At 37.9% G+C, this 144,179-nt stretch overlaps 10 protein-coding genes and 1 pseudogene across 13 annotated transcripts in view; 10 read left to right on the top strand and 1 right to left on the bottom strand.

Annotated features, from left to right (window-relative positions):
• Window positions 1–7,634: 7,634 nt before the first annotated feature.
• Window positions 7,635–15,961, top strand: zmpste24 (zinc metallopeptidase, STE24 homolog). Its single transcript, XM_083543516.1, has 10 exons — window positions 7,635–8,081; window positions 9,035–9,181; window positions 9,472–9,558; window positions 9,681–9,797; window positions 10,906–11,058; window positions 11,943–12,084; window positions 12,258–12,439; window positions 12,951–13,055; window positions 13,439–13,582; window positions 14,635–15,961. The coding sequence occupies exons 1-10, from the start codon at window positions 7,974–7,976 to the stop codon at window positions 14,860–14,862; spliced, it is 1,413 nt and encodes a 470-aa protein (XP_083399642.1). The 5' UTR covers window positions 7,635–7,973; the 3' UTR covers window positions 14,863–15,961.
• Window positions 15,962–23,833: 7,872 nt separating this feature from the next.
• Window positions 23,834–35,833, top strand: kif11 (kinesin family member 11). 2 transcript variants are annotated; one of them, XM_083544575.1, is made up of 23 exons: window positions 23,834–24,021; window positions 24,346–24,475; window positions 26,799–26,931; window positions 27,361–27,458; window positions 27,544–27,622; window positions 27,735–27,920; window positions 28,049–28,173; window positions 28,280–28,370; window positions 28,510–28,752; window positions 28,990–29,085; window positions 29,170–29,258; window positions 29,562–29,649; window positions 30,074–30,262; window positions 30,348–30,555; window positions 30,792–30,964; window positions 31,124–31,249; window positions 31,548–31,706; window positions 32,210–32,349; window positions 32,526–32,805; window positions 33,313–33,535; window positions 33,889–34,058; window positions 34,153–34,281; window positions 35,387–35,833. In XM_083544575.1, exons 2-23 carry the CDS (start codon window positions 24,405–24,407, stop codon window positions 35,504–35,506), a joined length of 3,216 nt encoding a protein of 1,071 aa, XP_083400701.1. In that variant the 5' UTR covers window positions 23,834–24,021; window positions 24,346–24,404; the 3' UTR covers window positions 35,507–35,833. The 2 variants fall into 2 exon arrangements, with proteins under 2 accessions (XP_083400701.1, XP_083400702.1); XM_083544576.1 differs by having other exon boundaries at window positions 23,835–24,021; window positions 34,171–34,281.
• A 339-nt stretch (window positions 35,834–36,172) lies between these two features.
• slc22a15 (solute carrier family 22 member 15) lies at window positions 36,173–50,784 on the top strand. The gene is made up of 13 exons (XM_083544726.1): window positions 36,173–36,429; window positions 39,353–39,493; window positions 41,248–41,380; window positions 41,763–41,927; window positions 42,836–42,965; window positions 44,682–44,903; window positions 45,987–46,127; window positions 46,586–46,671; window positions 48,065–48,173; window positions 48,421–48,493; window positions 49,922–50,080; window positions 50,172–50,220; window positions 50,395–50,784. The coding sequence occupies exons 1-13, from the start codon at window positions 36,346–36,348 to the stop codon at window positions 50,457–50,459; spliced, it is 1,557 nt and encodes a 518-aa protein (XP_083400852.1). The 5' UTR covers window positions 36,173–36,345; the 3' UTR covers window positions 50,460–50,784.
• A 9,846-nt stretch (window positions 50,785–60,630) lies between these two features.
• LOC310727776 (up-regulator of cell proliferation-like) lies at window positions 60,631–69,578 on the top strand. The gene is made up of 4 exons (XM_083544548.1): window positions 60,631–60,700; window positions 62,390–62,473; window positions 62,649–62,699; window positions 64,448–69,578. The coding sequence occupies exons 2-4, from the start codon at window positions 62,446–62,448 to the stop codon at window positions 68,326–68,328; spliced, it is 3,960 nt and encodes a 1,319-aa protein (XP_083400674.1). The 5' UTR covers window positions 60,631–60,700; window positions 62,390–62,445; the 3' UTR covers window positions 68,329–69,578.
• A 6,791-nt stretch (window positions 69,579–76,369) lies between these two features.
• LOC310727854 (up-regulator of cell proliferation-like) lies at window positions 76,370–81,325 on the top strand (the record flags this gene model as incomplete). The annotated part of the gene is made up of 3 exons (XM_083544759.1): window positions 76,370–76,432; window positions 76,547–76,597; window positions 79,896–81,325. Exons 1-3 carry the CDS (start codon window positions 76,405–76,407, stop codon window positions 81,323–81,325), a joined length of 1,509 nt encoding a protein of 502 aa, XP_083400885.1. The 5' UTR covers window positions 76,370–76,404.
• On the top strand, window positions 81,326–84,933 carry LOC310727832 (interferon-induced very large GTPase 1-like; the record flags this gene model as incomplete). Its single annotated transcript, XM_083544702.1, has 1 exon — window positions 81,326–84,933. One exon carries the CDS (start codon window positions 81,326–81,328, stop codon window positions 83,126–83,128), a length of 1,803 nt encoding a protein of 600 aa, XP_083400828.1. The 3' UTR covers window positions 83,129–84,933.
• An 11,185-nt stretch (window positions 84,934–96,118) lies between these two features.
• LOC310727930 (up-regulator of cell proliferation-like) lies at window positions 96,119–96,711 on the top strand (the record flags this gene model as incomplete). The annotated part of the gene is given in 3 exon segments (XM_083544944.1): window positions 96,119–96,214; window positions 96,218–96,482; window positions 96,485–96,711. Coding segments are annotated over 3 exon segments (588 nt in total).
• Window positions 96,712–96,844: 133 nt separating this feature from the next.
• On the top strand, window positions 96,845–101,290 carry LOC310727837 (interferon-induced very large GTPase 1-like). Its single transcript, XM_083544709.1, has one exon. It carries the CDS (start codon window positions 97,368–97,370, stop codon window positions 98,997–98,999), a length of 1,632 nt encoding a protein of 543 aa, XP_083400835.1. The 5' UTR covers window positions 96,845–97,367; the 3' UTR covers window positions 99,000–101,290.
• LOC310727859 (interferon-induced very large GTPase 1-like) lies at window positions 99,007–119,528 on the top strand. The gene is made up of 2 exons (XM_083544771.1): window positions 99,007–99,084; window positions 117,535–119,528. Exons 1-2 carry the CDS (start codon window positions 99,019–99,021, stop codon window positions 118,903–118,905), a joined length of 1,437 nt encoding a protein of 478 aa, XP_083400897.1. The 5' UTR covers window positions 99,007–99,018; the 3' UTR covers window positions 118,906–119,528.
• LOC310727725 lies at window positions 99,108–101,290 on the top strand (annotated as a pseudogene). Its single transcript has one exon. The product of its transcript is annotated as an uncharacterized misc_RNA (transcript).
• Window positions 119,529–129,943: 10,415 nt separating the features above from the next.
• Window positions 129,944–144,179, bottom strand: part of LOC310727771 (up-regulator of cell proliferation-like) — a 189,616-nt gene continuing 175,380 nt past the window's right edge. The window contains exons 1-4 of one of the 2 annotated variants that reach the window (XM_083544525.1): window positions 141,620–142,005; window positions 141,094–141,167; window positions 140,962–141,011; window positions 129,944–134,739 (exon numbers count right to left, since the gene is read on the bottom strand). In XM_083544525.1, the coding sequence (XP_083400651.1) occupies window positions 130,088–134,739; window positions 140,962–140,983 (4,674 nt within the window). In that variant the 5' untranslated portion in view covers window positions 140,984–141,011; window positions 141,094–141,167; window positions 141,620–142,005 and the 3' untranslated portion in view covers window positions 129,944–130,087. Of the gene's footprint in view, window positions 134,740–140,961; window positions 141,012–141,093; window positions 141,168–141,619; window positions 142,006–144,179 lie in introns of those variants that run through there. The other variant, XM_083544524.1, reaches the window with a different exon arrangement.

Genomic DNA, 144,179 nt, shown 5'->3' with positions numbered 1-144,179 from the left:
ATAAACATTATTGAAAACCACGTCTCTGTTGAATACTCAATTCTGATACCGAATGTGTGCGTCACAGTGGAATTTAGTGCTTATTTAGATATATATAAAAAAAGGTTTTAAGAAACATAAAGTGCGTAAACAAGATACATTAGATTTTGATGAAAAGGAAAATACAAAAAAGCTACATTATTGGAGGACATCCTGATGTGCTTAGTGAAGACGTTCAACAGCCTCGAACTAAAGAACCTCGACGATATCATGTGTACAGTCTTTGACGTTCACGCTTGTGGGTAGGTGCGCGTGTCAACTGAATATATACAAACCGGGAGAAACCATATCACAGAGCGCAGAGGAGTAGGGGGTGCGAATGGGAGTCGGGCTCCGGTTTTGTCCGAAGCTGAATGAGAAATTGCAGAGATTTAATGATCTCATTTAGATTTCCTGGCTGTTAGTAATCATTTCCACGAACGAATCTAATAAGTTTCAAATGTATTTCAATAAAAATGGTTTGGACACTATAGTAGCAATGATCAAATAAGAAAATCTTAGAATGTTGCAGATGACGTAATTATTAATTGAGAGGGAAATTATAATGTTTTATTGATAATCTTACAGTAATACCGTTATAATCATTAAATCGCTCCAGCTTCTGATTCAGCTCCTGACATATCACTGGAGTCTGACTCCCTCTCGCACCCCCTACTACTCTGTGGAATGGTTTCTCCCGGTTTGTATACATTCAGGTACGCGCACGCGCACACGAGCGAGAAGTAGACAGTATAATAATAATAATAATAATAATAATAATAATAATAATAATAATAATAATAATAATAATGATAATGATAATGATAATGATAATAATAATAATAATAATAATAATAATAATGTCGAGGGTTGTTTTAGCCGTCTGAGGAATATTTCCATTACACACATCATTATGTCGATTCCTTTTCATCAAATATCATTTTATGATGTATATGCTGTATTTTATGAGCATTGCGCAGTTGGCATGTATCTGAAAAAGTTTTATTATTTTCATAACGCGGTTTCTCTCCGGCAAATTCTTTCTCTCTCTCTCTCTCTCTCTCTCTCTCTCTCTCTCTCTATATATATATATATATATATATATATATCTCTATATATATATATATATATATATATATATATATATATATATATATATATATATATATATATATATAAAAATAATTAAATGGTTTTTTTTAATAATTATATAACCACCTAACGGTGATAGGCTAAATGTCAGAGACACGCCCCCTCCTGTCCTGCCAGAATCAATCCACCTATTAATACCATCATTATGACGTCACGGCTAAAGAAAGATTCATTATAAAGAAACGGAGTACAGAAAAACCCCGTTGTACGAGCATAATTCGTTCGTGAAAATTGCTCGAAGGTCCATTTGCTCGTACGTTCGAACTGATTTTCCCCATAAGAATGAATGTAAAAGCGATTTAATCCGTTCCGAGACGTCATTCGATCGCTTATTTCTGTGCTTAAAAAGTATTCGTAGCCTATTTTAACAAACAAATACACAACAAATTACCGTAATGTAAACATAATTGAACATTTACCCATGTGGTAGTGGTTGATTGGGAGTGTGAGACGCACACCACCCTCGTAACCTTCTTGGTTTCAATTGTAATTCTATTTACTTTCGTTTTCACAGCACCATCACTGATTTCCTTGGGAGACATTTTTCAAGATTTCTAGTGCAATAAAAATATAACTCTAAATAAAGTTAATTTTTTCTGCACTGAACAATGAGATCAACTAAGGGACTGATGCTACCCTCGGTCGAAAGCAGGGAAACGGCAGCGTGGGTGCCTTCGAAATTTGCTCGCAAAATAGGGTTACATTTTTCGAGCAAGGTCGCTCGTATCTTCGTTTGCTTGTACTATTAGTTGGTCGTACAACAGGGTTTTACTGTATAACAGAACGCTGCATCACAGACAGGAATCTCATGCATTAAGAATGAATGGCATTATTTAAACAAGAAACCAAACGAACACAATTCAACAATCTCCCTTCACAGCATCAATATTAGCTTCATAAAATAACAAAAAAATACAGTCCATTTCAGGATTTCTTTGCATTTCTGTTGATTTTTTTTTTAACGCATTACAATTTTTCAACATGGCTATTGACAAATATGGATGCTAAATGCAAATGTTTGTTTATTATTAATGAAACAATCATCAAGCATGAAGACAAAATATTCTTGTAAATGTTTTAAAGTAATTATGGTGTTTTAAATTACGTAATTCATCAGGACACCAAACGGAACGTTTGCTATGTTTCCACACGGACGGTTAATGAGGTGATACCGTAGAAACTGTACCTCCTCTAACTTTCATATGGATTACATAATCAAAGATTTTTTAATGTTAATTCATTTACTTAAAAAAAAGAGAAAAAAGAGGACAGAGACAGGTACAGAAGAGAGCGCACCCTTTCGGGTTAACACTCTGGGTTCGACAAACTCACCGGCATGTTTTGTGGCATTTTTTCCTCATAACGCAGAAACAAACTTAAATTGCTAGGTTTTTTTCTTGATCTACAGATAAGAGCAATACATTATCCGAATCCGTAAAGATTCTACTTTCATATATTTCATAATAACAACAAAAAGCTGTTGTAAAATAAAGAAAACAGACAGGGGGCGCGCTACGCCTTCTCTGTCATTTCTCTCCACAGACACATAAATATAACAACCTGAATCTCAGTAAATATTTTGCCTCACAGACAATAAAGATATGCATATATGCAAAATTAAAATGTCTACTTTCAAGTAAATGAATTAGCATGAAAAACTAATATTTTCTGATTCATAAATCGAATTAATAATAGAGTTCGCAAAACGTTCTTTACTTCCAAAACATTTTGTAAATGTAGTTAAAATGTAAAACATTTTGAAATGAAGTGAAGTTAAAGTAAAAGTCTCCTCAAATAAAAATACTTCAGTAAAGTACAGATACGTGGAAAAAGCTACTTAAGTACAGTAATGAATAACATTGACTTTGTTACTGTCCACCACTAAAGGTAAGTCGTTAGAGGTTGGCTGGAAGTTAAAACCAGTTTTTCCAAAAAGCTACCATTTTCCATGCAATCGAGCAATAGTAATGTCTGAAACGATGTTCTGGACAGTTTTCAAAAGGAATTGCAATTTGCGTTTTTCCATATGTGGAGACATAAATTGTGTTAAATCCAAACGCAACTGCAAATCTTGCATTACGGTTTTCGCTTTCGTGAGCGCACAGTGACTGTCAGATTTCAAATGGAAAATCAAAGTTCATTTGAAACTGTATTTCCCGTGTCTTACGAGTTATGGCCATGTAACAACATTAAATACCATGTTTGCTTTTTCACGTTCTCTGCGTCATTTATGTAACCTGCCAAAACTCAAATGGAATCGCAATTCCTTTCGCATTTGCATTTTGTATATTTGAATTTCCTTGCACTGAAAGCTGTCAATCAATTGTCAGGGGTGGGACTATATTATTATTATTATTATTATTAAGTGAAGATATATTTTTTAAATACTTTATTAATTCAATGCCACAAAAACAAGACACATTACATTACTTTTCTTTCGGCTTCTCACGTTAGGGGGTGCCACAGCGGATCATCCGCATGTTTGATTTGGCACATGTTTTTACGCTGGATGCCCTTCCTAAAGCAACCCTCCCCATTTATCCGGGCTTGGGACCGGCACTGAGAGTGGCTGGGGTTGGTTCCCTGACCGGGGATCGAACCCGGGTCAGCGTCGCATCCTAACCACTAGACCACCAGGGACCCTACAAGATGTATTAAATTATCGTGTCAAATTAACACAAGCTTCCAGAGAAAAAAGAGGCAAAAAGAAAAAAGAAAATGACATTAATTTCAATGTTTTCAGTGCTTTCTTGGTTTTTGTTGGATCCAAGAATTTGAAGTCATTTATAAACTGGGAAAATGTTGTTTACATTGAGCACACTTTTTTCTTATCTATATCAAATTTTGCAAATAAAATAAACAAATGTATAATATGTTGTGGTTTACAATTAAAATTAAAATTTTCTGCATAAACAAACACATCAATTATACATATTTGTATAACACATTCTATTTTTCTATTAATATAGAATTGCATATTTTTTCAAAATAATATTGATTAAATACAATAAAATAAAAGATGCAAAATAGTTTATTTTGCTTGACCATGCTGTCATGCTCTCATGCTGTCTTTGCACCTCCTTGCTGCTGTTTTTTTTGCATTACATTGTTCTGTTCTGTTCTGTTCTGTTTGTATTCTCTCCTGGGTAGAGTTTTTACATTTCTCCTAACACAGTACTGTATAATCAAGTATACAGCAGGTTTACTAGTCGGTGCTATACTTGTTTTTTTGTCTTTTGTCTTGTCTTGCGTTGTCTGTCTGCACTGTCTGTCTGTACTGTTTTTTGTTTGCACTGTTTGCACCAGGTTGCACTCGATGCACTTTATGTTTGTGTTGTAGCTCAACTTTATGCTGTTGTTGTTTTGTTGTTTAGTGTAGCACCAGGGTTCCGGAGGAACGTTGTTTCGTTTTTTACTGTGTACTGTGTACCGCTGTGTATAGTATAAATGACAATAAAAGCCTCTTGACTTGACTTGACTCTTGACTTGACCAGAACATTTACAGATATATGAAATATTCATCTTAAATCTTACCAAAACATGCTCAGCAGGATAAATTCTATGGAGTATTTTGTAAGAATCTTCCTTAATTTTTAAATTGATACAAAACTTATTTAGCAGTTTCCATGCTTTAACCCAAGAGATGTCACCAAATAAAGAAGACCAAAAGATTTTGGCAGCAGGTAAAGATACAGAACGAAGAACATTTCTTATTATCTTATTACTACACTGTTATTATAAAAACAATATTTTCAATGAAAATGTTTTTTTACATGGATTACCCATGCTGATTTCTTCTAAAATGTAGTTTTTTTTAAAGTATCGTCACACTCTTTAGAATTGTGTCAAGAACAACAGCAAATTCTCTTGGTTTAAATGGTATTCGGAGTTTTTAAAAAGATTCAGTGTATGACAACAATATTTATGAGAATTAAAGAGCTGTCTTCTAAAAGAATATCTTTATTGAACCAGGATGGGACTATCGTATTGGAAGTGTTTTTATTGGGAAGTGACGTCACACAATCGATAGCCAAGAGGGGAAATACCAGTAATATGAAATAGTAACTACGTACAATGAACCAGTCATAGGTGGTACCTAAACAAGAATGGTCCAAAAAGTAATTGCTAACAGATTGGAAAACCAAGCATGGCTCATTTTTAGATATTCTATTCCTAACCAAGTTAAAGAAGTCCATTTTATAATATTACACTGTTTTTATCCTGTTAATTCCATAATTGCAAAATATGTGGACAATATGTGTTTATATACATTTTGCAGCCAACTTGTTACTTGCGGTGTGGTACAAGCTTTTTATAACTAAAATTATGTTTTTAATTTAATTCATGACTCTTTTATTTTCACGTTAAAGGATATAATTATCTTTTTTTCAGCCATAGTAACAAGTCAGTTGAATATATTGTCTACTTTTATGTTTTTATGCCCAAGTTCTACATTCATAAATGTACATTTTCAAAATCAGTTCCTAAAATATTGCCTTTTGCTCTGTGAAATAAAAAACATTTTAAACTCATTGAATCGAAGAGAAAAGCACAAATCTTCTCTGTTTTTGTCTCAACACTCAGATTTAATTAATGATACACTGTGATTTTTTTTGTTATATTAAAATGTTTTTTTTTTTTTGGTCATTCCTTTATTTACTTACTTACATATTTATTTATTTGTTTGTTTGTTGGTTTACTCTGTTTGTTGTTATTTAATAACATATTCTTCTATTTTTAATTTCATTAACTGTGGATAGCTGATTGTGTAACTAATTGTCTTTACACCTAAAACTTGTTATAAAAGTTAAACTTTTATTCTTACAATTAAAAAAAACTATTGTCAATTTATATAAAATAGTAATAATGTGCATTATATAAAAAAAAGGGGGGGGGGGGAATGCCAGTAAGAGACAATTTTGCGGAATGTTTTGAACAATGGAGGCTGTCAGTGAAATTGTGGAAGACATTACATTGTTAATGCAGCTGTTGTTGACAGTTCATACACTCTAGATTTAAACTTATTTAGAAGCCATTTCGTTTTGGACAGGTTAAATGAGTTGGGGCCTTGACGAACAGCAACGTTAGCAATGTTGTCAGTAATGTTGTCACCTAAGTGAATTGGCTAACAGGCTTTGTGTGAAAGAGAGAACAGCTAAAGGATTAGGACATCATTTGATGGACATACCACTAGAACTCACTAGTTTCAATTGCTTTACTGTGTACAGTATGCATAATTACAGTTAATTTAATAAACTGTTAAAATGTACTTCTTTATTGTGTCCTGGTGGTCTAGTGGTTAGGATGCGGCACTCTCACCGCTTCGGCCCAGGTTCGATCCCCGGTCAGGGAACCAACCCCAGCCACTCTTAGTGCCGGTCCCAAGCCCAGATAAATGGGGAGGGTTGCGTTAGGAAAAGCATCCAGCGTAAAAACATGTGCCAAATCAAACATGCGGATGATCCGCTGTGGCGACCCCTAAAGGGAGAAGCTGAAAGATATAATTGGGTGATAGAATACAAATTAGCCAGGGGGCCCAGAACAAACCCTAGTGGTGCCCCTGGATCCCAGTTCAAAGCGAAACGCAATTGACTTCTTATGAACCAAAACCCTGGCCATATTTAAGCGACCGCTTTGACTTCAAGTGCAAGAAAGACAACAGCTTGATTCGATGTGTGCACTCACTGTCTGAATTCTGAATCTGCATTTCTATCATTATCATAAATCACATCACATCAGGAGATTTATTTTCCAGCGAAAGTGCATAACACATTAGGCACAAGAGATATAGCCAGAGAGCTATGGTGCTAAACACAGTGACAGCAACACAGCAGACAGACTTCTTTTAGGAAGATACAATGTTTTTGTTTCTTTCTACTTGTAGTGTATATGAAATGTTCTTTCTAACAGGGAGAGTGCTGAGCACTGTCTTCTGCAGGAAATACACCAGCTAGACATAAAGCAGACTGGCATTAGCTTTAGCAAGGTTCTCCAGTCTGGGCTTCAACCTGTAACAAGGCCAGTTGTGACATCTTGTCTAATCCCAGTCTAGTATTTTTGCTTAAATATCTGCCCAATACAAAACTTGCAAAAAAAAAAAAAGCACTTTCATTTGTAAAGGTGTTTCTTCAATTAAAGACAACCAGGTTAGGATGTGTATATCCTTGTACTTTTTGAGCCACACTCTGAATGAATTTTACTCTGAGTACATTTTAAATGAGTTACTTTTAGATTTTTAGACTGGTAACTTGACTTGTACTCAAGTAAAATTCATTGAAGTAACACTTGAGTAGAATATTTGATTACTATTCCCACCTTTGGAGATCACTGCTGTTATTATTATTATCATTATTATCATTATTATTATTATTATTATTATTATTATTATTATTATTATTATTATTATTATTAATAACCTAGTATAGTATTTAGGAATTGTTACAGAGCATTATAAGCGTTCAAATAAAAAAAGGGAGGGAAAAGAAACGCGTGTTCTTGTTTCCGCCCGGATACACTTTTTGGTTGCTCACTCCATTTCACATGAATGGAGAAGGAACTAGTAACAAGCCCATGACGTGACATTTTTTGAGAAATTAGTCAAGTCCTCTTTTTTTTACTACCTGTTTCTACGTGTTAGTGGTTTGAGAGTCTGTGCTGTTGAGTTGAGCTGTGCGGTGTGTGTTGATAGAGGTTGAAGCTTCACAAAGCGAGGCAGCTAGCTCCTGATCGACTGACTAGCCGCGGTATCGCCGCACCACTGTCTTGTCGTGTCACGTGCAAAAACAAAACATATAGTAATAAAAATGTTGAAAGAAATCCTCGATCTGCGTCCTGAGGAGCAAATATTTTACGCCGTCTTGCTGTTTTCGTGGACGGTGTACCTATGGGAGGCCTATCTCTCTTACAGACAGGTAATGTGATCGGGTTTATTAATGTCTTCATACATGCACAAAGAGCTGTAATAATATCTCATATTGTACAATTTATATCATAGGATTTTGTATTTATTTTTCAAGTCATCAAATGGTGTAAGATGTTTAATAATATTGCAATAATAACTCATTGTTTCCAGATTATAGTCAGTGAAAATGCATCGCTTTTTTTTAGAAATATTCAGACCCCTGTCCTGAATTATTTCATATTACTGACGTACAAACAGTGCATTATAATTTTATCCTGTTCAATATTTTATTTCCAAACACTAGAACCCTAAAGAAATGATTGTCAGGTGATTTTTTTGGGGGGTGAAAATAGGTTTATGGAAAAAGAAAATGCATAAGCATTCAACCTGAATTCCTTCCTGCTCTTTTTTAAATAAAAAAAATATTTTTTTTTTTAATTATATTTATTTATAAATAGAGCTATAATTTTATATCCTTTAATTGTGTCACTTTTCGTGAACTGTGATAAAGTATTGTAAAAGAACATTGTCGGTGCAAACTCTCATTAGAAAAATGAAGTCCATGGTGGGACGCCAGAAAAAAAATTCTTGAAAATATAAAAAAAAATTAAGTAATTGCAGGGAATAAAACAAAAATCACAATTTGTGCTTCTCATGCCACTGCAATTGTGTGCATATAGCATAACATCTAGATTTAATTTGAAGTATGCAATATACATCATGAATGCATGATTGTAAATTCAATCTCAACTTCCTAGAATATGAGAGAAAATCAACATTAGTTCTTATTTTTAAGAAAATGAATTTGATGCGATCAAGGCACATTGAGGACGTGAACTCTCGATCCAGTTCGCTTGCATCCTACCACAAACGTTTCTCAGATGCGGGATCTTGTCTGTGCCACTTGTTTCTAGTCAAACGAAATGCCACAGGTTTCAGTGATTCTTGTGTTTTGCACCTCAGAGGAAGATCTACAGCACCGCCACGCACGTGCCTGCTGAGCTGGGGAAGATTATGGACTCTGAGACTTTTGAAAAGTCACGCCTCTACCAGCTGGACAAGAGCAACTTCGGCTTCTGGTCTGGTCTTTACTCCGAGACGGAGGGAACGGTGAGTGGGTGAACAAAGACATGGCACAGAGTGTGTAAAAAGATTTTGTTAGCATGAGTAAATGATCAGTCGAACATTCGAAATAACTAAAACCTCTGTAAACATTAGTGGAAGGAATAAAACACTTGGGGGCTTGTTGTTACTGGAAAATAATCAACTGTTGTTACTGATTTGTTCATGGCTTTGAGAAAAGTGTGTTTTCTGCTACAGCACGCTCCCCCTAGAACTTTATAATGAGGCATGTCAAAGCATTTTATTTAAATTGCTGATCATCAGAATTTTTTTCTCAGCTGATTCTGCTGCTTGGAGGGATCCCGTTCCTCTGGAAGATCTCCGGAAACCTGACCGGCCGATTCGGCTTCGGCCCGGAGTACGAGGTGGGTGTCTGAGGTGACGAGGTGAACTCGTCACATTTCGCTTTAGAATGAACCAGTGGTGTGGCTCAAACTGTCACTTTGTTGTTTAATCCTGTGCACTTGTAATGTAATGGCTGCTGCAGATCTCACAGTCGTTGGTGTTTTTGATGCTGGCAACGTTATTCAGCGCCGTTACGGGTCTGCCGTGGAGTCTGTACAGCACGTTCGTCATCGAGGAGAAGCATGGCTTCAACCAGCAGGTGAGGAACATTTCATTCTGAGAGATGGAGGGATAGAGGATTGGAGGAAAATGGTGGGTGGGTGAGGGTGATGCTGTGAGGTGGAGGGGTGGACTTTTTTTTGGTGGTCATTCCGAATGAAAGATACGGTGGGCTGTTTACATGAGACGTTATCTAATCCGATGTGGCATTTACATGTGCCCGCGCTTTCGCTAGCGTCTGTCTTGTTTGTCGCAACATAGAGTTACAGTTTTTCTGATGCACGCTATTTTTATGCTCTTAATAAAGCAACCACACGATTTTGTGGGAACACCTTTCCTGGAAGCATATACGGAGCATCTCATCACCCCTCCCTCCTCCGAACAGCAAAAGCATGTGGATGAAGGTCCGTAGTGAGGACTGGTGAGGGTGGGTTGTATTGCTAGAGTTTAGTGACCTGAAATGAAAACGAAACTGTCGGTCATTCACATGTTTGTGTGGGCTGGTGGAAGGATTTATGGCCCCAGAAGAAAAGACAGTGAGAAATCCAAATCCTCTAATTATTGTGTCATGGTCTAGTGGTTAGGATGCGGTGCTCTCACCGCTGCGGCCCGGGTTCGATTCCCGGTCAGGGAACCAACCCCAGCCATTAGGGTTGCACAAGCCTTAGTGCCGGTCCCAAGCCCGTATAAATGGGGAGGGTTGCGTTGAGAAGGGCATCCAGCGAAAAAAACGTGGCAAATCAAACATGCGGATGGTCCGCTGTGGCGACCCCTAATGGGAGAAGCCGGAAGAAAGTTTGTGTCGCGGTCGTATTATACAAACTCTGAAGCCGTGTTGTGGCGAATCGTTTTGCTTAATAGTGTGGATGAAAACACAATGGGGTGTGCTGGAGTTGGAGTTGAAGCTGGAGTTACTGTGTCTCTTATTTTTCTTTTCTTAAAGTGTTTAATTCCTTTGATTTCACAGAAGTTGGCCAAAAGTTTTTTGAGTTTCAATCAATTCATACATTAAAGCAACTATAAGTATATTATAGTTTATAGACAAGAAGTTTCCTACAGGGCTCCGTACGCATCAGTGGAAAAAAGGACTATTTGAGAATATAACAATGCAATCAAAGTTTGTACCCTTGTACTTTCTTTCTCCTCAGACGATCGGCTTCTTCCTGAAAGATGCTCTTAAGAAGTTTGCGGTGACCCAGTGCATCCTGCTGCCCGTCACCTCTTTGCTGCTCTACATCATAAAGATTGGCGGAGATTATTTCTTCATTTACGCCTGGCTCTTCACACTCGTCGTTTCTCTGGTTAGAGATTATATAATTAAGCTATACAGCATAAATACAGTTATTTGAGTTGATTGGGATTGATAACGTTTCATTTCCATTTTATATTTATTTATATAGCTGGGTTTTTTCGATTCAGCATAATTCTGCGTTCACACTAGACTTTCAGCAGGCGGAATTTTTCCGGGAAATGCCCATCCGCTGCTTATGACAAGGTTGAAATATACGTGTGCTGGCTTTGCCAGTTTTTTAGCACACGGGTGAGTTTTGAAAGCAGGAAGGAAAGCGGGTTGATTTTCTACCACACAGTTATATATTTTATTGCGGGTTTTTTTGTTGTTGTTTTTTTAAAAGAGAGAGGACTGCTATCCCTTCAATATCACTGGTAATTTTTAGTCCATTTTGCCTGACCATGCAAGGAATTTGTTTCCAGTTTCAAGCAAACTGACACTGCATGCAACTCGGCATGTCGTATAGTGGTACCCCGCTTATTGACCGGCTCGGACATCGACCTTTTCGCTTAGCGAACAGTTTTTCGACCGAAATTTGCGCCCGCTCAACGAACAAATGCCCGCTTATCGACCTTTTTTTACCCCGACCCACGTGGAGTGAGGGAAAGGATCTTCCCAGTCTCGCCTCAGCCTTCGTGGAGAGAGCATCTATCGTAAATTAAACTTCGGTTTGTGAACAATAAAGTGTTATTTAGCGGTCAATATAACAATTTAGTGCATGTTTATTGTATATTGCGTGTACATTTTCTCTTTGACCTTTTCGCATTTTTACCGGTTTTAGGGAATTGATTAAGGTCGATAAGTGGGGTACCACTGTATATCTTATAAAAAAAAAAAAAAATTATTTAAACATTATTTTTTTCTCCTCTTTTTCTCTCTATTTATAATTTCCAGGTCTTGGTGACCATCTATGCTGACTACATCGCCCCCCTGTTTGATAAGTTCACCCCGCTCCCAGAAGGAGAGCTGAAATCGGACATCGAAAGCATGGCCAAGTCTATCAGCTTCCCACTCACAAAGATCTATGTGGTAGAAGGTACTAGAAACCCATTGTGAAATCATTACACAGCCGTGTTTTAGAACGTGCAAGTGCTCAGCTTTTACTGGTCCATTCTTTCCACTGCAGTTTTGAAACTATAGGGTGTTTTGAGGTTTTTATTTATTTTAAACTTTGACACAGTTGTGTTTTTTTCCACTGTCACTTCCCAGGCTCTAAAAGATCCTCGCACAGCAACGCCTACTTCTACGGTTTCTTCAAGAACAAGCGCATCGTGCTGTTCGACACGCTGCTGGAGGATTACTCTCCTCTGAACAAAAAAACTGACGGAGAGTCCGGCACCGAAGAGGACAGCACAGAGGAGACAGCAGACGAGACCAAGCCCCAGCCTAAAGTCAGTACAAAAGAATGCATTAACTATAGTTTGATTAACTGAATACTAATCAATAAAAAAAATATATGAAATTTTCTCAAACTGGACTAATGTGCTGCAACCGCTTTTTTTAATTATTTATTTAGATTTTTTTTACACACAGGACCCTGCTGGTTATGGATACTTTTTCTTTTATTTATTAAATGGTCACTTTGTGTTCAGGCTGGCTTTGTTTCAACTCACTTAACCTTTTCTTTCAATTTCTTAAACAGTGATCATATATATAATATGCAAAATTATAAATATAATTTTTTTATTCATATATATATATATATATATATATATATATAAAATAAGCAAATTTTGAAAAAAAATATATATATTTTTTTTATTATTATTATTTTTTATTTTATTTTAAAAATACATAATTAATAAATAAAAAAAAAGGTGGTTACGATAGTAACTCCAACCCCCCCCCCCCCCCCCTAAAAAAAAACAAAAAAAAACATCTGTCTATATTTCTATCTTCTAGCACAAGAAGCAAGGCTGCAGTAACTCAGAGGTTCTGGCGGTTCTTGGCCATGAATTGGGACATTGGAAACTGGGCCACACAGTGAAGCACATCATCATTAGCCAGGTGAGCTAGCCATTACATACAGAAGACATCTGTAATTTTAAACTAGTGTTAAACTGTCATGGTGTCATGCCTTTAGTCCAAAACATGGAGGGAATGATCAAAATAATTTCTTCTACAATAAAGATACCAACTTGTACAGTACTGCTGACCGAACACCATGTTCCTGGCAAACAGCTGGCTAATTTAGTCTAATATTTCATGCCTGCGATATCAGTTTCCGTTTACACTTTGATCTTCGAAACATTAGCTTTCTGGACACAGACTTTGAGACTTGGTTCTGTCTGGACCTGTCTGATTAAAGACTGACTGTCAGATGAACTAGTTATACAGTAAAATGAATTAAATGTTACTTTTTGGATTTATTTCTCAATTACCCTCCACAGGTAAACTCGTTCCTCTGCTTTTTCCTGTTTGCTGTTCTGATTGGTCGGAAAGAGCTCTTCACGGCTTTTGGCTTCCACGACAACCAGCCGACTCTCATCGGGCTGCTGATCATCTTCCAGTTTATTTTCTCCCCCTACAATGAGGTAGAGTCGTCCATTATTCTGTTTACAGCGTGTGCATGCGTGTGACTGATTTTCTAATTGGGCCACAACTAGTGAAGTGATCAGGCAATAAATTTGTCATTTATAATGAATGTTATAATGAATGTTATCATGCTACACTATATGGACAAAAGTTTGTGGACACCATGTGCTTTCTGAACATCTTATTCCACATTTAGTCCTCATTTGCTGTTATCATAACCTCCACTCTTCTGGGAAGATGTTCCTCTAGATTTTAGAGTGTGTTGTGGAGGTTTGTATTCGTTGAGCCAGAAGGGTGTTAGTAAAGTCACATGTAGGTGAGGTGAGGAGACCTGGGGTGTGGTCAGTATTACAATTAATCCCAAAGGTGTTCAGTAGGGTTGAGGTCAGGGCTCTATAGAAGGCTCAAGATCTTACACACAGCCATGTAAACTATATCTGGATTTGCGCACAGGGGAATTGTTATGCTGAGACTGAGTGTTTGGGTCTCTTAGTTTAAGTGTGAAGGGAAAATGTTATGCTTTTGCATCAAGACATTTTATACAATCGTGTGCCTTCAACTTTGCGGTAACAGATTCGGGAGGAAGAGATATTGCTGGAAATGTCAGGTGTCCCAATACTTTAGTCCATAAAGTTTATTTTGAATACCCAGAAAAACATGACTAGTGGTTTAGTAATAATTATTTGGCCTTAATCTTTCAGTATAAGAATAAAAATTATTTTGATGTCTAGCTATTTTCCTAAAGCAGCACAAATATTTTTGTTCCCTATTACTTGTTTATTAATAGCTAATTGTATATTGTGTAGATGTTTATTATAAACTAGTTGTCCATATCCAATTATTAATTGTTATTTTAGTTTATTTGGATCGATGTCTGTGACATTTTATTTGTTGTGTGTGTGTTTTGTTTTGGAATTTTAATATAATGTTTAAAATTAACATATTTCAGCCTTCATCCATTCAACTGATATTGAGAGTTTTGCAGAGATTTGGACAGCTGTTCACCTTCAGACTAAATGATTATATATATAATTCTGTTTCACTCCTCCAGCTCTTGACGTTTTGCCTGACAGTGCTGAGTCGCAGATTCGAGTTTCAAGCAGACGCCTTTGCGCGAGCCATGGGTCGATCGACTGAGCTTTGCTCAGCCCTCATCAAGCTAAACAAAGACAACCTTGGCTTTCCTGTGGCTGATTGGCTCTTCTCAATGTGGCACTATTCCCACCCTCCCCTGCTGGAGAGACTCAGGGCTATCAAGGACGCAAAGAAACAAGACTGACGGTTCCACCAGGGGGCGCCACATTCACCATCCGCCCCTCACAGGAAGGGCCTCCGGTGGCCGCTGCTTGCTGTCTGAAGAAGCTGAAAAGTCTCTCTCTCTCTCTCTCTCTCTCTCTCTCTCTCTCTCTCTCTCTCTCTCTCTCTCTCTCTCTCAATAGTTGTTTCTTATACCCTTATCTTTCTAGGGTTTATTTCACAAATTTTTTGTACCAGTTTTAATTGGTTCGATTTAATTGGACTTGTTTACAGTCTAATGCTTCGTGCAACGGGGACTCGAGAAAGATCTTTTTTTTTTTTTTTTTTTTAAATTAAGAAACATCCTCTCATTTTACAGCCAATCTCTAATAATTATATTTTCAGTATACATGGCATTGGAGCAAAATTTGTTTCTGTGAGAGAGATGAGCATGAGGTAAAACACCTCGTTTAAACCTCGTCGGTTATAAACACGCTGAATGGCCTTTGAGCCATTTGAAGGAAAAGATTCGGACCAATTCTGTAAATATGTAGTTGATTGGTTCTTTTTCCTTTTTTTCTTTTTTTTAAGAAAGAAAATTTAGAGCCACTTAAAAAAAAAAAAGTTATTGACAAATGTTGATAGGTCGAAATCTGTTAATTTTTACTCAGATTATTTATTTTTTTTCTTTTGAGTTCTTCTAGCATATGGCAGAGTGTGAAAAAGTGTGTGCGAGCAGAAAAGTGACAATTATCCAATCCCCTGCCGTTTTCATCTTTTAATTAATGACATTAACAAGGAAGCCTCATTGCTTGACATCACTCTTGGTTTCTAAGTGTATTTCAGTGCCGCACTCAGACGCATCCTTGAGGAAAAGGCTTTCATTGCGGTGGATTAATGTTTGCATGCTGGAATTCAGAATCCACTCACTCCCACCTCATTGATACCAAATGTGTCAGGTTAAAGAACACAAGAAAGGATTAGAAAAGCAGGATGAAGCCATAACTGAGAATTTGTTGAGAAATTGTTACTAGGTTGAGGCATCTCAGGAGTTCCATATATATCCCCCTTTTTGACATTTGCAGTGTTTGATCCAACGATTGTGAATGTACCATCTCGTGAATAAAAGTCAACAGCAAATCGGCCAATGTGTCTTTTTGATATCATTAATTCTACTATTAATTATGTTTTGATCTTTTACAGAATTTTCCTACGTGGTCCCTGGAGTTAATGTCCAAATATTAGCTTGTCACTTTTTTTTTTTTTAGAAACACTACTAATACTAGATACAGTGCATGCAGAAAGTATTCACAGCAATTCGCTTTTTCCACATTTTATGTTAAAGCCTTATTCCAAAATAGATTAAATTCATTATTTTCCTTAAAATTCTACAAACAATACACCATAGCATCAACATAAGTCTTTTTTTTTTTTTTATCTTTGGAAATTTATATATATATATATATATATATATATATATATATATATTTAAAAAAATCATGTATGTAAGTATTCAAGTATGTAAGTATTTGCCATGACACTTAAAATTGAGCTCAGGTGCATCCTGTTTTCACTGATCATCCTTGAGATGTTTCTACCTCTTCATTGGAGTCCACCTGTGGAAAATTCAGTTGATTGGACATGATTTGGAAAGGCACATACCTGTCTTTTTTACTACATATATATATATATATATATATATATATATATATATATATATATATATAAAATCATAATCATCTTTGGCTTCTATTATGGGTCGCCAGGGCGGGTTATCCGTCTCCATACCCCCTTTCCTCTACATCTGCCTCTTTCAAAGCAACTACCTGCATGTCCTCCCTCACCACATCCATAAAGCTCCTCCTTCCAGGTGGCTCCATCCTTAGCATTCTCCCACCGATATACCCCATGTCCCTCCTCTGCACATGTCCAAACCATCTCAATCTAGCCTTGTCCCCAAAATGCCGTACATGCACTGTCCCTCTAATTAACTAATTTCTAATCCTGTTCATCGTCGTCACTCCCAACGTAAACCTCAACGTCTTCAGCTCTGCTACCTCCAGCTCCACCTCCTGTCTTTTACTCAATGCCACTGTCTCTAATCCATACATAATTACAGGTCTCACCACAGTCCTATAAACTTTCCCTTTTACTCTTGCAGATACTCTTCTATCACAAATCACTCCTGCTATCACTCTTCTCCACCCACTCCACCCTGCCTGCACTCTTTTCTTTACTTCTCTAACACACTCTCCATTACTTTTCACTGTTGACCTCAGGTACCTGAACTCCTCCACCTTCTCCACCTCTTCTCCCTGCAATCGCACCACTTCACTGTCCTCCCTCTCATTCACACACATGTACTCTGTCTTACTCCTCCAGACTTTCATTTCCCTTCTTTCCAGCACATACCTCCACCTCTCCAGGCTCTTCTCAACCTGCTCCCTATGCTGACCACAAATTATAATATTATCCGCAAACATCATAGTCCACGGAGGCTCCTGTCTGACCTCGTCCATCAACCTGTCCATCACCACTGCAAACAGGAAAAGGCTCAGAGCCGATCCTTGATGCAGTTCAACCTCCACCTTGAACCAGTTTGCTGTTCCTACTGCACACTTCACTGCTGTCACTCTGTCCTCATACATGTCCTGCACCACCCTAACATACATCTCTGACACACCAGACTTTCTCATACAATAACACCACTCCTCTTTCGGCACCCTGTCGTAAGCTTTCTCTAAATCCACAAACACACAATGTGACTCCTTCTGACCGTCTCTATACTTCTTCATCTACATTCTCAAAGCAAATAAGGCGTCTGTGTTGCTCTTCCTCTGCATTAAACCATACTGTTGCTCACAGATGGTCACCTCGTCTCTCAGCCTGGCTTTCACTACTTATTCCCTTAACTTCATGGTGTGACTGATCAACTTAATTCCCCTGTAGTTATTACCGATGTAGTTAATTCCCTCGGTCCCTCTGCCTGGCCATTTGGTACAAATCATTTTCTCCTTCCTTAGTGTCCAACTTCTCATAGAGCTCCTCATATGCCTTTTCCTTTGCTTTTGCCACATCCCTCTTTACTCTCCTTGTACTCCTGCCTACTTTTCTCTTCTCTCTGTCAATCCCAATTATGTTTCGCCAACCTCTTTATCCTTATGCTCTCCTGCACTTCCTCATTTCACCACCACGTCCATTGGTCTTCCTTTCTATTTCCAGATGTCCCACCAAGTACCTTTCTATCTGTCTCCCTTATTACTTCTGCAGTAGTTGCCTAATCATCCAGCACCTCTTCACCACCACCGAGCCCCTGTCTGACCTCTTCCCTGAACCTCACACTACAGTCTTCCTCTTTCAGTTTCCACCATCTTATTCTTCTTCTTCTTCACCTCCAAAACCATCCTACAGACCACCATCGATGCTGTCTAGCTACACTGTCCGCTGCCAATACCTTACAATCTCCAATCTCCTTCAGGTTGCATCTCCTACATAGAACATAGCACCTTCCTCCACTCTTATGTCACCCTATGCTCCCATCCTTTTAGAAAAATCTACCACCTTCTACATTCCTCTCCTAAAAGCCATACCTACCTATCACCTCCTCATCACCTCTGTTCACTTCACCTACATGCCCAATAAAGTCTGCCCCAATCACCAATCTTTCATTCCAAGGTACACCTTCTACCACTTCATCTAACTCACTCCAGAATTTTTAATTCTCCTCCATCTCACAACCCACTTGTGGAGCATAAGCACTTATAACATTTATCATCACCCCTTTAACTTCCAGCTTCATGTTCATCACCCAATCAGAAACTCTCTTCACCTCCACTACACTCTTACTGTGCTCTTCCTTCAGAATCACGCCTACAACATTTCTCTTTCCACCCACACCATAATAGGACAGTTTAAACCCACCTCCAATGTTCCTGGTCTTACTCCCTTTCTACTTGGTCTCCTGAACACACAACATATCTACCTTTCTTCTCTTCAGCATATCCGCTCCCTCTCTCCCTTTACCAGTCATAGTACCAACATTTAAAGTACCCACTCAAACCTCCACTCTCCTCCACTTCTTTCCCTGCTTCCTCTGTAGACGTTTTCCTCCTCTCCTTCTCCTCCTTCAGCCAACAGTAGCCAAATTTTCACCGGTACCCAGTTGGCTAACAATACCTTTTGAGGTCGTTGGTAACTCGGGCCTCGACCAATCCGGTATGAAATTCTGATTTGTGATCCGCATATTTGATTTGGCACGTTTTACATGGCTATGTCCTTCCTCTTACAGTGCACTGGCTTGTGCAACCCTAATTGCTGTTTTTTTCTCCATTTCTTGAAATGTATTAAACTTAAAATAAAAAAATTGCTTTGGACACTTTAATAGCATGGGGCGTGCGCAACACGTGTCATGTGACGTGTCACGATAGCCTCACAGATATGCAGTACACATTACTGCACATCAAAATGTGAACAGGAATGTGTTTGCAAGAGTCTACAAGATATGGATTTGTGCCTGCTTGTATGGTGCTTTTTACCTTTGAACTTTTGCGTTATTATGTGTGATCACGATGCATCTACTCCTACATTCTTGCACCTGTTCATAACTTATAAGTAGGTGATTTGTCACGAATAATCAATGAGTCAGAACAATGGTCCATGCTTGAGGTGATTTACATGCTAAAGTGCTATGAATAGACCACAACTTAGACCATGAATAAATCACATGAAACTTATTAGCAAATAGTGATGGATGGGTTTTGCGCCTTTATTTGATTAAATTGGAAAAAAACCTAGGCAATCTGAGATATACAGTGAGGAAAATAAGTATTTGAACACCCTGCTATTTTGCAACTTCTCCCACTTAGAAATCATGGAGGGGTCAGAAATTGTCATCGTAGGTGCATGTCCACTGTGAGAGACATAATCTAAAAAAAAATCCAGAAATCACAATGTATGATTTTTTTTAACTATTTATTTGTATGATACAGCTGCAAATAAGTATTTGAACACCTGAGAAAGTCAATGTTAATATTTGGTACAGTAGCCTTTGTTTGCAATCACAGAGGTCAAACGTTTCCTGTAGTTTTTCACCAGGTTTGCACACAGTGCAGGAGGGATTTTTGCCCACTCCTCCACACAGATCTTCTCTAAATCAGTCAGGTTTCTGCACGGAGTTTGAGCTCCCTTCAAAGATTCTCTATTGGGTTTAGGTCTGGAGACTGGCTAGGCCATGCCAGAACCTTAATATGCTTCTAACAGAGCCACTCCTTGGTTATCCTGGCTGTGTGCTTCGGGTCATTGTTATGTTGGAAGACCCAGCCTCGACCCATTTTCAATGCTCTAACTGAGGGAAGGAGGTTGTTCTCCAAAATCTCGCAATACATGGCCCCGGTCATCCTCTCCTTAATACAGTGCAGTCGCCCTGTCCCATGTGCAGAAAAACACCCCCAAAGCATGATGCTACCACCCCCATGCTTCACAGTAGGGATGGTGTTCTTGGAATGGTACTCATTCTTCTTCCTCCAAACAAGTTTAGTGGAATTATGACCCAAAAGTTCTATTTTGGTCTCATCTGACCACATGACTTTCTCCCATGACTCCTCTGGATCATCCAAATGGTCATTGGCAAACTTAAGACGTGCCTGGACATGTGCTGGTTTAAGCAGGGGAACCTTCCGTGCCATGCATGGTTTCAAACCATGACGTCTTAGTGTATTACCAACAGTAACCTTGGAAACGGTGGTCCCAGCTCATTTCATGTCATTGACCAGCTCCTCCCGTGTAGTTCTGGGCGCATTTCTCACCTTCCTTAGGATCATTGAGACCCCACGAGGTGAGATCTTGCATGGAGCCCCAGTCCGAGGGAGATTGACAGTCATGTTTAGCTTCTTCCATTTTCTAATGATTGCTCCAACAGTGGACCTTTTTTCACCAAGCTGCTTGGCAATTTCCCTGTAGCCCTTTCCAGCCTTGTGGAGGTGTACAATTTTGTCTAGTGTCTTTGGACAGCTCTTTGGTCTTGGCCATGTTAGTAGTTGGATCCTTACTGATTGTATGGGGTGGACAGGTGTCTTTATGCAGCTAACGACCTCAAACAGGTGCATCTAATTTAGGATAATAAATGTAGTGGGGGTGGACATTTTAAAGGCAGACTAACAGGTCTTTGAGGGTCAGAATTCCAGCTGATAGACAGGTGTTCAAATACTTATTTGCAGCTGTATCATACAAATAAATAGTTTAAAAATCATATATTGGGATTTCTTTTTCTTTTTTTTTTTTTTAGATTATGTCTCTCATAGTGGACATGCACCTACGATGACAATATCAGACCCCTCCATGATTTCTAAGTGGGAGAACTTGCAAAATAGCAGGGTGTTCAATTACTTATTTTCCTCACTGTAAAGTAACGGGTGATGTAATAGTTTGACAACAAAAAAAGAATGTTGCACAGTAATTGTTCTTTGACACCACACCCTCGAATTCCTTTGTTTCTCTTGCTTGGTATTTTTATTTTGTTCATTAATTGGTTACTTTTGGGATTATTTAACTATGGCACATGTACACCAATAAATTACTTCACAATCCAACAAGTATTAGGGTCAAAATCTCAATGATTATATTCATTCTAGTGATGGATCGGGAGCCCCCAAGAACACGACGGATGTGAGGTGGGATAAGATTGGACAGCTGTCCATCACACGGCACCATGCATATACATTCATACAATTATTTAAATCCAAGAGTCAATACAGCATAGACAATCCACCTTATCTAGTAACTAAAATTAGGTGATTTTAGAGTTCCATAGTTAAGCCAAATTTTGCAACAATATGAGAAGGAATAATTGATATATGCAAAACTTCTAAAAGAAAATGAAATAGTAGTTGCCAGAAATTAACAAGCTTAGGGCATGACCAAAACATTTGTGAATGATCACCTATCTCAATTTAAAAGGGATCAATGTTTAATTAAAATGTTTAATCATTTTGCCTTTGTCCTGTGTATTCAGTGAACTACATTAAATTAGATAATTGTATGTGATAGAGAGAAGGCAGAGCTGGAGGTTGCACAGTTGAAGATGCTGAGATTTTCATTGGGAGGATGGACAGGATTAGAAACGAGTTTATTAGAGGAACAGTGCATGTAGTACATTTTGGAGACTAAGTGAAGGAGGCAAGACTAAGATGGTTTGGACATGTGCAGAGGATGGAGGTGAGGCAGAAAGGCAAAGGGTGAGGTTTATAGATATGGTGAGGGAAGACATGCAGGTACAATAGTTGGTTTGAAAGAGGCAGATGTAGAAGACCACCTCAGTCTCACGGCATTTCGTCACAAAATGTAATTTATTGATTCATGTTCATAGACACGAATTCTATGTAATCTATTGAGGACAGGGTAGTACGGAGACGGATGATCCGATGTGGCGACCCCTAGCGGGAGCAGCCGGAAGAAGCAGTATCTGTATGTCATAAACAGATTGAAGTTGAATTAATATTGTTGAAAATATAAAATCTATCAAATTTATTTTTCACATTGTCGTTTCGAAGTAAAATTTAGTAAAAAAAAGAAGTAATTTTTTGGAATATTATATTTTGCCCGTATTTGATAAAACGACATAAAGCTATGATCACTATATACATCTTTTAGTGTGACAAGTCCTTTTTCCACCCAGCAATTAAAAGCATCATCTATAGAAATTATACACTTTTTAATTATGACTTCATCCCTGTTGATCATTCATTGTCCAATGGTACTTGCAATTTTCTTCATTCTAATGTTTATTTTTTATAGATGTGGCACAATAATCATCAAACCAAACACGGGTTTCATGCATGCTAATAGTTTAATTACAAATCATAGAATTTTATTTAACAGGGGTTAAAAGAAAATCAGAAGGTGCTTCCTTGCCCTCAACAAAAAGTTGCAACCCCATGCAAACCCCCCCCCCCCCACAAAAAAACCCCTTTTGAATGCATCAACTATTTTTACAGCAACTACTCTAAGTCCATTTGCACACACTTTTTGAAGATACTCGGAAGGTAGGTTCTTCCAGATATCTTGGAGTACTAGATGAAGGCTGGATCAAATCCTTCTGTGTCTTCATGTAATTCCAGACAGACTAGATGATGTTGGGCTCCCTGGAAGTCAAACCCCCAACAAATTTCGAATTAAAATTTTATATGTCAGATACACATTTATACAGAGAATGACATGACTGTCCAACTTGTAAACATGAAAAGATATACAATATAAGATATAAATATAATACAATATAAGAAATAAAGATTAAAGTAAAATTAAAAAATAAGTATAAAAGTATATTAAAATATAATCTGACTATAAGTATGAATATATATATATATATATATATATATATATATATATATATATATATATATATATATATATATATATATATATATATACACTTATAGTCAGATTATATTTTAATATACTTTTATTATTAGTACATAAATATATATGACAGAAGTACACTCTTCTCTTCTCTTCTCTTCTCTTCTCTTCTCTTCTCTTCTCTTCTCTTCTCTTCTCTTCTCTTCTCTTCTCTTCTCTTCTCTTCTCTTCTCTTCTCTTCTCTTCTCTTCTCTTCTCTTCTCTTCTCTTCTCTTCTCTTCTCTTCTCTTCTCTTCTCTTCTCTTCTCTTCTCTTCTCTTCTCTTCTCTTCTCTTCGCAGAATAAATTTGGGGCCAATCAGAGAAATAGTCCCACCAAATCATTCTTAAATCTACAGCATCTACTTCTTCACACCCACTTAAAACCTTTGCACAGGATTCTCTCTCTCTCTGTGTGTCTCTGTCTGTATGTGTGAGAGAGAGTTTATTTGTGTGTTTGTTTTCTTCAAATCTTTCACGCTTCGATGCACTTTCACTAACAAATCCAACGCTAGTCTACATATAACTCCCGTGATGCCACACGGACCCGCCCCCTTTCCGCAATTTTAACCAATGGAATTTCAGTCCACTTTAACGCTGTAAGCTGATTGGCTGACGCCTATTGGGGCGCAATATTCAAAGTCAGCCAACTGTCGTCTCGAGCTTGTGTCTGTTCAGTGCTGTGAGGTTCGGAGAGGTTGAGAAGGTTTAATCCGTGAGTGAGGTCTTAAAAAAGAGATACATAAATACCTAATTCCAAAATTAACATCTTTAAACCCCGTCTGAAACACCAGCGGGGACATTGTTGGGTAAGTTTAAATTTTCAATGCTAATTTCTATAGTTAACGCGTAGCTAGGCCATTTAAATGAGCTTTAGCGGCTTTATACCCGCTTACTTTTTATACATGGTTTATTATGACTATAATTGTGACCTTAGTTAGAAATTGTTTTATTTTGTATTTGATGTAAGTGTTTAGTGTTGGTGTAATTTTCATGTTTTACCCGCTATGAACCATTTAAATAGCAGCTTGCCAGCTCACGCGCGAACAGCGGGTGCAGTCGGTAGCAGCTGATGTAAATGGCGTCGGTTGCGTTTCTAATAAACTCTTCATCTGTAAAACAATACGTGACAGCAAAACATAAGGGAAGTGAAAAGACCGCGCTGGAGCAGTCCAGAAGACGCTCTCTGACCATGTCGAATCTAATCCCGGCGAGCAAAAAAGAGGAAAAGGGCCGAAACATCCAAGTGGTGGTGAGATGCAGGTGAACATCTTTATTTCTGTTTGTGCTTCAAATTTTTTTTTTTCCTGCTTGCTTAATTGATTCACCTGCAATTGATTCATCTGTAATTGATTCACCTATGGAATATTTATTTATTATGCGTGTGGACACTTAAAAATGTCTGCATGTCTTTTCTTTGTTTTTCTCTGCATGTCATCCTTTCCATGTATTTGTACATTATGTACATATTTCTCTACAGGTCAGTTTGCACTTCTGCTAGATATATATTACACTAGATGTATACTTGTGCATTGTTGCTTGTGCACCTGGACTATGCAATGAAAGATCTTTGTCCAACTAACTATTTCAGTGAGCAGACTTTATTTTAGATCTTTACTGAGCCGATTGATTTGTATTACAGCAGCACAGAGAATAAAAACCTAGGCATTTACAATGTAAATGGAAGATAAGAGATCCATGTCGAGATGAATGATGTAGTGTATAAGGAAGGATTAGATACTGTGTGGTGTGGTGATGCAATCTAATCTATTTGTGTAGACGTTGCTGGTATTCTGGTGTAGACGTTACACCAGAATACATTAGGCGATGTAAAGTTGTAGTGTAAAACTGTGTCTGTGAACATTAACATCTAATTTGTTCTCACTGGTATAAAGTTGCTGTGTGGACGTTGTGCTCAAAGCAGTGGAGGTTCCCAACACAGTACTGCACTGTGTACAGTGTCATATATGACCTGCTGTAGTGTACAGTGAAAGAAAGAATTGCACTGTGCTGTAGTGGGTGTGTATATGTGAGAAGTTGGAAAAAGCTGCCTTCACTAAACAGGTAGTTAAAAAAATTCTTGTTCCCCTATTTCTTTGCCTGTACAGAGGTGTGAAAGTGTTTTCCTGATTTCTTTTTTTTTTTGCATGATTGTCACACTTTACTGTTTCCGATCCTTTTATTAGTAAAAGATAACACAAGTGAACACAACATTGATGGAAAACAAAATCCAAAACTACATGGCCCTGTGTCAGTGTTTGCCCCTCTGTTAATACTGTGGTTTATCATGCCGAAGTTAAATTTCTCTCGTCAAACCCAGGCCTGATTACTGCCACACCTGTTCACAATCAAGAAATCTGCCGGACACAGTGAAGTAGACCAAAAGATCCCCAAAAGCTAGACATCATGCTGAGAGCCAAAGAAAATCATAAACAAATGAGAAAGTAATTGAGCTACATTTAGTATGGAAAAGTTATAAAGCTGTTTCTAGAGCTTTGGGACTCCAGAGAACCACAGTGAGCTCCACTATTCACAAATGGCTAAAACATGGCACAGTGGAGAACCTTCCCAGGAGTGGCTGGGCAACCAAAATTAGCCCAAGAGCACAGCGACGACTCATCCAAGAGGTCACAAAAGACCCCACAACCACATCCAAAGAACTGCAGGCCTCTTGCCTCAGTTAAGGTCAGTGTTCATGACTCCACCATAAGAAAGAGACTGGGCAAAAAAGGCTTGTCTCAGTTTTGCCAGAAAACACCTTGATGATCCCCAAGACTTTTGTGAAAATACTCTGTGGACCAACGAGACAAAAGTTTAAATTTTTGGGAGGTGTGTCCTCCATTATGTCTGTTCTTTTTCTGAAATGCAGGGTTACTTTTACATCATACCAGCAGTGAAACATGGTGGTGGTAGTGTGATGGTCTGGGGCTGTTTTGTTGCGTCAGGTCCTGGAAGACTTGCTGTGATAAATGGAACAATGAATTCTGCTGTTTACCAAAAAATCCTGCAAGAGAATGTCTGGCCATCTGTTTGTGACCCCGAACTTGGGTTCTGCAGCAGGACAATGATCCAAAACAAAGTCTAAACCTCTGAATGGTTGAAGAAAAACAAGTCTTTGGAGTGGCCTAGTCAAGACCTGAATCCTATTGAGATGCTGTGGCATGACCTTTAAAAGGCAGTTCATGCTGCATGTTGTGTTCACTCGTTATCTTTTACCTATTTTTTTTTTTTTAATTGGTTTGATGATCTAAAACATTAGTGTGACAAACATGCAAAAAAAAAAAATAATTTAAATCAGGAAGTGGGCAAACACTTTTTCACACAACTGTGTCTAAGCGAGAGAGAGAGATATAGATAGATAGATAGATAGATAGATAGATAGATATTTGGATGGAAAAAAAAATAAAAGGTTAATGTTTTGTGTTTGGCTTGGCTATTGAGGGTGTTTATTGTAGCTTTGTGCTGAATTTGTTGTCCACTTTTTTTTTGTAGTGGAATGAAACATTTTTATTATGGATATTATAAGATTTCCTGTTGCTGTTAATTGTGAACATAAGTGTAAATTCTAATGGCAAATGTGTTCCAGGCCGTTCAATGCAGTGGAGCGGAAGTCCAACTCTCATGCAGTGGTGGAGTGCGACTTGAACAGGAAAGAGTTGACAGTCCGTACTGGAAGTGCCACTGACAAAACTTCCCGGAAAATGTACACCTTTGACATGGTGTGTGGATTTCTACCATAATTTATTTTATATTAATGGCACTGATGTAAGACTGCGGAATGCTTGACACTTTCACATGTATCCTGATATTTCATCAATAATCGAAGTGACTGCTTAGAGTTCATATGTACAGCTGTTGTCATTACATGTAGTGAAAAATGATGTGACTGTTTACATGTAGGTTTCTGTTCTATTTGAATGATTATTAAAAGGATTCTCCACATGTAATTGGACAATATTTGGATAAAAATGTATTTGTGAAATTTATCTGGGTGAATTGCATTAAATGGCCAGGGTGATTTTTTTATTTATTTATTTATTTATTTATTTATTTTTCTCCTCTTTTAAAAAAAAAAAAAAATTTTGGCTAGATAATAAATGTGGTGGGTTAAATGTGTTTATTTTAATTACCCTGTCTCGCCCATGCAGGTCTTTGGCCCGTCTGCAAAACAGATTGATGTATACAAGAGTGTGGTGTGCCCCATATTGGATGAAGTCATTATGGGATACAACTGTACCATTTTTGCGTGAGTGACCTTAAAACCAGACATCAGTCTTAGCAAATTCATCTTTTAATCATGGTTCTGAAGCTTATTTATGTTTAATTTTAAGCTATGGGCAAACAGGCACAGGGAAGACCTTCACTATGGAGGGTGAAAGGTCACCTAATGAGGAATTCACCTGGGAGGAGGTAAAATGAGTTGTTGTTTTTTATTATTATTATTATTATTATTATTTTTTTTAAGAAATAGTGACAATGGGTTAACTTCAATATGCTGATGCTTTATTTCTTCCATTTTCAGGATCCTCTGGCTGGTATCATTCCTCGTACTCTTCACCAAATCTTCGAAAAGCTGACCAGTAACGGCACAGAGTTCTCAGTAAAGGTTTCCTTGCTAGAGATCTATAATGAGGAGCTGTTTGACCTTCTCAGCCCTTCACCAGATGTCACAGAGAGGCTACAGCTGTTTGATGACCCCAGGAACAAGGTCTGTATTAAATTCCATGATTGATCGCAGTTGTTAGAGAAATATGCATGTATACATTTTTGCTATCCGATTGAATTTCAGCTCTACATGATCTTTTTTTTATATATATATATTTTTGGCCTTTTCAGAGAGGTGTTATTGTTAAGGGACTGGAGGAAATAACTGTACATAACAAAAACGAAGTCTACCAGATTCTCGAGAGAGGATCAGCGAAGAGGAAGACTGCTTCCACTCTAATGAATGCATACTCCAGGTAGGAAAGCAGGCTGAATCAGCATAAATTAGTCTAGTGGTGTTTTTAAGAAATTGGCAAGTTCTGGCATTCTTTTAATGTTGCCTATTCCTACCTTTCCCTACAGTCGTTCCCACTCCGTGTTTTCAGTCACCATTCACATGAAGGAGATCACTCTTGATGGAGAGGAGCTGGTGAAGATTGGAAAACTGAACCTGGTAAGACTTTGTAAATCAATATATATTCCAAAGGTAAAACACTTGTATTTATGTATGCTAGAGGACAATTGTCTTGTCAATGTTTGTATTTATTGAAGTTGTTTAAAAAAATAAAATAAAAAAATGTCTCTCTGTGTAGGTGGATCTTGCAGGTAGCGAGAACATCGGCCGCTCCGGAGCGGTGGACAAACGTGCACGTGAGGCCGGAAACATTAACCAGTCACTGCTGACGCTGGGCCGTGTGATCACAGCTCTGGTAGAACGCGGCCCTCATGTGCCCTACCGGGAGTCCAAACTCACACGTATCCTCCAGGACTCACTGGGTGGACGCACCAAGACCTCAATCATCGCCACGGTCTCTCCAGCTTCCATCAACTTGGAGGTGAGGAAACTTTCTGGTACTCAGACGTTATGTTTGTGTGGTGTTTCCTGTCCAGAAGGAGATGTTTGTTGAATAATAGTTTTGAGGACAAAAAAAGCATGGTAGTTTGGATGTTTTAAAATGCAAATGTTATTTTTCTGAGGTATGTGCTGTGTAGTGTAAGTTTAGAATATTTCTTAATGCTGCTAGTTACTGATCCCAAATTCTTATTCTTTTTTTTTCTTCCACTGAATGCAGGAGACACTCAGTACACTTGATTATGCTAACAGGGCAAAGAACATAATGAATAAGCCTGAAGTGAACCAGAAACTAACCAAGAGAACCCTAATCAAGGCAAGTCACATCATACATCTGCAATTAATTCCCCCCCCCCAGTATTTGTGGTTACACATCTTGTGTTTAATTTTTTACATCCAGGAGTACACAGAGGAGATTGAGCGTCTGAAGCGGGATTTGGCTGCCACCCGTGAGAAGCATGGTGTCTATCTCTCAGCTGAGAACTACGAGTGAGTTTAATTGTCTGTCTCTCTGAATGTATGGGATTGAAACCTTGATGCTTTTGTTCTAAATAATGATTACTCTTCTTACAGATTTTTTTGTGAAAATCTCTAATTCCCAAAAGATTAAATACACTGGCAGTGTAGGTGGTTAAATGGCAAAAAAGCAACTTGTGGCATGATTGCCTCTACTTTTAGTAGCATGTTTTATTTTTTTTTTTTCCTCCTCTTTCTCTTTTTGTTAAAATGAATTCGCTATTCACTCGCGACTTTAAACTGGCACTGAATATTATCTGATTGCGTGTTTTGCAGGAGTATGAACAGTAAACTGGTGAGTCAGGAAGAACAGATCACTGAGTACACAGAGAGGATTTCAGCAGTGGAGGAGGAACTTAAAAGGGTGAGATTTAACAGGAGTCTCATTATTTCCTGCTAATGGGTCAAAATAAATTTCCTTTAATGTTTTAAAAGGCTGGTTTTAAAAATAATTTGAGGCTGTGGTGGATTATTTGCTGTTGGACAAATGCTTTCATTCATTGATTAGCCAAAAACGATTTTCCCTGCCGGTTCTAATCAGGGGTGAAGTTGTTTATACTGAATAACTGCCAGGTTAATATTGGACCATCTCCTGAACCACTGTTAAAAATCTACCTTCAAACTTATTTGTATTTAGTGTTAACATAAAGCCTGGAGTAATTTAAGTTCTATGGGAACTTAAGAGATGGCAATAATTGCAGTAATGAACAGGCTAAAATCAGAATTGCTTTTGAAGCAGTTTGAAAGGTCATTTTCATCAGAATAACGTGTTGATGCCTCTAATTTAGGTGATGGAGCTGTTCACAGACAGTAAACAGAAGCTGGAACAGTACAACGAGGACCTCCAGGACAAAAGCCAGCAATTGGAGGAGGTTCACAAGGACCTGACGGAGACCAGGCAGAGGCTCACTCAGGAGGAGTTCATCACCACGCAGCTGCAGACCACCGAGAGCCAGCTGCACGGCACTGCAGGACAGGTGCGACGGCGTGCAAACGTCAAAATGTTGCAGTTCTAACGGATAAACTGTTTCGAATGTAATGAATTTTGTGAATGTCCTGTAGCTCTTGAGTACGGCAGAGGTGAGCACAGCGGACGTAGGAGGCCTTCATGCTAAGCTGCAGCGGGTGAAGGCTGTGGAGCAGCACAACGTCAGTGCTCAGGGTAACTTTGCTCAGTGCATGGAGCAGAGCTGCAGCAGCATGCAACGCGCACTGCAGGAGCACAGCCTCAAACATGCCGAAATGCTGGATCACTATCGGCATGCCATGGGTGAGTATATCGCAGTCCTGGGGTTGACTAGAGACTAGACAGATGCTTTTATTTGTAATTTCACAGTGCATAAAGTACAAGGTTCTCTTTCTGGTGCCAGCATTTGATGCATATTTTGACCTTTAAATGATTTTCATTAAATTTTTTTGAATAAATTCGTTACAATAAATCCAGCTGGTTTAGGATGGACTGGTTGAGAAATCCTGTAACATAACTGTGTCCGTGTATGTGTTTAGCGGAGCTGCTGGGGGGGACGGGTCGTGTGTTTGAGGAGGCTGCGAGCTCAGTGTTGAGTTCCTACACTGCTGTCCGAGAGGCTGTGGTGGAAGGAGTGGACTGCTGTAAGGTCAAGCTGCTGCAGCAGGGCGAGCTCACAAAAGGAAACCGAGACGCCATGCTTCAAATGCTGGTGAGATCATTTCGCGGGATTATCCCGCATAATCTTTAAGAAAATTACGTCAGGAATAACCGGGAGAGAGACGTTCTGTGTGTACCCGCTTCAACTAGGTTTTCGCTGGATTTAGGGTTTGTTTTTCTATTAATCCAGACTCTTCTTTGCCTTCAACAGGACGAGCATAAACTTAATCTAGAAGATGTTCTGATCGCAAAAGCGATGCCTGCTATCGGATCGATTATGGCTGTAAACAAAGGATTGAAGCAGACACTGCATAGATATAATGCTCTGGCTGGAAAGGTGTGTGTGGGATGATATTTATTTATTTATTTTTGGAGAAATGGAGTCAATGAATTTCATATACCATAGTTACCAAAGGTTGTCAAATTACCCAATAGTAAGTATCTGTACATATAAAAATTATTTTCAGTTTACAAATTGTGTTGCCGAACAATGTTTTATTACCTGCAAATAATAGTATAATATTGTGAATAAGTCAAAGTGGAGCTTTTTATATATAATATATATATATATATATATATATATATATATAAATATATATAAATATAAAGAAGAAGAATAATAATTCTTCCCCCAGGTGGAAGGGATGAAGGCGGAGATGACTTCATTTTTTAGCAGCCACGTGGAGGCGCTGGCAGTCATGCGGGAAACAGCAGTTCAGGGCTTCACTTCCCTCCAGGCTGAACACAGTAAACTAAATGAGCAGATCAACCAGTCCAGCCAGCAACACAAAACGGTACGACTGTTCAGTTAACCCTCAGTGAACCTGTTCAATTCACCAAACATTTAATAAAAAATAATGGGGTAAAATACTGAATTGAAACCCTTTTTATTTTATAAACGATTCTCTGATTGTGGTTGAGAAGTTTTGTGCGTTTTTAAATAGTAATTCATTTGATCAGACCGCACAACCTTTGCTTGATTAGTTGGTCTCATCATTAATTACTTGATCATAGATTGCAACACTAGGTCCATGCACTTATATTAAAAGGAGACAAAAGTTTGGCTTTTTTTTTCCCCCATCTTGGGGAAAAATAAGGAGCTTTCTTCATCTTAGCATGTCTGATGTATATCCTAAATCTGTATGTCATGCGTTATTACAAAACTAGTGTATTTTAGTGTGTGTGTGTGTGTGTGTGTGTGTGTGTATATTTTTTTTTTTTTAAGAAAAACTGTGTGCTATTAATTGTACAGTGTCTTGTCCATTACTGATTGAGAGGTTCTCTTTGTGTATTGCAGCGTGTAGAGCATCTACTTCGCTGTGTTCAGGATCAGATGAATCTCCTGGCCCTTGACACACAGTCTGACTTTACTGGTCTTCAGGAGGCATCAGATGCACAGAGAGCTCCAATGGAGACTCTAAAAAATGCAATAAAGAGGTGAGCAGAGAGAACTGGGTTTAATCACTGTAAAATCTTAATGCTTGTTAATCTCGTTTGCATGTTGACTGCGATAATGAAGCTGCCTTGCAGTTATCTACTGGCTTCATGATTGTGGGGTTTTTTTTGCGCACTAATTTTTGTATTGTTTGTTTTTTTTTTCTTCTTCTACTCAGCAAATGCACCGAGGCCGAACAGGAAAGCTCGTCAGTCTGTGCTCGCCTAAGTTCATGTACAGACGGAGTGATTAAGGAGATGAATGGAGTGGCAGAGGAGGGGCGCACATCGCTGGAGGAAGGTGCTGGTTATTGTGGTCTCTTGCAGAGCTCTCTGGAGTCACTGACCGATTCATGCCTCCAGTGGTGTCATGCAGCCAGAGACCTGACTGAGCGACGTGCCGAGGAACAGCTAACCCTCACAGAGGAGAGCAAGACTTTAGTGCATGAGCTTCTGAAGGTAAGACATGTAAAGTCTTTGATAGTATTGAAAATAAACCACAGCTCATTTCCTAAGGTACTTAATTCAATTATATTATTGTACAGTGATGATTTTAAGGTAAAAGCTGAGGCTGGTGCGTTTGTTTTATTGTGGAGTATCTATGAAAGGAACCAACACATTTCAGTGACTTTGTAATATTTAATGTAACTTGAAATAGAGAAATATTTAATTTGTAAGTAGATAAATTGTCATTGTTAATTGTGCTGGTATCAGGAGTGTGTTGGAGACTGTATCTAATGTTTACACTGTGTAGGAATTTATAATAAAATTTGTCCTATATCTGAGTAATGGGTAAATGTGCAGGCATAAAATTATTTTGTGTAATCATTAAAGTAGAAAATAATAATTTATTTTCAGTTTCCTGATTAAAAATCTGGACAGTAGCAGAGTTTTTTTTTTTTTTTTTTTTTTTTTTTTTTTAAATCGAATCTTTTCTAATATATTTTATTATTTTCATGTAAACAGCGTGCAGAGGAGCGCGGTCAAGCCACGGTAGATGAGTGCCGAACTCGTCTTGCTCCAATGCAGCAGGAAATGGAGGGGGTACTGAAGAGAGTGGGAGTGCAGGTGGACGAAGACCAGGCCATCCTGCAGCAGCACAAAGAAGAACTTTCAACTCTCACCATGCAGACCCTGAATACAGTCAACCACTTCCTGAGTAATGAACTTCAACAGGATCTGCCAACCGGTGAGACTAGATGTTCAGATATTTTAGTAGGAATAGGGGTAGAAATTGTCTATCTATTTCTACCTATGCAGTTTTTTTAAGCATACCTGTAGTTCTTCATTTACCTTTTTCTATAACTATTAGTGAAATTATTTTTAATTTTGTATAAATTCTAAATTTATACAATACATTCTGAATCTTTTCAAATCTATAAAATATATATTTTACATTTCTGATTAAAGTGATCTGTCAATTATTTATCTCAGAGGGATTAGAAATTCAAAGTACCACCAGCTGAATGCTCTGTGAATTGTGCAAATATTATACAGCCATTGTAAAAGCGAAAAATTTTTTTTTAAATTCTTTATATAAAGGTACAACGCCAAAGCGTAAGGAGTACGAGTACCCACGTGTCCTGGTGCCACTGAGGAGCAGAACAGAGCTGGAGGATGAGTTTAGGGCTCAGCAGGAGCAGCTAATGAACGCTCTCAGTCAGTGTGAAGTCCTCACCGAGGGAGAGGAGGAGGAGAAACCTGTGGATCAGGTACAAACCTCATACCTGATATTTATACATAATGCATGGAAATAAAAGTGCCACATATTTCAGCTGATCGTTGCCCATGGAATGCATTTAACAGGATTATTTACATATCCAGGACTCTCTGGAGGATGAGGTTTGCAGCTCCAGTGATAGTAACTCGACCCAGCAGTCTATATCGGAGGAGAACTTGATGTGCTATGAAGAAGGAAGGGTTCCCTTCTTTAAGGTAAAGCGATCATTCAGGTGTATGCAAAAAAAAAAAAAAAAATCCCTTACCCTCAGTAAGACAATAAATGAGCCCATCAGCACATTTTGATTTTTAACTACACAACTACTCCAAGAATGGCAGGTCAGATTACTTTATATAAAGATGTAAACTGAAAAAGTTTTTTTTGTGAGAGGGGTGCCTTGTAGTTTAAAATTCCAAACAAAACACAGATGGTCCTCGTGTTATGACTGTTCTTAGGATTTCCCAATCTTGGAACAATTATAGTAATATGACAATTACATACACTAACCAGGCTTAACATTATGACCATATGCCTAATATTGTTTTGGTCTCTTATTTTGCTGCCAAAACAGTTCTGACCTGTCAGGCATTAACAGCATTAAGTTCTTCGGCAATTTGACAGTAGCTCGTCTGTTGGATCGGACCACACGGGCTAGTCTTTTCTTCCACGTGCATCAATGAGCTTTTGGACACCCATGACCCTGTCACCGGTTCACCACTGTTCCTTCCCTAGACCACTTTTGACAGATATTGAATAATGCTGACACAACAAAAGAGCAGTTTTTCTGTCCATCACAATTTGGCATTTTGGCTCTTGAGATGATCAGTGTTATTCAATCACTAGTCATGTTAAGGTCCTAATTTTATGCCTGGTCTGTGTACATACGGTGTACTACATGTTTATACAGTATGGTACTGCAAATTGCTTTTCACCATATGTAATTACAAATTACGGTATACAACTCCATACCCGATAACTACTGGGTAGTACTTGGGGGGGCTATCTACAGCAGCGGCCCCCAACCTTATTTGCGCCACGGACCGGATTAATGTCAGACAACATTTAACATCTTGACATGCATCAAGCGTTCATCATAGACAGATGTGACTGAGAGAATATGGTAACTTTCCCAAATAAAACATCCAATTGACCCAGGGGTTGGGGACCACTGATCTACAGCACATTATTTTTATTTATAAATCTCTCCGTGTATTTGAGCCCTTATTCCTTTTGCATTTTAGAGCTTCACTCGCTCAGTACCTTTTTATAAAACCGATTTAGCTGCAGATTATTATAATCATCTTCTTTCCTCCTCTACAGAAAAAGTCCAAAAAAGAAAACCTCAACAACAAGTCTCTTAATCGTTCTAAGGTAGCTGAGAACGAGACCTCCGTGACTCCACCTCGGTCCAGATTACCTCTCAGGGCCCAAAATCAATGATGGCTCCATTTTTCTTTTCTTTACACAGTTACCCGGAAAGAATTTTATGTACTTATCTACTTACACAACATATGTATTTTTAATCTGTTAATTTTTTATGGTCATGAATTTAAAATATACTTTTGTTTGTCTTTTTTTCTTTGTTCACTGTTTCAATGTTCAGCAAAATGTTGGTGTTTACTATTCATTTTTTTTCACTTGTATTAAATGGGTATTTTGTGTTTTCTTCTGTTTTTGAAAGTGAAGAACGACTTCTGTTTCAAGGACTGTTTAAAAAAAAAAAATAAAAAATCACTTCAAAACTAATAAAGATTTTAAGATTTTCAAGAGTTGTGTGATTTATGATTATTTACGTCCTCATGTATAAAGAACATATGTCTTTGAAGCATCCAACTGGATGGTGGGGGTTGTGGATGGATGGATTGGTGGATACGGGGAGGAGGACTTTAGTAAACAAAGTGTTAAACAACAACAACAAAAAAAACACTACCTCCCCAACCTAAACTAAAGCGGGACTTCAGAGAAGGAGGTTTGACCAATAAAATTCAAGTACTGAATCACGTGACTAGGTTCCACGTCTGAACGCTGCTCAGATGGCCTGTTATAAAAACTAAGCTGACTTCTTTCCCTGGCGCCCTATTTAGTGAGCGAAATAGTAACGCTTTTGCGTCATATCCAGTGCACTTGGTTAATAAATGAGTGCGTTTGGGACTCGGGTGCAGGAATTTCGTTTTCCGTGTCTCCAGCGCCAGGATAAGCTGCTTGGTTTCATTCGTTTTAAGCAGATGTTTAGCTTTTAAAGCCATGTGAGATGTTCTGTAGGGAACTATTTCTCCAAAATGGATCTGGAAGAAGCATTTCAGCTGGTCGGAGAGTTTGGAGGACACCAGAAAAGGATGGTTGCTGTTTTGGTACTGCTGCAGGTAATGTTCAGGCTAGTAGGCTTCAAGGTTAGCAATCTTTATAAATATACATGCACGTGCAGAAATTGGAGACAAATGGTTTTGGATGCTTTAGGCTTATTAAGACACACTTGGCAGAGTGAATTATAGTTTATAATTTGTGCGACCAGATGAACACACACACACACACACACATACAGTCTAATCACTGTTTTAGGTTAAAGTGCAATCAGTAACTTTTCATGTCCAGATTTGTTGCTTGAATTTTTTTTTTAACCTTCATCAACTGAATATATCAACTCTCCTTCAGTGTTTTTTTTTTTCTTCTTCTTTATTTGTATTATTTTCAGCATAGTACATTTAATATGAAGAGATTCAGTCTATGCAATAACGTATGGAATTATGTACTAAACAAAAACGTTATACATCACAGAAAATGTTATATTTTTTGATCCACAGCGGATCATCCGTCTCCATACCCCCCTGTCCTCTACATCTGCCTCAAATCTGCTACCTACATGTCTTCCCTCACCACATCCATAAACCTCCTCCTTGGTCTTCCTCTTTTCCTCCTTCCTGGTGGCTCCATCCTCAGCATTCTTCTACCGATATACCCCATAGCCCTCCTCTGCACATGTCCAAACCATCTCAATCTCGCCTCCCTCACCTTGTCTCCGAAACGTCCTACATGCGCTGTCCCTCTAATAATTTCTAATCCTGTCCATCCTCATCACTCCCAACAAAAATCTCAACATCTTCAGCTCTGCTACCTCCAGCTACACCTCCTGTCTTTTATTTAATGCCACTGTCTCTAATCCATACAACATCTAAGTTCTCACCACAGTCCTATAAACTTTCCCTTTCACTCTCGCAGATACCCTTCTATTACAAATCACTCCTGCTATCACTCTTCTCCACCCACTTCACCCTGCCTGCATTCTTTTCTTCACTTCTCTAACACACTCTCCATTACTTTGCACTGTTGTACCTGAACTCCTCCACCTTCTCCACCTCTTCTTCCTGCAACTGCACCACTCCACTGTCCTCCCTCTCATTCACACACACATACTCTGTCTTACTCCTACTGACTTTCATTTCCCTTGTCTCCAGCATGTACCCCCACCTCTCCAGGCTTTTCTCAACTTGCTCCCTACTCTGACCACAAATCACAATATCATCCGCAAACATCATAGTCCATGGAGACTCCTGTCTGACCTCGTCCGTCAACAAATCACCACCGCAAACAGGAAAGGGCTCAGAGCCGATCCTTGATGCAGTTCAACCTCCACCTTAAACCAGTCTGTCGTTCCTACTGAACACTTCACTGCTGTCACACCGTCCTCATACATGTCTTGCACCACCCTCACATACTTCTCTGACACACCCGACTTACTCATTTAATACCACAACTCCTCTCTTGGCACTCTGTTGTACGCTTTCTCTAAATCCACAAACACACACAATGCCACTCCTTCTGACTTTCTCTTTACTTTTCCAAATATTTTCAAAGCAAATAAGGCATCTGTGGTGCTCTTCCTCGGCATTGAACCATACTGTTGCTCACAGATGGTCACCTCTTCTCTCAGCCTGGCTCTCACTACTCTTTCCCATAACTTCATGGTGTGACTGATCAACTTTATTCCCCTGTAGTTACTGCAGGTCTGCACATCTCCATTATTCTTAAAGATCGGTACCAGCACACTCCTTCTCCATTCCTCAGGCATCATTTCACCTTCCAAAACCCTGTTAAACAATCTGGTTAAAAACTCCACTGCTATCTTTTCTAAACATCTCCATGCTTCTACCTGTATGTCATCTGGTCCAACCGACTTTCCATTCTTCATCCTCTTAATCGCTGCTCTCACTTCCTCCTTACTAATCCTATCCACTTCCTGCTTCACCAACTCCACATCATCCACCCTTTTCTCTCTCTCATTTTCCTCATTCATCAGCTGCACAAGATGTCCAAGGTGTCCAACTTCTCATACAGCTCCTCATATGCCTTTTCCTTTGCTTTTGCCACATCCCTCTTCACCTGCTGCTGCATCTCCTTGTACTCCTGCCTACTTTTCTCATCACTCTGTCGATCCCAATTCTGCGTCACCAACCTCTTACTCCCTATGCTCTCCTGCACTTCCTGATTATGATGAGCACAAATGACTAAATGATGTGGAGGTTGAACAAGTAGTTTTAAGAATTTTATTTCTGATCTGAGAACCAATGATTAACTATTCCTCTAAAATGGGTCGAAGGTGAATCTTGATTCTTTAATTAACGAACAGAGCAAAACACAGTTACAATTTCTGAAAATGGATGAACAGCCAGAAAACGAACGAACACTAGTAAAGAACAGTAAAATTGTGAATCCTGTCTTTTGCAATCAATATCCCACATATCCTCCTGTGTATATTTGGATGTTGAAATTCAGCCTTGTGTCTTTTCAATCATTGTCATCCAAACCATATTTCACATCAGGAAATACTAAAACCATGCGCTGTCATACTGACAACTTGACTGAACATTTTGACTTTCCTGTTTATAAATAATGACAAAGGACTTATTCTGATGGCAATATATTCGTTGACACAAATACTTACTTTTGAGAAATGAACTAAGGATTTTAAGAAAATGATAGAGAATGATTTGAGAAAATCTTCAAAGCAACTGAGAAAACTGTTAATGCAGGGGTAGACATAGGGGAAAGTGCAACTTGTGACGTGTTTTATTTTAATACGTTTAGTTAGGCCAGATTTCTCAGAGTTTCAATGCAAGAATGAAGCAAATAAAACAAAAGGATGGTTTTTGTCCTATTTTTTATTAATTGTTTTAATATTTTTTTTCCAAGGGTGCCAATAATTTTGGTAGGTAGGAAAGGGGGACGATAACAAGGCTGCCTATTACATACATCGAACGAAGGAAGAACATGCTCTTGTATTTCTTACAGATCTACATGGCCTGTCAGTGCATGTTTATCGTTTTGATCGGTGCCGTTCCTGAGTACCAGATGGAGGCCGTGACACAGCAAGGAGGAGATTTCACACAAACTGTGACCTTCAAGCAAGACGTCAGCTCCATCGTGACGGAGGTGGGAGAGCTCTCTGATTTACGCAGGAATTATTATCGAGTTAATACGGTGTCCTGCATGATACATAACACAGTAATACAATAAAAGGGGATATAATTATATGCTGAATTAGTGTGGTGCTGAGAGATCTACTCAATTCAATCCTGTAATTTTGCCTACTGATTTCTGTAAAAAAAAAAAAAAAAAAAAAAAGGAAACAGGTTTTTCTTTTTTTCATTGGAGAAGGGAGCATTATAATGTTTATCCCTTTATAGATATAAAAAAATAAAAAATACGAGGACAGGCGGATGCAAGGGCAGGTCAGAGTTTTAATCAAAACAGCGAACAAATCCAACATGTAAGGCAAAAGCATAGATAAAAACAGAAAAGTTTGTGCAACATGAGATTAAATATATGAGATAGAAACAGGTCGTGACCACGGTATCAAAAGGAACAAGAATTAAGGGAACTGAGACACAAAGAGCGTTTACTTCAAAGGCTTTTTAAAAATAATTCTATGGAAACACTTTAAATACAGTGTGTGAGTACATGTGTGTACACATGCATACAATTGTAGCACGGAGAGTCAAAACAGGAAAGTGTTTGTGTGTTCAGGGAGTTGGAATTACCACTGCAGGTACACATGTTGGTTGTTGAGTCTTCTTCTGGCTGAGATCCAACACTAAGACTTTCCTGACGGAAAACTCGAAGTTGCTGCTTTACGTCTGACTGATAAAGAGCTCTCGCACTCGAGACTCCTTTGAAAGTTAAATAAATGTGTTCACGAAGAAAGAAAGAAAGAAAGAAAGAAAGAAAGAAAGAAAGAAAGAAAGAAAGAGAAAAACAGGCTTGTACTTCGCCATATACACCGACCAGGCACAACATTATGACCTTATAACATGATCATTGAGTGAATAACACTGATGATCTCTTTATCATGGCACCTGTTAGTGGGTGGGATTTATTAGGCAGCAAGTGAAGATTTTGTCCTCAAATTGATTTGTTAAAAGCGGGAAAAATAAGGATTTCAGTGACTTTGACAAGGTCCAAATTGTGATGGCTAGACGACTGGGTCAGAGCATCTCCACAACTGCATCTCTTTTGGGGTGTTCCTGGTCTTCAGTGGTCAGTTTCTATCAAAAGTGCTCCAAGGAAGGAACAGTGGTAAACCGGCAACAGGGACATGGGAGTCCAAGGCTCACCGATGAAGCCGGGGAGCGAAAGCTGGCCCGTGTGGTCCGATCCATTGAGCTTCTGTTGGCTCAAATTGCTGAAGAAGTTAATGCTGTTAGGGCTGTTTTGGCAGCAAAAGTGGGACCAACACAATACTAGGCAGGTGGTCATAATGTAATGCCTTAAAGTACAGCAGAATTATTTTATTTAATATCCCAGCCACGGTATTGCACTCCTTTAACTGAGGCTTAAGGGCCTTGCTGAAGGACCCAACAGTGGCAGCTTGGTGGTGCTGTGGCTTTAACAACCAACCATCTGATCAGTAATCCAGAGCCTTAACTATTGAGCCACCATTTCCTTTAAAGTTCACCATATCAACAATTATACATATTTTAAGAAACCTGTTACTACAGAACTTAAAGTGTATTATTACAGGTGCATTATTGCCAGAGCTACTGTTTAAAATTGAGAAGTCAAAAGCACTGTGGTAAAAGATTTGGTCATTATAATGAGCAACCTTTTGACTCTTAACAGTTTTCTTAATGTGATATTAAGATATTGTGCATGCATTTAACACTTTGTGCGTTTGTGTGTTTCGCCAGTGGTACCTGGTCAAAGAGGAGGCGTACAAAGTGAGCCTGGCGGGATCGCTGTTTTTTGTTGGCGTGCTCGTGGGGAACGTGCTGTTCGGACCCATGTCTGATAAAATCGGCAGGAAACCCATCTTCCTCATCAGTACTGACCCTTCTCTCTTATATAGCAATTTCATTATTATTCAATTATTTATATTATTATTATTATGACTCAATCATTATTTTTTTTTTATAATTAAGAACTGTTTTTTACTTTATAAAGGTGTAAATAGTTGTCAGTTGGTCCTCAATGACTTTTTTTAAGTAATTTTTTTCTCAAAGTACAAGCCAACATGAGATTATTAGATACACAATATGGTTGTGTATACGTTACTACACTGATAGAAAGCGAGAGAGATGGTTGGATAAACACACTGGAGTCAATGATAAAATCAGGACATGATAACATGTACTAGACATCCGAGGGTCATATTCTGTCTCTGTATTCACTTCTGTCTCTCTCTCTATCTCTGTTTTACTCTCAGGCCTGTTTTTGGAGTTGCTGTTGGCCTATGGCAGTGCTCTGGCCCCCAATTACGAGCTCTTCGCTCTGTCACGAATGATGGTGGGAATGATGAACGGAGGGATGGCGCTGGTCTGCTTCATTCTCTCGCAGGAGTACGTGGGTAAAGCCTACTGGGCTCTGACAGGTAGCGCCATCTGGAGGCTAAAGAAAAATCACACTCCAACAATCTGTATATTCAGTCAGTATATTCAGTCACGTTCAGCTAATATAACACAACATACACTCAGTGGACAAAGACATTGGGACACCTGTTATTTCCAGTCATATGTGTTTTTTTGACAAACTGTTACCACAAAGTTGGAGGCACACAGTTGTATAGGACGTCTTCGGATGCCGGAACATGAAATTCTTGTAAAAAGATAGCTCCATGAAGATATGCTTTACATGGGTTGGTGTGGAAGATCTTGAGTGTTCTGCTATAGAGCTCTGATATTGAACACTTTGAGGTGAATTGGCTTTGTGACCTGACATCAAGATTCAGTGGTTCACTGTCATTTGTAGACCATACACACACCATACAATAAAATTCTTACTCTGTCAATCCTCCAAGAAGTGCATGATATCAGTGCCTGACTTTATTAACACCCTTGTGGCTGAATGAGCAAAAATCTCCACAAACACACTCCAAACTCCAGTGGAACATCTTCCCAGATGAGTGGAGGGAATTATAAGAGCAAATGTGGACTACATGTGGAATGGGATGTTCAAAACGCACATACCAATCTTATGGTTAGATGTCCCTATACTTTTGTACCTATATAGTTAAAAATACTTTATAATGAACACATTAAAATAGCTTCAGTGTAGTACTATTGAGCAAAAATACTCATTAGTAGCTTTTATAAGTATTCACCCCCTTGAGACTTGAAATGGGATTTTTTATATATAAAATTAACATATTTAGCAAATAGATTTTAAATAAACTGAATGGAAAAAAAGACAAATTTATGTTTAGGCTTAATTTTAAACATTGTGGAAAAGTTTAAAGGGAGGAATAGTAATAGTGTGTGTGTGTTTGTGTGTTCGTTACAGGCACAATAACCAATATGACCTTTGCAGTGGGCATCGCTCTGTTTGCTCTTATCGGCTACTACATCAGGTCCTGGAGAAACCTGGCTACGGCTGTTAACTGCCCCGGCGTGCTGCTCTTTTTTTTCTGCATGTGCGTATGAAAATATTAGCGTTATGGCTGTGACAGCAGAACAAAAAAGGTTATACAGTACGTTCTAGATGAGGATATCGTGAGTAAACATTATTCCAAGAGGTAGTGCATTCCTCGATTTATATATAATATAATAATATAATTCCATGTTATTTTTAGAAACAGGGTCCCTTCCTTTTTTCAAGTGTAAAAGACACAAAAAAAAGACCCTGAAGTAGCAAAAAACAAAGAATGTAGAATGTAGGTCAGCCTTATGTTTGTTCACACAGATGCACTTATTCAATTCAATTCAAGAAATGTTTATTTGTACAGCGATTTTAACATTTGACTAGAGATTATTTTGATAATCGATACATTTTTTTCCTTCTTTGATTAATCGATTAATCCGATTTTTTATACATTTATAATTTTTTTATTCGATATTTTGCTTATAACTACATGAAACCCTAATTCAAGGTATTTATGATTAAAAGTGTATTTTAAAAAAAAGCCACATATTGAGTTTAACTTTTAATTTAGATATTTTAAAGCTCATAGTGGCTGCTTGTTAAGGAGTGCATGGGGGATTTCTCTCTCTTTTGAAAAAATTCACTCATTTCTTTCTGTAAATGAATTTCAATATGCAAGGTGAAGTAAATTGTGTAAATTAACATTTGTATTGTTTTTAACGATAATTGGCGATGGCAAGTTGACAAATAATGGAAAGTAATCTATATAAATTAAATACAACATTATTTTGACAATTTTTGTTAAAAAAAAAAAAACGAAAAAAAAAACATTTTGTTCAGTTGTGAAGATATAATCATCTAGAATATATAATGCATTTAATTTTGTATAATAATTAAATGGTATATGCATACATTAAATATACAAACATCGAAAGCAATCATTTGAACATAGTAAAGCCGGTGTAAATCATGTCTAAAAACAGATAAGTTACCTGTTATAATGCTATAAAAAATGGAACAGATAAATGCAAACTAACATGTTTGATAAAAAAAAGGGGAAATTATGTATTAGTGTAGACATGCTGAAGCATTCGCTGAAACCCACAACAGTGACAAAAAATGTGATCGTTTACTGCTGCTGCTATTTGCTGCTTTTAGATTCAGTGTTTGTTCGCACCGTTTGAATTGAATCCATCACTACGTCACGAGCGAGCTGATGTGTTTTCTTTTCACGTGCTCGCAAATCACTGTGTTACTTCCATACCACACAAGCCCCGCTTTGCATAAATACGCATAACGCTTTTGCCCAACTAATCGATAATGGCATTGGTTGACAACGAATTTCATTATCGATTATTATTAATTTGATCGATTAATTGTTGTAGCCCTACATTTGACCTTGTCCCAAAGCAGCTTTACAGAAATAGATCATAAATAGAAATTCTAGCGACAAAAAACAGGTTCTACGTTAATTCCTATTGAGTGTGCCAATGGCGACAGTGGAAAGGAAAACCACCCTGAAATGGTATGTAAGAGGAACCTTTGTAGTCTTTGCTTTACACTGGGATTAAGTGTGTGTGTGTGTGTGTTTTTTCAAATGTTCTCTTAAAGATATTTTTCCAGTGAAATAATAAAGCATACTAATTTTTTTTTTATTTTTATAATTTGGAATATTACACAATATCAAAGTAATAATGAAAAAAAAATTCATGAAATGAAATGTTGCTTTTTAATTCTGAAATTGCTTGTTTGTGTGTGTTATTGGTAGCATGCTGCCTGAGTCTCCACGCTGGCTGTACTCTCAGGGTCGCACGGCGCAGGCAGAGAAAGTGCTGCAGGATTTTGCTCGCCGGAATGGAAAAGGAAGTGTGATTTTGAAGCTGCGGAAAACTCCAGGCACAACGGGCTCAGAGACGTCCAGTGCAGGACTGCTGCAGCTGGTCAGCCATCGTGTGCTGCGCTGCAGGACTGTCGTCCTCATGTATGTCTGGTGAGTAATAAGAGTGCGCACTGAGACTGCTGGAACACTAAACATTCTACTTAATCACTAGGTGGCACCATCATGTTTCTCAGGTTCTCCTGGTGGCTGCTTGTGCCCTAAACTGCAAAAGAAGTGTTTAAGGTTGAATCCAGTGAATGTTCCCCTTAACGCCATGTATAGTGTGTAATCCAAATGAGAGCACAAGCCAAAATACACCGTATGGACAAAAGTATGTGGACACCTGGACAAGATTTGTGTAAGCTTTTTGAACATTTCTTTCCACATTTAGTTTATTGGTTGTTATAGTAAACTCTACGTTTCTGGTCAGATTTGTGCTCATTCAGCCACAATGGTGCTACTTTAGTCAGGTGCTGCTGTAGGGTGAGGAGGCCTGGAGTGCAGTCAAATTCCAATAATCTCAAAGGGGTTCAGTAATGTTGAGGTCATTACTCTGTAGCAGGCCACTCAAGATCTTCCACTTCAATGTCTTGAGACTTAGTTTAAATAAAGGGAGAATATAATGCTAACACATCCAGAGACATCCTATACAATTGCAATTGTGTGTCTCCAACTTTGTGGTAATAGTTTTAGGGACAATAAAACATATAGCTGGAAAAGTCAAGTGTCCCAAAATCATATAGTTTATTCTTAGTGTATTAATGTATGGGCTTTGTTGTTGAATATGATAATCATTCCAGATTTATATGCAGATTGATTTATATGCTGTTTAGATTGTGGAAATAAACTAGAAGGCGTGGCCTAAAGTTGGAACTCAGAGATACTGTAGATCGATGCTATTGAGATTATAATTTTTTTTTTCAACAAATAAAATCAAATTTGGGCAAATCCTTTGTGTGATTTGTGTTTAGCTGTGAAAATGAATGCCTACGTTTACATGTATTGTAGACCATTAGTCTGGGGACTGGAATTGAGTATAGTTAGAAAAGCAAGTGATCATTTAAAGTGCTTCTAGAAGAGGTAGGTCTGTCTGTTCAGACATCAAGTTCATGTTACCACCTGGGTGTCTGAAAAAAGAAAGATCTTGAAGCATGCTGTGTGTCTGTATGTGTGGTGTGTGTGTGTGTGTTGCAGGTATGCATGCAGTCTGGTGTATTATGGACTGACGATGAATGCAAGTGATGATAAAGGAAACCTATATCTCACTGTAGCCATGTACGGCCTGGTGGAGCTGCCAGCTTACCCACTGTGCATATACTTCATCAATAAGGCCTGGTATTTAGAGAGACACACACACACACACACACACACACACACATTGCATTTTGCGATTTTTGACTATACATGAGCTATTCATATAGTATTATTTTTATTTTAAACTCAACAAAATTTGTGAATTAATTCCATAAATGTTTTATTTACTACTTTAAATAAATAATACAATAATTAAAACAATTTTTTAAAACATTTTAATTTAATTTATTAGTACAAACTCTGTTTTGAAATTTTACTACGAACTTTTCGAGCCACTCGTGGCTTCTCGTAAACGATCAGATTTTTCGCGTTACTCTCAGTCCGGTTCCAAAAGAAAGTCGCGAACTATCGAGGTCACGATTGTCAAGGTCATGAGTATCAAGGTTCCACTGTATATATATATATATATATATATATGAAATTTCTTTTTTTAATTCCCACTCGTTCTCTCCTCTTTCTCTCTCCCTCCTCTGTCTCAGGTCAGGGAGACGAAAATCTTTAGCGAGTTTTCTTATCCTTGCTGGCCTGTGCTGTCTTCTCTCAGTGGTGGTGCCTGTTCAATCTGGTGAGAATATAATACTGCATTTTGTCACAAATAATTTATAAACATACCTGCAGTAATAACTAAATAGGATAAATAAGATTGGCCAAAAAAGATCTACTTCGACATTGGAGTTTGTAAAGAATATTAACAAGGTTAAACACGTTTAATGAAACAATAGACATGCGAGCACAATACATTGTGTTAGATTCTAGATTCTGATTGGGCAGATAACGAGGCTTACTTTTTTTCTGCAAGGAAAATCACGGATATTTATTTTAAAAGCCAACACATGCAGGTGCTAAGTATAATTGTATATAAAAAATATGCAATTGTTGATATGCGCACATTTTTATAAGAGATGTTTTTTTGTTTTTTTTTTGCACCAATGCAACAAGTCTTTTTCATTAGGGTTCAGTAACAGGAGTAAAGCTGATACTTTATTTTTAGGACATGAAAAAGATTTTTGGAAAGATGGCTTCTCAGGAACATGACAGGCTGCATTCATTTTATTACTATATTAAATTAAATAATAAAAGATGGTGGAATGACTGTTTAAACTGTGTAGCCTAGCCTAGTACACGTAGCGAGAGGACCACTTTGGAAAACTGAGCCAATTAGCTTCGCGATATATTATACTGGGATATAAAAAGTTTACTTTAGGTGCTTGAAACACTACACCAGGAGCTGGGGTTTGAGCCGCAGTTTGACCTCTACTGCTTTCTACTGGTCACTAATTAAAGTTGCAGTGGCAGTCTGTAACAGCTAGTCAGCTAACAACCAGCCAGCTAGCTGGATTTAGCTGGTTAGGTGAAGGAGAAGTAGCCGGCGGCTTATCCCTGAAATCATCTGAAATCACAACCACATGCAGGCCCGTGACACTGTCACTGCATGCTAACAATATGAATACGAGTGGACCAGAATAAGTGCTAATAAAATGACTTACTCATGGTTTATGATCTTGTGATCTGGTGTCACCCAGAAATTCAAAGGTTCCCTTATATGTCTGGTTTCTATCACATCATCTTTTAACGTTAGCTCTAATCTGTTCATAGTTAATCTACATCTTCATCCAGATTTTTGTCATTTCTGTCATTCTGGTTTGTGACGATGTCTGCTGTTGCAAGCATTTTTCCGGGTGAACTAAGGGCGATGAATTCTCTTCACAGGCATCAAGAGTTTTTCTTTAAGACGTGTTTAATTAGTGCCATTTGCTGTTGGATACGCATCACAAAGCAAAATATAAAGCCCACAAATATAAGATGTTTGTTCTGTCTGTTTTCTCTGTCTCTTCTTTCTTATTTGAGTGTTTCTCTGTCTGTCTCTCTTGTTATCGTTCTGCCTGTGCTTTTAACTATCTGTCTCTATAACTTATTATCTATAATAACTATAATTGCTCTCTCTCTCTCTCTCTTAGGTTCAGTGATCAGTGGCAGCTCTTTTGCTCTGTTGGGAAAACTGATGGTCAGTGCTGCTTTCAACATTGTCTATGTGTACACATCAGAACTTTATCCCACTGTTATCAGGTATCTCTCTCTCTTTCACACACACACACACACACATACACACACACACACACACACACACACACACACACACACACACACACACACAGTGTAATCCCTATAGTTTAATAATTCTTGCAGGGAATAGAAAGGGCTATCCACTTTGTAATTCATACATAATGCATTTGTGTGTGTGTGTGTGTGTGTGTGTGTGTGTGTGTGTGTGTGTGTGTGTGTGTGTGTGTGTGTGTGTGTGTGTGTGGTATAGGAACGCAGGGCTTGGTGTGTGCTCCATGTCTTGTAGGGTTGGAGGCATTTTGGCTCCTTTTGTGCCCAGTATGGTAAGTACTGTCTAATTTGCAAGTTCTATTTTTTATACCTCTTTTTACATATCCTGTTAGAATGTACAAAAATGTATATACATTTCTAAATAAATAAAAAAAAAAAAAAAAAAAAAAAATATATATATATATATATATATATATATATATATATATATATATATATATATATATATATATATATAGTACAGACCAAAAGTTTGGACACACCTGCTCATTTAAAGAGTTTTCTTTATTTTCATGACTATGAAAATTGTAGCGTCACACTGAAGGCATCAAAACTATGAATTAACACGTGGAATTATATACATAACAAAAAAGTGAACTGAAAATGTCATATTGTAGGTTCTTCAAAGTAGGCATCAAGAGAATGCCAAGAGTGTGCAAAGCAGTAATCTAAGCAAAAGGTGGCTACTTTGAAGAACCTACAATATGACATATTTTCAGTTGTTTCACACTTTTTTGTTATGTAAATAATTCCACATGTGTTAAATCATAGTTTTGATGCCTTCAGTGTGACGCTACAATTTTCATAGTCATGAAAATAAAGAAAACTCTTTGAATGAGAAGGTGTGTCCAAACTTTTGGTCTGTACTGTGTGTATATATATATATATATATATATATATATATATATATATATATATATATATATATATATATATATATATATATATATATATATATATAAATTTGACAGGGGTTTTATACACTTCCCAGTCACTCTAAAACACACCCCAGCTAACTTGTATGGCAGCAGCACAATGCATAAAATCTTGAAGATACAGGTGAAGAGCTACACTAATTTTCACATCAAACATCAGGTTTGTCCAGCTTGGGTGAGTCTGTGCCCTCTGTAGTGTCAGAGTCCTGCTTACGGCTGACAGTTTTGCAACATGATGATTCTGTACTTTGGCATGCTGTGCATTCTGAGATGCTCTTCTGCTCACGAGGGCTGCAAAAGTGGTTATATGAGTTACGATAATATACCTATCACCCCAGACAAGTCTGGCCATTCTCCTCTGTCCATTCTCATCCACAAAGGTATTTCTGCTGCTCACTGGATGTTTTGCTATTTTGTTTTGTTGCACCTCTGGCACCAACGATCACGCTATGCGTAAGATCCTCGAGAGTTTGCCATGAACATTAATACGAAGCTCTTGACCTGCATCTGCATAGTTTTATGCACTGCATTGGGATAATTGCATGAATAAACAGGAGTACAGGTATTTCTGATAGAGAGGCTGTTTGCACATTGCTATACACAGATGCTTTTTTGAGATTCACTGATTTTAGCTATGACGTAGAGACCTGCACAAACGGGTGCGGCGCAGGACAAGCTGGAGAAAATTATATATTTTGCGGGAGCGGGACTGAGAAATCCGTCTCGTGCAGTCCTCTACTTTGACGTGTTTTGTTGTTCGTTCAGAAAGTGCTGAATGCATCAATGCCATTCATGGTGTTCTGCCTGACGGGTGTGTCGGCCGGAGCCATGGGACTACTTCTCCCTGAAACCTTTAACAAGCCAGTGGCAGAGACGCTGGAGGAGCTCTCCGCCCCGGCTTACCAGCGAATCCTGGACACGCAGGTAACATTGTCTCCACCTACAGGTGAGATGATTGTTCAGTTTCAGTACTGTGGGTGCTGTAATGTGTATTGTTGTGTATTTTTGTGCATAGGTTCATCTGCTGGCGGATGAGCACTTGTCAAAACGCAGAGGATCTGAAAGTGAATGAAGCACACACATACACACACAGGAACATAGAGGCATGGACAAATCCAGCAAAGGACTCTCATTCTTGTATATCATGCCAATTTGACTTACTTAAACTGTGTGTGTGTGTGTGTGTGTGTGTGTGTGTGTGTGTGTGTGTGTGTGTGTGTGTGTGTGTGTGCACTTAGTGCCTTCTCTGAACATAGCACCGAAGGGATCAAGTGAAACTGCACTCCAGCAGATGAGGACATGACCAAATGCTGACTATGTAATTCTTCATTCCGTTTCATGATCATGCCATTAATACTGCTGCTAGTGAATAATTCCTAAATGATATCTGCAGACATCGCTGACTTATTTCACACCATTAATTGACATTATGGATGTGTGTCAGAAAACACTACGACATTAATGCTGCACACCAGCTGTAACAGACTTGTGCAACATTCATAAATGCCTCAATTGTCAACTGATGTAGCGTTATGTACATGTATAGCTGTATATGGTGTGTAATTTGGGGACTTTCTCTGGACTGGGAGGGGAGAATATAAATTAATAAAAAAATGATGAAAAGAGAATGTGCTTACCTGCTAAAAATTATGTACTCGTTTTTATTATTTTTATTTAATAAAGTCTGTTTAAAACCTCATAAATGCTACATATTATCTAATAAGATATAAAAATAAAGCTTTTATTTTAAATCAGTCATGCTAAATATGTCAGTGAAATGCAGGTTCAGGATTCAAAGAAATTAGATAATCAGTTCATTCATAGCGAAAATTACCTTACTAAAAGTCTTTCTTATACTTGCAATAAGTAAAGGGGTGTAGGCAGAAATATCTGTAGCATTGCAAAAAATAACATTTAGCAGGTCAAAATATCTTGAATATAGTCAGATATAAAATATTTTCCTACTTAAACACAAGAATATAGGTGTCACAGAACACCAGATGGCAGAAAACAGGAGTAAAACAAGGTGTAATTTTTTTTATCCTCGAAAAGAACAAACACAGAAGATTCAGAAACTGGAGTGCAGGACCATACAACCTCCCAATCGATTAGGTATTCCAGCATAGGGCTCCGACATCGAGAGTCTAGAATCTCTCGGACGGAGTATACGGACGGTTGGTCCAACACCTCAGGGGGAGGCGGATCGTTAGTAGCTCCGGGGTTATCTGTGGCAGAGGGAGAAAAGGGCTTTAGGAACAACACATGGATTGTAGGGTGGATGCGGTGCCTGGGAGGTCAAGCCAATAGGACATGGCATTGATACACCTCAGTATAGTGAACGGCCCGATGTAACGAGGACTGAGATTCCTGCAGGGAAGTTGGGTCGTAGATCTCGGGTTGAGAACCATACCTCTTCTCCTGGTTAGTAGGGAGGAGTTTTCCATTTCCAAGGATCTGTGGACCTTTTCGTGGTCCTGAAGGCTCTTTGTAGCTGGTTATGTGCTGACTCCCAGACTCTCTTACTCTCTCTGAACCAGTTATCCACTGTGGGGGCGTTGGAAGGTTCTTCCGTCCAGGGGAACAGTGGAGGTTGGAAGCCGAGTACACACTGAAACGGAGTCAGGCCGGTGGTTTCTTGTTGTTTTTTGCTCTGTTTGGCGGTTAGTCTGTGGATGATAACCAGAGGATAAGTTAACAGTGACAACGCGTTAAAGAACGCCTTCTAAACGTGGAAAGTGAACTGAGGACCCCGGTCCGGCACTATTTCTTCCGGGAGGCCATGATTACAAAACACGTGTTAGATAAGTTTTCTCAGCTAGAGCTGTAGGCAGACTTTGGAGGTGAACCAATCTGCAGGCTTTGGAGAAGTGTTCTACGGCTACCAGGATGCAGGTGTTACCATAAGAGTGAGGCAGATTAGTGATGAAAATTAATTCCCCAGGTTGTTGTGGGACCAGTAGGGGAACCAGTTTTCCCACTGGTAAGTGTCGAGTGGTTTTTGAAATGGCACAGACAGAGTAGCCTTAGACGTACCTAGTAACGTCTCCGATCTTACCCGAGCTTCGTGGACTGAACTCAACAGGGGTTGACGGCAGATTTTTGGGACCAATGTCTTCCCCTCAGGGCATTCTGGTGCAGCAGGTTCCAAAAGGGTTGCCGTTCTGATTTCCTCATCTCTATTCCACACGATGGGACTGAGGATAAGACTAGGTGGAATGATAGGCTCCAGATCAGTGGGGTCGTTGATTCCTAAAAGGGCATCCGCTTTAACATTTTTGGCGCCAGGACGATAGGTGATAGTATATTGAAAGTGAGTAAAGAATAATGCCCATCTGGCCTGACGGGGGTTAAGGAGTTTTGCAAAGGTATTGGAGGTTCTTGTGATCAGTGATCACGGTAAATGGATGCATCGCCCCCTCCAACCAGTGTCGCCACTCTTACAGAGCCAGTTTGATCGCCAGCAGTTCTCGATTACCGATGCCATAGTTTTGTTCAGCGGGAGAGAGTATCTTGAAGAAGGTGCAAGGTTGAAGGCGTGGAGGATTAACCATATGTTCTGACAGTGCGGCCCCTGTGACTATGGAGGAGGCGTCCATCTCTACTGTAAATGCAAACTGGGGATCCTGGTGTTGAAGGAGAGGGGCGGTACTGAACTTTCGCTTGAGCTCAGTGAAGGATTCCTCAGCCTCCTGGTTCCAGACTACGGTCTTGGTGAGCGGGGCAGTGACCAAACTAAAATTGTGAATGAACTTCCGATAGATATTGGAAAATCTTAGGAAACATTGGAGTTCTTTCGTGGAGCCCGGGCGAGGCCAGTCTCGGACTGCCTTGACTTTCCCCTGGTCCATTTGTATCTCAGATGGACTGATCAGGTAACCCAGGAACTGTACACAGGATTGAGGGAACTCACACCTCTCCAGCTTCAGGTAGAGGTGGTGTTCCCGTAATCGTTCCAAGACTTGGGTGACATGACACCGATGTTCAGTCAGACTTCGAGAGTATATAAAGATGTCATCGATGTACACGATGACGAACCAACTGTCTGAACAATTCGTTCATAAAAGTCTGGAACACCGCTGGAGAAATGAAGAGTCCATACGGCATATTTACAGTGCCCTGAGGGGGTGATGAAGGCTGTCTTCCATTTATTGCCCTTGTTTATGCACACTAGATTGTAGGCACTCCAGCGATCTAGCTTGGTAAATACAGAGGGACCGGGTAAGGGAGTTGTACAATTTGGGAGTTTCGATTTCAATAATCAATACACGGCCGGAGACTGCCGTCCTTATTCTCGACAAAGAAGCTGAAATCTGCTGAAGAAGAGGATGGGGTGAAAAAGCCCTGTTGTAAGGCTTTATTAATACAGGCCTCCATAGCCGGATGCTCTGGGATTTACAGCGGGTAGATTCGACTCTTCGGCAGTTTTGCAGGTGGTATTAAGTCAATTGCGCAATCCCCTGGGCGATGAGGGGGTAGGCGAGTGGCAGCCTGCTTGCTGAACACATCCTGGAAGGACTAATACTCAGGGGGAACCTCCACTTCCTTTTGAGTCTCTGGACTTTTGATTTGTGTTGAGGCGAGGGAAACTAGGACCGATTGTGGTTGGGGTAGGTTATGGAGACCAGGCCAGTCAAGCACACCAACATCATGGACATTTAACTGACTTTTGGTGCTTTTGGCAGTGTGGGCAGGTGCCAAATCCTGCTGGAAATGGAAATCTGCATCTCCATAAAGCTAATCAGCAGAGGGAAGCATGAAGTGCTCTGGGGTTGATAAAAACACAGTGGACCAACACCAGGAGATGACATGACTCCCCAAACCACCACTGACTATGCAAACTTTACACTGGACCTCAAGCAACTTGAATTTTGTGCCTCTCCTCTCTTTCTCCAGACTCTGGGACCTTGATTTCGCAATGAAATGCAAAATCTTCTTTCATCTGAAAAGACGATTTTGGCCCACTGAGCAACAGTCCAGTGCTTTTGTCTTTTGCCCAGGTAAGACACCTCTGACATTGTCTCTGGCTCTGGTGTTTGGATTTAATTAACTGATTAGAGTGTGACACCACGAGTCTCCAATATTGAACTTTTTCCTCAATATTATAATTTTCTGAGAGTGAATTTTGGGTTTCCATTAGCTGTAAGCCATAATCATCTAAATGAAAAGAAATAAACACTTGAAATATATCAGTCTGTGTGTGATGAATCTATATAATATACCAGTTTCACTTTTTGTATTGAATTACAAAAATAATAAAACGTTTTATTATCCTAATTAATTGAGATGCACCTGTACATTGGGCAATATTGGGCTCAAGGTTTAAAGCACCATGAACATGATCTTGAAGAAAACCTGAATATATTTGAACAAATATTAACTGTCACAGTCACATTTTCTTTATGCTCTAACCTTGGCGTGGCTTTCTTTCAATGTTTTGTGCAAAGATCTTGTTTTGTAGGGAGCCAGTTTAACAAGCATAACAAAAGTAATCAGTGCATGAAAAAACATCCTGAAACCTTTCTAACTATTTGTGATCTCTGATGACAATGAATGTAATGCTTTGATTAAGTTGTTGGATACTGTAGCTATGTACAGATATATAAGCTTTATCAGTTAAGTCTGTTATCTGATATCAGCTATAAGAATGTCACTGATGTTTCTGTTTCTGAATTAAATCTTCAAATGCATTTTACTTGCTAACTCCTATTGGGGGTTACAAACATTATGATGTTTCAAGAACTATTCAGGCCAGGCACATTGTCCAGTCAAAACTTTCATACCACTATGTATGAATAGTAAAATGTGAAGTGTCTTCCAATTACAAAGTCTGCTTAAAGAACATATAGGACACAGTGCAAAAGAATGCTGCCAAAAGTCATATGATCATTTAGTGTCTGTTGTGCATTGCCATGATTTTATCTAAACTATTCAACTTTTCAGCACAAAGTGACACCACAACCCCAAGAATGTGCTAAACTCTTCATGCATGCCGAAGGTCTTGTAGTTTTTCTCAAAAAACTCAGATCATTCTCTCCGTTTTGCTGGAGAATTAAATGTATTTGATTAAAATATACTTAAAGTGCATTTACAAATGATTCACAAACAAGAAGAAATACAGTTAGAATATTTAGAATTATTAGGTCATTTAGTTTGACACACTTTATGTTTTTATTTTTGGGAATCTTTATGCTTTTTCACACTTTTTACACTGTTACAACACACGATTTTATCAAATGATTGGCGCTATTGAATATTAAAAAACGTGCAAGTACACAAGTAATCTCAGTGGATATTAAAGTGGCTAGAGAGTGTAGCTTGTTCACACTTGCAAAACCTGCTCTACATGTTTACATATCACCGTATACAATATTTTAATGTTTTATGACACATGAACACATCAAAATAAATCACTTATTATGTGACTCACAGAGACATAAATAGAAAATATCTCCATATATTTAAAGCCTGCTATTTTCTTTGCCATGTAAGAGTCCTTTATTAATCCTTCATTATAAGACCTATTTTGGCATAAAGGTAAAAAAGCATAAATATGTTTTGATGTACAATTTTTTTTACAGAAAACATTGTTGTATATATTTCATACATCATCTCTAACATATTTAGTTTCATAACTTTAAAAAATCAAATAGTAAATAGTCACCAAGCAGATTTAAAGAAATGTGGCTGTAAATGTAGATCTCCAGCCAGAGATGAACCAGAACAAGGTAGAATCCTTAAGATAATTTACCCTCTTCTGAGTGTTACCAGATAATCATTTGCATATTGATTGAAAAGTCCAGATATGTGTACAAGGCAATCTGGAAAAGTACAACAACAGTTTTCATATATAGGTCAGCAGGGTGGACCAGCCCGCAGCATCGCAGAGGTCTTGGAGGGACACTCCAGAGGACCAAACCTTAGAGGCTGCTATGCTCAGGGTGGAAAGGAGCGGGGAGACCAGAGGACTCGTTGAAAGATGCGATAGCGTCGATAATCCATCTGCTGAGAGTCTGCTTGTTAGCAGGAAGGCCTCCCCTCGGAGGGCGGTAGCAGAGGAACAGTTGTTCTGACTTCCTCCAGGGACATGTGGTGTGGACCCCGTGAGGGACGCATCCGTCGTAAGCATTAAACAACGACCAGGGGCTCCCAACACAGGGCCTTGAAATAGGAACCCGGGATCTCTCCAAACATCTAAGACACGTGGGGCTCTCCGCATGACCTTAATTATACAGAGGGGATTCCCCCTATGTGAGAACCCTTGGGGCCTGAGCCACCACTGAAAGGGTCTCATGAACAGGAGGCCAAGTGGAATCACATTGGACGCTGCTGCCATAAGGCCGAGGAGTCTCTGGAACTGCCCTTCTCTGACCTTCCTGACGGCCTCAAGGATGGACGCAATGTGGGCAGGGGAAAGCTGCGCGCACATAGTTGTCAAATCACAGTGAGGAAAAAAAGTATTTGAACACCCTGCTATTTTGCAAGTTCTCCCACTTAGAAATCATGGAGGGGTCTGAAATTGTCATCGTAGGTGCATGTCCACTGTGAGAGACATAATCTAAAAAAAAAATCCAGAAATCACAATGTATGATTTTTTAACTATTTATTTGTATGATACAGCTGCAAATAAGTATTTGAACACCTGAGAAAGTCAATGTTAATATTTGGTACAGTAGCCATTGTTTGCAATTACAGAGGTCAAACGTTTCCTGTAGTTTTTCACCAGGTTTGCACACAGTGCAGGAGGGATTTTTGCCCACTCCTCCACACAGATCTTCTCTAGATCAGTCAGGTTTCTGCACGGAGTTTGAGCTCCCTCCAAAGATTCTCTATTGGGTTTAGGTCTGGAGACTGGCTAGGCCATGCCAGAACCTTGATATGCTTCTTACAGAGCCACTCCTTGGTTATCCAGGCTGTGTGCTTTGGGTCATTGTCATGTTGGAAGACCCAGCCTCGACCCATCTTCAATGCTCTAACTGAGGAAAGGAGGTTGTTCCCCAAAATCTCGCAATACATGGCCCCGGTCATCCTCTCCTTAATACAGTGCAGTCGCCCTGTCCCATGTGCAGAAAAACACCCCCAAAGCATGATGCTACCACGCCCATGCTTCACATTAGGGATGGTGTTCTTGGGATGGTACTCATCATTCTTCTTCCTCCAAACACGTTTAGTGGAATTATGACCCAAATTTTGGTGTCATCTGACCACATGACTTTCTCCCATGACTCCTCTGGATTGTCCAAATGGTCGTTGGCAAACTTAAGACGTGCCTGGACATGTGCTGGTTTAAGCAGGGGAACCTTCCGTGCCATGCATGATTTCAAACCATGACGTTTTAGTGTATTAGCAACAGTAACCTTGGAAACGGTGGTCCCAGCTCTTTTCAGGTCATTGACCAGCTCCTCCCATGTAGTTCTGGGCTGATTTCTCACCTTCCTTAGGATCATTGAGACCCCACGAGGTGAGATCTTGCATGGAGCCTCAGTCCGAGGGAGATTGACAGCCATGTTTAGCTTCTTCCATTTTCTAATGATTGCTCCAACAGTGGACCTTTTTTCACCAAGCTGCCTGGCAATTTCCCCGTAGCCCTTTCCAGACTTGTGGAGGTGTACAATTTTGTCTCTAGTGTCTTTGGACAGCTCTTTGGTCTTGGCCATGTTAGTAGTTGGATTCTTGCTGATTGTATGGGGTGGACAGGTGTCTTTATGCAGCTAACGACCTCATACAGGTGAATCTAATTTAGGATAATAAATGTAGTGGAGATAAAGGCAGACTAACAGGTCTTTGAGGGTCAGAATTCTAGCTCATAGACAGGTGTTCAAATACTTATTTGCAGCTGTATTATACAAATAAATAGTTTAAAATTCATATATTGTGATTTCTGGATTTTCTTTTTTAGATTATGTCTCTCACAGTGGACATGCACCTACGATGACAATTTCAGACCCCTCCATGATTTCTAAGTGGGAGAACTTGCAAAATAGCAGGATGTTCAAATACTTATTTTCCTCACTGTAAGTGCTTTTCTGTGATGGGGAATGCACACTCTCCTTGGTGTTCAGCCGAAGCAAGAATGACATCTCGATGCGGGACCGCTAAATGCTCTGATTGAGCTAATATCAACCAATCTTCAATATAATTAAGGATACGGATGCTCTGAAGTTTTAGGGGAGCCAGATCCACACACTTTATGAAGGTGCGGGGTGACAGAGCAAGGCCAAATGGAAGAACCTGAAAATGGTAAGCTTTGACACCGAAAGCGAACAAATTCTTTCTTTAGATCTACTGTGACAAACTAGTCTTTGTATCTGATCCGAGACATGACCTGCTTGAGGGTCAGCATTTTGAACCAGAGTCTCATTAGGGAGCGGTTCAGCTGACGTAGATTTAGGATAGGAGCCGCATGCTCTCGTTGTAGGGGGACGAACTCGCAAAAAAGCATGCTTCCGAAGCCTGCGAAGGGGAGCTGGACTGGGCAGGTGAGGTTTGAGAAAGGGACAAACCCGTCTCAAAACCCTCTGCAAGGTCTATTGGCGAACCCTAGGAACTGGAATGCCGCTCTGCCTCAGTAAGAGCAGTACCAGAACCGTGAGGATTGAGGGCACCCTCCTCGGAAAGTGCCTATCGGGAGCGAAGCAATCGTATAGACATGCGAGCGCAGTACTCACAGTCAGCTCCCTCAAGAGCCCACTTAGCGTAGACCCCCCCCCAAGGGAGAAACACACAACTGTAAAGTTTGCAGAACCTTTTTCGATGGCTTCATATTGACAAACAATACACAGACAATTGACATAAATACACACAGAGTGCTTCATGAACAAACAGGAGCTGGCACCAGCTTTACTTCATGCGCGTTTTATAGCTTCCTGGTTGTGACGTCACGTTCCCAAAGCATTGCGACGCAGCTCGGGTTCCTGAGGGGGAAATTATATATACCGTATTTTTCGGACTATAAGCCGCTACTATTTTCCCACGTTTTGAACCCCGCGGCTTAAACAACGAAGCGGCTAATTTATGAATTTTTCCTGGGTTTTTCCCAGTTTCAGCAAACTTCAAGCCAAAAAACTGAACCCCATATCATTAGACCAATTAAATTTCCGAACGGAAACGAAAAAACGCACCTCACCTGTGTTCTGAGCTGCACGGCATCGGGAGAAAATTGTTTTTTTTTTATACGCACGACGATGCCAAAAGATAAACTCCTGAGAGAAATAGTTCTGAAAGGAAGGAGGAAGACAGTGAACAATGACTTACTTAGTCGGCTACTGTTTACATACAAGCCATTGTAATGCGTTGAGTCTGGGTGAAGGGAGAGCTCGCTAACTCCAGTTACAACAGAAATCATATAAGCACATACAGGTTTCCAAAACGCGTGCTTTTTTATTTTTCTTGGCAACAGCGTTAAGGGTTAGTCAAAGAAACTTAGAAATCAGCATCAGAAAATAATAAGGACATAATCCTCGTCTTGAACACTCGCAGTAATAGCGGAAAAATTCAGTGGCATGCAATTCCCAAAATACCGCTATGCTCCTAAAGGAAGCGCAACATATTTCACCCGTTACACTGTGTGAAATGTGTCTTTCATTAAAGCCTGTGTAAAGTACATTAGTGTAAAATTCAGTGGGTGCGGCTTATATACAGGTGCGCTTTATAGTCCGGAAATTACGGTAGTTATAAATATCGTTATATCTAAATTGCCTCTTTTTAATTTGGGAACTAAAAAACTATAGTCAAAATTTATGTTGGTTTTAAGACTCATGGTACCTGAAACAGTGAACAAAATATGAACAGTGGGGAGTTTGGGGCCATCTTGTTTGCATGAGTACTATGGGGAATAATATGTGTTAACATGTTAAGTTTATATGTCTCTGCTACTTATGGCTTGGTCTGCACAATTCATGGTTTCGAAGACTTACTGGTTGAGGCCAAAATAAGATATATTTCCTGAGTATTTTCACTTTGCAAACAGTACAAGATATGGGTGTGAATTTGTTTTTGAAAAAATGAGGGTGAGGCAGAGAAAAGAGAAAAGAGTAAAAAACAAAACAAAAAAACACAACTCCAGCCTCTTTTGTAAGTATACCACATATACCAAAAGGTATACTTTGGAATAAAGAGCTTCATTAACACCACCATTGTACTGTACATAGCAACATTTTATACATTGCCACAAATGTTTTATATGTTATTAGTCTAATGTATATGCTCATGTCTTTTTCTAAAAGCTTGCATTTTACTACTTAAAAACCTAATATGATTACTATACTATAGCAATCATTTTACCTCATTTTAATTATGCAAAAATGTGTAATCAAGGGATGATAACCTGTGGGTGAAAGGTTCAGTAATCAGTCATTGCAAACAAGTCATTTAGGCATGTACCATGACCAGATCCTATCTTACTATTGTGTAAACTTGAAAAACCTGCTCTGCACATTTTCAGAATGGATGCTATCAGAACAGTCGAGTGAATATAAATACTGCAGCAGCAATAACAAAGCTGATACAAGCATCAGCATGGGAACATCCTCTAATTCATTAAATGTGGTAAGCAATGCTAAAAAAAGTACTTCAAATATTATTTTATATTATTTATATATATATATATATATATATATATATATATATATATATATATATATATATATATATATATATATAAAATGATTTTCCACTTGTTTAAGCTTATTAAAACCCTGTAATATTTTTTTTCCTTTTTCCTTTGCATGATTAAAACAAAGAAATTGTATATCTGTAAAATTTTATCATGTTTGAATGACACACAATACTCCTGTATAAATATATGTTCTACAAAACAATTAGCTACTAAATGTTGGGTAATTTTAAGAGACACAGAATTAAAAAGTACACTAAATATGTCCAATTTAATTAGCATTATCAAATGGAAGATTAAACAAATATATTCACTATATAAGTAAAAGATTCCCAATAGCCTTTTTTTTCTGCCTGCTCAAAACTGCTTAGTGTACCAGATCACATACTGGATTACAGTCTTTCTGACACTGTAAAGTCTAGGTGAATGAGTTTTATTGTCTTATTTATAATAGAACAAAACACCACACACTACAAAGAATGCATAAAGTGTAAACACACATGGATAGGAATGCAGCAGAGCTTCCACAATGTATTATTATATTATATTATATTATATTATATTATATTATATTATATTATATTATATTATATTATATTATATTATATCAAATTATATTTATTTTTTATTTTTGTATACAAAATGCGCACGAAAGATTAAGTGGATTTGTGTTTGAATTTTTCTTGTGGAAAAGTATTTGTAAGAAGTTGCAAAAAATAGATATAAAATTTAAATTGTTTCATATCCTTGGTGAGATCAAATGTTTAAATGCTTAAATGTTGTGTAACAGATTCGTTAGACAAAAATAATAATGTGTGTACCTGGTTACAGAAATTATGGTGTGGTCACAGCTAATCCTTCGTTTCACTAAGAAAAAGTGAGCTACTATCTATTGAACTAAAATTACAAAAGAATTGTAAAAACTATTTGGGTGCACTTAAAAATATATAATTATTTCTTCCAATCTCAAAACCTCTAATGTTCTCCTTGGCAGTAAACAATTGTTCACAGTAGATCTTGGGTCCTGACATAGACATTGTCCGTGCCTCATCAGGCTCAAATGTGAGCATTTGACACCTTGTCCACCTCAGCCATTCAGAAGTCATAAGAGTCTGCCTTGGGTGTGGGCATGATTTGGGAGACCACCTTATTGGCCTCTGGCTGGAGCTTGGCCTGGGAGACCACCTCATTGGCTTCTGTGATGAAAAGTACACGAGAGGCCAACTCTGCCATGAACAAGTCTGAGTGTACTTTAGGTTCCTTTTTGTGGCGTTTTGTTGCTATGCTGTGTGGTTCACTTCCCTAGTTATTTTTGTTGTCTTCTTTTTCCTGAGTTTCCTTACTGTTTTTTCTCCTGGTTTATGTTTTTTGGGACCTGAGTTTTTCTGATTATATTTTTTGCTGTTTTCCATTCATGTGTTTAAACATTTAAAATAAACTATGGATTGTTTGCAGGCACACTATGAAGTGTGTGTCTGCATTTTTCACACAGCTCCCTGTGGCAGACTACTAGAGCTCCTCCAAGATGCCAACAAGAAATTTGGTGATACTTTTTTAGGGTTAAAAGCAAACCTTGTTTGGACAGACAAACTAAATCATATTCTTTATAATTTTGCCCTCAGGTACTTCTAAAAATCTGTGTTCGAAGCTTTGTAAAACAACCTATTGTTAAAGAAACATGGCTTATAACAGAGATGTCAACAAAAGTATGTATTAGCATTTTTTGACAATAATATATATATCAATAATATATATCTGAAAATTTTTTTTACATATGCGGATGTCATTGCATTTGCAGCTGATTATACTACTAACTGCTATATATATTTCTGTGCTATGTGTCTTTAATTAAACATTGTATTATTTTATGTATAACAAAAGACTGGGGACCACAACCAGGATCAGCGCAGAGGTACTCCAACCAGCTTAGAGGTATGGCATAAAAGAAGGAAATAAACATTTGTTTTGATTTGAGGCTCAAGGCATAAAAAATTTATTTCTGTGGCTTTTTGGACATAATTTTTTTTTTTTTTCTGTTTGAGTGTCCTGACTATGCACATCATTTCATTAATAAGCATTATGAGCAATTAATCAATTAAGTCTTCTTTATTGATTACTACTGCTGCTCCAAAGTTATTGCCACAAGGTGTCCAAGGAGAAAAAGACACATGGCATACCTTGAGGTGCCTGCACTGCCATGTAAAATCATAGGACTAGGCCAGTCCTACATTGTTTCTGTCAATATTCACCCTCACCTCTCAGCACTTTTTCATATGCATTTTTTAAATCTTATAAAATGTAATAATTTACATGTAGGTATAAATTTGGATTTAATCCACTTTATATACCTAATATATACAACCCAGCCATTGCACAAGCCAATAGTGCCGGTCCCAAGCCCGGATAAATGGGGAGGGCTGCGTTAGAAAGGGCATCCAGCGTAAAACGTGCCAAATCGAATATGAGGATCACGAATAAGAAGTTCATACCGGATCGGTCGAGGCCCGGGTTAGCCAACTGGAGAAGAGTGGCAGGAGTGATTTGCGATAAAAGGGTATCTGCAAGAGAAAAAGGGAAAATTTATAGGACTGTGGTGAGACCTGCGATGTTGTATGATTTAGAGACAGTGGCATTGAGTAAAAGACAGAAGGTGGAGCTGAAGGTAGCAGAGCTGAAGATGTAAAGGTTTTCGTTAGGAGTGACGACGATGGACAGGATTAGAAATGAGTTTATTAGAGGGACAACGCATGTAAGACGTTTTGGAGACAAGGTGAGGAAGGCAAGAATGAGATGGTTTAGACATGTGCAAAGGAGTGATAAGGGTTATATCGGTAGGAGAATGCTGAAGGAAGGAGGAAAAAAGGAATGCCAAGGAGGAGGTTCATGGATGTGGGGAGAGAAAACATGCAGGTAGTTGGTGTGAAAAAGGCAGATGTCGGGGACAGGGGGGGGTATGGAGTCAGATGATCCACTGTGGTGACCCCTAAGGCGAAAGAAGAAGAATACCTAATATATACCAGCAACTTTGAATACTGACTAAAACTCTTCAGATGGTGGATGGTCCCGGGGGCCACACAAACCATCACTTGCTCTACCTCTATTGATGAGCATACAGTGATATTTGACTTGTTTCTCCACATCTAAGCAGTCTTTCATGGCCCTTGGTTCAGTCTAACAAGTATATAGACTAGAGCAACACATAAGTATTTAGACTAGAGCAACGTTGAGAAAATTTTTTCAAAATTTTATAAACACAAACTATTGTGTCCTACATCACCCAATACATCTTGAGAGTTAAAGACTTCTCATTGTTGCCTTTAGACCCCTGAATCTCAGCCTTTGTATTAAATTTTCTCAAGCACTTCCATCAGATTTAAAACACTAATGTTACACATAAAGCCAAAAGTGCACCATCCTTCAGCTAATTGCAGAGACTGCAAACAAATAATAAAGATTTAGTTCTTCACGAACAGCATAACTAGAAACTAAATTAGGAGTCAAAATGTAGCACCAGGGTTGTATACATATATGGTTGAAATTACAATAAAAGCTTATTGGCTTGACTTGAAATATTGTATTCTTTTATGAAATATTTGATCAAGAATATTTTAATGCAAGTAAATGCACATAAACAGATTTTTATATAAACAGAAATTAAAATAAAATGTCTTCATTTTCAGGTGCACTGATTTCATTTTTGAAAACTCTGGGACTTGAAAAGTACTACCCAAACAAACTGACTCTAAGAACTTTACTGGAAATTAACAGTACTACTGTGTCCAATGAAGAGATTGACTCACAGCAAGCAATACCATGGGCCTTCCTAAGAAAGTTACTTATGGTTAATTCAAAATCAAGATCTGTACTATCTGCACTTTGTGAAAATTATGCAACAAATGACTTGTTTAGTGAAGAGGACAATGATCTAAACCTTTTAGATCTTCACACTGCCCTCTTCTTTTGTGCAGATAGTTTTCTTCAGCAAGAAATGGCACTGAAAATGTCAATGTGCCAGTTTGCGACACCACTGTTGTTGCCTCAAGGAGCACATAATCAGTGCACTTTTATGTTATGGGCTCATAGATGTATCATGAAAGAATGGCGACCCCATTCAATGTCAGAGTCTAAGGAGTTTGTTGAGAACAGTGTTGTTCATGCAAAAATTCCCTTGATATCATTTGTGAGGTTAAGTAACTGCAGCTTGTCCAAGTCACACATTTTGAACCAAGTGCTTAACAATTCAGAGCAGCAGCATGACTTCTTTTGTCATCGAGAAATGATTGGAGGATCTGCTTCGAGGCAAATTTCTAATGGCATGGTTGAAATATGCTGGAATCTTCCATCTGGAAACGAAAGCATTGATGTTTTTCCTGAGGCAGTGGCTATTGCTAATTTAAGAGGAGATGCTAGTACTTTTGAAACACAATTCAGATTCCTCGCAAAGGTATCTGCAGCTCTCTTTGTGTTCCTGGACAGTGCAAATGAAAATGAGCAACGGTTGTTGGCCTCTTTACGAGGAATAAAACCCGAAATATTTCTTGTGGTCAACTCACAGAGAAATATGAACCAGACTGTGAAGTCATCCATTGAGACAGTCATTAATGCCCTGCAAGTGGAAAGAGATCACATCATTCTGAAAAGCCAAAAAGTGAATTTGGCTGCATTCGCAAAAATTATAAATTCTTCTATTAAGACTGTTCTAAGTGGAAGTCAAGGATCATTAAGCATTGATTCCATGAAGAAGACTGCTCAGGAGTTAGGTCTTGCTATGGATGAGATTCAAAGTAAAGCCTGTGTATCAGCAGAAGCAAGTGCAGAGAAAGTCATGAAAACTATTGGAGTTCATCCAGTAACAGACTATAAAAAGACACAGTTGCCATTACAAGGTAAAAATTGGAAAAGGCTGGCTAAAATAGAAAAGGAGCAATGCAGATTAAAGAATTCAGGAGAAATGAGCTTGGAGAAATATAAAGTTCAACTTCAACAAGAAAAAGATGACATCTGGAACAAACAAAGTCAGTACAAAATGACATCAACAATGGAGATCTTCATAGATACTTTGTTGATGTCTGATGATACTGAGCGCGCCTTCTTTCTGAAGTGGATGGGACTAAAACTGGACATGCAATCACGCAAACACATATCTAACCTTCGACGCAAATACAAAGATTATGACCAAAAGAAAGACAAAGCAAGCATTGCCAAATTAGACCAGGAACTTCTTGATTGTTCGCTTGGCATAGAGCACTACATGAGAGAAATGGGACAAATCTATGAGGCTGCATCATTTGGTTCAAATAAAATACCAGACAAAATCCTTAATCTTCCTAAACTGGCTGCCAAAATGCTTCTAGCTGGGTTTCCACTTGAACTTCTAGATGGGGATGCCTCAAATATCCCAGAGAAATGGGTGAGCGATGTTCTCATACAGCTTCACAGGATGGTTGGACAGAAGAGCCGTTTGCTGGTTCTGACTGTGTTAGGGGTTCAGAGTACTGGTAAATCAACATTGCTCAACACCATGTTTGGAGTTCAGTTTGCAGTGGGCAGTGGTCGATGCACACGTGGAGCATACATGATTTTCCTTCCAGTGGATAATGACTTGAAAGAGGAGTTACTGTGTGACTTTGTCCTTCTGATTGATACAGAGGGTTTGAAATCACCAGCACTGGCACAACTCGAAGACAGTTATGAGCATGACAATGAACTGGCTACATTTGTGATTGGTCTCAGTGATGTAACCATCATCAATATAGCTATGGAGAATTCCACAGAGATGAAAGATGTCTTGCAGATTGCAGTTCATGCTTTTTTACGGATGAAGGAAGTTGGAAAAAAAACTGTCTGCCATTTTGTTCACCAAAATGTTGGTGGTGTTTCAGCATACAACAAAACCCTGACTGAACGAAAACAGCTCATGGACCAACTAAATGAAATGACAATGATCGCAGCTGAGATGGAAAAAAAGCCTAATATAAAAAAATTCACAGATGTCTTGGATTATGATGTGGAAAAGAACAACTGGTATATACCAGGCCTGTGGCATGGCACACCACCAATGGCACCAGTAAATACAGGCTACAGTGTGGCAGTTCTTGAATTTAAGAAAACCCTCTTGGGGGTCCTTAAAGCTAGAAAGGACAAAGAACTCTCACAGATCCCAGAGTTCCTGCAATGGATGAGTAGTTTGTGGAAGGCTGTGAAGTTTGAGAACTTCATTTTTAGTTTCAGGAACACACTTGTAGCCCAAGCCTATGACAACCTTTGCAAAGAGTTTTCAGACTGGGAGTGGTCTTTCAGAAGATGTATTCAGTCCCTGCTCACAACTGAAATAGTTCAAATATCTAACAGTGACACAAGTGGTAATGCTGAGGCTGTCGAGCTTCTTGAAAAGAAAGCATATAAAGAGGTTTTTATGCAAGCAAATACAATGAATACAAAACTTAAAGAGTACTACAAAAAGAAAGACCGTCAGGTAAGCATGATGGAAAAGTACAAAACTGATTTTACTAATGCCGTCAAAGGTCTGGAGAATGAAATGAAAGCTGAAGTGCAAAAAAGATTAGCTGCTGCTCTTGAGATGGGAGGTAACAAGAAGAAATTAGCAGACATCCACAGAAAGCAAACGGCAATGATTGAGTGCCAAGTCCTTCAACTACTGCAAAATTTCAAACATCGCAGAGATGAGGTGTCTGACGAAGAGCTCACTGCAGAGTTTGAGAAAATGTGGACTATGAAGATGGCAAGCATCACTGGTCTGAAAGAAGTGGATGTTCCTGCAATTATTTTAAAGCAACTACGTGAAAGTTTTGGAAATCGCAAAGTGATGGAGGACTTGCACAAAATTCAAGATTTGACACAGTATGGGCAAGGAGAATTCCAGGTCAAAGACAAACATGTAAAACTGGAAAAGAAAATACAAAGTTTCTTCACACAGCGTAGTGCAAAACAAGAGCTAGAGAACATTGCAAATGGGATAATTAAGTCTTGCAGTACAACCATTCAACAGCATGCACAAGAAAAATGTGATTACCAAAGCACGTTTACAAAAGATGTGCTGATGGAAATTGATGAACAGCTCAAAAATGAGCATTCATACGTGAATACTAAATTTGAACTTGACCTTAAATTGCACATTTGTGGCATTGCTTCTCGGACATTCTATGAGATGCACAAAAAGTTCCTCAGTCAGCAGGATCCCTTGAAACATTTGCAGAGATTTAAGAGAAAATATCTCTCTGATTTCATTGATTTGTACAGAGAGAAGGACCAGTGCCATAGAAAAGCACAAGACTTCACTCAGCTCTGTCTAAAGCCAGCAGTGGCTGAATACATTGACAAGTCCCTCGGACCCGACATTGTTGATGCAGTTTTGCTGAACAACCCATCTGAGTACAGTTCTCGAGTTCTGTTTCAATACACCATGCAAAAGGAGCTACTGGAAAAATCTAACTTTGATGATTTCAGAAAGTACATCCTACAATACAATGCTTATGTCAAAGATTGGATATACAATCATATCGTTAAATGCCTTTCCAAAGACATATCTCTGCCAAATTAAAAAATGAAGAAGTTGGACATCATAATGAAAGAGATCATGAAAGCATTGGAAGCCTCTAAGCTTGATGAAAATGGCTCTCCTTTGCCCAATACTACAGGTGGTACAACAAGGTTCATCCAAAACTTTGTCAAATCCATGCGCTGTGTTATCTTTATATCCATGAATACAGTAGAAGGGGTTCTTTTTCAGAATAGGAGCTTTTGCACTCCCTTTCTCAAAAGTCTCTATGAAAGTATAAATGAAATGAAACGACAGTTAACAGATGAAATCTTCAGGCTTACTGATGTCAAAGAGACACTAAGCAATGTGTCTGTGAAGCCCCAAAGTGAGCTCTACAAGAGGGTTTTTGGATGTGGAAGGAAGTGCCCTTTTTGCAAAACACCATGCGAAGCAGGAGGAAGAAAACACCAAATCCACCATGCAGGCCTTCATAGACCAAAAGGACTTGGTGGTTTTGTATATGCAGAGACTAATTCTCTCTGTGAGGAGATCTGTACATCTAGTGTACATGGGAAAGGAATATTTCGAAGTTATGAAACAAATTTCCAACCTCATCCCTCCAAAGACTACAGGAAGTACTACCCAGACTGGAATATTTCCCCTGACACATCTATGCAGGCCTCCAGTTACTGGAAATATGTGATGGTGAAATTTAATGACGACTTTGCTAAAGAGTATGACGCAGAACCCGCTGATTATCCAGATGAATGGAAGAGAATCACTAAAGAGCAGGCTCTTATCAGCCTGAAGAATAACTTTAATATTAAATGAGACAAAACTGCTAAAATATTGCAGCAAAATATTGCAGCAAGTAAACAATATAACAACGAAAACATTCACAATTAATGCTATTGAACAGTAGTTTTTTTATTGTATTGAAAAATGAGTGCTTTTACTTTCTATATAAGATTTTTATATTGTTATTCTTGCTAAAAGTTTTATTGTGGATATTTCAGAGGGTTACACAGTTTCCAATAAACATTATATCTATATGTCTACAATATTAATACATGAAGAGTAAAATGTTATGTACATTCTAATCTAACTAATATTTTTCATCACTTTTTTTGCATTTTTACCTATTTGTTTCAAATGCTACAATTATGTTAAGTACTTTTTGAAATTCACATGAATGTATTATTGAGAGCATACTGTATAAATGTATGAGTATAGGCAAGAATTTGTAAATCAAAATGGGTTGGAAATTTGATTGCAGTGTAGTTTAAAAAATAAAATAACAATGGAAAGAATGAATATTCTCCCATATTGATCTGTTTTTTTTTTTTGTCTAAAAATGTTTTATATTCATACTCATATTACTAATTTAGACATCTTTGGCCATCTCCCAGTGATGCAATTTACACCAACCAGACAATAACTTTATAGCCACCAATTAGGTATACTATTATGACCACCTGCCTAATATTGTGTTGGTCCCCCCTTTTTTTTTTTGCGAAAACAGTCCTGACCAGTCAAGCATTACCAACATTATCTTCTTCAGCAGTTTGAGTTACAGTAGCTTGTCTGTTGGATTGGACCACATGGGCCAGCCTTCTCTTTCTATAATCAAATGACCATGCTGACGGTTCACCTTTGTTGGACCACTTTTAATAGATACTGGCCACACTTTGTCTGGAATATGCATTTTTGGTTTTGTCATTCTTTTTTCTGCCCACCAGATGTCAGCAGTGTGTGCCTTTATCCTTCCTTGATTACATATTGTCGCCACCTGTGATAAATCTCCCACATTGTATTAAAGTTCCTCTCCTGTCTCAGTTTTTTGCTCAGCATTTTAGTTTGTCTAGAAAGCTCCTTGTGAATGCTTTCTTGTCACTCCAACCTGTTTATCTGCCCATTCTATCTCTGTACTTAAGTCCACCCACCCACTCTCACTAAACTGCACTCAACCTTGGCACAAGTCCTGGTTCTGACACATTCAGTACATTGAGTTTCTATGAACTTTTGTAAAAATAATTTTTACATGTACTTGCATAACAAAAAAGAATACACAATAATTCATTTAATAAAAAAAAGGCCATTCTGTGCTGATAAGGTTATATAATCATGAGAGGTGATGTGGTGATAAAATCATAACGTTTTGAAAATTGCTAAATATTTTTTTTTTTTATCAGCAACACTCAAGGATACAATGCACTTATATGATATAATCGTCTTATTATTTGTTTTATATTTTTAAAGCAAGAGCAAATTTCAGGGAAATTAGCAATGCAATGTATTGTATATCACATGCTGCAATGGTACTCTAGAGAATTTTGGTATATGACATCTTACTCACAAAAATGATTATAAATAAATACTTCTAAATAAATGGTGCTTCTAATATTAGTGTCCAGTATTGGACAGATTTACATTGATTACCTGTACCAAAAAACAGTCATAGCAAACAGAAATTATTTGATGTTTTAAAAATGATTAATTTGTATGTATTTAGTAAATATATTAAAGTGCATTTTGAATATGTTACTTTTTAATTAAAATGTCAACAAGTCTCACTGTGAAGAGAAGCCTGGCTGAAGGTTTAACAGTTTAAATGGTGGTAAGAATTTCATTGGTAAGATGGCAAAAAAAATGAAGCACTGATATATATATATATATATATATATATATATATATATATATATATATATATATATATATATATATATATATATATATAGTCCCACTCAAAGGCTTGGACACTTCTTCTTCTCCATTGTTTTATTTTGTTACTTATTATCTTTGTCTTTACTGATAAAAGTCTGTTTATCATAACATTTGACATTTTTCAGATTGACTGCCCATAAAATCATTTGTAAGATATTTTTTTTGATACGCTTTTTTAATCTACGTGGTTTTATCATACAATTGACTGATAGCATATTTAAATAAATGAGCAGGCATATATGTAATCTCTGTGACTATTAAAAAGGGGTGTAAATTTGCTGTGTGTTTGCTGGGTTCGAACATTTATTCCCTTAAGCGATTTAACATTTTATGAGACACAAACTTTGAAAATTAATCTGGGCTCTCATTATGTGACTCAGAGACATTAATAGAAAATATCACCATAAACATAGTTAAAGTCTGCTACTGTCTTCTGCATGTAAGGCAACACTGAATTTTCTTTATGCATTCATAATAAGATCATGCATAATGTATATGACACTTGTCAGTTTAATTTGACAGTGTGTCATGGAAATTATAGTGGACCCAAGTGCAAAGAAGGACTTAAAATTTAGCAGAGTCTTTGTTTCAGTTTTTGTTTGCCAGGAACACTGAGAGTCAGGGAGGCAAATTACAAATAGTCCCCTGAAAAAGAACAAAAGACTCCAAGAGCAGAACACTAGGAAAGTCAAAAAGTAGCAAACTACACCAGTAGAAATGTGGCAAAAGGGCAAACTACTACAGAAAAAAAGAAATAATTATTTAAAAAAGCGAAAACAGAAGAACAAGACTCAAGGCAAAGATATCAGGAGAAACTTGGGATCACTCGACATACACAGGGCAGGCTAGGCAAAACAATTATCATGCTAAGAACCAACATCGAGGAGCAACTTAAATACACACCAAGGTGATACTAAAACAGGTGGAAGCACTGGAGTTAATAATGGACTAAGTAAGTATTCCCTCACAAAGCATCTTAACAGAAACCCAGATGTGAATTTAGCTCTGATGAGCAAGCCAGAGATGACTGACATGCAAACAAACAATAAGATCTGAGGTAGAAACAAGAGGAAGAAAACTTGAGCTAAACACTATTCAAACAGGAAGCTACTTTTTTTCTGGATGGTACCAGATAATGGTGGTTATTAATAAATGTAATTTTACAACTGTATAACATGAAAGTATTATGTATGAAATAATGTTTAGCAGAGCTGAAGTTGCTGAGATTTTCATTGTGAGTGATGAGGATGGACAGGATTAGAAATTAGTTTATTAAAGAGACAGCGCATGTAGGACATACTGGGGACAAAGTGAGAGAGGCCCAATTGAGATGGTTTGGACATGTGCAGAGGCGGGACATGGGGGTATATTGGTAGGAGAATGCTGAGGATGGAGCCGCCAGGAAGGAGGAGAAGAAAAAGATCAAGGAGGAGGTTCATGGATTTGGTGAGGGAAGACATGCAGGTAGTTGGTGTAAAAGAGGCAGATGTAGAGGAGAGGGGGGTATGGAGACGGATGATCCACTGTGCAGACCCATAATTGGAGCAGCCGAAAGAAGAAGATTCAGGCATACATAGAGGGAGAGGAGGAAATGTGTGTACAATTGCAAAGTGTTTGTGTGTCAAATACAAAAAGATAAACTTGAAGCCTTACATTGCTCCATGAAATTAAAATCAAGGTGACGACTGCAATAAACAAAAGATATCAATGATAAAAAAATTAAATACCAACAATATAACCTCCTGTTCATGGTTATTAAGAAAATAAAAACATAGACACATGCATAAAAAGTAAAATAAATATTAACATATAGAGTTCAAGTGGTTTTCATTTCGTGCTATTTGTTTCATGTCTAGAAACACCTACAGGTAAGTAAACAAAGCATTAAACGGTAAGATGTTTTCCCGATCATAGCTGAAAGTAAATCGTGACAGGTGCCACCTTTTAGGCGTTTACAAACTTCCAATTTCGTTTGCTATTCCTGTATTTCCTGAGTAGTTTCATTGTGAAAACAAAAATATTTTTTCTAACGATTCATTTTACATTAAAAAAACAACCTGTGAAAGATATGGGTGTGTATGTGTTTGTAAAAACATGAGGGTGAGGCAGAAAAAAAGTTAAATGAAATAAAAATGTAATGCTGTATAAAACAATTCAAGACTTTGTAATAACGAGCTCCATTGACACCCACTTCCATTACACTAAGCCACTAAGCTATGCAATGGTATTCATTATCTATAAATGTTGTAATCTTTATTGCAATTACGGTTAAACAAATATAAAAAAAAGAAAACTTTAATACTCCATACAAATCACATATACACATGCATGTGTACATTTCTCAAAATAAGTACTATTCTTTTATACCATAATTTCCACCATTTGTGCAAAACAACCTTCCGTGAACGATTCAAAATGTTAGTAGTCTAATGTATATTCCAGTTCTAAAAAACTGCATACTACTTAATTTATCCCAGTGATCAGTAAGTCAGCAATGCCTATAAAACTGCTTTGCAATAATCAGTGTTTTAAAAAAGAACATTTTATAACATTCTGGTAATTGCCAAACTGTTTGTCATTTACCAACCACATGTCATATTTTTTTCATCCCTATGTCTTACATGAATGCTTACTTAATGGTGGAGAACTTATTAGTGAAAAAGTTCAGCATTTAGTTTTTGTTCTCATGTCATTTAGGCATGCACCATGACCAGATCTTCCCTCAACCTTTTGTTTTCACTTGCAAGTCCTGCTCTGCAGTTTTTGGATGCCATCTCAGGGCGTAAAACAGTCCAGTCAGTATAAATACAGTACTGACCACAATAAGAAGTAACACAGAACTTATACCAGCATCAGCACGAAGAACTCATCCTTTATTTCATTAGATGTGGTAAGGATTATAAAATCATTTTCTGCACTTTACTTATCTGTACTTCACAATTTCTGTTGTAGAAGCTAATTTGTTTCACATTGACTAAATACAAAGGATGCTTTATAAAGAGATTTTTATATTACAAGACATTACATACTAAAACATTAGCCAAATGCTTCTAAAGATATTTTACATCATTATCTGACTGAAATGTTTTCAAACTGTGATCATTCCAGGGCTAATATATATTTTTTATTTAACCACTAAGATTGTGCTGTTTTGATGGACACTGTATTCAAATGTAAACAAAACATCTTTCAGTAAATTAGTATGCTTTTACCAAATGGAAGCTTTATAAATATGTTTCTCTTATTGAATAATTTAATTAAAGGAAGATTTCCAATAGTCTTATTTTCTGCTTTCTCAGAGCTGCAAGGTGTCTAAAATCAAATGAAGATTCATCTCTCTACAATTGTGTAGTAAAGGTGGGTTTTTTATATTGTCATTTAATTTTATAGCTTGCATAAGTTGGAATGAAAGTGTTTGTGTGTGTGTGAATATATGTGGCACGGAGTTTGTGAACAGTTTAAAAAAAAGTTATTTGAATGTATCAAAATAAGGGTTTTAAGAATTCAGGTCCTTATAAATGTTATAAATGAAAAAGTTTTATTAGACAAACATAATGTGCTTACCTTTTTGCATTACTAGAGGCACATACACTGATCTTTGTGGTGCAGTCACTGCGAATCGTTAAAATAGTCAAGAAACACACACACACACGCACACACACACACACACACACACACACACACACACACCAACAAGAACCAAAAAAAGCATGTGCTATGACAGTTCATCATTAAGACATTTAGATCTGCAACATAATAATCTAAACTGTGGAGTTCCTTTCTTCCCTTACAATATTCTTCAAACAGGAAGAATTATTTGAAAAAAAATAATATTTTGTGTATTTTAAAAGTATTTTTAATCAGTTGTCATTGCTGTGAGCTTGACCTTGTTTTAAACCTAACAGCCCATTAGCAGTCTTTGCTGGTATACGGGGACAATATATATATATCTTTGTTCCCATATACCAGCAAAGACTGCTAGTATATACAGTATATATATATATATATATATATATATATATATATATATATATATATATATATATATATATATATATATATATATATATATATATATATATATATACAGTACAGACCAAAAGTTTGGACACACCTTCTCATTCAAAGAGTTTTCTTTATTTTCATGACTATAAAAATTGGAGAGTCACACTGAAGGCATTAAGGGCTATTTGACCAAGAAGGAGAGTGATGGGGTGCTGCGCCAGATGACCTGGCCTCCACAGTCACCGGACCTGAACCCAATCGAGATGGTTTAGGGGTGAGCTGGACCGCAAAGTGAAGGCAAAAGGGCCAACAAGTGCCAAGCATCTCTCGGGGAACTCCTTCAAGACTGTTGGAAGACCATTTCAGGTGACTACCTCTTGAAGCTCATCAAGAGAATGCCAAGAGTGTGCAAAGCAGTAATCAAAGCAAAAGGTGGCTACTTTGAATAATCTAGAATATGACATTTTTCAGTTGTTTCACACTTTTTTGTTATGTATATAATTCCATATATAATTCCACATGTGTTAATTCATAGTTTTGATGCCTTCAGTGAATCTACAATTTTCATAGTCATGAAAATAAAGAAAACTCTTTGAATGAGAAGGTGTGTCCAAACTTTTGGTCTGTACTGTGTGTATATATATATATATATATATATATATATATATATATATATATATATATATATATATATATATATATATATATATATATATATATATATAGTATTCAGTTGTTCAAGTCTTCTAAAGATACAGACGTGAGTGAATAGTGTAAATAAGTATTAGTAACAGCTGACAAGTCAAAATTTACAGACTGACAACATAAAACAGCAAAGTTTGGACAATTAAATAAAAATAATTAAAATTTCAGCAAAACAAAAAACTGAAGTGAGATTATAAGATGAGATATCAAACATAAACCAAAAGCTCGGTATACACAATAAGATGAACATAGTTCTTGACAATTAGACAATGGAAGCAGGTGCAAAGAAATACATAATTGAATTAATAAATAAAATTGCAAGGATGGAGAAATAACATGGAGAAAAGATGGAGAAAAAAATCACATGGGTAAAAAAATCACAAAGAATATAGATTGTGCTAGTGCAGCAAGCCAAAATGTGCTCTGTGAGCTCCAGCAATGCAACACTTCACACCAGAGGGATAATCTCTGACACAGAAAGATGGACAGACGCACAGATGGATTTGGGGTCAAATCTGCAGGTAGCCAGACAATGGGTCTTGAGTTCCTAAATATTACTAAACTCCTTATAAAGTCTGCTAAAATATTGTGCTGAAAAGAACAGATGGAGTTGGACAGACAGAATGAATCATGTTGTTTTGAATTTTCCCTCTTAGGTAGCTCTGAAAGTCTGTAAAAAACAAAAACAAATGCTGAAGAAAGATGTCTTCTAACAAAGACGAAACTAAAAGTATGTATTAAATTTTTTGGCAACTATATATATTTATTCATATATGTTTGATCATACTAATTAATTTTATCTTCAAATCTACTGTGTGTTACTTTATTTTATGTATAACAAAAGAATATGGGCCACAACCTACACCAGCAAAGAGAGGATCAAACCAGATTGGAGGTATGACATAACAGAACATAATTAGTTTCAATTTAAAACTTAGGACATTGAGTTGGAGTTCAAGATAATACAAATCTTATGTTTGGTGTTAGTATGGGGTAAGTACCAGATTTATTTGATTGATTTGTGACATGAAACACATCACCATATTATATAATTAATTATATAAAAAAGGTTTAATCAATATCCAGTTGCCTAGCCCAGTTTCCAATCCCCAGGATAGTTTGCTGAGCAATAATAACAATGTTCCTGTGATGATTGAGAGCAAAAATTTAATCAGATCCTTTTGCTTTAATGTTTACTCTGCACATTGTTTCATTAATGCCAGCACTGATCACAGTGGTCTAGTTGAAAAACTTTTCAAAATATTCTTCTTTGCTGCTGCTTCAAAGAAATGGCCACAGGATGTACAAGGAGTAAGAGACGACCATGGCAAAGCACTCCCAAGGTCATGCAAATACAAAGCACCAAGCCAATCTTACAACAGCCACTAACAAAGTCTTTTCGTGAGCTCGGAAATGAGTAGCTCATGGAGGTTGTTACACAGGCCATAGAGAAGCTAGATCTAGCATGGGCAGCCGATGAGCAAAAAGGCACTCCAACCAGTAAGCTTGATGGAGCAATTTCTGCTCCCGGCGTCACAACCTCCGCGTCGGGGTCTATAGTTTTTTCCCTGACCGGCACACCACAGTGTCCAGGTCCTGGGCGAAGCCTTTTTCAGCCTGCCCCTTTAGCCCCAAGATGGCGTTGTACTCCAATGTCTTGTGGGTCAGGGATCACGGTTATGGAGCCATGCCATGGGTTGAAGAGATTCTAGCGGGCTATCTCTCAGGTGTTGCCTCCTCCCAGGCGAGGTGACAGATCTGAGGACTGTCATCTTCAATAAGAGGGATTTGACCTAAAGGTCCTGACAGGACATTCTGGGAGGTGGCCCGGTGCCTATCCCACTCCGGCCCCCTCAGGGAGCTGGTTTGTTAACCCTTCCACGAAATGTGCTTCAGGGCATGGCCAGCTCCAGCGAGCTCCCTTCCTCGGTTTTTGCCCGGCATCGTTGCAGACTAGGAGGACTCCTCAATATCGGGTTCTTCCCTTTGGCCTTGCCTTGTCACCCCGCAACTTCACGAAGTCTGTGAATGCGGCTCTGGCTCCCATGAGACTTCAGGGCATCTGCATCCTTAATTATATCGACGATTGGTTGATAATAGCTCGATCAGAGCAGGTAGCAGTTCGGCATCGAGATGTCGTTCTCGCTCACATGAAGGAGCTGGGGTTTCGGCTGAACTCCAGGAAGAGTGTGCTCTCTCCATTACAGAGAACCACTTATCTAGGTATCATTTGGGATTTGATGACTATACACGCTCAACTTTCCCCTGCCTGTATTGTGTCCATCCTTACGGCCGTCAGGAAGGTCAGAGAAGGGCAGTCACTTACTCTAAAGCAGTTTCATAGACTGCTCGGGCTTATGGCAGCAGCGTCCAATGTAATTCCACTTGGCCTTTTATTCATGAGACCCCTTTCAGTGGTACCTCGGGACCCAAGGGTTCTCACAGAAGGGAAATCCCCTCCGTATGATCAAGGTCATACACTGAGCCCTACGTGCCTTAGATGTTTGCAGATGTTTGCAGATCCCGGTTTCCTATATCAAGGCCCCGTTCTGGGAGTACCTGGTCATCGTGTGATGCATCCCTCACAGGGTGGGGAGCAGTCATGAGTGGCCACTCTGCCCAAAGTCTATGGGAAGGGCCCCATCTACTATGGCACATCAATTGTCTATAGATGCTGGCCGTGCTTCTGGCTCTGAAGTATTTCCTCCCAGACCCCAAATGCCACCATGTGTTGATCTGTTCGGAGAAGGCCTCAGTGGTCTCGTACATCAAACCACCAGGGGGGTTGCGTTCACGCCCCTATACAGGCTGGCACTGTCCCATATGGTTCTCCTTGTATCCCCAGCCCCTCTAGAGCTAGAGACCATGGCACAGGCATGGACGGGGCTGCACTTGTATACCTTTCCCCCATCATGCTGCTTCCAGGAGTTCTAGAGAGAGTTTGCTGGGACGAAGTTCATCTCCTCCTGGTGGCCCCATGGTGGCCGGTCAGACCATGGTTCAGGGACCATGGTTCACGGACCTTGAGCAGCCTTCATGGGAGATACCTTTGAGGAGGGATCTCCTTTCTCAAGCAGTATATGACCCCCAACCAGAGTTATGGAGGGTTGTGGCTCTGGCCCCTAAGGGGGTGCAGTTTCAAGGGTCAGGCCTCTCCACTGAGGTGGTAGAAACCATTTTCTTTTCCAGAGCTCCCTCCATGAAAACGTTGTTTGCCGCAAGATGGCATCTGTTCACTGTGTGGTGCGCTCACAACCAATTTCACCCCGTCCACCCTTAAAGTCTATGCGTCTGCTGTTTCGGCGTATTGAGCCCCCCTGACAGGGCAATTATTTGGCAGAGACCCAATGCTGATGCGTTTTTTCCGTGGCTCCGCTACGACCTAGAATGCCTGGGTGGGACCTGGCCGCTATGTTAGATGCTCTATCTAAAGCCCCTTTGAGCCCCTGGCTAAGGCTTTATAGATGCACTTCACAATCAAGACTGCATTCTGCTGGCTATATGCTCTCTGAGGAGAATAGGTGATTTACAGGCCCTCTCTGTGGGTCTTCTCTTTTCTGGAGTGTAGACATCTCCAGACATGGCCAGTGTCCTCCTGCACTATAGAGCGGGTTACACCACAAGGTGCCCCTGGTTGTCCCATGACCTATCAGGCTCCGGGCATTCTATTATCCTCCATTTCAGACCCCTCTCTCCTTCGAAATAGCTGTGCCATTAAACACTTGTCATGGACTGGTCAGTCTGCCGTTATTGGGTTCTTATTCTCAACTAATTGCCGTTGAGATGCAGCTTGAGTTCCTAAAAGGAAATGTCTCTAGGTTAGGTATGTAACTCTAGTTCCCTGAGGGAACGAGACGCTGCATCCCCTTGCCACAGTTCCGGTGTCATTATCACACATTATTTCAGAGTGTGGACAATGCAGTCACGTTTCCTAAGGGGACTAGGGTTAAATATGTAACCTAGAAAGAGTCTGCATGTAGATTGAATTTACCTAGGCCTAATGTATGCCACTTTGAATAATGACTCTTCACTAATAACTAATAAGAAAAAAAAACCAAGAAAGAATACAAAAGAATAAGGTGGAAATATTAGATCATTTCAGAAAACATTTGATCACAGATGTTTCCATCCACATAAATGGACACACCATTTACATTCATAATATTTCAAACAAAATATATCTTTATTTTCAGATGGACTTCTTTCATTTTTGAAAACACTGGGACTTGAAAAGTACTACCCAAACAAGCTGACTCTGAGGATTTTACTGGAAATTAACAGTGCTACGGTGTCCAATGAAGAGATTGACTCACAGCAAGCAATACCATGGGCCTTCCTAAGAAAGTTACTTATGGTTAATTCAAAATCAAGATCTGTACTATCTGCACTTTGTGAAAATTATACAACAAATGACTTGTTTAGTGAAGAGGACAATGATGGTAGTCTAAACCTTTTAGATCTTCACACTGCCCTCTTCTTTTGTGCAGATAGTTTTCTTCAGCAAGAAATAGCACTGAAAATGTCAATGTGCCAGTTTGCGACACCACTGTTGTTGCCTCAAGGAGCACATAATCAGTGCACTTTTATGTTATGGGCTCATAGATGTATCATGAAAGAATGGCGACCCCATTCAATGTCAGAGTCTAAGGAGTTTGTTGAGAACAGTGTTGTTCATGCAAAAATTCCCTTGATATCATTTGTGAGGTTAAATAACTGCAGCTTGTCCAAGTCACACATTTTGAACCAAGTGCTTAACAATTCAGAGCAGCAGCATGACTTCTTTTGTCATCGAGAAATGATTGGAGGATCTGCTTCGAGGCAAATTTCTAATGGCATGGTTGAAATATGCTGGAATCTTCCATCTGGAAACGAAAGCATTGATGTTTTTCCTGAGGCAGTGGCTATTGCTAATTTAAGAGGAGATGCTAGTACTTTTGAAACACAATTCAGATTCCTCGCAAAGGTATCAGCAGCTCTCTTTGTGTTCCTGGACAGTGCTGATGAAAATGAGCAACGGTTGTTGGCCTCTTTACAAGGAATAAAACCCGAAATATTTCTTGTGGTCAACTCACAGAGAAATATGAACCAGACTGTGAAGTCATCCATTGAGAAAGTAATTGATGCTCTGCAAGTGAAAAGAGATCACATCATTCTGAAAAGCCAAAAAGTGAATTTGGCTGCATTCGCAAAAATTATAAATTCTACCATTAAGACTGTTCTAAGTGGATGTCAAGAATCATTAAGCATTGATTCCATGAAGAAGACTGCTCAGGAGTTAGGTCTTGCCATTGATGAGATTCAAAGTAAAGCCTGTGTATCAGCAGAAGCAAGTGCAGAGAAAGTCATGAAAACTATTGGAGTTCATCCAGTAACAGACTATAAAAAGACACAGTTGCCATTACAAGGTGAAAATTGGAAAAGGCTGGCTAAAATAGAAAAGGAGCAATGCAGATTAAAGAATTCAGGAGAAATGAGCTTGGAGAAATATAAAGTTCAACTTCAACAAGAAAAAGATGAAATTTGGAACAAACAAAGTCAGTACAAAATGACATCAACAATGGAGATCTTTATAGATACTTTGTTGATGTCTGATGATACTGAGCGAGCCTTCTTTTTGAAGTAGATGGGACTAAAATTGGACATGCAATCACGCAAACACATATCTAACCTTCGACGCAAATACAAAGATTATGACCAAAAGAAAGACAAAGCAAGCATTGCCAAATTAGACCAGGAACTTCTTAATTGTTCACTTGGCATAGAGCACTACATGAGAGAAATGGGACAAATCTATGAGGCTGCATCATTTGGTTCAAATAAAATATCAGACAAAATCCTCAATCTCCCAAAACTGGCTGCCAAAATGCTTCTAGCTGGGTCCCCTCTTGAACTACTAGATGGGGATGCCTCAAATATCCCCGAGAAATGGGTGAGCGATGTTCTCATGGACCTTCACAGGATGGTTGGACAAAAGAGCCGTTTGCTGGTTCTGACTGTGTTAGGGGTTCAGAGTACTGGTAAATCAACATTGCTCAACACCATGTTTGGAGTTCAGTTTGCAGTGGGCAGTGGTCGATGCACACGTGGAGCATACATGATTTTCCTTCCAGTGGATAATGACTTGAAAGAGGAGTTACTTTGTGACTTTGTCCTTCTGATTGATACAGAGGGTTTGAAATCACCAGCACTGGCACAACTGCAAGACAGTTATGAGCATGACAATGAACTGGCTACATTTGTGATTGGTCTCAGTGATGTAACCATCATCAATATAGCTATGGAGAATTCCACAGAGATGAAAGATGTCTTGCAGATTGCAGTTCATGCTTTTTTAAGGATGAAGGAAGTTGGTAAAAAAACAGTCTGCCATTTTGTCCACCAAAATGTTGGTGGTGTTTCAGCATACAACAAAAACCTGACTGAACGGAAACAGCTCATGGACCAACTAAATGAGATGACAATGATTGCAGCTGAGATGGAAAAAAAGCCTAACATAAAAAAATTCAAAGATGTCTTGGATTATGATGTGGAAAAGAACAACTGGTATATACCAGGCCTATGGCACGGTACACCACCAATGGCACCAGTAAATACAGGCTACAGTGTGGCAGTTCTTGAATTTAAGAAAACCCTCTTGGGGGTCCTTAAAGCTAGAAAGGATGAAGAACTCTCACAGATCCCAGAGTTCCTGCAATGGATGAGTAGTTTGTGGAAGGCAGTGAAGTTTGAGAATTTCATTTTTAGTTTTAGGAACACACTTGTAGCCCAAGCCTATGACAACCTTTGCAAAGAGTTTTCAGACTGGGAGTGGTCTTTCAGAAGATGTATTCAGTCCCAGCTCACAACTGAAATAGTTCAAATATCTAACAGTGACACAAGTGGTAATGCTGAGGCTGTCGAGCTTCTTGAAAAGAAAGCATATAAAGAGGTTTCCTTGCAAACAAATGCAATTAATGCAAAACTGAAAGAGTACTACAAAAAGAAAGACCGTCATGTATACTTGGTGGAAAAATACAAAACTGATTTTGCTAATAGCATCAAAGGTCTGGAGAATGAAATGAAAGCTGAAGTGCAAAAAAGATTAGCTGCTGCTCTCGAGATGAGAGGTAACAAGAAGAAATTAGCAGACATCCACAGAAAGCAAACGGCAATGATTGAGTGCCAAGTCCTTCAACTACTGCAAAATTTCAAACATCGCAGAGATGAGGTGTCTGACGAAGAGCTCACTGCAGAGTTTGAGAAAATGTGGAAAAGGGAAATGGCAAACATCACTGGTCTGAAAGAAGTGGATGTTCCTGCAGATATTTTAAAGCAACTACGTGAAAGTTTTGGAAATCGCAAAGTCATGGAAGACTTGCAGAAAATTCAAGATTTGACAAAGTATGGGCAAGGAGAATTCCAGGTCAAAGAGCAACATATAACTTGAAATATAAATTCCATAGTTTCTTCACACAGCGTAGTGCAAAACAAGAGCTAGAGAACATTGCAAATGGGATCATTAAGTTTTGCAGTCAAACCATTAAGCAGCATGCACAAGAAAAATGTGATTACCAAAGCACGTTTACAAAAGATGTGCTTGTGGAAATTGATGAGCAGCTACAAAAAGAGCGTTCAAAAATCAATATGGCATTTGAACTCGACCTTAATTTGCACATTTGTGGCATTGCTTCTCGAAAATTCCGTGAGATGCAAAAGAAATTCCTCATTGAGCAGAATCCCATCAAACATTTGCAGAAATTCAAGAGTAAATATCTCTCTGATTTCATTGATTTGTACAGAGAGAAGGATCAGTGCCACAGGAAAGCACAAGACTTCACTCAGCTATGTCTTAAGCCAGCAGTGGCTGAATACATTGACAAGTCCCTCGGACCCGACATTGTTGATGCAGTTTTGCTGAACAACCCATCTGAGTACAGTTCTCGAGTTCTGTTTCAATACAAAATTCAAAAGGAGCTAATGGAAAAACCAAACTTTGATGATTTCAAGAAGTACATCTTACAATACAATGCTTATGTCAAAGATTGGATATACAATCATATCGTTAAATGCCTTTCCAAAGACATATCTCTGCCAAATTTAAAAATGAAGAAGTTGGACATCATAATGAAAGAGATCATGAAAGCAATGGAAACCTCTAAGCTTGATGACAATGGCTCTCCTTTGCCTGATAATGCAGGTGGTACAAAAAGGTTGATCCAGAACTTTTGCAAATGCATGAGCGGTTTTATTTCAATATCCATGAATACAGTGGAAGGGGTCTTTTTTCAAAATAAAAGCTGTTGTTGTACCTTCACCAAAAGTCTCTATGAAAGTATAAATGACATGAAACAACAGTTAATAGATGAGATTTTCAGATTAACTGATGTCAAAGAGACTCTGAGCAATACCTCTGTGAATCCCACAAATGAGCTTTTCAAGAGGGTGTTTGGTTGTGGAATGCAGTGTCCATTTTGCAAGACACCCTGTGAAGCAGGAGGAAAGAAACATCAACATCACCATGCAGCTGTGCATAGGCCAAGAGGACTTGTCTTCTGCAGAGCTTTGGAGAGTAACATACTTTCTGAAGAGATTTGTACATCTAGTGTTGGTGGCAATGGGGTGTTTCAAAGTCATGAAACAGATTTCCAACCACATCCTTTCAAAGAATACAAGAAATACTACCCTGACTGGCATATTGCACCTGACATGTCTATAGAGGCCTCAGATTACTGGAAGTACGTGCTGGTTACATTCAATAAGCAGTTTGCTGAAATGTATGAAGCATTGCCAGCTGTGTATCCAGATGCATGGAATAAAATCACCAAAAAGCAGGCTTTAATTAGTTTGAAGCACATGTTTAATATTAAATAATGAATGAATGGAACAATATCAATCATAGATATTGTCATTTGTGAAGAGGACTTTATCACTCACAGTTTCATCACTAATGGTTTCGCTTATGAAAATCAGAAATTGCAATACTAGTTATGTCTGAAATTTGAAACATCTTTTTAAAAATAAACATTATATCTCTATGCTTGCAGTGATTAAAAATAGCGTTTAGGGTTTTAGCAAGACTTTTTTTTCGATGATTGAATTATGTTTGTATCTGTGATGTTAATTCAAATGTGTTAATTATTGTCAGGATTTCTGCCCTTTTTGTTTCATCCACCAGATGTCGCCATTGTGTCCCTGTCGTTAACAATTGTTTCCACCTGTGTTCAAATCGGCCCCCAGTCTAATTAATTCAAGTTTAATTCAAGAAAAATGCTTTGTTTGGAGATTTTTGTTTGAGCTTTTGAAAATGTTTTTTTCTTCTTCTTTTGAGTTGTGGATTTACTTTTGCTCTGTCTTTTTCTAGACCAGATTATATTGGAATATATATTATATAGTCCTTGTTTTGGGAAGTATTTTGTATTTATTTGTTTTAATGTTTTTAAATTATCCATTTCTGTGTTGGACTTAAAATCTTTTTTGGAATTTTCAACACCTTTGAATATGTCTCTGCACTTGGATTCATACACCCTTTGTGGCAAACTACCAGAAATCCTGCCTCACTCGGCCAACCCCAGTTCAAGCCAAGATCCTCAGTTATGTCATGTTAGTAGTTTTATTCTTAGTTACAATTATTCCAACTTTATGAATGTTACAATGTTTATGTGAATGTTAAGTACTTTAAATAGATGTATTATTCAAAACACACTGTATGAATATGTTCATGATTTAAGTGCATAAATGACACCATATCTGTCAGTTAAGGTTACTGTGTGAATGCAATGTGATTTACAAATTGAATCATACAGAGCAAGGCATGTCTCTCATTTATACTAAGGAGCAGTTAAGAGGGTTAATGGAAATGCTTCATCTTCCAGCAGTGTCTGCTGAGTGCTGAGACCTCATGACTTTTCTCAAGTCAAGTGTTGAGCAAAGTCACTGCACTACCATTACAGTTACCTTTTTATGTTGCATTTTACAATTATAACATAAAAACAAACTATTTTGTTTACATTTTTAGTGTTTGCCTTAATCCAGAGCAATTTACAATGATCTCATTCATAGAACTGAGGCTTTACTCTTTAACACCAAATGTATTATATTTGATACATTGGTTTCTGAGACCTCTGCAGCAACAATACTTTCCTCAAAAACCTGTTGATTAGACTTGTCTTCTGCCCCCTATTGGAGTTATCTATGCTCTCCAGTCAATAGCAGGCTTTAGGCAGGTTTTTCCAATACGGTATGTCTGCCTTCATAAATTGACATGCTATTTTTTTTGCAGGGAGATCTTTGCAGATTTTGAAAGAAATTTGGTAAAAATAAAGTTCATGATGTTACCGATTTTAAATATGAATGTATTTTTTTTAAGCAAATAGTAAATATTTATATTTTTTAAAGAACGTTATAGTAAAATTGTGTTAAATATGTATCAAATATGATACAGAAGGTATATGAGGTAATTTCGCTTAGTCGTCAATATATTGCATTTCATGATGCAATCTGCATTATTCCTGTCACATTGTCAAATACAAAATACAATACTAATAAATTGTTTTATTATTTAATAAACTTATTAAAAATTCAATGGTCATCTTAGAATCGGTGCATATAAACATAAATAATAGCAAAAATGATTCACTACAATGCATGTGGCTGAACAGATATCAGTGATACAAGGTGACTCGAGTTTGACATGCTGATGGCAGTGTGATGCAGGTATGTTGGCAGGAAATAAAAATCTCGGACTTTTAATATGCCCGAAATTTAGCAGGACAAACGCATCACTGGCACTGAACTACCTGCCATTGAACACCTTCACCACAGCAGATGTCTGTGCAGAGCTCAGAACATCATCAAGGACTCCTCACATCCCAGTCACAAACTGTTAAACCTCCTTCCATAGGAGATAATACAGCAGCATACGCACCAGCAGGTTCAGGGACAGCTTTTTTTTCCCATTCACCATCACCCTACAATGTTTCTTTCTTTCTTTCTTTCGGCTTCTCCCGTTAGGGGTCGCCACAGCGGATCCTCCGCACGTTTGATTTACGCTGGATGCCCTTCCTAACGCAACCCTCCCCAATTTATCCGGGCTTGGGACCGACACTGAGAGTGGCTGGGGATGGTTCCCTGACCGGGGATCGAACCCGGGTCGCAGCGGTGAGAGCGCTGCGACCCTGCGACACACTGAGAGCGCTGCATCTTAACCACTAGACCACCAGGGGACCCCATCACCCTACAATGTTATATTACTGTATATGTATATCTATACACATTGGTGTATAGATTTAAGGGGTGTAACGATACACAAAAGTCACAGTCATTTCAGTACAGTTCAGGGACAGAAATGGCAAACAAATTTGCTTGTAATTTTTTTTATTAACACAGTTTATTATTAACATTTGTAAACATGTCATGCAGCGATGAACGGGGTCGAAAGCCGGAGTATAAGTCTCTATCTTTAATGCAGGAGTGATACACAGATTTACACTCACGACAGTCCATAGAATCAGAGAATGCAATATCCGTGGTACGCCCTGGAGTCCACCGGGAAGAACCAGGCAGGCAGGTGTAACGTGTGTAAAATAGTTATATTAATGCATAAATGGGGACAGCGCCATCTGTCGGTTGCGTGATGGCATTCAGCATGTGAAATAGGGACCGCCCACAGCAGAGATAATGAGACTATGCTGTGGGTAAGTCGCACGTTTTCAGCATCTGGAGAATTAAATGTTATATTGATTAAAAACACATAACTAACTGCTTTATTCTGCAATTCATTATTTGTGGAACTGTTGATATGTGTTTGGCGTCGAATGTGGTGTTTTATATTGAGTTATTTTAGTTTGTGTTACAAGGCCTAATCATAATCGATTGTGCATTGTCTTTGTTTTATGTAGAAGTTTTCTTTTAATTCTCCATGCGGGTTCCCTTATTTCCTGTTCTTCATTGTGCAGGTATGTTGTAAGATGTGTTGTATTAATGTGTTTATTTGTATTAAGTAATTGTTTAAATTGAACTGTGTTTGCCGCTAGGTGGGGCTGTTTACCCTCCAATCCAATCCAATTTAATTTAATTGTTAAGTTTTTCACTGATTTGTGATCAATTAATTGAAAATGCAACATTTTATACACTATACGATCACAACGCAAAAATATTTAATTTATTTAAAAAAAAGAAAAAATAAAGAAAAGAAAATTGTTTTAAATAAAAAGAGATAATGAGACCATGCTGTGGAAGTTTTCTTTTAATTCTCCATGCGGGTTCCCTTATTTCCTGTTCTCCATTGTGCAGCTCAGCAGAAAGGACTGCCCGGGCAAGCAAGCAAGGAAAGAAAGGAAAGAAGGAAGCAAGGAAGGAATAAATATAATTATATAATTGCACATTTCTCACTTCTAAAGCCTTTACATTTATTTGCTGTACATATATTTACCTATATTACATGCTGTACATATACTTATATATTTATCTGCACAATTTGCACAACTGGTACTGTTTGCAGTTCTTTTAGATGCTAAACTGCATTTATCTGCTCTTTACTTGTACTTTACAATGAAAATAAATTTTTATTCTGAGACACAAGAAATTTCACAGTAAGCAAGATTTTTTTTTTTTTTTACATATTTACTCTTGAATTTTATTTCGCAGATTTCATTGATTTGTACAGAGAGTGCCACAGGAAAGAAAATTTGCCAGGCATAAGCAAGAAAATAAATATACATATATATATATATATATATATATATATATATATATAAGTAAATTGTATCAAAGATTTAATTAAGATATTTATTAAAAACTATTTAAATGTGAAGAATGTTCTACACTTTGATGCCCTTCTGATGAACCTTTCCAACAAATTGGCAGTAACCTGTGCTCTTATAAAAATATATTTAAAAAGATTTGGAGCCCCCTTGTGGTCAATATTATATTAGTTGATCTCAAAGAAAAGAATATAAAGTCTGATATACAGTCTGAAGAATAAGAACATCTTAATAATTCAGTGGCGGGCTGGCATTTGGTACCTGGATCTTCAGTGGGGACTTACCTGACTTAATCCACCTCTTAATACCACCAGTATCACGTCGCAATTATAGAACTATCAATACTACACAAAAATGCAATATAACTGCGTGGCATTACAGAGAGAGATGCATTTGCATATGGAGGGTGAATACCATTTAACTAAAGCAAGAAACCCAGTTAAGACTCCAAACCTCTACACTACAACCCAACTGTGCCACCTACATCATCTGGAGCAGTTCAGAATCAATATTTGTTGTTACCTGTTAGCCTTCGCCACAGATTTTGGGACTTACAGCTGAAAACGCCCTACCTAACTTTAATTGTTAACAGTTCCTGATAAAAGTGGGCTACATACACAATTTAAATATCTTTAAAAAATAAGACACTTTGAGGTTTACTGTCCATTATTCAAAGTTGATATTGCTCGAAAATAAGTTATAGAAATTTATAGATTATGAAGTACCGTGAAAATAAATTTACTGAAAATTTTTTGTTTCTTCATATATAAATACATTAAATCAGTCTTGAAGCAATCCAAAAAGTAAAGGGTCATGAGTTTATATTTTAAATAAAGATATCATGAAAAATGAGATTCCTAAAAACATTTATCTGAGACTATGTCTGGTTTGCCCCATCCAGCCGAATTTTAGGACTCACAGCTGAAATGCCCTACCTAAAGTTAAATGTTAACAACTCCTGACAAAAATGTGCTACATAATTTGCTGTGCTACATGATTTAAATATCATTAAAAAGAAGACACTTTGGGCTTTACTGTCAATAATCAAAGTTGATATTGCTCAAAAAGATATTAAGTTATAGATGATGAAGTGCCATGGATAAACATTTCCTGCATTGAACATTATTTTTATTTAATATATAAATACCATAATTTCCGGACTATAAAGCGCACCCATATATAGGCCGCACCCACTGAATTTTACAAATATTTTTATTTTTAACATAAATAAGCAGCAGGTGTCTACACTATTGTACTTTACACAGGATTTAACAAAAGACACGTTACACACGGTGTAACGGGTAAAATATGTTGTGCTTCCTTCAGGAGCATTGCGGTATTTTGGGAATAGCATGCCACTGCATTTTTCCGCTATTACTGCGTGTGTGTAAGACTGAGGATTATGTCCTTATTATTTTCTGATGCTGATTTCTAAGTTTCTTTGACTAACCCTTAACGCTGTTGCCAAGAAAAATAAAAAAGCAGGAGTTTTGGAAACCTGTCTGTGCTTATATGATTTCTGTTGCTGGAGTTAGGCTCTCCCTTAACCATGACTCAATGCGTTACAACGGCTTGTATCTAAATAGTAGCTGACCAAGTAAGTCATTGTTCACTGTCTTCCTCCTTCCTTACATAACTATTTCTCCAAGGAGTTTTTCGTTTGTCATCGTTGTGCGTTAAAAAAAAACAACGTTTTTTTCTCCCGATGCCGTGCAGCTCAGAACATAGGTGAGGTGCGTTTTTTCGTTTCCGTTCGGAAATTTCATTGGTCTTATGTCGCTCAGTTTTTTGGCTTGAAGTTTGTAAAACCCATGAAAAATTCATAAATTAGCCGCTTCATTGTTTAAGTCGCGGGGTTCAAAACGTGGGAAAAAAGTAGCGGCTTATAGTCCGGAAAATACGGTAAATGAAATCAGTCCTGGAGCAATCCAGAAAAGTACTGGGTTGAAAGCCACATGTCTCATGAGTTTTTATATTTCACATTTTATAATATATTTTTATGACAAATGAGATTCCTACAAACATTTATCTGAGACTATGTCTGATCATTTTCTCCTGCCCCGTTTGAGAGCCACCTGCTATACTGAGGTGGCCATTCATACTTTATTCATACAGTCTGCATAGAAATGAATGGCTGACCATTGAAGGCTTTTGTTATACATGTTTGGCTATTGATATTGAGTTGGCATTAAAATTGATGGCCAGGCAAGCTATTTTTTACAGTCATGGCCATTCATATTGATATCCAGCCATTCCAATCCCAACAACACACACACACACACACACACACACACACACACACACACACACACACACACACACACACACACACACACACACACACACACACACACACACACACTTTTCACATGCCCTGGGCAGATTAGATTGCAACACAGCACATATAGGGTGAAATCTGATTAGACAAAAACTCTTACATACATGTGTTGGAAGCAATAAAGCCAAGAACACATGGAACAAATATTAGAATTTCAGTTGTAAATGTAGGTCAGTGCTCCTAATAGTGTTTAGGTCAGCAGAGAGGGTTTTGCTGGCCCTGACGGCCCACCACTGTAATAATGACACAATGTACAAATGTATACATTTTAAGATAGATTTATTAGATTAGATTTGTTTAGTCCACTGGCTCAAGTGTTATATTTTGTATCTATGTTGACCAGTAAGAATTATTCTGATAAAAAAAGATTTTTTTTTTAAATACCAGGTTTTATAACGGCAGGGATAGGAGCAGTGTAGGAGAGTGGTGGTTCGGGTTGGTACTTTAAATGTTGGTACTATGACGGGTAAAGGGAGAGAAGTAGCTGACATGATGGAGAGGAGAAAGGTAGATATGTTGTGTGTTCAGGAGACCAAGTGGAAAGGGAGTAAGGCCAGGAACATTGGAGGTGGGTTTAAACTGTTTTATCATGGTGTGGATGGAAAGAGAAATGGTGTAGGGGTGATTCTGAAGGAAGAGTACAGTAAGAGTGTAGTGGAGGTGAAGAGAGTTTCTGATAGGGTGATGATCGTGAAGGTGGAAGTTGAAGGAATGATGATAAATGTCATCAGTGCCTATGCTCCACAAGTGGGCTGTGAGATGGAGGAGAAGGAGGGATTCTGGAGTAAGTTCGATGGAAGTGGTAGATGGTGTACCTAGGAAAGAACGATTGGTGATTGGGGCAGACTTTAATGGGCATGTAGGTGAAGGGAACAGAGGTGATGAGGAGGTGATGGGTAGGTATGGTTTTAAGGAGAGGAATTTGGAAGGGCAAATGGTGGTAGATTTTGCTAAAAGGATGGAAATGGCAGTGGTGAACACTTATTTTAAGAAGAAGGAGGATCATAGGGTGACGTATAAGAGTGGAGGAAGGTGCACACAGGTGGACTATGTGCTATGCAGGAGATGCAACCTGAAGGAGATTGGAGACTGTAAGGTGTTGGCAGGGGGCAGTGTAGCTAGACAGCATCGGATGGTGGTCTGTAGGATGGTTTTGGAGGCGAAGAAGAAGAGGAGGAGAGTGAGGACTGAAAGAAGAATAAGATGGTGGAAACTGAAGGAGGAAGAGTGTAGTGTGAGGTTCAGGGAAGAGGTCAGACAGAGGCTCGGTGGTGTTGAAGAGGTGTTGGATGATTGGGCAACTACTGCAGGAGTGATGAGGGAGGCAGCTAGAAAAGTACTTGGTGTGACATCTGGAAATAAAAAGCAAGACAAGGAGACATGGTGGTGGAATTAGGAAGTGCAGGAAAGTGTACCGAGAAAGAGATTGGCAAAACAGAAGTGGGATAGACAGAGTGATGAGCAAAGTAGGCGGGAATACAAGGAGATGCGGCAGCAGGTAAAGAGGGATGTGGCGAAAGCCAAGGAAAAGGCATATGAGGAGCTGTATGAGAGGTTGGACACTAAGGAAGGAGAAAAGGATTTATAACGATTGGCCAGGCAGAGGGACCGAGCTGGGAAGGATGTACTGCAAGTTAGAGCAGTAAAGGATGGAGAGGGAAATGTCTTGACTAGTGAGGAGAGTGTGTTGAGAAGGTGGAGGGAGTATTTTGAGCAGCTGATGAATGAGGAAAATCAGAGAGAGAGAAGGTTGGACGATGTGGAGTCGGTGAAGCAGGATGTAGATAGGATTAGTAGGGAGGAAGTGAGAGCAGCGATTAAGAGGATGAAGAGTGGAAAGTCGGTTGGACCAGATGACATACCGGTAGAAGCGTGGAGATGTTTAGGAGAGATTGTCGTGGAGTTTTTGACCAGGTTGTTTAACAGGGTTTTGGAAGGTGAGAAGATGCCAGGGGAATGGAGAAGGAGTGTGCTGGTACTGATCTTTAAGCATAAAGGAGATGTGCAGTCTTGCAGTAACTACAGGGGAATTAAGTTGATCAGTCACACCATGAAGTTATGGGAAGAGTAGTGGAAGCCAGGCTGAGAGAAGAGGTGACAATCTGTGAGCAACAGTATGGTTTCATGCCAAGGAAGAGCACCACAGATGCCTTATTTGCTTTGAGGATGTTGATAGAGAAGTATAGAGAAGGACAGAAGGAATTGCATTGTGTATTTGTGGATTTAGAAAAAGCGTACGACAGAGTGCCAAGAGAGGAGTTGTGGTATTGTATGAGGAAGTCAGGTGTGTCAGAGAAGTATGTGAGGGTGATGCAGGACATGTATGAGGACAGTGTGACGGCAGTGAAGTGTGCAGTAGGTACGACAGACTGGTTCAGGGTGAAGGTTGGACTGCATCAAGGATCCGCCCTGAGCCCTTTCCTGTTTGCAGTGGTGATGGACAGGTTGACGGACGAGGTCAGACAGGAGTCTCCCTGGACTATGATGTTTGCGGATGATATTGTCATTTGTGGTGAGAGTAGGGAGCAGGTTGAGAAGAGCCTGGAGAGGTGGAGATGTGCGTTGGAGAGAAGGTAAATGAGAGTCAGTAGGAGTAAGACAGAGTACATGTGTGTGAATGAGAGGGAGGGCAGTGGAGTGGTGCGGTTGCAGGGAGAAGAGCTGGAAAAGGTGGAGGAGTTCAGGTACCTGGGGTCAACAGTGCAAAGTAATGGAGAGTGTGTTAGAGAAGTAAAGAAAAGAGTGCAGGCAGGGTGGAGTGGGTGGAGAAGAATGACAGGAGTGATTTGTGATAGTAGGGTATCTGCAAGAATGAAAGGGAAAGTTTATAGGACTGTGGTGAGACCTGCGATGTTGTATGGATTAGAGACAGTGGCATTGAGTAAAAGACTGGAGATGGAGCTGGAGGTGGCAGAGCTGAAGATGTTAAGGTTTTCGTTGGGAGTGACGAGGATGGACAAGATTAGAAATTAGTTTATTAGAGGGACAGTGCATGTAGGATGTTTTGTTGACAAGTTGAGGGAGGCGAGATTGAGATGGTTTGGACATGTGCAAAGGAGGGACATGAATTATATTGGTAGAAGAATGCTGAGGATGGAGCCACCAGGTAGGAGGAAAAGAGGAAGGCCAAGGAGGAGGTTCATGGATGTGGTGAGGGAAGACATGCAGGTAGTTGGTGTGAAAGAGGCAGATGTAGAGGACAGGGTGGTATGGAGACGGATGATCCGCTGTGGCGACCTCTAATGGGAGCAGCCGAAAGAAGAAGAAGAAGAAGAAGAAGATTTCCTGCAATAGCAAGTTAATCTGGTTTCAGTTTTGCATTGATGATTAAAACCAGCTGCAGCAGAAATAGCACAGACATTGCCATGAACACTCATCCTAGCTTGGAATACATTTGGTAAGCGATTATGGTTGCTCACAATTTGTTTTAATCGATTTAAATCTATTTTGTTAGCAAGAAAAAATTTACAGGATGCTGGAGACATTGGTAATTTGCCATATATTTTTAAATATATTTTCCTTAGTTCACACTGCTTGCTGGTCTGATAATAAAATTGTGTATTGGATATATGGGGGCTTGTGGGGCTCACAGAAGGTGATCCTCTAATTTCTATATGGCCATTAGGTTGTAAATAATAAAAATCCTGAATTTTAATTGTTGATGGAATTCTTTGAACATGTCTACTGAAGCCAAATGGCAGATAGATTAGCCTATAGAATAATATTTAAACAGTTTACATCATAGTAGACCGTCATTTTGCAAAGTGTATTACAGAATACCAGACAGTATTTGACAGTGTTAATAGCAGACAAGTCTGAGAGAACCAATCAGTGATGGAACTGTGGAATTCAGGTTGCACAATTATAAACCCTATTTCTATTCGAGGCCAGTGATGTTGTGGTATGGACCATAGTTCAAAAAGGTCAGTGGTTTGTTATAAGAGACAGAACATATTAAACTCTAAAGTGCATAAGGATGCCCTAAAGTTATTCTTACAAGGTAGGTGGAACAGTGAAACAGAAATTTAGCAAGAGGGCATTTATGAAGCAAGGAGTACAACATTTACAAGTCCTGCTTATCTCTAAGAATTTAGGATAGCCCTTAGCTCTTTTATATGCACTGACAATCATTGCTTTAAATGCTCATAAATAGGCTGTAGCATATATAGTACATTGTATACACATTTTTATCAGTCTATAAATGATTTAAAACATATTTTGACACAGATGACAGATTAAAGTATGGCATACACACTAGCAATTTAATATTTATGAATATTTCTTTTGGATTAATTATTGTAATTAAATATTTTGCTTCAATTAATAATTCTATGCAACTGCAAGCCAACTATCTGAAACTAATCAGACATGTTTCCCTTAGTATAAACTGTGACTCAGAATAAGCAGAGATGGAGTCAAGGCATCTTAAAGGTGACTAAATACTGATATACATTAAACATATTGAAAATAAATGTGCAAAGGCCTATTCTTGTAGAGAAGTAAACGAATGGACTAAGAGGCACCTAAAGAAAAAGAAATATAAATAGCGGAAAACAGTTAGTTATTTGCTATCCTTGAACTTGGATATTTAATTTGTGTTCACTATACACTGAAGACTCTGCATTTAAGAGTAATGCGTGTGTGCGCGTTTGTGCACGTGTGCGTTCAAAAACAATTACACCATAGCATTACCTGGAAACTGGTCATTTGTTTCCTAAAAATGTTTCCATCACAGATAATCTGCAGTTTACCAAGTAAAGTACTGAATCTGTTTCAGGTTATTAAGTATTGGCTGCCCAGAACAATCAAAACAAGTTGATATATCAGCAAAAACACTGTATTAGTTTACGAAATATTAATTTCAAAAAGATGTTAAATACCCATATTACTACATTTTAAATTTGAATTAGAAACATATTTATACCATATTTCTATCAATAGTAAACTGTATGTTTCTCTAGCATGTTTATTAAATATGTTTTCCTATGTTGTTAATTAATAACAATATGAATGTCTTTACTTTCAGATGATTTCCTTAGATTTCTGAAAACTGGGCCTTAAAGACTATTACCCAAACAAGCTGACTCTGAGGTCTTTGCTGGAGATCAACAGTGCCAGTGTATCTGATGAAGTGGTGCAAACACTGCAAGCAATACCATGGACTTTCTTGCGCAAATTACTGACTGTTCATTCAAATTCAAGATGTTTAAAATGTTTACCTGGGGAAAGTATTGAACCAGATGATTTATTTGATGAGCAGGTCTGTGATGCTACTCCAAATCTTCTAGATCTCCACACTGCCCTCTTTGTTTGTGCTGATAGTTTCCTTCAGCAAGAAATGTCAATGTGCCAGTTTGTTCCATTGGTGTTACCTCAAGGAGTACATGATAAATGCACTCTTATGTTATGGGCCCTTAGAGATATCCTGAAAGAATAGTGTCCACATTCAATGTCAGATTCTAAAGGGTTTGTTGAAGACAGTGTTGTTTATGCAAAAATTCCAGTGATCTTATTTGTGAGGCTTAGCAACTGCAGTTTGTCCAAGTCACAGGTTTTAAACCAAATGCTCAACAATTCACAGCAGCATCATGATTTTTTTTCTCATCGAGAAATGATCGGAGGATCTGCTCCCAGGGTAATTGCTAATGGAATGGTTGAAATATGCTGGAGTCTGCCATGTGAAAAGAATAGCATTGATGTCTTTTTGAGCCAGTGGCTATTGCTAATTTAAGAGGAGATGTTTGCACTTTTGAAACCCAATTCAGTTTCCTTACTCAGGTGTCAACAGCTGTTTTTGTGTTCTTAGACAGTGTTGATGATAATGAACAAAGGCTGTTTGCCTCTTTACAAGAAATTAAGTCCAAAATCTTTCTTGTCATCAACTCTCAAACAAATATGATATACTTGAAATATGAAATACAAAGTCATTAATTAAAGCAGCAGTTGAATCTCTGCAACTGGAAAGAAACCACATCATTCGGAAAAGCCAAAACATGAACGTGGCTACTTTCTCAGCTACTTCCATCAATCCTGCCATTAAAAAAGTGCTAAGCGGCAATCACATATCATATGAAATTAAGGCTATGAAGAGAATTGCTCAAGAATTAGGTCTTGGCATTGATGAAAGTGAAAACAGAGCCGGTGCATCAGCAAAACAAACAGCAGAGGAAATTATGAAATGTATTGGAGTTCGTCAAGCTGTGGATTTTAAAAAGACATGGCTGCCACTGCAAGTTGAAAACTGGAAAAGATTGGCTCAGATAGAAAAAGAGCAATGCAGATTACAAAATTCAGCAGAACGAAATTTAGAGGAGTATAAAGCTCAAATTCAAAAGGAAAAAGATGAAATTCTAAACAAACAAGCCCAGTATAAAATGACAAAACCAATGGACATCTTAATAAAAGCTTTGTGGACCCCTAATGACACTGAGCGTGCCTTTTTTCTCAATTGGCTGGGACTAAAACTGGACATGCGGTCACGCAAACAGATGTCAGACCTACGGAACAAGTATACATGGTGTGAGCAACAGAAAGACAGAGATGGTATAGCTTGAATAGACCAGGAACTTCTTGAGTGTTCTCTTGGCATGGAGCACTTTATTCGAGAAATGAGACAAATTTATGAGGCTGCTTCATTTCATGCTGACAACATTTACAGTCTCCCTACTTTGGTGGCCAAAATGCTTCTAGCTGGGTTTCCTCTTGAATTACTTGATGGAGATGCTTCAAATATTCCAGAGAAATGGGTGAGCGATGTTCTCATGGAGCTTCACAGGATGGTTGGACAGAAGAGCCGTTTGCTGGTTCTGACTGTGTTAGGGGTTCAGAGTACTGGTAAATCAACATTACTCAACACCATGTTTGGAGTTCAGTTTGCAGTGAGCAGTGGACGATGCACACGAGGAGCATACATGATTTTACTTCCAGTGGGTAATGACTTGAAAGAGGAGTTACTGTGTGACTTTGTCCTTTTGATAGATACAGAGGGTTTGAAATCACCAGCACTGGCACAACTGGAAGACAGTTATGAGCATGACAATGAACTGGCCACATTTGTGATTGGTCTCAGTGATGTAACCATCATCAATATCGCTATGGAAAATTTCACAGAGATGAAAGATGTCTTGCAGATTGCAGTTCATGCTTTTTTACGGATGAAGGAAATTGGTAAAAAAGCAGTGTGCCATTTTGTCCACCAAAATGTTGGTGGTGTATCAGCATATGACAAAAACATGACAGACCGAAAAAAGCTCCTTGAGCAATTAAATGAGATGACATTGATCGCAGCTAAGATGGAAAAGCAGCCTAATGTGAAGAAATTCACAGATGTCTTGGATTATGACATGGAAAAGAATAACTGCTATATACCAGGTCTATGGCATGGCACACCACCAATGGCACCAGTTAATACAGGCTACAGTGTGGCTGTTCTTGATTTTAAGAAAAAACTCATAGAGAGGCTTAAAGAAAGAATGGATGAAGAACCTTTCCAAATCCCAGAGTTTTTGAAATGGATGAGTAGCTTGTGGAGAGCAGTGAAGTTTGAGAACTTCATCTTTAGTTTTAGAAACACTCTTGTGGCTCACGCCTATGAAAATCTTTGCAAAGAGTTTTCAGACTGGGAGTGGACTTTCAGGAGACATGTTCTCTCTTTGCTTCAAACTGCAGAAGTTCAAATATCTAATGCTGAAACCAGTTCTATTCATGAGGTTGTTGAACCATTTAAGGAAAAGTTGGATAAAGAGATCAAGCTTCAGACAAAAGCAATGAATGAGAAATTGAAGGACTACTACAAACAGAAAGACCGTAATGTTCATTTGGTGGAAAAGTACAAAGGTGATTTTGCAAAAAGCATTAAAGCTCTGGAGAGTGGAATTAAGGATGAAGTGAAAAAAAGATTAGCTGAAGCACTTGAGATGAGAAAAAACAAAGAGAAGGTAGAAGAGATACACAGTAAGCAAGCTGAAATGATTGAACGTCAAGTTCTGCAATTGCTTCAGAGTTGCAAGCATCTTAAAGAGTTATTTGATGAGGATCTAAAAACTGAGTTTGAAAAAATGTGGAGAAATGAAGTAGCAAACATTACTGGTCTAAAAGAAAGGGACATTTCTGCTGATGTTTTAAAGCAGTTGCGTGCAAGTTTAGGAAATCGACAAGTCATTGAGGATTTGCAGAACGAAAAACATTTGACACAATGTGGGCAAAAAGATTTCAAGTAAAAAAAACAAACATGTAAACATGGGAAAAAGCTTTGAAAGAGTAAATGGTTTTTTTAAGATGAATAATGCAAAACATGCTCTAGACGTTATTGCATTACCAGTTGAACTATGATGATTGAACAGTTTACACAATCCATAAGTGACTACCACGAAACATTTACAAAAGATGTGCTTGATAAAATTGATGAACACCTCAAAAAAGCAGGCTCCAAATACAATACCAAATTTGAATTTGACCTTAAAGTGCACATTTGTGGCATTGCCTCTCAGAAATTCACAGAGATGCACAGGAAGTATCTTGCTGATCAAGATCCAGCAAAACATCTACAAAAATTTAAGAGTCAGTATCTCTCTGATTTCACTGATTTGTACAGAAAGAAGAACCAATGCCAAAGAAAAGCACGAGACTTCACTCAGCTCTGTCTTAAACCAGCAGTGACAGAGTACCTTGACCAGTCCCTTGAAACATCTAAGCTTGAAGCCAATGGCTCTCCTTTGCCCAATAATGCACAGGTACAACAATTTTCATCCGGAATCTTTGCAAAGCTATGAGTGATGTCCTCTCAATATCCATGAACACTGTGGAAAGAGTCTTGTTTCAAAACACAAGCTGCTGTGATCCGTTTAGCAAAAGTCTCTATGAATGTATTACTGACCTAAAACAGAAAATAGCAAAGGAGATCTCAGAGTCAACTGATATCACTGAGACTCTAAAAAATGTGTCAATAAAACCCCAAAATGAGCTTTTCAAGAGAGTGTTTGGGTGTGGAGCACAATGCCCCTTTTGCAAAACTCAATGTGAGGCAGGTGGAAAGGAACATTAACCACATCATGCATCTGTCCATAGACCACAAGGACTCTCTACCTACAGGGATTGTGAGACTAATGTGTTATTTGAAGAGATTTGTACATCTAGTGTACATGGCAATGGGACATTTGAAAATCATGAAACAAATTTTCAGCCTCATCCATATAAAGACTTCCGGAAATACTACCCTTACTGGCAAATTGCACCCGACATGTCTATAGAGAGCTCAGATTACTGGAAGTAAGTCCTGGTGACATTCAATAAGCAATTTGCTGAGAGGTATGATGCAGAGTCAGCTAATTATCCAGGTGCATGGAATAGAATAACTAAAGAAATGGCTCTTATTAGTCTGAAAAATACTTTCAACATTACATGAGACAAAAATGTGAGACAAATTTGCTAGTTCATTTGCTAGTTCACATACATCAAGTTTACACAGGAAATTTACAACTTCCTGAATTTTTGTTATTCTTGTTAGTTTTCTGTATTAATACTATATTGTTCTATAACACAAGGTAGAACATTACTACTTAAATCTACAATTAACTTTTTTTCCATTACAGGCAAAAAATGAAATTGATTTTATTTGTGATTTCACAGGGACAATATGATTGGCAGTCAAAACATAAAGAACCATCTTGTTCATTCTTTATCACCACATTATCTGTGTAAAACTGCTTTGAGACAATGTTAATTGTTAAAAGCGCTATACACATACAAATAAATTGAATTTGAAAAACAGTCCTCACAACTCGTAAAAAATACCAATACTGGATACATTAAAATGGAGACCCTAAGTGTTAATGAATATGATAATTTATGTGTGAAAGCTTGATACCCTTTAATGGTTAATAAACATAAGATATGCCCTTAATAGAATATCCAGACACCCAGGCATTACAATAATCCAACCTACAGGTAAAGAAAAGCATTAAATAGTGTTTATGTATCGTGTAAGGACAATATATTTCTTATCTTGGTGATATTTTAATCTATATATTTTTGATGTCCTATAATATTATCTATATGAGCAGGGTAGACTGGAGTCAATAATCACACCAAGTTCTTATACTGTAGCACATAATAAAACAGAAAGACCACCCAGAAAACTTGCTTCCAGCTGCAAGCAGTCCTAATGAAAGTACTTAGAATTAGATTTTTACCAAGAGTGATGACTAATATAGACACTTCATTAAACATGTCTCAGATGAAAATTTTAAATGCAGGCTTCCCATGGATAATTTCATGGGTTGTTATAACAGCACTACCCATTAACATTGTATTATTACACCACACATTCAAACATTTACCTTTGTTTTGATATAACAGGCCTCACACCTTCTTGAACATATCAGTTGGTAGACTGGCTACTGTACATTTAAATGTAGATCTTGAGTGTTCATAAATATGTAAATTGATGAGTGAGAGTTTGGTGCCCTGCAATTGTTAACAAACACAAATAGAATAAAAAACCTTCCAACCACTGGCTCATGTTTAAATCAAGTCTTTTTTTGGATCACATTTTGTATCAAATTGTATAAACTTTTTGAAAAGAAACAATATTAATACCTAGAATTCTGATAAAAAAAAATATTTGGAGGAAAAAATTTGCCTTTCAATTATCATATTATATTTTTTTATTATGATATTATTATTATATATTATTATGTACTTTTTAAAACATTATTTGACATTTTTTAAATAAATAGCATGTCATGTGCTGAGATGGTGAAATGTTTAGTATGGAGATTAATGTCAAAACTGCAATGCATGTAGAACTGGTTCTGAAAATGTATGCCATGAAATGCCATCTATTCATGGTACGTTTAACATCATTCTTTTGAAACTATGAAATGCAAACAATGAAGAAAATAATCCAGTACATGCAAAATGAAGTGAGAGTGAAAGTCAAACTTGGTCAAGGCTTCCATGTTTCAAATAAGCACTTAAGGTGGGTTCAATATTCATTTTTAGACAAAGTAAACACTCATTTTAGTTCAGGCAGTGTCTATGTTATAAATGTATAAATGTTATAATTTAGGATTTGAATAATATTGGAGAAACCCTGGATTACATTTCTTCAGGATTAAAGGTCACACACATTACCACAAGATCAGATACTTGCTGCAAGACCTTTAAAAATGACTGTTAAAATATGTTTTCTTTTGGTATATGTACATTTTCCTGTCTTGGCATGTCATGTTCTATCACTTAAAGGGAATTCAATTCCAGAAAGCTCTTAGCATTTTCTTAGAAATGAAATTACTCCCAGGCTTCCTGTGTTTGACTTGTTTGCCGCGAGTTACGTGTTTGTATCTCTCGGCGTCTTTCAAACAAACTTTGCTATCTATCTATCTATCCGTTTTTCCTCTTTTAATAATCCTTAATTGTTTTTGTCTTCCTGACTTGTGCCTGTAGTTAGTTAACTCGCCTATTACTAGTGTTGTTTATATTTATTTTCTCTCACTCACATCTCTGTATAATAAATCTGTTCGTGACGATAAGCACTATGCCGGTTGTTTGTCTGCATTCGAGCACAGGTGAGGACTCGTTCGAGTTGCAAACGGTGGCGTTGGAGATGGAGGCATTGGAGAAACAGATTCGCGAGCTGCATGTAAAGCATGACCGGCTGCGAGAGCGAAAAGCGGCGCTGGAAACATCCCGGGCGGACGCGCACTCATCCCAGGTAAACTCCCAGGTTGAACCTAACGCTCCCAGCACATCAACTCCGCGTGCTTCTATGCCCAGGCCCAGCGCACCTACAACTCCGGCACCGGTGCAACATGGACCCTGGATGCGACCGCGGCGGAAGAGACAAGCCAAGCCCCGATCGAGGACGTCTCCACCTCCACCACCGGCCTTCGAGATCTCGACCGAGAACCGCTTCGTCCCCCTCCGCGAGACGGAACGCGACACTGTTATTCTCGGAGATTCCATCGTCCGGCATGTCCGCGCTACCCGAGCTAAAGGTAAGGTGCACACTCGCTGTTTTCCTGGTGCTCGTGTTCTGGATGTCGCTGCGCAGGTACCCGCGATCCTGAACGAGAACTTCGGAGCGGTTGTTCTCCATGCCGGATCAAACGACACCAGGCTGCGGCAAACGGAGATCTTAAAGAGGGACTTCAGGATCCTGGTGGAGACGGTACGCAGCACATCACCCACAACGAGGATCATTGTGTCAGGACCTCTTCCCACTTACCAGCGAGGGGCTGAGAAGTTTAGTAGACTTTTAGCTCTAAATGAATGGTTACAGTCATGGTGTCGAGAACATAAACTTCTCTTTGTTAATAACTGGAACTGTTTCTGGGAGCGTCCTAGGTTCTTCCGCCCTGATGGCCTGCACCCCAGCAGAGTTGGAGCAGCAGTGCTATCAGATAACATCTCTAGGATACTACACACCATCTGACTGGTAAGACATCAAGAAATCTTCAACTATAAGAACACGCATACTACAGACCAAATAGTTACAAGTTCACACACAGCCCAGTTTATAGAAACCGTATCTATTCCTCGTGTAGTAAAACCAAGAATTACATACACAAGATCCAGAAATAATCTTATTGCAGTTAAAACTGAAAAATGCCAGATAAACAAACACAACAAAGTTCTAAAGTTCGGTCTTTTAAACATTAGATCACTTGCACCCAAAGCACTGATTGTAAATGAGATGATCACAGATAATAATCTCGATGCACTCTGTCTCACTGAGACCTGGATTAAACCAGGTGATTATATGGGTCTAAACGAGTCGACACCGTCAGGATATGTTTATAAGCATGAGCCCCGTCAGACTGGTCGTGGGGGGGGTGTAGGAACCATTTATAGTGCTTCTCTTAATGTTAGTCAGAGATTAGGATTCAGCTTTAAATCATTTGAAGTGCTCGTTCTTAAAATTGCACTTTCAGAGATGCATAGAAAACTCGCTCTGGTCACCGTGTACAGACCCCCAGGACCCTACGCTGATTTTCTTCATGAGTTTGCTTGTTTTCTCTCAGACCTCCTGATCAGCTTTGATAAAGTGCTGCTTGTAGGAGATTTTAATATTCATGTAGATGATGCAAACGATGCCCTAGGATTATCATTTGTCGATTTACTAAACTCTTTTGGAGTTAAACAAAACGTCACCAGACCAACCCACCGTTTTAACCACACACTAGACTTAATAATATCCCACGGAGCAGACGTCACTGATATAGATATTTTACCCCAGAGTGATGACATCACAGACCATTATCTCCTACTGTACACACTACCGGTAGAGCAGATTAACCGTGTTTCACCACGTTATCGACCTGGTAGGACTATTATTCCAACCACTAAGGACAGATTCATAAATAACCTGCCTGATTTATCTCAGTTTCACATTAAACCCATAAATGCTGATCATCTTGATGAGATGGCGAACAACATAGACCTTATCCTCACTAGCACTTTAGACACTGTTGCCCCCATCCGGTTAAAAAAGGTTCGAGAACAAGCACCTGCACCTTGGTATAATAGTCATACGCATGCCCTAAAGAGAACAACACGTAATCTGGAGAGAAAATGGAGGAAAACTAAATTGGAGGTATTTAGAATTGCGTATAAAGACAGTATGCTTAGCTACAGACAGGCGCTAAAAGCTGCTAGAGCTAAACACCTGAGCAAACTCATAGAAAATAACAAAAACAATCCCAGGTTCCTTTTCAGTACAGTCGCTAAATTAACAACAAATCAGGGATCTGAAAAATGTGTTCCATCACAGTTTAGTAGTGAAGACTTTATGAATTTCTTCACTGAAAAAATAGATAACATTCGAAAAACAATTGTGGCAGTTCAACCTCTGACAGCATCTCCCGACACAATCGTACTTACAACCCCACAACTACACTGTTTTACATGTATAGGACAGGAAGAGCTGTATGATGCTATTATGAAAGCTAAATCAACAACATGTCAGTTAGATCCAATTCCGACTAAACTACTGAAGGAAGTGTTATATACAGCTGGTGAGCCTCTTTTAAATATTATTAACTCCTCACTATCGTTAGGTCATGTCCCTAAATCCCTCAAGTTAGCAGTTATTAAGCCCCTCATTAAAAAACCTAATCTGGATCCAAACACGCTATCGAATTACAGACCAATTTCAAATCTCCCATTTATGTCTAAGATTTTAGAAAAGATTGTCGCTGCCCAGTTATGTAACCACTTGCAGGAGAACAATATCTTTGAAGAGTTTCAGTCAGGTTTTAGGCCCCATCATAGCACAGAAACTGCTCTAGTTAAAATCACTAACGACCTGTTTTTAGCTTCAGACCAAGGCTACATCTCCCTATTAGTTTTACTAGATCTTAGTGCTGCGTTCGACACTATAGATCATGATCTTCTCCTCGATCGCTTACAGAATTACATCGGTATTCAGGGACAGGCATTAAGCTGGTTTAAATCCTACCTGTCCAATCGTTACCATTTCGTAGATTTAAATGGAGAGCTATCCAGGATAATGCTAGTAAATTATGGCGTGCCACAAGGGTCAGTTCTGGGACCCCTGCTTTTTACAATATACATGCTTCCATTAGGAAATATTATTAGAAGGCATGGAATTAGCTTCCATTGTTATGCTGATGATACCCAGCTATATATTTCATCCAAACCAGGCGATACAGCTCAATTAGCTCGCATAACTGAGTGTGTTGAAGAAATAAGAGATTGGATGACCCATAACTTTCTGCTATTAAATCCTGATAAAACGGAGATTTTGCTCATCGGCCCAAAAAATAGTACACAGAAGCTCCAGCATCTCAGCCTGCATTTAGACGGTTGTTCTGTAACTACTAGTTCAACGGTAAAAGACCTGGGAGTTATTTTAGACAGCAACTTATCTTTTAAAAATCACATCAATCAAGTTACAAAAACAGCCTTCTTTCACCTTAGAAATATTTCTAAGCTAAGAAATATGTTATCTATATCTGATGCAGAGAAGCTCGTCCATGCGTTTATGACCTCTAGAATAGACTACTGTAATGCATTACTAGGTGGATGTCCTGCATCATTAATAAACAAGCTTCAGTTAGTTCAGAATGCCGCAGCAAGAGTTCTTACTAGGTCAAGAAAATACGATCATATAACCCCAATCTTATCGTCCCTACATTGGCTTCCTATTAAGTTTCGAATAGACTACAAACTACTGCTACTCACTTATAAAGCACTAAATGGTTTGGCTCCCATGTATCTATCCAGTCTCTTAACACGCTACAATCCGTCACGCTCCCTGAGATCTCAAAACTCTGGGCTTCTAGTAGTTCCTAGAATAGCAAAGTCCACTAAAGGCGGTAGAGCATTTTCACATTTAGCTCCTAAACTCTGGAATAGTCTTCCTGACAGTGTTCGGGGTTCAGATACACTCTCCCAGTTTAAGTGCAGATTAAAAACATATCTTTTTAGCAAAGCCTACACATAACACACATCACACACATCACATCACAACCTTGTGCTCCAGAATATATGATTACATGCACATTATCAACTTGTGCTGTTAATATCATGAACAGCAGCTACGCTAATTCCTCTCCACTGCTTCTCTTTCTCTCCCCATCCCGAGGCTTCCTGAGGTTTGGCCAGCTCCAGTCACGTCCCACCTCGTGAAGATTATGGACCTACGGATGATCATGGAGAAGTAGATGCCGAGTGTTTAAAGGCCCTGGCATGGAGAAGCTGATGCTGGATCTATGATGATCACAAATTGTTCTGTATTGTTGAAAGATTTATGACCAAACTTTTGATGTCACCCATATGAGGATGGGTTCCCCTTTGAGTCTGGTTCCTCTCAAGGTTTCTTCCTCATATCATCTAAGGGAGTTTTTCCTTGCCACTGTCGCCACGGCTGCTCATCAGGGACAAACGCACACCATTCACCTTCACTGTTGTTTTCTGTAAAGCTGCTTTGAGACAATGTCTGTTGTGAAAAGCGCTATACAAATAAACTTGACTTGACTTGACTTGACTTGACATGTGTGTTTCACTTTCTGTTTACTGTAAATTCAAGTTCATCTACTTTCAGTTTTGTGGCATAAATACTCACCACCAGCTATAGCACAGATATTGCCAAGAGCACTCTTAAAGCTTGAAGTACATTTGGTAAGAAATTATACTATAACACTTCATCATTTTTATGTATTTTTCTTAATTTATTTAAGATTGTTTACATAAGTCTTAATTCTGTTTTAAAAATTGAAAACATTTAAAAATGTTTTACTGAAATTGGAAGAAATTTTACTTTCAATCATTAAATAAAAATACGAAATTAAAATGCATTTATTTTGGAAGATAAGAGAGGAGATTAAAAAATAAAGGGTTTGCTTTGGACACATTACAATCTTTATGCCCACATATTTTAAATATTTTTTTGTTTGTTCAGATACCTGGTCTGACAATGAAACTGAATGTAATGAATAATACTATGTCTTTTCTAAGTGAAACATAATTAGAAAAAAGTGTAGCATGCTCCCAGCAGTTATCCAGTTGCATTTGTGTATGCTGGTCTGCCATCGATTTAATTACATTTTTAATAAATTGAATTGTATTCATAAAATGTAAAAAAAAAAAAGATTTTTTTAACAAAGTGGATCAACAGAAATATCCAGACATCTATTTAAATTAAACCCTAATAAGAAAGCCAAAGTGACATTGACATTGGAGCAGGGAGGCAGAGTGACATGCTCGAAATGGCAGAGACAGTGGGGAAAGTAGCCAGCTGGGTAGGGAGGCAAAGTATTGTACTAAGTGGAGCAGGAAGTTTAAATTATTATTAGTTTAAATTATTTTGGTACAGCGTCAGTTCTAAGAAAGAAGCTGGTTATTTTTTGTAGTCTGCTCATCCCTTTTCAGTATACAGATTCTGAGTTGACCTTTCAATCCAGTATGTTGTCAAGATTAAGACCAAGGTATCCACAGGTGTTGGAAAAGGGGCTAATTGTGGTCCACTTCCTCCTGTAGTAAACCACCTTTGGGGGCCAAGACCAAGGAGCATGTTTCCCCCCCCCCCCCCACACCATTTAAACAGTTGTTTATTAGACAGCTGTACTCCTCCTCCTATCCATCCCTCATGTATTCGGGCACCAGAGAGTCTTTAGAAGATTTCTGAGGTTGAGAAATATCTGAGCTACTGAAAGTCTCCAGTGTGCTGTGTCAAACAGAAGGGGGAAAGCACTGGGCTCCAATATTGACACGCTTGTGAGTGTGCTGCATCTTCTATAATTCATTAGGACATTCCAACATTTAGCTCTGTCTATTGAATTGTTTCTGGTGCTCCCTTTTGGTTAAGTCAGTTAAAGTGCTAGTAACATCTAAAAGATTAGGTATAAACCTAAAACAGTAGCCATCCAGCTCTTTTAGTCTGGTCTTTAATATTTTACAATTTCTATTGACTTGCCCATTTGGAAACACACCTGCCGAATGCTGAAGTAGAAGACAAAGTACCGTATTTTTACCTATCAATAACCTGCTTATCTTTAAGAATGTAGGACAGCCCTCAGGTGTCCTATATGGTGCTAACAATCAGTACTATAAATGATAATCTGGCTATCATATATTTTTAAACACACAAAATTGTTTTCTGTCTGTAAGTGGTTTGTTGACTGTTTTCAGGATCCAAAGAAGGTTTTATCAAACTAAAATATTTGCTTAGGTTTTTTTATAAACAACATTATTGCATAAGGAAAGTAGCCACATTCCTGGCAATTTGTACTGCACAGCCCTTGGCTCCTCAGTGTGTGCTGTGTTGTTTTCCAAGATCTATTTTTGTCTCATGCCTACTGTTCCTTGTTTGGGTTCTATTCAATAATTATATGTTATTACATGACTTCAGTCATGTTCTGTTTTTCTTTTTGCAGGTAATTCTGCAAAGCTGTGAAACATAAAAAATGTATGGTGTATAAACCCCTGTTGACACATGACAGATGAAAGTATGACATTTTAATGTTCGATTGCTTTTGGTTGATAACATTATTGACTAATTAAACATGTTTCCCATAGTAAAAGTCTTGGCTCAGAATCAGCACGGATGGAGTTAAGGCAGCTTAAAGGTGAGTAAATAACAATATGCATATAGATGCATAAGGGGAAAAAAAGAAATGTCTTTACTCCTAATACTGTTGATAATACTATATGCATATAGATGCATAAGGGGAAAAAAAGAAATGTCTTTACTCCTAATACTGTTGATAATACTATATGCATATACATGCATAAGGGGAAAAAGAGAAATGTCTTTACTCATAATACTGTTTATAATACTATGTCTATATAAGCTACATTTACATAATGTAATTTGGTACATGTCCATTTTCCAAAGAGAAAGTGCTTAAACATCTTTAAATACATTCTGATGCTGGTTCATTAGGACACAGACTAAGAATAACATTAGAAAAAGTGCTAACTTATGTACCACTAGAGGCAGTTCTTTATATGTTGTCTAAACACAACTAGTGACTGTGGGGTGGGATAAGTGGTGTGAAATATTGTTTTAAAGAAGAAAAGAAATTGTGTTGTTTGTGTGTGCCATTTGCAGATAGTTCATGTTTTTGTTGGTAAAGGATATCTTAGTAGAAGTCAAATAAGATGAGCATTTGTACAGGAGAGAGTGGTAAAACCAAATTCAAGATGTGATTTCTTCCATTTTCTCTCTGTTGTTCTGAAATTCTCTTCAAATGCTGTATAACATTTTTGATAGCCAGGTAGCAAGGCAGGATGTATTCCTAGAGTGGGAAATATACACAGTATTTTAGACAGAATAAATGAAAGCACAATAAATCTTGAGACAGGAAACACTTTCAATTAACTTAGGTTATGTCTACAATAATTTTCAAAATTTGAAAATGGCCAAAACTTTGAGAAAAAAATACTTTTGATTAACCACCTGATAAAACTAATTAGCATAAAACAACAGACATTTCCAAACAAAACTATGTAACTATGTTAAGAATGTACAGTAGTACAGAAAATAATCTTTCAATACAAGTGCAGAATATATTTAAAACAATAATTTAAAACACACATTACTTAATTTAATAATTTTAGGTATTTGCTTTAATTCTTTTTTGCTATACACTTAAGAGATTGCATTTGAAGTTAATGTGTGTAAATAAAAAACTAAAATTGTGGTTTAAAATGTTTTATATCTGTTGGCAAAAAGTAAAGTTCTGAATCTGTTTCAGCTTACTTACCATTGACTAGCTAGTAAAATCAAGACAAAATTATATTTCTGTAAAAATATCACTTTAATGGCAGTGCATATTCCTGTTATTTCTCTTTACTATTAAACAATAAGAATATTATTTTAAAGTCATGCATTAAAGTCTTGAAGCATACAGTGTGTCTGTAAAGTATTCAGATCGCTTCACTTTTCCCACATTTTTTTGTTACAGTTTTATTCCAAAATGGATTAAATTCATTATTTTCCTCAAAATTCTACAAACAATACACCATAATGACAACATGGAAGAATTTTGTTTGAAATTGTTGCAAACAGTGTTGTGCTCGTTACTAAAAAATAGTAACTAGTTACAGTTACTCGTTACTTCATTCAAAAAGTAACTTAGTTACTTTGTTGATTACTTACACCAAAAAATAATGCGTTACTGTTAAAAGTAACTTTTTTGTTACTTTTTTAAAGAACGTTCTTTAATGTTCCCATTAATCCCCTTTTATGCGTTATGGTCTACAAACACAAAACTGAATTAAACACAAAGTCATTTTAAACACTATTTTATTTAAGACAGACCAACACAAACTGAATATATCACAAGGATTTCTGAAATAAATAACAACACAAGCTGAATAATATATTCACAATCAAAAACTTAGGTGGCTTCTGCATCATAAAAGCTGTTGTGTTGAGCTCTTAAAAATGTTCCTTTCACAGTTGAAGTATGAAAACTATCAACAATGTACAAGAGAACACCGGGTTAGCTTCTAATTTCGTCAAGGCATGGAGTTTCTGGAGGTGTTGCTATCGCAGTAGATACGACCTTCGAACCAGAAAGACACAGCTTACATTTGACTAAAAATTTTTGTATTTATGCTCAACTAAAGTGAAATAATGAGCATATTTCCACTTTGAGAAACTCGTCTTGCCCTCGCCTCGACTCGCCATTACTGCCGCACAGACCCGAATAAATGCAGACCAGCCACAGTGCGTCTTCTTTGTGTTCACAGTGGTTCATCCACCAATCCTACAATGCGTCTCTGTTGTAAACAGGTTAGACTGTAGTCTACACTTCAGCCAAAATTAATTCATTTAAAAAAACAGGTAACGCACCATACGGTAACGGTAATGGAGTTACTTTATTTTTAAAAGTAACGCGTTACAGTATTAGTTACTGTCAAAAGTAACTTTGTTACAGTAACGCGTTACTAGTAACCCGTTACTTCCCAACACTGGTTGCAAATGTATTTAAAATAAAAAACATGTACATAAGTATTCACAGCCTTTGCCATGACACTCAAAATTGAGCTCAGGTACATCCTGTTTCCACTAATCATCCTTGAGATGTTTCTACAACATGACTGGAGTCCACCTGTGGAAAATTGAGTTGATTGGACATGATTTGGAAAGGCCCATACCTGTCTATATAAGGTCCCACAGTTAACAGTGCATGTCAGTGCACATGACATCCAAGGAATTGTCTGTAAACCTCTGAGACAAGATTGTATCAAGGCACAGATCTGGAGAATGGTACAGAAAAATGTCTGCAGTATTGAAGGTCACAGTGAGCACAGTGGCCTTCAACATCCGTAAATTGAAAAAAAGTTTAGAACCACCAGGACTCTTCCTAGAGTACTGAGCAATCAGAGAAGAAGGGCCATAGTTAGGTAGGTGACCAAGAACTCAATGGTCACTCTGATAGAGCTCCAGTGTTCCTCTGTGGAGAGAGGAGAACCTTCCAGAACAACCATCTCTGCAGCAATCCACCAATCAGGCCTTTATGGAAGCCAATCTTCAGTAAAAGGCACATGACAGCCTACCTGGAGTTTGTCAAAAGGCACTGGAAGGACTCTCAGACCATGAGAAACAAAAATGTAACACTTTGGCTTGAATGCTAAACGTTATGTCTGGAGGAAACCAGGCACCGCTTGTCACCTGGCCAATACCATCCCTACAGTAAGTCATGGTGGTGGCAGCATCATGCTGTGGGGATATTTTTCCGCAGCAGAAACTGGGAGACTAGTCAGGATTGATGGACAGATAAATGCAGCAATGTACAAAGACATCCTTGATGCAAACCTGCTCCAGAGTGCTCTGGACCTCAGACTGGGTTGACAGTTAATCTTCCAACAGGACAACAACCCTCAGCACACAGCCAAGATAACAAACGAATGGTTATGGGAAAACTCTGTGTATGTCATTGAATGGCCCAGCCACTGCACAGACTTGAACCCGCTTGAACATCTCTGTAGAGATCTAAAAAAGGCTGTGCACCGACACTCTCCATCTAACCTGATGAAACTTGAGAGATTCTGCAAAGAAGAATGGAAGAAACTACCGAAAAATAGGTGTGCTAAGTTTGTAGCATCATACTCAAAAAGACTTGAGGCTAAACAAACTATTGAGAAAAGACTGTGAATACTAATGTACATTTTTTATGTTTCATTTATTTTTTAATACATTTGCAAACATTTCAACTTTATTCATGTTGTCATTACGGGCTATTGTTTGTAGAATTTTGAGGAAAATAATGAATTTAATTCATTTAAGGATGTAACATAAAAAGTGAAGCGCTATAAATACTTTCCAGATCCACTGTATGAGAAAAAAGGAATGTTTTTTCAAATAAGAGCTTCTAAGAAAAATTTTGAATTCATGAGAATCACATTGGAAGGTACCACGCAATGGCCCAACAACAGAATCCACGGGTGTGGGTAAAAGTATGCTGCGTGTTAGTTTTTCTCACCCTGGTGTAAAAGATACTAAAACGGATTGCAATTTGTTACATGAACAAATTTTGAGCTCTAATCTGACTCCAATATTTTAATAAAGATTTAACTTGCTCAGCTTTAATTAGATACATTCATCTTACTCGTATTTCTTCTTTAATTTTAATAGATTATTCTAAGCATTCCTTCTTTTTTAACTAATCATTCATTATGGAATCACTTAGAGTGTTGTGCTTGGCCAATTATACCTGCTCACAGATATAACTGTCAGGGATGTGTGACTGGGAGGAAGTACCCAAATGCAGGATGCCACAGGGGTATGGAGAACACATGCTTTAATAAAAATGTAGCAAGCAGAGCAAGACAGAGCAATGGGGAAAAGGCAAAAACCAAATCCAAAAACAGTCCAAAATTCAGATGGCCGGCAAACAAAACAACAAAATGGCAAAGCAAAAACACAAAACAAGAAAACAGTCCCGAGTGCAAACCAGGGATCAGGGTAGCCAGGGCAGGAACAGGGATCAAAGACAGGGTTAGGAAACAGGATCCAGAACAGGCAGGGTGGCAAGAGTATTCTCAGGGGCAAGCAATCCCGTGAGAATCTGGTCGGGAGCAAATGTCTTAGTTGTGCTTAAATACTAATGCGGTGAAAAAGATGGCCATCAACACGGAAACTCACAACGTGAAACCGGAAGTTAGTGCCGCGAGCCTGGAAGATCCTGACAATAACCGGAAACTAATATTCTTTAGATAGGTCACTCAGTGCTTGCTCATGCATAAAGAATAGTTGATTTAGTCACTTAGTTATAACTTGCTAACTCAGTGATAGTCAGAAATTTTGAAGGTCCCAGACGTTGTGCTCTATACTCCATCCGTTTATGAGCCTTTTGTTTGTACTATCCTGGTCATAGATTTACGGTAATGCCAGACTACATAATTTAATCAAGAATTTTACATTTATTTATGTTTTGGTTTGTTGCATGGCAGTTCTCGGGGTCTGACCTCATGAAGAGATCTGACCATTCTTACAGCATGAAGATGTATATTAGGGAAAGAAGTAGGTAAGCCAGACTTCCAGGAATAAAAGAGAAATTGATGCAATATGTACATGAGGTAAACAAGACTTTAAAAGCAGAGGAGGAGCCTCTGGGAAATATGTAAACTCTTAAGAGTACAAAAAAAGGTTATTTGGATTTGTGACTGTTGACCTGTGCCATTACAGTTTGAAAATTTGAAGAGTGAAGAGCTCTTTTGAGATGTTCTGACTCACTGCAAGAAAGCTTTTTACTTTTTTTCTCTTATCTACGGATGGAAGATTTCTTTATTTGTTATTTAAAGTTTAAATTCTAACTGTTTAAATTTGGTGAGTAACTAAACAAGAAGTAAACTGTGAACCTGAATGTGTCTGCTCTGAATTCCAACAACATGTTTGTAAAAGAGTAACGTATTTCAATGAACATAACATGAATTTTGTGGAAAGCATATTATTTTTATAATAATAGTGATATTCATACCTTTCATTCAGGTGATTTTCTTGGATTTGTGACATCACTGGGCCTTAAAGAGTATTACCCAAACAAGCTGACTCTGAGGTCTTTGCTGGAGATCAACAGGGCCAGTGTATCCGATGAAGTGGTGCAAACACTGCAAGCAATACCATGGACTTTCTTACGCAAATTACTGACTGTTAATTCAAATTCAAGATCTTCAATAAGTGTACAAGGTAAAAAAAATGAAACCGATGATTTGTTTGATGAGCAGGGCAGTGATGATACCCCAAATCTTCTAGATCTCCACACTGCCCTCTTCGCTTGTGCTGACAGTTTCCTTCAGCAAGAAATGGCACTTAAAATGTCAATGTGCCAGTTTGCTGTTCCATTGGTGTTACCTCAAGGAGTACATGATAAATGCACTTTAATGTTATGGGCCCTTGGAGGTATCCTGAAAGAATGGCGTCCCCATTCAATGTCAGATTCTAAAGGGTTTGTTGAAGACAGTGTTGTTTATGCAAAAATTCCATTGATATCATTTGTGAGGCTTAGCAACTGCAGCTTATCCAAATCACAGGTTTTGAACCAAGTGCTCAACAATTCACAGCAGCATCATGATTGTTTTTCTCATCAAAAAATGACTGGAGGATCTGCTCCCAGGGTAATTGCTAATGGAATGGTTGAAATATGCTGGAATCTGCCATGTGGAAACAATAGCATTGATGTCTTTCCTGAGCCAGTGGCTATTGCTAATTTAAGAGGAGATGTTTGCACTTTTGAAACCCAATTCAGTTTCCTTACTCAGGTGTCAACAGCTGTTTTTGTGCTCTTAGACAGTGTTGATGATAATGAACAAAGGCTGTTTGCCTCTTTACAAGAAAAGTCAAAAATGTTCCTTCTGGTCAACTCTCAGACAAATATGAGCCAGAAAACGAAGTCATCTATTAAAGCAGCATATAAAGCTCTACAACTGGAAAGAGATCACATCATTGTTAAAAGTCAAAACATGAATTTGGCTGCTTTTGCAAAGATGATCCGTTCTACCATTATACATTTGCCAAGTAACATGCTGAAATCATGTGAAATTAATTCAATAAAGGGAATTGCATATAAATTAGGTCTTTGCATTGATAAAATTGAAAACAGAGCCTGTGTGTCAGCAGAAGAAACAGCAGAGGAAATCATGAAATGTATTAGAGTTTGTCAAGTAGTAGAATTTAAAAAGACACGGCTGCCACTGCAAGGTGAAAACTGGAAAAGATTGGCTCAGATAGAAAAAGAGCAATGCAGATTACAACATTCAGGGGAACTAAACTTAGAGGAGTATAAAGCTCAAATTCAAAAAGAAAAAGATGAAATACGGACAAAACAAATCCAGTACAAGTTGACAGATCCAATGGACATATTTATAAAAGCTTTGTCATCCCCTGATGACACTGAGCGAGCCTTTTTTCTCAGATGGCTGGAACTAAAACTGGACAGGCATTCACGCAAACAGATGTCACACTTACGTCACAAGTATACATGGTGTGAACAAAAGAAAGACAGAGAGGGTATGGCACGATTAGACCAGGAACTTCTTGATTGTTCGCTTGGCATAGAGCACTTCATGAGAGAAATGGGACACATTTATGAGGCTTTTTCATTTGGCTCAAATAAAATGTCTGACAAAATTCACAATCTCCCTACTTTGGCTGCTAAAATGCTTCTAGCTGGGTTTCCTCTTGAACTACTAGATGGAGATGCTTCAAATATCCCAGAGAAATGGGTGAGCGATGTTCTCATGGAGCTTCACAGGATGGTTGGACAGAAGAGCCGTTTGCTGGTTCTGACTGTGTTAGGGGTTCAGAGTACTGGTAAATCAACATTACTCAACACCATGTTTGGAGTTCAGTTTGCAGTGAGCAGTGGACGATGCACACGTGGCGCATACATGATTTTACTTCCTGTGGGTAATGACTTGAAAGATGAGTTACTGTGTGACTTTGTCCTTCTGATTGATACAGAGGGTTTGAAATCACCAGCACTGGCACAACTGGAAGACAGTTATGAGCATGACAATGAACTGGCCACATTTGTGATTGGTCTCAGTGATGTAACCATCATCAATATCGCTATGGAAAATTCCACAGAGATGAAAGATGTCTTGCAGATTGCAGTTCATGCTTTTTTACGGATGAAGGAAGTTGGTAAAAAAGCAGTGTGCCATTTTGTCCACCAAAATGTTGGTGGTGTATCAGCATATGACAAAAACATGACAGACCGGAAAAAGCTTCTGGACCAATTAAATGAGATGACATTGATCGCAGCTGAGATGGAAAAGCAGCCTAATGTGAAGAAATTCACAGATGTCTTGGATTATGACATGGAAAAGAATAACTGCTATATACCAGGTCTATGGCATGGCACACCACCAATGGCACCAGTTAATACAGGCTACAGTGTGGCAGTTCTTGATTTTAAGAAACAACTCATGGAGAGGCTTAAAGTAAGAAAAGATAAAGAACCCTCCCAGATCCCTGAGTTCCTGCAATGGATGAGTAGTTTGTGGAGGGCAGTGAAGTTTGAGAACTTCATCTTCAGTTTCAGAAACACTCTTGTGGCTCACGCCTATGACAATCTTTGCAAAGAGTTTTCAGACTGGGAGTGGACTTTCAGGAGACATGTTCTCTCTTTGCTTCAAACTGCAGAAGTTCAAATATCAAATGCTGAAACCAGTTCTATTCATGAGGTTGTTGAACCATTTAGGGAAAAGTTGGATAAAGAGATCATGCTTCAGACAAAAGCAATAATTGAGAAATTAAAAAACTACTACAAAAGTAAAGACCGTAATGTTCATTTGGTGGAAAAGTACAAAATTGATTTTGACAAAAGCATTCAATCTTTGGAGAATAGAAATAAGGATTTAGTGAAAAAAAGATTAGCTGCTGCTCTTGAGATGAGAAGAAACAAAGAAAAAGTAGAAGAGATACACAGTAAGCAAGCTGAAATGATCGAATGTCAAGTCCTAAAATTGCTTTATAGTTACAATCATCGTAAAGATGTATCTGATGAGGATCTCAAAGCAGATTTTGAAGGAATGTGGAGAAAAGAGTTAGCAAACATCACTGGTCTAAAAGATAGGGACATTTCTGCTGAAATTTTTAAGCAGTTCCTAGCAAGTTTGGGAAATCAGAACTTCAATGAGTATTTACAGAAAGTCAATAATTTGTCACAATGTGGGCAAAAAGATTTCAAAATCAAAACAAAACATGTAGAAAAGGGCAAAGGCTTTGAAAAATGTACAGCTGTTTTTAAACTGGAAAGTGCACAGCACGATTTGGAGGTTATTAAAGTTGGAATAATTACCAGTTGCTCTAGGATGATTGAACAGTTTACACAATCCAAAAGTGACTACCAAGAAACATTTACAAAAGATGTGCTTGATAAAATTGATGAACACCTCAAAAAAGCAGGTTCCAAATACAATACCAAATTTGAATTTGACCTTAAAGTACACATTTGTGGCATTGCCTCTCGGAAATTCACAGAGATGCACAGGAAGTATCTTGCTGATCAAGATCCAGTAAAACATTTACAGAAATGTAAGAGTCAGTATCTCTCTGATTTCATTGATTTGTACAGAGAGAAGGACCAATGCCAGAGAAAAGCGCAAGACTTCACTCAGCTCTGTCTTAAACCAGCAGTGACAGAGTACCTTGACCAGTCCCTCGGATCTGAAATTGTTGATGCAGTTTTGGAGAATAAAACTACTGAGTATAGTTCACGAGCACTATTTCAGTACACTGTCCTGAATGAGCTCTTGGAAGAGTCAAACTTTAATGACTATCTAGAATACATTTTGCTTTATGAGAATTATGTCAAACGCTGGATATACAAACACATCATTAATTGCTTTTCTAAAGACATATCTCTGCAAAAGCTAAAAGAGAAGAAGCTGAGCATAATACTTTCAAAGCTCACTAAAGCAGTGGAAACATCTAAGCTTGAAGCCAATGGCTGTCCTTTGCCCAATAATTCAGAAGGTACAGCAATTTTTATCCAGAATCTTTGCAAAGCTATGAATGATGTCCTCTCAATATGCATGAACACTGTGGAAGGGGTCCTGTTTCTGAACACAAGCTGTTGTAATTCATTTACCAAAAGTCTCTATGAATGTGTTGATAACATGAAACAGCAAATAGCAAAAAAGATCTCAGAGTCAACTGATATCACTGAGAATCTGAATAATGTGTCAGTAAAACCCCAAGATGAGCTTTTTAAAAGGGTGTTTGGGTGTAAAGCACAGTGTCCTTTTTGCAAAACACCATGTGAGGCAGGAGGAAAAGAACATCAGTTACACCATGCAGCTGTGCATAGACCACAAGGACTTGTAGGCTATAGATACAACAAGAGTAATACACTTTTTGAAGAAATTTGTACATCTAGTGTACATCGCCTTAGATATTTTGCAAATCATGACACAAATTTAACATTTCATCCCTATAAAGACTACCAGAAATACTACCCTGATTGGCATATTGCACCTGACATGTTTATAGAAGCCTCAGATTACTGGAAGTATGTGCTGGTGACATTCAATAAGCAATTTGCTGAAGTTTATGAAGCAGAGCCAGCTGTTTATCCAGATGCATGGAATAAAATCACTAAAGAGCAGGCTTTTATTAGTCTAAAGTGCATGTTTAATATTAAATAATGTATAAAAACCTAGAGGAATAATAGAGGCCTAAAACCAGTCCTCGCAATTTCATTACTAATGTTATAGCTCAGAGGCATCAGAAACCCGAAGTGCTAATTATGGCTGAAATTTTATCCATCTTTTTACTTATAATCAATATTAGTAAGTGATTTTGTTTATAAACATTATATTTTTATGTTTGCAATGATTTAAAAATAGTTTTTTTGGCAAGAATTTTATCATAATTAGATGATTGTACTATATTTGTATCTGTGATGTTGATTCAAATGTTTTAATTATGTCTCATGTTACTTTATTATTTATCTAGTTACAGTTGTTCAAACTTTATGAATGTTAGAATTATGTATAGTAACTACTTTAAATGAAGGCTTTTTTTCAGAATAAATTCCATGAATTTAATAATAAATTAATTAACTAACGATTACTGTTTAAATGACATACCATAACTATATCAATCTGTTAATTAAACAAGTTTACTGTGTCACTGCAATGTGACTAAACAAATAAACTAATTTAAGTTAAATAAATTGATAATTTCTCATATTCTTTCAACTCAACACTGTCATCATACCAGTGGTAGATGAAGTACATAAAGCATGTACTTGAGTAAAAGTAAAAGTGTCCCTTTTAGACTTTCCCTCGAAAAAAGTACAAAAGTATTTATCCTCAAATGTACTTTGAGGATAAAGAGGTCAATTTCGAGAGACGGATACCCCTAAGAGACTACCTGGCAGCCTGTGAAGCTCCGCCAGATGTGTCTAGATGGGTCCTGCGCACTGTCGAGCGAGGCTATACAATTCAGTTCAGGTCTCGTCCACCCCATTTCAATGGGGCTTGTCCCGCCCCGTTTTGGCTCTGGTCATGGAACAGGAAGTAAGCACTCTCCTGAGGAAGGAGGCTATAGAGGTGGTCCCTCCATTAGACAGAGAGTCTGAGTTCTACAGCCTGTACTTCATAGTTCCCAAAAAGGACGGTGCGTTGCATCCTATTCTAGATCTACATCAACTGAACCGCTCACTAATGAGTCTCAGGTTCAATATGCTGACCCTCAAACAGGTTGTGTCTCAGATCAGATCCGAGGACTGGTTTGTCACAGTAGATCTAAAGGATGCATCATGTATCTATCCTCCCTTCTTACAGAAAGTTTCTGAAGTTCGCTTTTAAAAAAGGGCGTTCACACTTAAAAACGCATCTTAATTGGTTGGTAAAAAGGTTACTTGCATTGGCTTGTTGCACAAGAGTCCAGATTCGACAAAGAGATCTTTGAAGAGTCAGTTAGGATAGAGTCAGATGTTCTTCCAAGTTCTCCTGAAGATCAGAGCAGTTGTTGTTCTTGGAGGTGAAGCTTGCCGGAAGATCTTGAAGGAAGAGAGAGTTGTTTCCAAGCTGTTCCGAAAGTCTGACCCTCTGGGCCTTTGGGCGCCCGGGCCCTCGGGCCCTTCCCTCGAGTGAGTGAGTTGACTTGACCTGGCTGACTGACTTGAAGATAAAACTTGCTGGAAGATCTCGTCCTGAAGAGTCGCTGCTGGGCTGTTTTAAGCTGTTCAAGATGTTTTAAAGGTCCTGAACTCTACCCATCTTTGGGGGAATTGCCAATGCTATGGCCTGAAATTTTGGAGGGAGAAACTCCATTTGTTCATGCATTTGTGGGCATGGTTTCCAGGTTAAACTCGCTTTGGAGAACTTAAAGTTTTATCCAAAGTGTATCAAGACAGTATGGTACATTTCATGAACAAATAAAATGCTCCATTGTTTGCAAAATAAGGGACAGATAATTTTGGTGATCATTTTGATATTAGACATGAAAGCAAGAACAGCATTAACACATACTATTAACATACCAGTATTTAAGGTATAACTTTGTTAATACAATGTTATATTCAGGTATATAAGATGCACCCTTGTTAGGAAAATAAAGAGAAGATAAGTTTATGTCGACTTTGACATCAAGCCTTAACAGAAAAGACAGCATTAAAACAGATGTACAATGTACTGGGACCTGTATTTAAGGTATAACTTATGTTAATACAACATTATATTCTGGTGTATACAATGCACCCTTGTTAGGAAAGAAAGAATAAAGAGAAGATAATTTTAAATCAACTTTGATATCAAAAAGAAGAGACAACATTAAAACAGAGGTATATTACTAAACTTTTAGAGTGTAACTATTATTGACGTAGAGTTAAACACTTGCTTTATTTATAGTAGAAGATACAAACAAGATGTATGTTTGTGTCATGTGAAGTAGGACATTCTATTTATTAGTTAATTAATAAAAGAAAAGAATGCTCGCTTTTGGTGTGTGTGCATGTCTGTATATGTGTGTGTGTGTCACAAACAGAAGTACTGGGGCCGAGTTCCGAGTGTGTATTGTTTTATGGTTTGAGGGTCCCTGTGAATTCAACCAGAGAGGCCAGGGGGTTATCTTGCTTTCGGGGTGGTGTGTGTTTGTGTGTGTGCGTGTGTGTGTGTAAGGTATAGAGACTGGCTTGGGTTATCAGTTGAATGCTGCTTTGGAGAGGTCAGGGTTGGTCCTGCTTCATGTCTTCCGCAGAGGGTATGACACTGTGGTATACAAACTCTCAATAAAAGTGTAAGCCATGGTGCTCATCCTTTGATTGAAAAGCAGATGTCAAGGGTTAAAAAGAATGGCCTGAGACACCCACCAGATGTTACACTTCAATGTACCTAATGTCTGTTGTGAACCAAGTGACGTTGTTGTCATGCTGACCAGGGCTCAGACACTCTAGACATGGAAAGAAGCAAGGGTTTGTCATCCATAAAGTCTGTGAAAACATGTCCCTCCAAACACAATGGTTTCCAAACACAGTTCACGAACCGTTCATGTACAGCATCCACTGCACAATCTGAAGCATCAGTTAGCAATAGGGGCATTGAGAATCGGATGAGGCAGCAAAGTTGCTTGTGCTAAGGCAAGTTTAGTGTCTTTCAATGATTGTCATCTTCTCCTTCCAGGTAATTTGCTTGTTCCTGCTATTCCCTTTAATGGCCTCATACAAAAGATGCAGGAGTGCAGCTGCCTGTGGAATGAAACACCGGTAAAAATTTACCATACAGAAAAGTTGCTGCAGTGCTTTGCTACTGTGAGGAGTGGAAAAATGGCTTCAAATTTGGATGGCAGGGGTAATGCCCCATTGCTTATAATCCGATGGCCAAGAATGCATTCAAACCAAATTTGCACTTGGCAGGGTTAATTATTAATCCGTGCTGGCTGAGGTTTGGATTGCAGATAAGCTAGGTGTTCCTTCATGGAGATGCTAGCAACCAAGATGTCATATTAATAAAAAAAATCAAGGCCTCATAATATTTAATCTATTATCCACTGGAAAGTTTGTGCTGCATTTTTGAAGCCTAAGGGAATCTGCAGGAATTAACAAAGGACAAACAGCATTATCACAGCCAACATTGGAATGTTCTTGTGGTAGAATGCCACCTGATGGTTTTTTCGAATCAGGTCCACTTTTGAGAAAATCTTTATCCTAGCAGGCGGGCAGAAAAATCCTGAATGTGTGGGACTGTGTCAGGGAGCTCCCTGCTTCCTCACCTATGCGCGCCCCGCCCGTCCGGAGCTCATCACCTGCCTACTAATGCGGCACACCTGGCTCTCATTTATCACCTGCTTACTTAAACCCTTCACTCCCAACTTACAGGCGTCCGTTATTGTTTCCTGTTGGACTTTATGAGTGTGTTTACTACCTGTTTACTCTTCATTAAATCCTGCTTTTTGGTCATTTGGCTCTCGCTTCCTTTGCTCGCTCCTGACAGACTGTGTATTTGTCTGGCATAGTGACATTATTAAATCGACGATAATCCCTGCAGGGGTGGCAGCCGCCATCTGCTTTGGGTACAATGTGGAGAGGTAATGCCCTAAGACTGCATTATAGCGTTTTCCATGTTTTTCCTTGCAACTCCCAGTTTCACTGGATCTAGCCAATGAGCCCGAGCATATACTGGGGGCTCATCTATGTAGAGATGTACTACCCCATGGCTGTCTACTGCTAAAGAGAAGGTGGGGTTAGTGAGATTCACCTAGCAGCTGAGTGAACTTACACGTTGTCAATGCGCTAGAAAGAGTGGTCATAGAAAAGGTGCTCCTTGAACAGGGCAAAACATTGAAGCCTTTATTTTTTTCCATCAACCAACAGGAATTCTGCTCCCAGAAAGGGGCCTACTTATATCTGCTAAAACAGTGGCCATGTTTTTTTTTTATACTGGGTGATTAGCTGACTTCCCTGTCTTGGGGTCTCTTTTTCTTTTCCCATTTGATATTCTGATTTTCTCTGCACCATTCTTGCATTTTACATCCACCTGATGTGCAATGAGTCAGAACTTCTGAACTGCATTGTAAAAAGTGATGCTCATGTGCAGTAGTTTCTGAGATGTGATTTTTTTTCCCCCGTGCATTATTTTTCTTTCTTTTATTTTTTTTAATCAGTAACATATGATTACATGGAATGGAGCAGACACTTGATTACCCCATTTTGCATGCATTGACTGGTGAGCATACCAAAAATCCAGAAATCTCACTAAAGATTTAAAAAACACTCTGTTGCGTAACATGCAAAATACATTTCCATGATTTACACAATCAGAAGCTTTAGATGCATCTATAAAACACATAGAAAAATATAGATATCCAAAATCACCTTTAAAGCAAAAATACACATATCCATGCCATGTTTAGATATAAAACCAAACTGGTTGTCAGAGATCAGAACAAACTGTTCCAACTTGTTTAAGATCTGAGAGGAGCGACAGGATCCTTTTAAAAATCTTTGGACACAATACTGGCCAAGGTTATATGCAGGTAATAATCGATGCTAATCGAGTCATATTTTTTAATGTTCAGCAGGTTTTTTGTTTGCATTAATTTCTTTTAACTTCATAATTGTATCACAGACTTCTTGTGGCATTATTTTCACTGTTACATACACCAAAGGGATTATTTTTAACAAAGTTGCAAGAATAATAATAATGTTTTTGCTGGGTAATGTCCTTTGAACTGCTGACACCATTGATATTCATTGGCAGAAATGTTTTACAATTATCTTTTTTTTCCAAGAAATAATTTTGATAACTATTTTGCAGTTTCCTTGCAAATGAGTCTGCTCTCATTGTATTCTCTTAATAAAACTTAGGGAATATTTAAAGTTTGCCCATTTCTTATATTCAATTAAGAGACTATATTTATGTTTCCCTGACTCAACCCGAGCTTTAAAAACCCTTCTAGCCTCAGCATAGAGCCCTTCAACGTATTCCTTCCAACCTGGCCTAGCTTTGGACATCTTGGTCCTGTAAAAAGGCTTGCTTGAGGCAAAAAGAGTAATATGACAATATTATCATACCAGTAACACAAATCAATATCATGTTGTGGGTGCTTACAGTTAATATCACAGCAAGCAGATGCATCTTTTGGTGAATCACTGTTACTCAACAATGGTACTTAAAGGTACGTACATTATTATAATTTATTAGATGAATTAAAATCATTAAACAATACATTAAACATTGGTGATCCTGACGCAGACCAAACATTTATTTGTGACGTCGACCAACACTGTATCTCTGAAGATGCTGGAGTTTTAGGAGCAACAAGCAGTCGTGTGTTTAACATAACACAGCATAAGCTGTGAGAACAGACAAAGGCACGTTGAAAATGAGAGGTATATATATGCCTGGAGTTAATGAGCGCCAGGTGCCAGCACGTAGTAGAAAGGTGATCCACTCCGTGCGGGCGGGGTGTTTAGGAGAGGTGAAGCTGGCACCCTGACACCACCACGCAGAAATCCACTAAAGTCTTGTTTTTTTTATTAGTATACTACGATGACATCTTGGTTGCTAGCATCTCCATTCCAGATCACCTGATCATCTTGTATTCTATATGGTGGAGGTTCAGCCTGGATACATTCTGTCATAAACTCTTGAGGCTGACTAGGTGAGTGAGGACCCAAATGCAGGATGTCACATGGTTATGGAGAAAACAGGCTTTAATGAAAGAAACAAAAACAGACTGAGCAAGGGGGCAAGGCAAAAAACACAGTCCAAAAACAGTCCAGGGTACAAAGAGGCAGGGGCGTAGATTACACAGGGGGTTTAGTTCCCCGCGATCCAACATTCGGATGCGATGAGCTCAAAGCGGCAAAAACGCTACACTCCTTTCTTACAAAAAAGTCAAGCAGTGTAAGTTGGCATATGTTGGCCGATTTGTGTTGCACAATGTTTAGTAACTCTGACTGTTGCTCTTGGTAAATAATTAGCAAGTTGGACAAAACGTTCACTTTTTTCTGTGTATTTTCCTAAAACTCTTTTATAACGTCTTTTGTTTTAACAAGTGTGTTATCAAAACCCTTCAAATAAGAATAAAGATAATGTTGAACTGAGATTTTACAGCATGTTTAACTCTGTGTGTCACGGTATGTACACGGAGAGACGAGAACAACGAATAGTAACATTAAAGATTTTAATAATTAGGAGCAGGTAAATCACACATACATACAACTTAGTAAAGTCGATAACTGACAATGAGTGAAGACAGTGGTGATGAGTATAAATGTAGTCCGGTGAATGAGGGTGGATGACAGGGGAAACGTTACAGTATGCTGATAGGAACGATCTTTATTTTATGGGGTGCTCTTTTATTATTGCACTAATTTTACGTTTTTATGTGTTGTCAAGAATGAGCAAGAAACAGACAGCCTAGGTTTGTCAGGGCAGATTCAGGATGTCACACAAGAAACTTTACAGGTGAGAAAAGATGTGGCTTTTAACACAATATAATATATTTTTGACAATATAAATAGGGAAATGTTTGCTCAGCTGTTCATAGATGGGAAGGAACGTCGCAGAAACACTTTTGGCAGTTTTAAGTAGCTTTATATATTGAGATATATGTTAGATTTAACACTGAGTAAAAAGCTACTACTTTTAAACAAACCAGCCAGGAAGCTTCAAAGAAGTGACACTAAATGTTTATTTCATCTCATTGTATAATTGATATCGGGTCTTGACATGTTTGTCAGTTAAGTTCAATACATATTTTCTTTCAATAGTTTTTTTTTTTAATGACTTGTTTTATTCCTGAAACATGGACTGTAGAATAGAAAAAAATGAAGTATTATTTCAATGTGCAAGTATCCATTACTGTGTGCCATGTACTGTGCATACACAAAATACAATTAGAAATATGTAAACAATATACTCTTAGTACCGTTATAAGGACATCTTTGTACTTTATACTAAAAAAAAAAAAAAAAAAAAAAAGAGGGCCCCTGCCTGAGATGGTTGCTCCACATGATGATGGACACGGGTGGATGCAACCTCCCTGATTTTTGACTCATTCTCTTTGGCAGGGGGATGACCGTCGACATTGCTGAGTACAGAGAAATCAAGACTCGTCACAACACGTTAGTCTATCAATTTTTGCAGTGTAGTTAGCCCTTCGAAAGGTTCGCAGGGCTACACATGAAGCCCTTAGTTATCTTGTTGCCACTACTTCCCTACCGTAGTAATTTGTTACCCGAATAGGACGAATTTCGCAATGTCACTCAGCATGATCCCCTATGACTGGTTTCATGTTCTGTGGCAAAATCCAAATGACGGTCTGATCGATGAACAGTTTAGCGAGAAACCAGCAGGAAACTGGATATGACAGACAGACGTGGTGTCATAGGAGCTTCCGTAGTTGGCCCAAAGCGATTCCCATAGTGAAACACCGAGCGAAGTTAGAAATAGAACTTATTATTTACTCTTATAATCTAGAGAGACCATACTACTGTATACATGCTTTACTGTATACAGTATGCATAATTTCACTAAATTTAATAAACTGTTCAAATCCACTTTTTCATTGTCTCTTACTAAATACACAATAATTGTTATGCTTACTGATAATGATTTTTGTTACATTTAGTAAAAATAGAGAACAAATAACCAGGGGGCTTAAAAATCTTAGCAGCACCCCTGGGCACCAGTGATGCAGACCCAGCTAAAAGCAAAATGATGTTCTTACGAAACAAACCCATGGCCATATTTTAGCGGGGGCATAAAAAGCAGCATGCGGAAAGTAATGTAGCATATAATGATGGAATATGGCATATTAGTTTGTATGTAAATATGTGATATTGTGGATTATGTCTTTCTTCTGCATCCTCCTTTTTTTTAGGGGGGTGATATATTTTTATTTTATTTGTTTTTTTGTATTTTCATGTTTTATGGACTGTGTGTCCCTAAATAAATTAAATAAATAATAGGTTTATATTCACAAGATATTTCTGTCTATGCTTGTTTTATATATAGTATTTATACATCCTTATTTATAATTAATATTGATTATATCAAAGTAGTTCTATTCATGCAGCAGTTCTGTTTTCTTTACAAATCTTTGGGGTAAATGCATTTGTAATGTAATGGTGGAATCATATGGTGAAAATGTGAGTAAACTTTTTTTCAATATCTCATCTAAAGCATCCATCCACATAATGTTTGTTGTCTTGAGTGTTATGTTATTTGTATTACCACTGTTATATGCTTACAAGTGAATTAAGATAAACTGGTATTCAATACTATATATACACTGTACAGCAAGGAGTGTACATGCAACTTAAAAAAAAAAAAAAACATTTATATACCACTTATTTGCACAGTCGTGTCTATTTTTATAACATGTCTCGGGCAATGAACCTGGTCCGGAACCACCATCCAAAAAAGTACCTTCACTCATACACTCAGAAACTTGAGGGTTGGGTGACATCACACCAGATGGATTACAAAAAAGGTCCAAACTCTCAGGAACCCAATTCAGAAAAAAAGAGGAAAACAGGTGAAATATAAAGGTGTGTATGCATCTCTATCATCTCGTTATGAGGATGGTGTAGGCCAGTCCATCTCAAATAGTGGGGCGTGCTCCCCTAGGGGGTCTCGGGGCAATGCCAGGGGGACGCGTGTGCAATGCTTTTTTTTTGCTGCTGGGAGTAGCGTTTTTTTGCACTGAACAAGACCACACAGAACAGAGCAGGAGATATTAAGTGCAGATAACAAACTCTTACCATGAATACAATGGAAAAATATTTAACAGGGATGAAAAGAAAGGCAGAGAGAGACGGAGATAATGAGACAAATGTAAGTCTCCCGAAAGCTAAGACGAGGAAATATGATGAAGCGTATGTAGCGCTTGGCTTCACTGTGACTACGGTGGGAGATTAGGAAAGACCAGTATGTCTAAAAATTTTTGGCAGCGGACAGCATGAAGCCAAATAAATTAAAGCATAACTTAAAGATATTACACCCCAATCACGCTGATAAGCCGCTTTAGTTTTTTCAGCGAAAACGTGCCGAATATTGCCAACAATCATCCCGATTTGTGAATGCTACTTCAGTAAACCAGCGAGCATTGGTAGCATCATATAAGGTGGCGTACCAAATTACTCAGTGCAAGAAACCCCAGTACATAGCAGAGGAGCTGTTAGGGGCGAAATGTTTAATTCTTCCTAGGGGAGGCGTAACAGAAAATAACTGAGAAGCACTGCTGTAGGCTAAGGCATTTAATGAAATTCGCTATAAACTATATCACTTAGTTACTTGGTTACGCTGTGTTGCCTGCTATGCTTTTATGCATAGAGCAACAATATTTATTTTAGCTTGAATAACAACTGAATGTATCATAATGTGTGTAGCTTGCAAACAAAACAATTGCAACCTATGCTGGTGTAGGATCTGTGATGATCGCAAATGTTGAGCTATTTTATAAGTTGCTAGTTGCTCCTGGTTCCATAATCTCAAATGACTGTATAACACTGTAAGAAGGACATTACTCATAATCTTAAATGCAGTGCTCATGTTAGTTCTCACTCTTCAGTGTTCTGTATTGTTTAAAGTCTATAATCACAATCTTAATATAACCCAAATAAGGATGGGTTCCCCTTTTGGTTCCTCTTAAGGTTTTTTGCTCATAAACATCAAAGGGAGTTTTTCATTGCCACAATCACCATGGCTGCTCATCAGGGATAAATATACATCATTCACCTTAACTGTTAAAATTGTGTAAAGCTGCTTTGAGCAGTGTCTGTTGTGAAAAGCACTATAAAAAATAAACTTGACTTGACAACCTAACTATTCTAGTTGGATTGTAGTTAAACAGCACTTAGTGATTTGGTTGCCTTTAGTTAAGGTGATGTCTTTTGGTTTGGTGAGGTTTATTTAACATTTTGAGAGTAATAAATGATTGAAGAAACTTTAACTTGCCACAGCACCTGTGGCCTTATATGTGTGAATATTTTTAAGTCGTTGAAAAGAAGGTTTTGATAATTTTAATAGATATTAATCAGTGTTTAACTCATAAATATTATTCTATTAATAGATTGGTGTGCAAAGAACAACATTGACGTTTTTTTTACATAAACTGAGTTGATTAAGCAAGAGACTTGGGATAGAAATTATAATAAGACATTATAAACATAATAAATTAAAGTACTTGGAAACTTGAGCACATTTAAAAACTTCACTCAAGTGAAAGTTTAAAGGGAGCAATTTTACTTTTACTGGAGTCATATTTTACCTGCTGTATCTCTACTTTTACTCAAGTACATGCTTTATGTACTTTGTCTACCACTGGTATGATGACAGTGTTGAGTTAAAAGAATATGAGAAGATTATTAAACTTAAATTAGTTTATTTGTTTAGTCACATTGCAGTCACACAGTAACACAGTAACCTAATTTGATTAACATATTGGTATAGTTATGGTATGTCATTTAAACAGTTAGTTCATTATTATATTATTAAATTCATATAATTTTTTCTGAAAAATGCATTCATTTAAAGTAGTTACTGTACATAATTGTAACAACAACTGTAACAAGATGTAAATAAGGTAACATGAGACTAAATTAAAACATTTGAATCAACATCACAGTTACAAATATAGTCCAATCATCTAAATATGATAAAATCCTTGCAAAAAAAAATTAAAACACTATTTTTGATCATTGCACTCACTTGATTATATGTGAAAAAAAAATCTCAAATTTCAGCCATAATTAGCACTTCTGTTTATGATGCCCCCGGAGCAGTTACATTGGTAAAGGAATTGGGAGGACTGTGTGTCTTCTTCACCATGGCAATATTAAGGCTTGGTATTTTTCCTCTATGTTTTTATACATTATTTAATATTAAACATGCACTTTAGACTAATAAAAGCCTGCTCTTTAGTGATTTTATTCCATGCATCTGGATAAACAGCTGGCTCTGCTTCATAAACTTCAGCAAATTGCTTATTGAATGTCACCAGCACATACTTCCAGTAATCTGAGGCCTCTATAGACATGTCAGGTGCAATATGCCAGTCAGGGTAGTATTTCTGGTAGTCTTTATAGGGATGAAATTGGAAATTTGTTTTATGACTTGCAAATTTTCCATTGCCATGTACACTAGATGTACAAATCTCTTCACAAAGTTTATTACTCTCGTTGTATCTATAGACTCCAAGTCCTTGTGGTCTATGCACAGCTGCATGGTGTAACTGATGTTCTTTTCCTCCTGCCTCACATGGTGTTTTGCAAAAAGGACACTGTGCTCCACACCCAAACACCCTTTTAAAAAGCTCATCTTGGGGTTTTACTGACACATTATTCAGAGTCTCAGTGATATCAGTTGACTCTGAGATCTCCTTTGCTATTTGCTGTTTCATGTTATCAACACATTCATAGAGACTTTTGGTAAATGAATCACAACAGCTTGTGTTCAGAAACAGGACCCCTTCCACAGTGTTCATGGATATGGAGAGGACATCATTCATTGCTTTGCAAAGATTCCGGATCAAACTTGCTGTACCTTCAGCATTATTGGGCAAAGGACAGCCATTGGCTTCAACCTTAGATGTTTCCACTGCTTTAGTGAGCTTTGAAAGTATTATGCTCAGCTTCTTCTCTTTTAGCTTTTGCAGAGATATGTCTTTTGAAAAGCATTTAATGATGTGATTGTATATCCAGCGTTTGACATAATTCTCATAATGCAAAATGTATCTTATGCAGCCTTTGAAGTTTAACTTTTCCAGCAGCTCATTCAGGACAGTGTACTGAAATAGTGCTCGTGAACTATACTCAGTAGTTTTATTCTCCAAAACTGCATCAACAATGTCAGATCCGAGGGACTGGTCAAGGTACTCTGTCACTGCTGGTTTAAGACAGAGCTGAGTGAAGTCTTGCGCTTTTCTCTGGCATTGGTCCTTTTTTCTGTACAAATCAATAAAATCAGAGAGATACTGACTCTTACATTTCTGTAAATGTTTTGCTGGATCTTGATCAGCAAGATACTTCCTGTGCATCTCTGTGAATTTCCGAGAGGCAATGCCACAAATGTGTACTTTAAGGTCAAATTCAAATTTGGTATTGTATTTGGAGCCTGCTTTTTTGAGGTGTTCATCAATTTTATCAAGCACATCTTTTGTAAATGTTTCTTGGTAGTCACTTTTGGATTGTGTAAACTGTTCAATCAACATTCTACAACTGGTAATGATGTTGGCTACAATAACCTTCAAATCATGCTGTGCACTCAGCTTGAAAAAAGCTTTACATTTTTCAAGGACATTTTCTACATGCTTTGGTTTGATTTTGAAATCTTTTTGCCCACATTGTGACAAATCCTTAACTTTCTGCAAATATTCATTATATTTCTGATTTCCCAAACTTGCACGCAACTGCTTAAAAATTTCAGCAGAAACGTCCCTTTCTTTTAAACCAGTGATGTTTGCTAACTCTTTTCTCCACATTCCTTCAAAATCTGCTTTGAGATCCTCATCAGATACATCTTTACGATGATTGTAACTATGAAGTAATTTTAGGACTTGACATTCGATCATTTCAGCTTGCTTACTGTGTATCTCTTCTACTTTCTCTTTGTTTCTTCTCATCTCAAGAGCAACAGCTAATCTTTTTGCCACTTCGTCCTTAATTCCACTCTCCAGAGAGTTAATGCTTTTGACAAAATCAATTTTGTACTTTTCCACCAAATGAACATTACGGTCTTTTCTTTTGTAGTAGTTTTTTAATTTCTCATTCATTGCTTTTGTCTGAAGCTTGATCGCATTATCTGACTTTTCTTTAAATGGTTCAACAACCTCATGAATAGAACTGGTTTCAGCATTTGATATTTGAACTTCTGCAGTTTGAAGCAAAGAGAGAACATGTCTCCTGAAAGTCCACTCCCAGTCTGAAAACTCTTTGCAAAGATTGTCATAGGCGTGAGCCACAAGAGTGTTTCTGAAACTGAAGATGAAGTTCTCAAACTTCACTGCCCTCCACAAACTACTCATCCATTGCAGGAACTCTGGGATCTGGGAGGGTTCTTCATCTTTTCTTGCTTTAAGCCTCTCCATGAGTTTTTTCTTAAAATCAAGAACTGCCACACTGTAGCCTGTATTAACTGGTGCCATTGGTGGTGTGCCATGCCATAGACCTGGTATATAGCAGTTATTCTTTTCCATGTCATAATCCAAGACATCTGTGAATTTCTTCACATTAGGCTGCTTTTCCATCTCAGCTGCGATCAATGTCATCTCATTTAATTGCTCAAGGAGCTTTTTTCGGTCTGTCATGTTTTTGTCATATGCTGATACACCACCAACATTTTGGTGGACAAAATGGCACACTGCTTTTTTACCAATTTCCTTCATCCGCAAAAAAGCATGAACTGCAATCTGCAAGACATCTTTCATCTCTGTGGAATTTTCCATTGCTACATTTATGATGGTTACATCACTGAGACCAATCACAAATGTGGCCAGTTCATTGTCATGCTCATAACTGTCTTCCAGTTGTGCCAGTGCTGGTGATTTCAAACCCTCTGTATCAATCAGAAGGACAAAGTCACACAGCAACTCCTCTTTCAAGTCATTACCCACTGGAAGGAAAATCATGTATGCTCCACGTGTGCATCGTCCACTGCTCACTGCAAACTGAACTCCAAACATGGTGTTGAGTAATGTTGATTTACCAGTACTCTGAACCCCTAACACAGTCAGAACCAGCAAACGGCTCTTCTGTCCAACCATCCTGTGAAGCTCCATAAGAACATCGCTCACCCATTTCTCTGGAATATTTGAAGCATCTCCATCAAGTAATTCAAGAGGAAACCCAGCTAGAAGCATTTTAGCAGCCAAAGTAGGGAGATTGTGAATTTTGTCAGACATTTTATTTGAGCCAAATGAAAAAGCCTCATAAATTTGTCCCATTTCTCTCATGAAGTGCTCTATGCCAAGCGAACAATCAAGAAGTTCCTGGTCTAATCGTGCCATACCCTCTCTGTCTTTCTTTTGTTCACACCATGTATACTTGTGCCGTAAGTGTGACATCTGTTTGCGTGAATGCCTGTCCAGTTTTAGTCCCAGCCATCTGAGAAAAAAGGCTCGCTCAGTGTCATCAGGGGTTGACAAAGCTTTTATAAATATGTCCATTGGATCTGTCAACTTGTACTGGATTTGTTTTGTCCGTATTTCATCTTTTTCTTTTTGAATTTGAGCTTTATACTCCTCTAAGTTTAGTTCCCCTGAATGTTGTAATCTGCATTGCTCTTTTTCTATCTGAGCCAATCTTTTCCAGTTTTCACCTTGCAGTGGCAGCCGTGTCTTTTTAAATTCTACTACTTGACGAACTCCAATACATTTCATGATTTCCTCTGCTGTTTCTTCTGCTGACACACAGGCTCTGTTTTCACTTTCATCAATGCAAAGACCTAATTCACGTGCAATTCCCTTCATTGAATTAATTTCACATGATTTCAGCATGTTACTTGGCAAATTTTTGATGGTAGAACGGATCATCTTTGCAAAAGCAGCCAAATTCATGTTTTGGCTTTTAACAATGATGTGATCTCTTTCCAGTTGTAGAGCTTTATATGCTGCTTTAATAGATGACTTCGTTTTCTGGCTCATATTTGTCTGAGAGTTGACCAGAAGGAACATTTTTGACTTTTCTTGTAAAGAGGCAAACAGCCTTTGTTCATTATCATCAACACTGTCTAAGATCACAAATACAGCTGTTGACACCTGAGTAAGGAAACTGAATTGGGTTTCAAAAGTGCAAACATCTCCTCTTAAATTAGCAATAGCCACTGGCTCAGGAAAGACATCAATGCTATTATTTCCACATGGCAGATTCCAGCATATTTCAACCATTCCATTAGCAATTACCCTGGGAGCAGATCCTCCGATCATTTCTCGATGACAAAAAAAATCATGATGCTGCTGTGAAGTGTTGAGCATTTGGTTCAAAACCTGTGACTTAGACAAGCTGCAGTTGCTAAGCCTCACAAATGAGATCACTGGAATTTTTGCATGAACAACACTGTCTTCAACAAACCCTTTAGAATCTGACAATGACTGGGGACGCCATTCTTTCAGGATACCTCTAAGGGCCCATAACATAAGAATGCATTTATCATGTACTCCTTGAGGTAACACCAATGGAACAGCAAACTGGCACATTGACATTTTAAGTGCCATTTCTTGCTGAAGGAAACTGTCAGCACAAGCGAAGAGGGCAGTGTGGATATCTAGAAGATTTGGGGTATCATCACTGCCCTGCTCATCAAACAAATCATCTGTTTCATCTTTTTCACCTTGTACACTTATTGAAGATCTTGAATTTGAATGAACAGTCAGTAATTTGCGTAAGAAAGTCCATGGTATTGCTTGCAGTGTTTGCACCACTTCATCGGATACACTGGCACTGTTGATCTCCAGCAAAGACCTCAGAGTCAGCTTGTTTGGGTAATACTCTTTAAGGCCCAGTGTTTTTAGAAATCCAAGAAAATCACCTGAACAAAAAGATATGAATATCACTATTATTATAAAAACAATATGCTTTCCACAAAATTCATGTTAAGTTCATTGAAATATGCTACTCTTTTACAAACATGTTGTTGGAAGGCAGAGTTCATCTATGAGCAGACACATTCACAGGGTTCACCATTTACCTCTTGTTTACTTACTCACCAACTTTATACAGTTAGAATTTAAACTTTAAATAACTGTAGCGAATTTGTGAGTAATTAAAATTGGTTATAGTTAACAATGAATACTTAAATAAAATTTTTTGAATTACCGGTATTGGAATTTATGTTAGAATAATTTGGTCTGTTCGTCCACCAAACAGACAGTCTAATTTTTTTTAAATTAATTTTACAAAAGGGTAATCTCCCTGGCTAAGAAAAACACGACCCCACGCTTTCTTTATACCGTACAAGTAATTTAGCATGTAGCAAGATTACAAGTATGCAGTGACCTTGAAATGAGACCGGCACTCAGAGACAATCACTTATAAACATACAGCATTTAATGAATGAGACCTTGCAACATAGAACTAAACTACACAAAAATACATCAAAAGAAAGAGAAATTAAGAATATGAAGAGGGAGGAAGAAAAGGAAAAAGAAGAAAGAGAGAGAAAAAAAAGAAAAGGAATGGCAAGTTTAACTTTAAATTGACCACAACCTAAAGGAGAATCAAATAAATTTAAATTCACCTTAATAAAGGGGCTTGAGTTTAATTACGCTTTTAAATAGTTGGTAAAATGGTTACTTGCATTGGCTTTGTTGCTAAACAAGAGTCCAGATGCGGTAGACAAAATGAGATTCTTGAAGAGTCTGTTAAGAGGGAGTTAGATGTTCTGACAGGTTCTCCTGAAGATCAAAGTAGTAGAAGTTCTTGGAGATAAAGCTTGCCAGAAGATCTGTCTTAAAGGGTTTGAGTCCCGTCTCAAAGACAGGTTCTTGAGCAACGATTGGTAGGAGTTCAGGTCATTTAAAGGTCCCATAGCCATTCCCAATCTTTGTTGTAATGGCCAATGCCAGGCATGTACTTTCAGAGGAAGAAACTTTCTTCGTCTTCGTTTTGTGTCCTGCTTACATGTTTATGGTTGGTTTAAAGAACTTATGAAGTTTTACCCAAAGTGTATTAAAAACCATACGGTACACTTCATGATCATAAAACATGCACCATTATTTGAGAAATAGAGAGCAGATCACTTTGATGTTAGGCATGAAAGAAAGAGACAGCATTAAGGCAGAGATACATTAATATACCAGGACATAAGCCTTGAACGTGTAATTACTGTTAATACAGAGTTAAACACTAGTTGATTTGAAAAGAGGTAATACATACAACATATGCATATGTCATACAGAATTTGAAACACTTCATTATTTATTAAATAACTAAATAAACTAATTAAAATGTGTTTGTGTGTGTACTGGAGCTGAGTTTAGAGAGTGGACTGACTTATCACTACAATGCCCCTTTTAAGTTTTGTGCCGACAGAATAGCAGAAAAGCTCTGTGCGGTAAGACTCACGGGGGTGGCGTGTGTTTATATCAACACGGAATGGTGCAAGAACTCTGTGCTTGTCTCACGATATTGCTCATCGCTAGTAGAGTTTGTGACTGTTAGATGCAGACCATTTTATTTACCTCGGGAATTCACCACTGTTTTTATTGTGTAAATTCCCCCAAGCGCTAATGCTAAGTAGTGTAGCGTCTGGCACAGGTCTTTTAGATGTTTATGTCCCAGGCATTCCTTTTAAACCTTGACATCTGCTTTTTATTTAAAGGATGAGCACCACGGCTTACACTTTTATTGAGATTTTTGTATACCACAGTGTCATACCCCCACCCCGGAAGACACAAAGCAGGACAAACCCTGACCTCTCCAGCTGACTTTAAAGCATTCAACTGATAACACAAGCCAGTCTCTATACCTTACACAGTATATATACACACACACACACACACACACACACACACACACACACACACACACACACACACACACACACACACACACACACACACACAATAAAGCAAGTGTTTAGCTCTACGTCAATAATAGTTACACTCTAAAAGTTTAGTAATATACCTCTGTTTTAATGTGTCTCCTCTTTTTGATATCAAAGTTGATATAAAATTATCTTCTCTTTATTCTTTCTTTCATAACAAGGGTGCATTGTATACACCAGAATATAATGTTGTATTAACATAAGTTATAGCTTAAATACTGGTCCCAGTACATTGTACATCTGTTTTAATGCTGTCTTTTCTGTTAAGGCTTGATGTCAAAGTCGACATCTTATCTTCTGTTTATTTTCCTAACAAGGTTGCATTTTATATACCTGAATATAAAATTTTATTAACAAAGTTATACCTTAAATACTGGAATGTAATAGTATGTTAAATGTTAACTGGTATGTAATGTACCTCTGTGTTAATGCTGTCTTTGCTTTCCATGTCTAATATCAAAATGATCACCAAAATGATCTGTTCCTTATTTTTCAAACAATGGTGCATTTTATTTGATCATTAAATGTACCATACTGTCTTAATACACTTTGGATAAAACTTTAAGTTCTCTAAAGCGAGTATAACCCGGAAACCATGCCCACAAACAAAGGGAGTTTCTCCCTCCAAAATTTCAGGCCATAGCATTGGCCATTCTCCCAAAGATGGGTGGGGTTCAGGACCTTTAAAACATCTTAAACGCAACTAATCAACAGTCAGCCAGGTCAAGTCAACTCGACTCACTCGAGGGAAAGGCTCGGCCGCCCGGGGGCCCAAAGGCCCAGACGGTCGGAACCGCTTGGAAACGACTCTCTCTTCCTTTTAAGATCTTCCGGCAAGCTTTACTTTCAAGAACAACAACTGATCTGATCTTTAGGAGAACCTGAAAGAACATCTGACTCCATCCTAACTGACTCTTCAAAGATCTTTTTGTCACATCCGCACTCTTGTGCAACAAGCCAATGCAAGTAACCGTTTTACCAAACAATTTGATTTTAAGGTGAATTTGATTTCTGTGGCGATTTTTCAGTTAGGGTGTGATTAATTTTAAAGTTTAAGCTTGCTATTCCTTTCCTTTCTTTCTTCCCTCTCTTCTTTTCCTTTCTCTTCCTTCTTTTCCTATTTTTAACATTTTTGTTTATTTTTATTTTTATTTTCTTTATTTCTTTTGTTTGGTTGTGTAGTTAGTTTTATGTTGTGCTTGTCTCATTCATTAAACGCCATATTTTTCATAAGTGATTGTCTCTGAGTGCCGCTCACATTTTAAGGTTCCTGTAACATTCGATCTGAACTACGTGCTCTATTAATTGTACGGTATAAAGTAAAGGGGGGTTGCATCTTTCTCGGCCGGGAAAATACCTCTTTTATGGAATTAATAAAAGACCGGTCCGAACGAACAGACCAAATAAGTGTAACGTTAATTTCATTACCGTCATTTCAACTTGATTTAAATATTTAGGAGTAACTATAACCCGTTATAATTACTTATAAATATTTCCTTTTCAGGAGGCACTGTGTGAACTAGCAAGCTGCAGAATGCTCACCCCGACGGATTGTTTATTGTTGCCGGAGATTTCAACCATGCTAATCTCAGGACTGTGCTCCCTAAACTCCATCAGCATGTGGACTTTGCAACTTTTGCAACGTATCGTGCAGAGCCCCGTCCCCATCTCGGCTACGCAGACCACATCTCTGTTATGCTGATTCCAGCATACAGACCGCTCGTTAGACGCTCTAAACCGGTTCTAAAACAGGTGAAAACCTGGACAGCAGGAACTACTTCTGCTCTTCAAGACTATTTTGAGTGCACTGACTGGGACATGTTTAAGGAGGCTGAAACCAATGGCGATTCCTTCAACTTGGAAGAATACACATCAACAGAGACCAGCTACATTAGCAAGTGTGTTGATGACGTGACCATATAGTCCCCTTCAAAAATTGTTAATGAGAAATTTTATATTCATTCCCGCGGCAGGGTATTTAAGCTCTGCTCAATCCCTGAGTCAGTGTCCGTTCTACAGGTTATGCTGGTGAACATTCTAGGACTAAACTACACTCGGATTTCTAACCTTTCCAAAGGGATACTCTCGCTCTGAGGACTCTACGTTCCCAAGGAGTACTGGTGTTATGGGATACGGTATATGTTTGGTTGGACTTTCTTTTGCTATTGGTTTCACTCATTAAAACCTCAGTCATTTGCACTTTCCCGCTTCATTCCTCGTGTCTAACATCTTACCCAATCAGGAACAGTTTTAGCTCAGGTTTTTTTCCAGTGTGTATATATACTTGTCTGTTATCTGTATTAAATTAAAGAACAATTGCACGATGCTGTGTGCTGTGGGATTCTTCCCTGATCAGAAAAGGCACCACGGGCATCTTAGATCGCATGGAAAACCTCTCCAAAATTTACGTTTTGTTTGGGCATGATAAAAATCATACGGGCCATTATTATTATTATTATTATTATTATTATTATTATTATTATTATTATTATGAGATAGTAAGTCATGATTATGAGATAGTAAGTTATGATTATGAGATCTATTCTGTGATTTTTTTTCCTCTTTGTGAATGCAATGCGCTTCGGTAGACATAGCCTAAGATATATTAAAAGTGTTTCCATCTCAAGATTCAGTGTGCTTTCATTTATTCTATTCTATTTCCCTCTCTAGGAAGACATCCTGCTATGCTACTTGGCTATCAGAAATGTTATACAGCATTTGAATTTCAGAAGAACAGAGAGAAAATGGAAGAAATTACATCTTGATGTTGATTTTACCACTCTTTCCTGTACAAATGCTCATCTTATTTGATTTATGCTAAGTCTGCCTTTTACAAACAAAAGCTTGAACCATCTGCAAAATGCACACAAAAATGTCACAATTTATTTTCTTCACTGCTCAACCTGCTGGCTTCTCCTTCATTGTCCTCCCTGACTGCTGAATATTTTGCCAGCTTCAATGTTGAGAAGATTGGAAACATCGGCCAGACCCTTATTCTTATCCAAACACATACTCTCAAGTTTCCCATCTTTTTCACATATGCATTTTTTTTTTTTTTATTTGAACATTTAGAATATATAAATGATCCTGCAAGCCATTTTGTTCTGCAAACACATGACCTTTCTATTGGATCCAATCCCTTTCACAATATTTCAGACCATTTACCAAGTTATCCACCTCTTAATCACTACATCATAAATAGCTCCATAACATCTGGTCATGTTCCTAATATGTGGCCAAAGAGACTAAAGTTTTTTTTTTGCCTCATTAAGAAACTGATTCTTGATCCCACAGACATCAATAAGTAACAACAGGTTTCACTTCTCTTTTAGAATCATCAAAGTATCTATAAAAACTGTTTCTCTTTCACTCAGAAAATAACCTGAAAGATAACAAATAGTCTTTCTTCAAAGCAGCACATTATAAACCATCATTGATAAGCTGCATGCCTCTACATCTGCCAAGCTGTCATTAGTCCTCCTTTACCTTTCTGTAGCGCTCTTCTCTGTTCTCAGGACTCTTGGAAATCAGGGCATAACTTTTCAATGTTTTTTTTCCCACTTTAAAGGTTGGTCATATCAGTAGACATTGGGAAGACACATATCTGCTCCAGTAGACCTTGTTCTTCATATCAGCTGATTTCTCTCCATGTCAAAATCTTGTGATCTTTATGGACAACTCTCTGACCTTTTGTCACCACATCACTTAATTTCTAAAGTGATCCAGGATGTAACTGCACAATTCTAAAACACTACTACTTGCCTACAAAGGCAAAATCTGACCAGCACTATTTTAAAGCACTTATCCCACCCTACAGTCGCTAGTTGTGTTTAGACAACATATAAAAATATACCTCTAGGGGTACATAAGTTACCACTTTCCATAATGGCATTCTTAGTCTGTGTCCTAATGAACCAGCATCAGAATGTATTTAAAGATTTTTAAGCACTTTCCCTTTGGAAAAAGGACATTACCAAATGACATTATGTAAATGTAGCTTATATAGAGCTTAAAGCATAGTATTATAAATTGACTATTATAAATAAAAGAAAAATGCAATATAATGCTATACTAATTAAATTGATGTTTCCCACAATTTTTTCCTTTTCTTCCATGGGCATTATACTTGATTAATTTACTTCTCTGCAAGTAAAAGTGATGGACATTTCTCTTTTACCCCTTTCATGCATATTGTCATTTACTCACCTTTAAGCTCCCTTAACTCCATCTGTGCTGATTCTGGGCCAAGACTTTTACTAAGGGAAACATGTTTAATTAGTGGATAATGTTATTAATCAAAAGCAATCAAACATTAAAATGCAAGTGTGTATGTCATACTTTCATCTGTGTCATGTGTCAACAGGGGTTTATACACCATCGGATTTTTAGTTTTCACAGCTTTGCAGAATTACCTGCAAAAAGAAAAACAGAACATGATTGAATTATTACATGTCTTGTAGTAACATATACAGTAATTATTGTATTACTACAGCTCCACATTAGATCAAGAACCCAAACAGGAATCAGTAGGCATGAGGCAAAAATAGATCACAGAGCACATTGAGGAGCCAAGAGCTGTTTGGTACACTTTGCCAGAAACATGGCTACTTTCCTTACACAATCATTTTGTTTATATAAAACTGAGCAAATATTTAAGTTTGATAACACCTTATTTAGATTCTCAAAACAGTCAAAAAAACATTTAAAGACAGTAACCAATTTTGTGTTTTTAAAAATATATGCTAGTTAGATTATTATTTATGGTACTGATTGTCGGCACCATATGGAACACCTGAGGGCTGTCCTAAGTTCTTTAAGATAAGCAGGCAATTGATAGGTAAAAATGTGGTAATTTGTCTTCTACTTCAGCATTTGGCAGGTGTGTTTCCAAATAGGCAAGTCAACAGGAATTGTAGAATACTAAAGACCAGACTAAAAAGAAGCGAGAGAGTAATTAGGGTTGACTGACTAATGTTAGTGCTGTAAAAGACTAAAAGAGCTGGATGGCTACTGTTATAGGTGTAAACCTAATCTTTTAGATGTTACTAGCACTTTACCTGACTTAACTAAAAGGAAGCACCAGAAACAATTCAATAGACAGAGCTAAATGTTGGAATGTCCTAATGAATTAAACAAGATTGACAACAAACTGGACTGGAAGGTCAACTTAGAATCTGTATATTGAAAATATACAATATAAAAAATATGGCATGAACAGACTATCAAAAATACCCAGCTTCTTTCTTAGAACTGAAGATGTACCTAAATAATAACTCCCTGCTCTACTAAGTACAACACTTTGCCTCCCTACCCAGCTGACTACTTTACCCACCCTCCCTGCCTTGTTGAGCATGTCACTCTGCCTTTCTGTTCCATTGTCAATGTCACTCTGCCCACCTGCACAGCTTATGACTTTGCCCACTCCATGTCCTGCTGAGGGGTCACTCTGCCTTCATTGCTTGCTAGTCACTACTCATCACAGAACTAAAAGACATCAGCAGTACTTCTTATGCAGAAGTTTGTCTTTCACTTTTACTTTCACTTAATTCTGCATGTACTGGATTATTTTTTTTTTGCATTTCATGTGTTCAAAAGAATGAAGTTAAATGTACCATGAATAGATGGCATCATAGAACCAGTCCTGCATGCTTGCATTTTAGTTTTTACATTCATTACCATGCTAAACATTTCACCATCTCAGTACATGATATGCCATTTATTTAAAAAAAAATGTCACATATCCAGACTCTGTAAATGTTTTAAAAAGTACATTCTCATATATAAAAATATATAATAATATCATAATAAAGAATATTTTAATATAAGATCTTTTTATTCGCCAAATATTCTAAGCATTACTATTTTTTTTCTTTATTTATTCCTCAAGGTCTTAATAAGTTTATATAATTTGCTTTGAAATTTGATACAAACAAAAGACTTGAGTTAAGCATGAGCCAGTGGTTAAAAGATTTTTTTTTTATCTATTTCTTTGTTTGATTGTTAACAATTGCAGGGCACTAAGCTCTCACTCATCAATTTACATATTTATTAACACTCAAGATCTACATTTTAATGTAGCCAGTCTACCAACTGATATGTTCAAGAAGGTGTGATATCAAAACATTTAACCTTGCAAATAGGCAATAAAGCAAATATTTGTAGTTGACAACAAAATGAAACAAAATTAAGACGTATATATGCAATCCTAAATGAAATAAGAAAATAAGTTTAAAAAAAAAAAAAAAAAAGGATGAAGTGTTTTAGTATAATTTCTTACCAAATGTACTTGCATGAGTGCTCTTGGCAATGTCTGTGCTATAGCTAGTGGTGATCAGTTTTTATGCCACAGAACTGAAAGCAGATGAACTTGAATTTACAGGAAACAGAAAGTAAATTGACACATAACCCTGAGGGTACTTTCATTTCTCAGAAAATGCTAAGAGCTTCCTGTAACGTAATTCTCAATAAGTGCTAGAGCATAACATGCCAGGACAGAGAAATGTAAAATATATGGAAAGAAAACATTTGTTTTAACAGTAATCTTTAACATTTTCACAGCAGGTATTTGATCTTGTGTTAATGTATGTGTCGTTTAATCCTGGATAAGTTTAATCAAAGGTTTCTCCCATATTATTCACTTGCAAAATTATAACATTTATTAAACTGCCTGTCCTAAATGAGTGTTGTTCAAGTTGCCCTAAAAATGAATATTGAACCCACTTTAAGGGCTTATTAAAGCCACATTTTTCTTTGAATTTTCTTTTTCTTTTTATAAATAATATTTTTTAATTAAAGATCTAGAATTTACTGGAAATTCATTTCCAGTAAAATTAAATAAAATTAAATAAAAGTTTGGAATTTGGAAATGTTTGTAGATCTATTTATTTCACTTTAAAGAAAAAAAAAGGTCTATGATTTCTTAATTAATTCTTAAATTTTATGGAGATTTTATGCAAACAAACAAATATAAAACACTTAAATGTATGCCATTTATTCATTATAAATATATTATTATTTATAAGAATAATTTATTTATCATAAATACATTTTTATTATTATTATTATAATTTTTTTTTTATTATTATTTTTTATAACATATTTCAGAAAAAAAAGCTCCAACACATTCACTCAAATGATATTACTTTCAATCTTTTGGAATCTGTATAAAATTGTCTCACTGTCTGATCTCTTAATGATCTTTTGAATCACCATACTAAACATTTCATCATCTCAGCACATGACATGCCATTTATTTAAAAAAACATCACATATCCAGACTCTGTAAATGTTTTAAAAAGTATATGTTCATATATAACAATATATAAGATCCTTTTATTCGCCAAATTTTATATATATATATATATATATATATATATATATATATATATATATATATATATATATAAAATTTGGCGAATAAAAGG

This window comes from Silurus aristotelis, assembly GCF_946808225.1.
Source record: "Silurus aristotelis genome assembly, chromosome: 6".
NCBI lineage: Eukaryota > Metazoa > Chordata > Actinopteri > Siluriformes > Siluridae > Silurus > Silurus aristotelis.
This window is presented reverse-complemented; position numbering and strand designations above follow the sequence as displayed.

Bases quoted from the DNA above. Each gene is read 5' to 3' on its own strand.
- zmpste24 (XM_083543516.1), top strand. From the start codon at position 7,974: ATGTTGAAAGAAATCCTCGATCTGCGTCCTGAGGAGCAAATATTTTAC. The intron at 9,559-9,680 runs GTGGGTGTCTGA...TGGCTGCTGCAG, and splicing joins GCTTCGGCCCGGAGTACGAG to ATCTCACAGTCGTTGGTGTT. The intron at 13,583-14,634 runs GTAGAGTCGTCC...TCACTCCTCCAG, and splicing joins TTTTCTCCCCCTACAATGAG to CTCTTGACGTTTTGCCTGAC.
- kif11 (XM_083544575.1), top strand. From the start codon at position 24,405: ATGTCGAATCTAATCCCGGCGAGCAAAAAAGAGGAAAAGGGCCGAAAC. The intron at 24,476-26,798 runs GTGAACATCTTT...AATGTGTTCCAG, and splicing joins CAAGTGGTGGTGAGATGCAG to GCCGTTCAATGCAGTGGAGC. The intron at 28,174-28,279 runs GTAGGAAAGCAG...CTTTCCCTACAG, and splicing joins CTAATGAATGCATACTCCAG to TCGTTCCCACTCCGTGTTTT.
- slc22a15 (XM_083544726.1), top strand. From the start codon at position 36,346: ATGGATCTGGAAGAAGCATTTCAGCTGGTCGGAGAGTTTGGAGGACAC. The intron at 39,494-41,247 runs GTGGGAGAGCTC...GTGTTTCGCCAG, and splicing joins TCAGCTCCATCGTGACGGAG to TGGTACCTGGTCAAAGAGGA. The intron at 48,174-48,420 runs GTATCTCTCTCT...TGTGTGGTATAG, and splicing joins CTTTATCCCACTGTTATCAG to GAACGCAGGGCTTGGTGTGT.
- LOC310727776 (XM_083544548.1), top strand. From the start codon at position 62,446: ATGGCTTATAACAGAGATGTCAACAAAA. The intron at 62,474-62,648 runs GTATGTATTAGC...GTATAACAAAAG, and splicing joins TAACAGAGATGTCAACAAAA to ACTGGGGACCACAACCAGGA. The intron at 62,700-64,447 runs GTATGGCATAAA...CTTCATTTTCAG, and splicing joins GTACTCCAACCAGCTTAGAG to GTGCACTGATTTCATTTTTG.
- LOC310727837 (XM_083544709.1), top strand. From the start codon at position 97,368: ATGGAGCACTTTATTCGAGAAATGAGACAAATTTATGAGGCTGCTTCA.
- LOC310727859 (XM_083544771.1), top strand. From the start codon at position 99,019: ATGGGAAAAAGCTTTGAAAGAGTAAATGGTTTTTTTAAGATGAATAAT. The intron at 99,085-117,534 runs GTTATTGCATTA...CACGATTTGGAG, and splicing joins ATGCAAAACATGCTCTAGAC to GTTATTAAAGTTGGAATAAT.